Source organism: Homo sapiens, chromosome 12, assembly GCF_000001405.40.
Source record: "Homo sapiens chromosome 12, GRCh38.p14 Primary Assembly".
Lineage (NCBI taxonomy): Eukaryota > Metazoa > Chordata > Mammalia > Primates > Hominidae > Homo > Homo sapiens.
This window is the reverse complement of record NC_000012.12, coordinates 3,806,262-3,922,066: the sequence shown is the minus strand read 5'-3', so window position 1 is coordinate 3,922,066 and position 115,805 is coordinate 3,806,262. Positions and strand designations below refer to the sequence as shown.

The following is a 115,805-nucleotide window of genomic DNA, read 5'->3' as shown; positions in this document are numbered from 1 at the left end:
GCAGGGAAATCAGTTCAGGAGTTATTCCAATATGTTAGTTAACCCAATGAGATAATTATTAACCGATTTTACATAGTTGAAATTGAGACACAGAGAAATTAGATAGGTATGACTACTCTGAAGTGGCAGAGTCAGGTTTGAACCCCTCTTTGCACTAAGGGGGCTGAGAAAAGAGAGCTAGGGCCCTGTCTCCTTGATGGGATCTGCAAAGTGCAGAATATGGGATTTTAGATCAAACAGGGACATTCTTGGTGCCTTCAGCAATATCCTTCTTTCTGGATGCCTGCTGCTCCTTATCTGGCCCTCCATGAGCTTTTAGGCTTGTGATTAGCTTGCTTTCTCACCTACCTGGGAGAGTTCTCTTTCTCTTTATCCACTTATCTTTATTTAACATGCTTCCACCACCCTCCCGCCACACAGAAATCTCAGAGGCCCCTTGGAGTGGTTTACTAGCATCTCATCGCCCTCTTCCCTGACCCTGGCTTGGATGGTCTCTCCTATAATACTGAGGATCGTTGAGGTTTGTCCTCCACCCTTGAACATTCTTTTTATTTTCTCCTTCACCCTAGAAGGCATGAAACACGCAGATCATACCGCTCTTCTTAAGGCTAGATTTTAAAACCAGATGCACAGAGTTACAGTTCAGTGTGATCCCACGGGACTCATGCTTTCAGGGACTCACAACAACGAAATTGTGTACCGTCTCTGACTTACTGTGTGACCTTGGGGCCAGCCACTTGCCCTCTCTGTGTCTCAGTCCCCTGCAGTGGGATCATAATATCTACCGCCAAGCAGTGCGCAGAGCATGAATGAATTATTATCCCGAACGCCCTCTGAGCTTCTGGGACAAAGGTGCTATGTTAATACACAGTATCCCTCTTCTTCTTCTTCTCATTAGTATTATTCAAACCCAGATGGCATTATTATTGTTGTTGATTGACAGCCCCGCATAGCCCCATTCACGGGTGTCAGAGAGCCAGGCGGTAGTTAACACAAGCAAAAACCATGTTTAAAACAAAGCCCAAGGAACACTCCAATAGTGTGTGCCTTGGGTTGCTATTAAAGCCAGAGCAGCTGCGGTGGCAACACGGAGGGACAGGGCAAGGAAATGCATCCCAGAGCACAAAGAGGGGAAAGTGGGTCTTGACACTGATCATATAATCGTGCTGGGCTTTTATAGACACTGGGAGGCCTCAAACAGAATAAATGCTTGAACTTTATCCACGGTTTACAGGCAGCGGCTGTAAAGGTCTTTGTTGCTGTTGCTGCCATGTTAATGACCCAGCTTGGGGCGCTGCCGCCGCCGCCGGCCGCTTCTTCCAAAGAAAACAAATCAAAGTGAGTAACTCGATGTCCGGCAATGAGTTTTCCATTATATAAAAATAAGTATAAATCTTTCGCAGTTGGGCAGCCACACTGCGATGTCGGAGGCTGGTGAAGGGGTCAAGGTAGCTAGACACTTTGAACCTCTGAACCAGCACATCAGAAAGGGGCCCCTTCTCTTTGTTAATTGCAAAATAAACAGATAAAAATAAACCGTGGTGCTCCGGCTCTGGGGATGGTATTTGCACCAAAGGAGAGGGGATCAGGAGGCAGCTGGGGAGGGAGAAGGGGGGCCCTTGATCCTGTTCTCCATTAGCTTTTCCAGTCTGCCCACACTGATAAAACTCCGTGAGTCATTGACCCTCAACAAGCAGAGACAGAGACATTAATCTTCAGCTACAAGGTATGCCTTGCAACCTTAGAGGAGATCAGTCAAAGCAGTATCTCGGGTAGATGCAATTTAGTGCCTTGGAGGTTTTAAAAAATGAGTATCCATAAATTCTCTGATTGTCTTAACAGAGCTTGAGAGTCCTTGGGAGTGTTAGGAAATGACAAAGTGGAGGCAGCACATGTTTGGTGGGGGGTTTGGACAAATGGATGAATAATAGCATGAGGTCTTAAGACATGGAAAAATGCATGAATTGGGCGGTTGGGGTACGGATGGGTGGACATGTGAGATAAGTCAAGGTGGGAGTGGAAGAAGAAAGTGAGGACACTGGAGTAAGAAAAAAGACTGGGCGCTTGTTCCTGGTCTTGGGTGATGATTTAGGGATGCATTCAGGGTTGTGTTTGGAACAAAGTTAGCATCAAGGGAGGAAGCTAGACATCCAGAGGTCCAGGAGGGGAGGTCCAGCAGGAGAGGCCCTGCAGATGATTCCTGAGTGGTGTCAGTTGTAGGCTCTGAGGACCCTACCCCTTCCCACCCCCATTTCTCCTTCAGATGCAGCAAAAAAAAAAAAAAAAAAAAAAACCAAAAAAACAAAAAACCGCAAAGAAACAAACAAACAAACAAAACCCAATATTCTGCTTGGATGTGGAGATTTTTCCCACTGAAATGGAAGTTACTACCCCCAGCAAAAGTAAACGTTCCCTCTACCCAAACACTTTGTTTTCTTCTTTATATTTTCTCATACTTTTCCTCCTCATCAGACCTCTTTCCTTCGCTGGATCTCTTGTGACTGCCTCTTCTTGGCCACCAAGTGAGCATTCATTCATCCATTCATTCACTTGACCAACATTACATAACTCCTCTTACATCTACATTCTAGAAACCAAACAAGGCATTCTAGATGCTAATAATTAGGGCCTCTGTCCTGGAGCAGTTCTCTTCCTAGTGCCAGAGACAGAAAAATGGGTGTCGAGATAAGTGCTGAGACAGAAGTGAGCCCAGGTGTGGCTGGGTCAGCTTTGGTGAGAGAAAGGGATGAGAGTGGGAGTAAGAGCTTGTCGGGGTGTGTGTGTTGGTGGGGTGGGGCAGCAGGGAAGGACTGCAGGAGAAAGAGAGTGGTTGAGAGGAAACATGGAAACTAAATGGGAATTAGACAAAGAAGAAGAGGGAAGGATCTGATAAAAAGAGGAAATACCATGGCCAAAGGCACAGAAGTTGGATTGATGAAAGAGAAAGGACAGAGAGAAAGCCAGAGCAAAAGCAAACAGGTGAGGAAGCAAGGCCAGCTCTGGGAGGGATGAGCTGCCTAGAGAGGGGGAGCAGAGAGAGAGAGAGAGATGAGGCTAGGAGGGAAGAAACGTACCACCATTATGAGGGCAGACTTGACCCGAAGGCACAGGGATCTACCTGTACCTGGGTTTAAACTTGGGGGTGGGTCAGGAGCAAGGTCAAACTAAAGAGAGGCCACTTGGGCTATGGAACAAAGAACAGATTGGTGGATCAGGGCGGTGGGGCATGGGGTGGGAGGACCAGCTGGATCAGAGGCCATTGCCCTCTCTAGTGCAAGAGAAAACATAGCCTGAGCTAAGCTGGAAGGGAGCGAAGGAGACAGAAACAACTATCTAAAAAGGTAGGATCATGTAAAGAGGTGGTGTGGAAAGAGCAAGAAGAGGAAGTTGTGGAGAATTCCAGCAGGTCTCATTAACTCCATCCTCTCGACTCACTCTTTCCACAGCCCTTTTCCGTGAAGCATCCTTCAAACTCTTCTCCTTCAGCCCCTGTCCCTTTGTATCTCTGCTTTCATTCAAGTCTTCCCCATACCTTCCTCTCACAACCACATGCCTCATTGCATTTCCTCTCTGATATCCTAAAACTTATTCTCCTCCAAATCTCTGTTTCATCTTCATTCTGTCCTTCATCTAATTCCATGTCTTCTTCCAGCTTGACACCACATGGGAGTTGGGGCACGTTTCTTGAGGCAGAGGAAGAACTGGCCCTACACTCTTGCAAGGGCTGCTTGGGAGAAAGAGTTGAAGAATTGAAGCTGGATGAGGGAGATTTGGGCTGGGAAAGAGAGAAACCTAGACAGATTAGATCAAGTGTGGATTTATGGCAGAAATAAAATGAAGTTGATATTGTTTCTTCACTGAAATAGTCAGTTGAGAAAAGACTTAATGGGACCCTGGAGAGTTGCACATTCCGTAGTCCTAAATGTGTTTTTTTTTTTTTTTTTTTTTTTTTTTAATGGGAGAGAATCTAATTCCTAAGAGGGCAAGAGGGAAGCTGCTCTTCCTCCTACTCCTTCGTGGCCACCACATCCTCCCCAGGGAGCTGGAGAACAGACTTCTGATTCCAAAACATTCTGAAAAGCCAAATGGAGGCGTCTAGGAAAATAGGAGGATTCATTTGTATGGTTTCTCTGTTAGTGAGTCCAGGATAATCTATTAATCATATGCTAGATGCTGTGCTTGGCTATTTCACATACATTTCACCTCCTCCAATCCTCACAGTAGCCTTGTGAGGTAGTTATCATGACCACGTCCACCTTGGGGATGAGAAAGCAGGGCCTTGTGGTGATTAAGAAACTTGCCTGGGCTCACCGTCTAGGTCTGCATGAGCCCTCGGCTCCTGGCCTTTCCCATTTTGCCGTGCATGTCTTCCACTGTCGAGGTAGCAGTGTTTTAAAATAAAACTGGGCCGGGCCCAGTGGCTGACCCCTGTAATCCCAGCACTTTGGGAGGCCAAGGCAGGCAGATCACTTGAGGTCAGGAGTTTGAGACCAGCCTGGCCAACATGGTGAAACTCCGTCTGTATTAAAAATACAAAAATTAGCCAGGTGTGGTGGTAGGTGCCTGTAATCCCAGCTACTCAAGAGGCTGAAGCAGGAGACTCTCTTGAACCCTGGAGGTGGAGTTTTCAGTGAGCCGAGATCACGCCACTGCGCTGCAGCCTGGGTGAAAGTGTGAGACTCCGTCTTACAATAAATAAATAAATAAAAGCTCATGTTAGCCTAACATAAATTTAATCTCACATTTTTTCCCTCTCTTTTTAAAAATATTTCTTGTTAGAAATAGATTTAATTCTCTGGATCTTGCCCTCAAACAGCAAGTTCAAAATATTTCCCAGAGAATTTTGATACTTTTCTCTGGAGAAAACATTTGGTGTCCTGAAACGTTGTTTGTTTGTTTATTTGTTTTTGAAGACAGCATCATTAACTTCTTTCTATAACCCTATCTGTTAGCCCTTTACCAAGACAGCTCCTCTGGGGAACCCATCTTCGGGAGGATATATTCGAATTATTTTCTGGGACCTTTGGAAGGGGCAGAAGTTTTAGAGAAAATTGCTTACCCTCTGCCTTGATGGGACCAGAGTGGGCCTGGTGGGCTATAGCTGGAGATGTATATGGGCAGGGGTGTCTAAAGTGGGGGTGCAGAAGGCAAGGGGTGAGTGAGTTGCTGCTGTAACAGAGACCCGAAAATATGGAAGTGGCTTTGGGACTGTGGTGGGCAGATGCCAGAAGGTCCTTGAGAAGAGTATTTAGTAAAAATCTATCAAGTATCTCATAGAGACTGTTAGCAGAAGACTGATGTCCCTCAAGAAGGCTGTTTGTCAAGGATTAAAGAAAAGTGAGGAAATCAGAGAAAAGAGCCTCCATGAAAAGGCAGAAAGTTTAGCAAGACTCTTGCCTGCCGTATTAGTCTGTTTTCATGCTGCTGATAAGGACATACCTGAGACTGGGTAATTTATAAAGAAAAGAGTTTAATTGACTCACAGTTCCACATGGCTGGGGGTGCCTCACAATCATGGCAGGAGACGAAGGAAGGGATATCTTACATGGCAACTAGCAAAGAGAGAATGAGAGCTCAGTGAAAGGGGTTCCCCTTAAAAAACCATCAGATCTCGTGAGCCTTATTCACTACCACAAGAACTGTATGGGGGAAACTGCCCCTGTGATTCAATTATCTCCCACTGGGACCCTCCCACAACACTTGGGAATTATGGGAGCTACAATTCAAGATGAGATTTGGGTGGGGACACAGCCAAATCACATCACCTGCGGTAACATGGAAAACAGATGTATCTAATGGACAGGTTGCTCTAGCTAAGGAAATTTCCAGGCAGTGTTAAAGACGCCCCTGGCTTTGTCTTTATGCTTATATTAAAATTGGAGGGGACAGGGATAAGCTCAAGGAAAAAAAAATTCATTCAATATGAAAGAGGCAGAATTTGCTGAGTTGGAAAATCACCTGCCTCTCCAGAAAGAAGCAGTGTTTAATAAGGAAATTACTCTGTGCAAAAATAAAATTTCAGGAATGGTCAGGAGAACATGATCTAAAGAGGGAATTAAGAATGTGACCATAGGCAGGGCGTGATGGCTCATGCCTGTAATCCCAGCACTTTGGGAGGCTGAGGTGGGCAGATCACTTGAGGCCAGGAGTTGGAGACCAGCCTGGCCAACATGATGAAACCCCGTCTCTACTGAAAATACAAAAATTAGCTGGGCGTGGTGGTGCAGGCCTGTAATCCCAACTACTCGGAAGGCTGAGGCACGAGAATTGCTTGAATCCAGGAGGTGGAGATTGCAGTAAGCCGAGATGGCACCACTGCACTCCAGCCTGGGTGGCAGAGCAAGACTGTCTCATAAAAAAAAAAGAAAAGAAAAAGAAAAAATGAATGTGACCATAACAAAAAATGAATGTGACCATAATATCCTTTGTTAAAATCTTGGAAAGACTTAAGGCAATGCCTTGGAGAACTCTTTAGTCAAAACAAAAATAACACCACCAACAGAAACCCAGGGCTTTTAGGATTCCTTGGCAGCTTCAATAGAAGCTCAGGGTAGAGTGTGGCTTACCTTGAAGAGATGTGTGGGATGTCCCCTCCCTTGTGAACCTTATTGTCATTTGTGCCATTAAGAAAAACCTCACAAACTTTTTAAATGATGACACACAACCCAATAAGATTCACAGGAGACTCCCAAAGGTTTTAAGACAATTTTACAAGAAGAAACACCATCAGCTTGGACTAAAAGAGGCAGAGAAAGTACAGAGTAAAAATAAAAAGGCTTTGGATTCCCAAACTTTTATAGGCTGAGAATAGTCTGAGAAATACACTCAGTTGCAAATGTAAACAATCTTTTACAGAAAAAGAAGGATGACACAGAGGGAAAAACCAAGAGCCACTGGGAATAATTCCCAGGGCTTGATCTCTAATCAAGGAGCTGACCACATGTGCCCTGCCAGATCTCAGAAGTGCTGTAGGCTGGTAACTCCTCTATGCCTTCTGTTTCCCCCTTTCTGAATGGGAGAGTCTATAGCTGTGATCCTATGCCTGTCCCATTACTGTATATTGGGTGTGTGGATGTGTGGGGTAGAGGCTCGGGGGAACAGAAGACTTCTTTCCTTAATTCACAGGTTTTCAGATAGAGAGGAAGTGCATTTGAGGGATGCTGTCTATCTCTCTATAGGATCCCCAGTATGCTGTCCTTGGGACTTTGCACACGCTGTTCCCTCTGCCTGGAGTTGTCTTGCTTCGTTTCTCTGCCTGGTTAATTCCTGTTCACTCTCTAAGACTCAGGTCAAAAACTGCCTCCTGCATGAAGCCGCCTCAATTTCATTTCATCAGCTAAAGTTGGCGGCTATGTTCTCTGTCTTTCTGTCATACTTACCACCCTGAACTGAAACGGTTTACATACTTGTCTGTCTCCCACTGCCCAGTCAGTTCAAAAGTGTCTTATCACTTTTATTTATTTTTAAATTTTTGCTTATACAAACTCATTGAAAATGAATACAGGTACTCAATAAATACCTGATGGTAAACAAATGAATGTATACATTTTTATATAGATAGTACAAAAACCTTCAGAGGGGAGAGTGAATTAAGAAAATCTGGCCGGGCATGGTGGCTCAAGCCTGTAATCCCAGCACTTTGGGAGGCCGAGATGGGCGGATCATGAGGTCAGGAGATCGAGACCATCCTGGCTAACACTGTGAAACCCCGTCTCTACTAAAAATACAAAAAATTAGCTGGGCGTGGTGGCGGACGCCTGTAGTCCCAGCTACTCAGGAGCCTGAGGCAGGAGAATGGAGTGAATCTGGGAGGCGGAGCTTGCAGTGAGCCGAGATTGCACCACTGCACTTCAGCCTGGGCGACAGAGCGAGACTCCGTTTTTTTGTTTGTTTGTTTGTTTTTTGGTGTTTGGGAAATCCAGATGTATTTGTCTAGTGAAAAGAGAACACGGAAAAGAAACAGCTTCATTTCTTTCGAGGAGGACTGGGCACTTTTTTCTCCGTGATATATAATTAGTGACCTTAGCACTAAGTCTCTTCAGCATTTAAGGACATATTACAGAACATGCCGAGGAAACCAGTGATTTCTGAGAACCTGAACATCAAATTCCTAGAGACCATCTCAGACCTCACCTTTTCTGTTGAGAGAAATTCGCCTAGAAACCCATGATAAGCTCTATGAGACCACAGACTCTCTTCCTTTGTCACTGCTGGCACAGAGAATGCACTAAAAAAAAATGGTTGATTATTGGCATATGGTAAGGAGGAGAAAGGGAGGGGAGAAGAGTAGGGGATATTCTGGATTTTATAAGGGTATTTAATGAGTTTCTCTTTTAATTAACAGTGTGTTTATAGAGTGGGAGTAATATTGTGAGGAAGCTTTTATAGCACAAGGACAGCAGTCTGCAATGGCCGTGTCCCTCAGACCTTTCTACAGAAGGCCTCCTACATCTGGACATGACTCTGTTCTCCCCCAGTCCTTAGTAAGGATCACCCCTGAGATAGCATGAGACAGACGCCCGAGCCTCCTGCTGTCATGAAAAACTCCCATCTGAATGACAGCAAACGAGAGTCCAGACCTCCTGCTGTCATGAAAAACTCCCACCTGAATGCCAGCAAACCAGAGTCCTGATCTCCTGCTGTCATGAAAAACTCCCACCTGAATGTCAGCAAACCAGAGTCCTGAGGAGAGATGATTCACATTGGGCCCAAAAGAAGATTAATTGAAATGATTGATGTTTCTGTTCTTTTTCGGTTTCTCTTTGTGAGAATCTCATAGTCAGGCCTAAAATGATGACAAATGTGCACATTCCAGACTAAAAGATGTGTTTTGTTTTGTTTTGTTTTGTTTGGAGATAGGGCCTTGCTCTGTTGCCCAGGCTGGAGGGCAGTGGCACGATCACGGCTCACTGCAGCTCCAAACTCCTGGGCTCAAAAGATCTTCCCACTTCAGCCTCTGAGTATCTGGGGCTACAAGTGCAGACCACCACAACTGGCTAAGTTTTTGTTTTTTGCTATTTTTTAGAGATGGGGGTCTTGCTATGTTGCCCTGTCTGGTCTTGAATTCCTGGTTTCAAGAGATCCTCCTACCTCAGCCTTCTGAGTGGCTGGGATTACAGGCACGAGCTTGTAAAATGTGTTTTAAAAGGTTAAGTCTTCTTCTACCCAAAGCCCCCTTAAGCATTAAGTAGTACTAGAGTAGTTTTGTGAAAATCAGCAAAGGGTACTCTTTCCTTCAGGGGGACACAGTTCTGTGTCAGGGTGTGCGGCTTGGTGAGTAGAGTGCATACTGACCACCTCACTCACTTCCTAGGCTTCAAGTCCTGTGTAGAGAACAATCTACACCAGGGATGTCCAATCTTTTGGCTTCCCTGGGTCACAGAAGAAGAATTGTCTTGGGCCACACATAAAATACACTAATGATAGCTGATCGATAGCTGATGGGCCACATTCAAAGCTGTCCTGGGTTGCATGTGGCCTGTGGGCTGTGGGTTGAACAAGCTTGATTTACACAATTGTAGATAACAGTCCTTTTGTCCGGGGGTCTGGCATTTCACCATTTGGATCTCATTCCATATGATTGGATGGAAATATAATATTATTCCCTATTTCACCAAGTGCAAGCACTCCTGGTTATTGAGTACACATCCAGCTCCCACCAGGCATCAGCACATTGCTCTTTACCACATGACAGCTATCAGACATCAAGCAAAGAGGGAGACAGATGGAGGGGAGGCCTGGCAGAGTGGTGGCATGGCCCCACGAGGGCAGGCTGGCAGGTTTAGCTAGAGGGTGACAGGATGACACAGGGCAGATAAGGATGCTCAAAGTAGAGGGGAAGAGTAAACCTCACTTATTTGCCAGTTCTCCTCAGATCCAGCCTTAGGTATGGGGAAGGAAGCCCAGGCATCCAGCCTTCAGAGCATTAGGTTCACGGTGCCCATCCAATAAAGCACCTGACCTCTCAGGGGTATTTTTGCCTAACTGTCATGTTTCCTCCCCTGCCTGGGCCCTCAAGCTTCTGCACATGGGGTTTCTGGAACTCCCAGCCTGGTAGCAGGTGTCAAAGGGGAAGAGAGACGGAAAGGAGCAGAGGAAATATAAGAACAATGGCTGAAGACCAATAACCCAAATACTACTGAAAGGGTGCTCAGCTGGGAGCCTAACTTTGAAAATATTGCTGTGTTAGTCCATCTTCATAGTGCTATGAAGACCTACCTGAGACTGGGTAATTTATAAAGAAAAAGAAGTTAGTGGACTCACAGTTCCACATGGCTGGGGAGGCCTTACAATCCTGGCAGAAGGTGAAGGAGGAGCAAAGGCATGTCTTACATGGCAGCAGGCAAGAGAGCATGTGCAGGGGAACTGCCCCTTATAAGACCATCAGATCTTGTGAGACTTATTCACTTTCGCAAGAACAGCATGGGAAAAACCCACCCCCATGATTCAATTACCTCTTACTAGGTCCTTCCCATGACACATAGGGATTGTGGGAACTAAACTGCAATTCAAGATAAGATTTGAGTGGGGACACAGCCAAACCAAATCAGTTGTCTTCTTAAACTTGAGAGAACTATAATGTGTGAAAGTTGTGTGGGCTCCAGGTCAAAAGTTAAGCCACAATCCTGACTGGAGACATGGTATGGATTTAACCTGTGGTGGGAAGGGGGATACACCATATGTGGACTGGAGTGGTCATTTTGTTGTTGGGGTTATTTGTACGGTGGCCCTAGTATAGATGTCAAGGACACCCTCCACCCTGTGCTGACTCCCACCTAGTAGAACAGGGTCAAGGAAGGGGAAAGGATAAGGGATTTACTACTTGATAATATCTGAAAATGGACGTTCAGTGGTTTGTTCATAAGACATTTTCTGCTGCTGTCAAAAATATCTTAGTTATATTCTTTTTGCATTCTGCATATCAAATTGTCCTTGAGATCAAAATGGTCCTGACAAGATGGAAAGATGAGCATCCTGTACCTCTGATGATGGCCTCTCTTTCTGTTCCCGCAGCAAGACATAAGGGACTGGGACCTGCACATCTTTACTCTCCCACTCTTAAGCTTTGCCCTCACAAATTCTGCCCACCCTTGCGTCAACATCATTATCTTAGGATTTACTTATTATATACGTACACTAATTTTAAATACTTAATATATTTTAGCTCTGTGTTTAACATTTCTTGTCACCAGTGTGCATAAGCTATGCCCATAGATGCCTCAACAGGCCCCAGGCCCCAGGCAAAGGTCTTTTTTTTTTTTTTTTTTTTTTTACACGGAGTCTCACTCTGTTGCCCAGGCTGGAGTACAGTGGTGCAGTCTCGGCTCACTGCAAGCTCTGCCTCCCGGGTTCATGCCATTCTCCTGCCTCAGCCTCCCGAGTAGCTGGGACTACAGGCACCCGCCACCACGCCCGGCTAATTTTTTGTATTTTTAGTAGAGATGGGGTTTCACCATGTTAGCCAGGATGGTCTCAATCTCCTGACCTTGTGATCTGCCCGCCTCGGCCTCCCAAAGTGCTGGGATTACAGGCGTGAGACACTGCGCCCGGCCTTTTTTTTTTTTTTTTTTAACTTGAACAAGCTAAAAGAGTTAGATCAGCAGGAAAAAAACATTGAAGAAATGATAGTAACAGAGATACCAAAATAAACTAGACAAAGAGAAAGTTAAAAAAGACAAAAAGCCTGGTGAGGAAGAGTTTAGTTATTATTTTCCAGGAAGGCAATGAAAGGCACAGACTGCATATCCAAAACCCAGTGGACTGTATAAGACAATATCCTCCAGGGCCCAGTGAAGCGTAATAGCTCCGAGACAGCTACTGATAATTCAAATGACAAAAGCCATAGCATGAAATACAGGCCTTGGGCAGCAGCATCTAAAAATAGGAGGTCCTCAGGCATCTCGGGCAAGATGGCCACACTTCTGTTGGCGGTGGTCACTCCCCATCTACATTCCCATAACATGGGCACATGCGGGTACTACACCCACACTGCTACCTTGTGGAGTTCTGTTTCTTCCCCTGGGGCACTGGTTCTTACAAGGGGACATAGATTGCTCAGCAACTCTGTTACTAGCACTGTCCTCATTAATATTTGCATCTCTGGATGTATGCTGCTCCACGTAGGAACCACTGCACACGTGGCTGTCGAGCACTTGATAGGTGGTGAGTCCAAGTTAAGCTGCGCTGTGAGTGAAAAACACACAACAGATTTTGAAGATGCAGTATTAAAAAAATAAAACATCTCATTCATTTTTGTATTGATTACATGTCGAAATGATACAAATATTTAATTTCGCCCATTTCTCTTTAATGGCTTTCATGTGTCCACTAGAAACTTTAAAGTTACATAGGTGGCTGGCATCTATTTCTATTGAACAAAGGTGGTCTAGAATTTGGTACAGTACCTAGCTCATCGTAGATGCTCATAGTGTGACTGGAAATGAAATGAAATGCAATGTACCACAATTAGTGTCTAGGAGTTGTCATTGATAACATTTTCTTCAGATAATATTTCTTTTTTTTTTTTTTTTTTTTTTTTTTTGAGACGGAGTCTCGCCCTGTTGCCCAGGCTGGAGTGCAGTGGCGCGATCTCGGCTCACTGCAAGCTCAGCCTCCCGGGTTCACGCCATTCCCCGGGTTCACGCCATTCCCCGGCCTCAGCCTCCGAGTAGCTGGGACTACAGCCACCTGCCACCACGCCCGGCTAATTTTTTTTTTTTTTTTTTTTTTTTTTTTTGTATTTTTAGTAGAGACGGGGTTTCACCGTGTTAGCCAGGACGGTCTCAATCTCCTGACCTCGTGATCCGCCTGCCTTGGCCTCCCAAAGTGCTGGGATTACAGGCGTGAGCCACCGCGCCCGGCCTTCTTCAGGTAATATTTCCTTCTCTTAGTGGCGATTTTTTTGTTCTCCCTTTCAAACATTCGTAGTTGCTTAACATAAAAGATCAAGATAGTAAACCAAAGGGCACTTCCAGATACTATTTCTGTAAATAAAAAATCTCTGTGTCCCTCTGTGTTATCCCCTTCTCCAGGATGTAGCAGTCTCTTGAGCACAGTGAGATGGCTCACCATACGGGGAGAAGCGGCAAGCTATCAACTTTGGATCTTTTCTGGAGACACTGAAATTGGTTCCAAATTCTAAATTGTCTAAACTCTAAATTCTTTTCGAGGTCATACAATGGATTCAAAGTCTATATCCATAAGAAATACTGCATCAATCAGAGCACATAACTAAAAATTATGTGTTAAATGTGGTTAAATTAAATAAAGCTTTGAGCTTGAATTAGGAATGTGGGGGAAAATGGAGATTTGGAGAAGAATTTCAGGCTTTTGTTTGCTGAATCACTAGGGAGAAGCAACGTCACATACGTTACATTTCAGGTTTTCAGAAAACTGTGACGACTATTGGAATCAGAGAGCAAAGTTGGAAGTTAAACACAGTGATAACTTCATATTCATTTTCTAGTTCTCTTACCCACATTTTCCACATATAACTTTTATCCAACACATTCCCTGTGTGGGAGAGAGTGAGCCCCATCACGTTGATCCCTGGACCAGGTGGGACTGGGCTAGTGGGGAAGGAGATGGGGGAAGGGGTCTGGGGAGGAGTGGGTGTAGACAGGCGCCAGGAGAAGACTGTGGTTTTAGGGTATTTGTTTGTTTGTTTAATTAGTTGTTAGACTGGATTTAGTTTCTCTCCCCAGAAAAGATACAGATTTGAGATGAATTTTAGATGTTTTTAGAACAGAAATTCTACTCAGTTGAATTTCTGTTTTTGCCATAGCCATGCAATCGAGCTGGAGGAAATGAAAGCACAAGTAACTCCCACCAGAATGAAAACCTTTTTGTTTCTTCCATGTCACAGAGCCTTCATTCTGTTTCTGAGGAAGAAATAGTATCCTGAAGGATTCCAGAAAAGTTGGACAATTAGACAAATATTTTTGCTCACACAGCATGCCATTTGGTACCAAAATTACATCCTCTTTGTAAAAAAAGGAACAAAAAACGTAACCCTTCTCCTGAGATAGAATTATAATTGATAGAAAGATAGAACTGAGTTGTTATAACTGTAAAGCATTTACACATATTAGAGCTTTTTCCATCGTATTTTTACTTTGCTCGAAAGATAACGGGCCGGGTGTGGTGGCTCATGCCTGTAATCCCAGCACTTTGGGAGGCCGAGGCAGGTGGATCACGAGGTCAGGAGTTCGAGACCATCCTGCCTAACACAGTGAAACCCCGTCTCTACTAAAAATACAAAAAAATTAGCCGGGCGTGGTGGCGGGCTCCTGTAGTCCCAGCTACTCGGGAGGCTGAGGCAGGAGAATGGTGTGAACCCGGGAGACGGAGCTTGCAGTGAGCCAAGATTGCGCCACTGCACTCCAGCCTGGGCGAAAGAGCAAGACTCCCGTCTCAAAAAAAAAAAAAAAAGAAAGATAACAACTCGTGCTAACATCCTCCTCCACTCTTTTTTGAAGAATGCCATGAAATTGAGGAAGGAAATGAGACTGTCTCATGTTGCCTTAAGAGTTGTAAAAACCACACTTTTACAAAAGGTGTATTGGAGTATGTCAATTGTCTTCTGCACAGAGTTAGCTTAATGGTAGTTATATAAGGCAAACTTCAGGATAAAAATTTGTCCGCTGCCTTCTCTTTATTTCTAAGTGCAGTGGATAAATATAGCACATTCATGTTGCCCAAAGCAGACACTTAGATAAACAGCAATTGTTATGGACATAACAATATGGCAATAAACCACATGTACTATATGCTTACTTTATCTTGCACATCATATGAATCATTCATTCATTTACTCAGTACGTGTGTACTGAGTGCATACTTTGTGCCAGGCCCTTTGCTAACTTCCAAGAATATGAATATGGAAAAGACAGTGTCTGTCTTCAGGAAGCTCTCAGCCTACCTGGAGGAGATTATAAGTACTAAAATTCACAATTCGATGACATTAAGTAGTATATAGAAATAGAATATAGAGGAATACAGAGAGCACTACATAAAGGTATGTAACAATACCAGCTGCACAGAGAAGGAAGAAGTAACTTAATCTGTGGGATCTGGAGCCAACTTCCCAGTTGAAATGAGTTTTCATGAAGGTCTTGAAGATGAAAGGTGTGGCAGGAGGGCTGTTCTGGATATGAACGTGCCCCAAAGAATAAAAGCACGTGCTGTGTTCAGGAAACAGGAGGCAATTTGATGTGAGTGAAGTGCGGGGTGCCTAGCAGTGGGAGTGGGAAGCGGATCTGAATTGTGAAAGATCTTGCATGCCAGCTTAAGCTTATATTTAATTTTTAGATAAAATTATATGAAATGGACCTCCGGTCAAACGGGCTCCCCTTAATTTCACACTTCTTCACATTCCCTGTGTTCTAAGTAAAAGACCATGAAAGACAAAGTATAGACAAGGAAAAAACAAACCTAATAAAATATACCCAAACATGGCCGGGCGCGGTGGTTCACGCCTATAGTCCCAGCACTTTGGGAGGCCAAGGTGGGTGGATCATGAAGTCAGGAGTTCAAGACCAGCCTGACCAGTATGGTGAAACCCTGTCTCTACTAAAAATACAAAACTTAGCAGGGCGCAGTGGCTCACGCCTGCAGTCCCAGCACTTTGGGAGGCCGAGGCGGGGGGATCATGAGGTCAGGAGATCGAGACCATCCTGGCTAACACGGTGAAACCCCGTCTCTACTAAAAATACAAAAATTAGCTGGACGTGGTGGCGGGTGCCTGTAGTCTCAGCTACTCGGGAGTCTGAGGCAGAAGAATCACGTGAACCTGGGCAGCAGAGGTTGCAGTGAGCCGAGATCGCGCCACTGCCCTCAAGCCTGGGTGACAGAGTGATACTCTGTCTAAAATAATAATAATAATAATAATAAAAATACCCAAACTTGAAACCAAGAAGAAAGCATCTTTATGGATGACTGCAAGCATGAGGGGGGTAAAGCCGTGGGCTTGCAGGGCTCTGGACCCCAAACCAGGCAGCGATGGGAAGGAGTGTGGCTTGGATAGGATAATAGAAACTAAGTGTCTACTCAAGAAACGATAGAACCAGGCTAACTGCTGAAAGCCAGGCGTTCTCAGAAGCTGTGGAACTACAGCGATCCAAGACCCGGCCTTCTAAACAGGAACTGATTAGAAATTTAAAGCTGATATGAAGCCAGCTGATTCAAAGCCAGCTCTGTGACTGGCTCTGTAATATTCTCAATATCACTGTGGGCCAGGAGCCCCAGAAAACTATCTTGAGACTCAGCTGTGGACCAAGAGTACAGCGTGCTGGGTGAAAGCATCTGCAAAACTTCTCAACTGGGTACAAGAAAAAGCAGAACAAGTGAAACAAAACAAAATGCCTTCCATTCAAAATAAGCCTGCAGACTTTCCAAAATATATGTAGAAAATAAGCGCTAAGAAAAACAGTCAAGAAAGTCAATAGTTCACTCCAGTTGAGAATAATTTTATGAAACAGTATGTCAAGGACTTAAACGGTAAATTGAACAGTAAGACTTGAACAGTAACACTTAAGGTGACTAAAGACGTGGAAAAGGAATTAGATGCCTTAAAAGTGAACAAATATTGGGAAACAAAACAGGGAGAAATGGAACAACACAGTATATCAATTACCTTCGGCTGCATCACAAACCACCCCCACAACTTAGTCACTTAAAAAACCAACCTGCATTATTTCTTATGATTCTGTGAGTTTTCTGGACAGTTCTTCTGATGCAAGCTGGCTTGGCTGGAGCTCAGTGGTCTAGGATGGCCACACTTGCACGTCTGGGGACTTAGCTCAGATCATTCAGACAGCTAGGGTCTTTCTTTTTGTGATTCTTTAGGAGGCTAACCTAGGCTTGCTTCCGTGTGATAGCAGGGTTTCCTGCAGCCAAAAAAGGGCAAACTCCAATGCACAAGAACTTCTCAAGCCTCTGTTGAATTATATATTTGCCAATGGCCACTGCTCAAAACAAGTCACATAGACAAGACCAGATTTGAGGCTGCAGAGGTATACCCCACTTATTGATAGTCAGAGTGTCAAAGTCACATTGCAAAGGGGCATATATGAAGGGATGGGGCAAATTTGGGGCAAACCACCACATGTAGACAGGGAAAGCAATCAACTGAAAATTTTTGAACTTAAAAATATATTCTGGAAATAAGAAAGCCAATATTTACGATAATCTCTAGACTAGGCACAGTTTAAGAGATAATTGGTAAATTGAGAGTACTGACAAATTTACCCAGATCTAGTACAAAGAGACAAAGAAATATAAAATTCAAAAGAGCAGAATAGTTATGAGCCCTGCAGGACAGACTGAGAGACTCCAACACATCTCTAATTTGAGTACCAGAGAAAGGAAAAGAGACTGGAAGAAATGAGAGAAGTCATTATTTGAAAAGATTGTAGCTTAGAATTTTCCAGAGTTAGAGAAAAATATGAGAACTCAGATCAAAAGTGCACTTTGATGCAGGTCCACATCACAATGAAACTGCAGAGCATCATTAATAAAAGGAAAAGCTGCCAGTGGGGAAAAATAGATTACTTAAAAAAGATTAACACTTAGACTGAAGTTACATCTTACATTTTTCTATGAAAAATTTAAGGTGTAATAGAATAGAAACCAAGAAGGTAATTGAACCCGAGAAGATAATGAAGCCATACCTACAAACTGCTGAGGGAAATTTCTATCTAGCTAATTCTCATTCAGCAATGAGGGATGGGCCAGGTGCTGTGGCTCTCACCTGTAATCCTAGCACTTTGGGAGGCCGAGGCGGGTGGATCACGAGGTCAGGAGTTCAAGACCAGCCTGGTCAAGATGGTGAAACCCCATTTCTACTAAAAATACAAAAATTAGGCAGGCTTGGTGGCGGGCACCTGTAATCCCAGCTACTTGGGAGGCTGAGGCAGAGAATTGCCTAAAGCCAGGAGGCGGAGGCTGCAGTGAGCTGAGATTGTGCCACTGCACTCCAGCCTGCGTGACAGAGCCAGACTCCATAAAAAAAAAAAAAAGGAATGAGGTGTGAAGTTAAAATTAAAGAAAATAGTAATAAAACAGAGGAGGGAAGACTTTAACAGATACAGAATATGTATGACCACCAAGAAGAGAATAACATTACCAAAAAAGTTTAGATTTGTTCATACAAATAAGTGTATAACTGTTAAATATTTAAAGATAGGGATAATCTTTTTTTTTTTTTTTTTGAGGTGGAGTCTCGCTCTGTCACCCAGGCTGGAGTGCAGTAGTGCAATCTCAGCTCACTGCAAGCTCCACCTCCCGGGTTCACACCATTCTCCTGCCTCAGCCTCCCGAGTAGCTGGGACTACAGGTGCCCACCACAACGCCCGGCCAATTTTTTGTATTTTTAGTAGAGACGGGGTTTCACCGTGGTCTCGATCTCCTGACCTCATGATCTGCCCGCCTTGGCCTCCCAAAGTGCTGGGATTATAGGCGTGAGCCACCGCGCCCGGCCCTAATATAGGGATAATCATTTAATGAGTAGAAGTGCACAATATAGATTTCAATCCAGGCAGAGAAAAACGTAATTATAAAAACTTTATCACTCCAAAAGCGCAGAGGAAAACAGGGAGAAAAAAGTAGCAAAGAAAAACATAATAAACAGAAAAAATAAAAGAAGATAATGTAGTCAGTCCTCCATATCCACAGCTTCCACATCTTTGGATTCAACCAACGTGAGATTAAACATTTTTTTTAGTTAAAAAGAAGAATACAGCAATAAAAATAACACAAATTTAAAACATACAGTATAGTAAATCTTTACATAGCATTTACATTGTATTAGGTATTATGAGTAATCTGGAGATGGTTTAAAGTATACAGGAGGATGTGCATGGATTACATGCAAACACTATGCCATTTTATATAAGGAACTTGAGCATCTGTGGATTCTGGCACCCACAGGGAGTCCTGGAACCAATCCCCTGTGGATACCAAGGAATGACTGTAATAACTCACAATACTTGCCAGTGGATTAAAGCCAACCACTAAAAGCAGAGATTATGAAAATGAATGAAAGAGAAAGACCCAACAATATGCAATTGAGAAGAAAGACACACAAAACAATATCAGTCTGAAGGTTTGAAATTGAAGGGTGAGAAAAAAAAGATCATGTAAATTCCAAATGAATGTTGAGCAGCAAGATTAATATATGACAAGATAAAATTTGTTGCAAAAAGAACAAATAGAGAAAAAGATAGATACTATACAATAATAAAATGAATCATTCTCCAAGATGATGTAGCAATCATGACCTTGCATGCACCTAACAACATAGTTTTAAGTTATATAAAAGGCCAAAACAGATCATTTTATACACATAGTAGATTTTTAATATTCTTCTAACAGCAAATGAGAAATCTAACAAAAAAAACTCTGTAAGAATATTCGAAGAAAATATCTATAAATTTATCTGTTTTATATAGAACTCTGTACCCAATAAAAATTATAAATTTTTCTTCTTAGAAAATTTACAAAATTGGCCATATTGTGAAGACTTTAGCAATTTTCAAAGAATTTATATTATGCATATTTGTATCAATATGCAATTAAATTAGACATCTGCAAGCAAAGAGGAGAGGTGTTTTTTTGTTTCTGTTTTTGTTTTGAGACAGTCTCACTCTGTCACCCAGGCAGGATTACAGTTCACTGCAATCTCTGCCTCCTGGGTTCAAGTGATTCTTGTGCCTCAGCCTCCCAAGTAGCTGGGATTACAGGCATGTGCCACAGTGCCTGGCTGAGAGTTTTTTTTTAAAGAAGTTAAAAAAAAATAAAAAAACTGCATGTTTGGAAATTTAAAAATATCTTTCTAGTTAACTTTTAGATTCAACAGGAAATAATAATGAAAAGTTGAAAATATTCTAAACGAAGTGAAAATAAAATAATCACAAAAAATGTGTGATGCAGTAAGGTAGTATTAAAAGATGTGATTAGAACCTAAAATTTATCTGTAAAATAAAAGAAAGATAAAAAGGAAATGAGTTTGCAGTCAATTCAAGAAGGGAGAAAATAAACAAACAAACCAGAAGGTGCCACAAAGGGTAGAAAAAAGGAAATAATAAAGGTAAAGTAAAAATCAATAAATTAAGAAAAAATTACAAAAAGTTCATATAGTTAAAATTTGAGTTTTTGAATGAAAGAAAAATTTCTAGTGAGGCAAATCAAGGAAAATGACACAAATAAATAAAATATTAAGAACAAAAAAGGGAACAGAAACAAAACACATTAGAATAGAGATTAAACAAACCATAAGAGAAAATGGAAAAATTTATGCAAATAAATTTGAAAATTCAGAATAAAAGATTAAGGTTTCTTTTGCAAGGATACAGGAAGAATAGATACTGGGATGAAATTAGCAATCTTGGCCACACCTTCTAGTCCTACTTTATTGAGTTTTTTAAAATCATAATTTGATAAATTATAAATTGAATGTGCTTTCTTTATCTTTCGAGGAAAGTGTATGTTTTCCCACCTGAAGGTGGGAAACGATTAGGATGGTGGAACAACATGGTAATAGGATTCTGGATCTCTGAGACTGCAGCACACTAATTGTGTCCTGAACTGAATACCTCTGGATATCTTGGGCATGAAAAATAAGTTTCCATCTTGTATAATCTACTGCTATTCAGTCTTTTTATGTTGCCTGCAACCAAGCCTAATCCTAACTGATACACAAACACTTTAACAGAGACTATTTATAAAAATATATTACAAAACCACTCATAATGTCAAAGTACTATGAATGGTGCCCCCTAGAGTTGTGCTATGGAAAGGTCCTGAAAGCTGAAACTTGATAATTATTCCTATCAGAGTCAGGAGGAAACAGCTGCTTACCATATCTACTCCTTTTCAATATTGTATCTGAAGTATAAGTTAATGTAATAAGGCAAGAAAAATACATAATATAAGAATTTAAAAGCAGAAAGAAAGCTGTTCTTATTTTCAGATGATATAATAGTCCGTAGGACACTTTATAAACTATTAGAATTAATGAGTGATCACTAAGCTGGATATAAGACCAACAAACAAATCAATAGCCTACTTAATCACCAGTAATAGACAATTAGAAATGTAATCTTCAAAAATGTCATATTTGCAAAAATGTGTAGGATGCCTGTGAAGAAAATAATAAAATTTTATTGAAGGAAATAGAACAAGACATGGTATATTAATTAAGGTGTTTTTACATGCAAGTAACATATATCCAACAGGAAGTGTCTTGAAGTAATATTTATTACTTCACATTACATGAAGCCCAGCATGGGCAGGTTCAGGGTTGCTTAATCCTGCAACTCAAGGATGTCATCAAACACTCAGGATCTTTCCATCTTTCTGCTGAAGCATCTCCAACAAGGCTTTTATCTCAGGTTTGTCCTCTCCCAGTTTCAGGATTGATGTCATAGTTAGAGTCTATGTGTAAAGACCTCTTCACATGACTCTATTCCAGAGGAAGTAAAAGAAGTATCTCTTTGCACATCTATTTTTTTGTTATCAAACTTTTCCCATAAACCTTTATCTCATGTCCCCCAGGATTGAGTCATGAGGCCATGCCTATGGAAGAATAGGAAAATCTCTCATATTTTCAGTCTCTAATATGGGAAGCATTCTCTGTAGATAAGAAAGGAAGTGGAGTGGGCTAGTACTGATGAGTAGGCAACCAAGAGGTCCTGCCACATCCAAATAAATGGATGGGACGACTCAATATCATTAGGTTGTCAGCTGTCCTTCAATTTTAATATATTAATCAAGTGTAATTACAATCAAAATCAAAATACTTTTTTTATGGAACTGGAAATGCTCATATTAAAATTAATGTAACAGAACAAAGGTTCAAAAACAATTTTGGAGGAAAAGAAGTGGAGGCAGCTGTCCGACTAGAGAGCAAAACATTTTATAAAGCCATGATAATTAGATGGCATGACTGTGGCACAGAAGCCACAAACTAACAGAAGACGAAAGAGAGTCCAGACACAAGCCCATACATATATGGAAATCTGAGATATGAGAGATGGCATGTTTTCACTTTTGAGATTGTGGTTCCACAAACAACAACAAAATTCATGGCTTCTTTGATGAAAATGAAAGTCTCACGCACCCTCAAAATAATGTGCTCTCCTAAAAGTGTCGAGAATTATAGTATTGCCTATATATAGCTCTGGTAAGCAAAACAAACGTATTCATGAACAAATTGCTTTGATTTTTCTTTTCAAATAATTATTGTATTGCTTCTATATGCTATAAGTCGTACTTCACTTCCTCCCAAGATTCTGAAATGTGCACCACTCTTGGATCCGCAGTCCCTCCCAAATGGGTTGGCATCTCTGTGCCAAGCAACAAGAAGCCTAAGAGGAACTCAAAACAGGGGGCTGGCATGATCGGATGTGCATTTTAGAAAGATCACTGGGCGGTGGGAGGATGGGATACAAAAGAAAAATAACATGCCCTTAAACCCTTGTCCTAAAGTGTTTAAATTGTAGCCGAAGAGACACCAAATACAGAGTGTAAAGGACAAAGAACCTTCACAGCCCATCAAAGAGTGCACTAGGAACTCACACAGAGAACAGCAGCATTGCATCCTGGGAAGTGGCAAGGAACTAGAGGTGGATGGCTGGGTTTTGTCACTCCAGCACTTTGGGCCTCAATTTTCTCAACTTTAATAGTGGGATGATGTCAATATCTACTTCCCAAAGCTGTTACAAGAATTAAACTATAAGTTCTATCTGCAAAGTGCTTTGCTGACTGTAAAAAACTACCTAGATATGAGCCAAGGCCAAGTACACAGACGTGTGTTCTAGTTCTGAGCTACAGTGCTTACTCTAGCAGTGAGATTAATGTCATTGACTTCTTTGCTCCTTACCTGACTTGGATTTCTACATGTGAGCAAGGTCAAAGGAAGGCAGTTTGATAACTCAGAAAGAATCACCAAATCTTCTGATTGGAAGGCATCTTTGAGGTTATTATTTCAGTCTCCCACTCCATGTAGGAATCCTCTCTACAAGTTCCTGACCCAGGTGGTTGTCTTATCTCCGCTTGCACCTTGCTGTCATGGAGATGTTACTCCCTCACAAAGCAGCTCAGCCTGTCTGTGGACAGTGGGCATTGTTAGAAATAGAGCTGAAATCAGACTCCCTTCAGCCTCTGTCCACTTGTCTTAGTTCAGCCCTCTGGAACAACACAAAACTAATTCACTCCCTTTCTCATTTGACAGCTTTTCAAGGGTTTGAAGACAGCTATCAGAGTTGTCTATGTGTGCCCTTCTCTGGAATAAACGTTCCCGGTTTTCTGAACTGCCCCTCTCAGGTCGTGGTTTCTAAGATGCTTCACTAGTCCAGTTATCCTCCCTGGACTGATCACTGCTTTGTCAGTATCCCCTTTTAAAATCTAGTGCCACCTTCCTGCCACCACATCTAAGTGGAAACAGCCTAAATGTCCAAGAGCAAGTCAATTCAAACAAATTATGGCATATCTACACAATAGTATGTTGTATAACTATTAAAACTGGGTTTCAAAGAATATGTAAGTTGAGGAAATAATTCAGGACATAATGTTAGTTTTTTAATGTAGAATATAAACACTACCTAACCCACATTTTTAGTACTTCCATGTGCCTCATGGAACACAAGTCTCCAGAAGAGACTTGAAGGACATATACCAAAATGATAACAGTAGTGATCTCCAAATGATGAGAGCTAATTTTCGTTTTCTTCTTCATACATTTCTGTACTTCTAAGTTTTCTACTATGAATATATTTTGCTTTCGTGATTTACAAAATACAAAGACCACAAAGTTGAATGTGAAGAAGAAACATGGTACCAGGAATAAGCCCTCATGCTCTGAGGCAGATGGGCCAATGGCACCCTCATCACCCTTGCTCTGCCTGTTACAATTCCCCTTATGCTACCTGGCAAACACTAGTTGTTTTGTAGCCATGTCAGAATTTTTTGGCTCATGTTGGGCTTTTTGTTAACTACAATCTTCAAGACTTTTTCCCATTAACTATTGTCAATAATTTGAATAACTGAGTTTTTTTTTTTTTAATCAATATGAAGAACTTGCATTTTCTCCATTAAATTCCATCATGCTTATTTTGGCTCCTTGTTCAGGCAAACCACCATATCCTGTTTCTGTCATGCGGCATATTACTTAGACTTCTTCATTTTGTGTCAACTCATATTTATATGTTGGCATCTCTTTCATGTCATTGAAAGGATTTTCACAGAACCGGGCACCAAACAAGGACTAGCGGCATCTTGTGCTACACCTCTCTCTGAGTTGACTTGGCCCCGCCTGTCCAGTGCTTTTTGGATACAATGGTTTGCCTAGCTGTGCCTTCACCAAGCCATAGATCACCCAGGCCCTATCCATTCATTGTACCATAAAATGTGTTGTCGGAAGCCCTGTTGAAAGATTCACTACCTCTGGGACAATCTTGAGAGTTTTGGTAATCTTTCAAAAAAGAAAAAAATGTGAAGTGATGTTAGTATGACATGGTTTGTTCTACATAACCTGTGCTGGCTTCTTGAGATTACCACTTCCTTTTCAAAGCGATTGTAATCTAACTCCTTAATAATGCAGCTTACAGTTTGCTGGGGATCAAAGTTAAACTCAACAGTGCAAAGTTCCCCAAACCTACATATTTCCCCTTTTGACAACTCGGACAGTTGCCCATCACTAATCTTCTGGCATCACTCCTGAGATTCCTGAAAGATTACTGACAATCATTCTATGATTAAATCTACAAATTCTTTCAGTCCCCAGGGATGGAATTTGTCAGGGCCTGGAGATCTAAGCTTATTTAGAGAGCCCAGGTATTCATTTTCTAAAGAGCTTCATAACTAGGGCTGCAATTGCTTCTTTGCAGTGTTTATATTGTTCTTTCCAGTTTGAAGATCATTCTGAGAGATAGAGATGATGGAAGCTAAGTAGGAGTTGCATAATTCTGCTTTGTATCTGTCATCTGCTAGCATTACACCATCTGCCCCAAGCACAGGATCTGGCCCTTCCCTATTCTTCCTGCTCAGAATATACTTGCACAAAGCTCTTTTTGCTGTTCCTGAGCATTTTTTGCAAGTCTCAGCTCATTCTGAGCCCCAGCCTTGCTAACACTATGGCTACAAGCCTGTGACACTCTTTGCTTTTCTTCTCCGGTGATGTGCCCTGCTTAGTGCTTTTGTAAAGGCTCTTTGAAAACCTGAGAGTGCTGGAGGGCTTCCCCTGCTGGCTCGGGGTCTTCCCTTTGCTTCCTAGTCAGGATCACTGGAGACTGTATTGCCAGAATTTAATTTTGGAAAGAATGTTGCTTTAATGCTTCTTCTGTCCTCTCATTCTTTGAAAACAAAACAACAAAACAAAACAAAATAGTACAACAACAACAACCACCACAAAAATCACAGCTGCAAATGAGGTCTGATTAGAAACCAGTACAGTGTATTTAGGCTCATCATGGTAAAAAAAAATCTGACAAATGATAAAAAGCGTTGCTTAGTTTGCTTTAAATAAGAATGTGGAGGAACTGTTTTTTCTAGTTCATTGTGCAATGAGAAAAAAGGGAGGGAGCAGAGATCCAAAAAACAAGGACAATTAATATTGAGTAGCAACTACGTTCTTTCATTTAATCTTCATGTCAGTCCTGGAAGCACTGTCCTGATTTAGAGATGGAGAAAAATGAAGCTTAAGTTAAGTGACTTAGAGTAACTTTGTAAACCAGTGGGTAGAACCAAGGGTCAAACTCAGGCAGTGTGATTGGACTGCTCATGTGCTTTTTCCTACATTACGGGTATAGGTAAGCAGCTCACAAAACCATTCCACCCAAAGATGTGTTTTTTGGACCCTATGGCATTTAAAAAAATGTTTAGATTTATTGCCGACATTTATAACTTAGGAGATTTTACGTTCACTTCTAGAATCCTAGCTACTTTTGAGAACCTCTGGCCCTACATTTCCCCCATGGAAACCATTGGCCAAGTGGAGTAGTGGCGATCTGCCCTCTCCAGGTTGCCCCAATCCCCACCTTCCCCCTCATTTATATTCCCCGCTTGGTCCTGTTAGATGTTTGAGTTTGCACTGCCTTAGGCTATGCTGATACTCCATTGTTTTTCCTGGTTTCTGAGAGAAAGCCTTCTGCCATATGGAAAAGAAGGGAGCAAAGGTTATGAAAATCAAAGATATGTCTCTTGCACTCAATTCGGCCTTATTATTCCCCTGGAAAGGGCCTCCCAGAATCTTAAGAGGTTCCGAAAAAGAGTGTGCTTGTTTCACTCAGCTTGTCCCAGGATCCTCCATTCCCAATAATGGACTCCCTTTTGCACTGTGTTTCTTAAACCACAGAGTCTAACAAGAACATCATTCAACTTTTTAAAGCCTGTATGTATGGGCAAGAGAGCCTGTTCATATGACCTTCTAAATAGGACTCTTGGGCACGATCAGAATGTCTGGCTAAGCCTGCCTTCGTGGTTAGACACCACTAACAGACCATTGAAAATATGCACGTCGTAGATCATAGAGTGGACAGAACCTAGGCTGAGGATCAGGAAATCTGTTTTTTCATCTTGGTTCTGGTGTTAGAGGGATACCCAGTGCATAGAACATCACAGAAACACAGACCTCAAGGGGTAAGTCCAGAATGGGGGCTGGTAGTTAGAATGAAGACTATAGAGGGAATCTGAATATCATTTTGAAGGGAGAGATCCATCCATTCATTCAGTCACTCTGTGAATATGTATTTATTATGCACACACTACATGTCGGACACAGTTTAGGCAATGAGAATTCAGAATTGAACCAGACAGACAAAAATCCCTGCCATCATGGAACTTACATTTCAGTAAGGAGAGATAGACAAGTGAAAAAACCAAGTAAGTAAATATCTTTGGTCAACTGGTAATAAGACTGTGGGAAAAATCAAGCAGGGTAACTGATGGTTATGAAACTTTGAGGCTGGGAGAGGGGGGTATTTAAAGAAGGTAATCAAGGCCTCTTCACAGGGAAAGTGAAATTTCAATTCAGGCCTGAAGGAAGTAAGAAAGCAAGCCATGGGGATTTTTTGAAGAAAAGCATTCCAGGTGAAGGGAAGAACAAGTGCATAGACCCCGAGGTGGACTGTGCCCGGCATGTTTTAGGGCGAGCAGAGGCCAGGATGGCTGGAGCAGAGTATGCAAAAGAGACAGCCATTAGACATGGAGTCTGACAGGTGACAAGCGCCCATACTGTGGAGGGACTTGCAGGACATCGTGTTGAATACTGATTTTTGCTCTTATTATCCTGGGAGGCAGGGAAGTGACATGATCAAGCTTATAGTTGAACAGGATAACACTGAGAATTCTGTTGAGAATAGTATGTAGGCAGCTAGGGCAGAAGCGGGAGAGCAGTTAGGGGGCTGTCACATAGTGGCTGGGCTAGGGAGTAGCCTTGGAAACAGCAGAACATGGTTCTATTCTGCACATAATTTGAAGGTAAAGTGAACAGGATTTGCAGAGGCATCAAAAGAGAGAGAGCACATGTGAGAGGAAGCTCTAAGGGTTTAAGCTTGAGCAACCAGACCCATGGCCATTAACCGAGCTGGGAAAGGCTGTGGAAGGAGCAGGTTTGGCATCCAGACCAGGAGTTCTGTTTTTTGATACATTCGGATACCGATTAAACATTCAAATAGAGATTGTGAATAGGCAATTGGGCATGTGCATGTGTAATTATAAACATGGGCATCAAAACCATATTGATTATGTTTAAAACTCATAGACCGAATGAGATCACCAAAGAAGAGAGTAGAATTAGAAAAAAGAAGAGATCGGAGTACTGGGCTCTGGGCATTCTAACATTACAAGGTGGGGACCTGAGATGGAATCAGCAAGGAAACTGGAAAGGAGTATCCAGGAAAGCTGGAGGAAAACCTGGGGGGGAAGTCTTCTCAGAGGCCAAGTGAGGAAAATGTATTCCAGAAGAATGGAGAGATCAACTGTGCCATGTGTTACCTGAGGTGTCCAGGATGATGAGGACTTAGAAATGACCATAGGATGTCATGGTGAAGAGATGATTGGTGACCTTGATAAGAACAGTTTTGGCGCTGGTGGTTTGTGCATCGGAGAGAGAGTAGGAGGGCCTGGGTGCTGTGAAGTCCTAATTAGAATGACTCCAACAGAGGATGTGGGAGAAGAGAGGTCTGACATGGTGAGCAAGAACAACTATTTAGAGGAGTTTTGCTGTGTAGAGAAGGAGAGAAACGGGAGGAAGTGGGGTTAAGAGCGGTGTCCTGTGTGTGTGTGCGTGCGTGCATGTGTAAGATGGGAGCAGGTCTGAAGGCTCATGGGATTCATCCCGTATAGAGAGGAGAGCTGATGATTCAGAAGAGAGGGGAGAATGCTAGGATAGTGGTGGGATCTGGGGCGCACATGGACAGGGTGGTCTTTGTCAGGAAGAGAGCTACCTCATCCATGGTAATGGTATAAAAGCGAGACACAGAGTGACTGGTAAGTCGATTGACAGAAGCCGATAGCAATAGCTGGTCTCCTCAACAAGCCAAAAATGGGGTGTGGCAGGATAGAACTCAAAGGGCCAGGTCCAAAGGCTCATGGAGCTTTTGGTTGGTAAGGAGTGTATTTATCCCTCCTTGTAACTGAATCCGAAAGACATCAAGTGGAGGAATGCTTTAAACCATGAGACAGGGCCAGGTGCAGTGGCTCACACCTATAATCCCAGCATTCTGGGAGGCGGAGGTGGGAGGATAGCTTGAGCTTAGGAATTCGAGACCATCCTGGGCAACATCTTGAGACTCCATCTCTACAAAATATTAAAAAAATTAGCCAGGTATGGTGGCACATGCCTGTGGTACCAGCTACTTGGGAGGCTGAGATGGGAGGATCGCCTGACCCTGGGAGATCCAAACTGTAGTGAGCTATGATTGAGCCACTGTACTCCAGCCTGGGGGCAGAGTAAGACCTTGTCTCAAAAATAAATAAATAAATAAATAAATAAATAAACAAACCATGAGACAGAGTACACCTGAGAGTCACAGTTAGGAGCAAAGACTGGGAGTTGCCATCAGGGCTGAAGGCTAAAATCATGAGACTGGATGAGCCTATTGAGAATGAGGAGAGCGCAGGCCAAGGAGTGAGACTTGCAGGACACCGACACTCAGGGACTTAGGGAGCAGTGAGAGAGAGAAAGAGAGAGAGAGAGAGAGAGAGAGAGAGGGAGAGAGAGAGAGAGAGTGAGAGAGAGTGAGAGTATGTGTCAGGGTGGAGCAGGAAGCAGCAAAGGCAGAAATAGGGCATTGCTTTGCTAGTTCATAGCCTACTTTCTTCCCTAAAGAAGGGAATACAACTGAGCATGCAAGAGAGGACCAGATGTAGACAATTTCCTGAAGGAAGGAGACATCAGCTGGGCCACCTGCTTCAGGGAGGCCTGGGAAGAGGGGAGGCTTGGAAATATCACCAGATTTGGGAAGAAGGTCACTGGCTATTGAGGGAGCAGGTACAGAAGAGGAGTTTGGGCAGATGCCCAATTGCAGGGGCTTAAGATGTGATTAAAGGAAATGGAGACAGGAGGAGGGTGTGAGGCCATACCCATTGAAATAGTGCTCCTATGGAATGAAAGAAAAACATACGGAGGCTCTAAGGACCAAGCACACAATCTTACGGGAGTTCTAGCATGACATCAGAAGGACTCATGGAGTGGACGAGATCACGGAGAGAAAGGGCCAAGAGACTCTGGAGGTGATGGTGCACCCACGTGGTTCTCAAGATTGTCTGTCTAGGTTTTCCTTGTAGCTCAGCTGGAAGCTTCACATGGCAGGTGGAAGGACATTTCCAGACCCTTCATTACTGCCATAGCTTTTGGAAAGATTGAATACAACAAGGGACAGGGAAGTGTGATGTATTGTGTCCTAAAAACCCCTCAGAAAAGACAATTTGAAGCAGAACATATAAATGATATCTTGTGTTACTTTCCTCATTCCCTTTCTTATTTACTTTTCCCACATGCCTCTAAGTCTGGATGCAATTGTGTGTCTCTAGGAGGTGTTCTAACAGGCTTCTAGTCACCATGAGAAATCTTAGAGTCTCCTCTTGGAGCTGATGACTTCGGGTCTAGACCCTGAAACATAATATTCTACTATTCACAGTAGAATGAAATGGCTTCAAGTCCCTGCATGTCCCATGTATTACATATTTAGTATGTAATACTTACAAGAAATGTGACCCTGGACAAGGGGCGAGGCTTCCCTGGGCCTGGGTTTTCTCAGGTAGAAGGAGAGCATGGTCGTACCTCTGCTGCCCAGCCTCTCGGGGAGCAGGCTTTCTTCCCGAGCGATGCAGCAGGAGAGCAAGGAGGAAAGGAGGTGACAAGGCAGAGCAGAAGAGGAGAAACTGGGTGGGGAAGCCAGAGTCCAGGCGATGGACTGGCCTGGGATTTGTAACTGGACGGAGGCTGAGGTGGGTTGAGGGTCTGGGGCTCAGGCATGGCAGGGATAAGGGTGGCTTCACAGGAAGGACTTCCCAGGGCAAGTGCTTTCCTTGACTCAAAGTGACGAGCTTTGACAGGGCTTTGGGAAAAGGGGGAGATGTGGCTTAGGTGATATGCTTTCTGGATGACTGTCGATCACGAGGGAGCTAAGGTGCAGGAGTTTACGTTCCCGGGCCTGATGATGGGGACAGCCCAGCACGTGGCCGGGCAGTTTCTTCACACACTTTTAGTTTTGCTTTCTTGTAAAGAGTTCCAGTGTTATCATTATGTTTAGCAGTTATAAACACTCCCGTTTATTACAAGCTTACTAAACACCAGCTTTACATATATTTGCGTGGGAAATTTGTACTTATCACCCCCAACCAAGCCTATGAAAGCACCGTACAAACACTGCTTTGTAAGCCTTGGACTGACTTGTCAGTTTGCAGCTTTGCTTATAATGGTACACGGTTTGGCCTTTCAACTCCTGACTTTTTCTTGGTGATTGAAGACTAGAGGTAGTGACCACAAAGGAAGCTAGAGCCTCTTCTCATGTGTGTGAGGAGGACTCTGGAATAGGAAGAAGGGTGTCTGTGAGTGCTGGACTGGGCATGCCGCCCAGGAAATAAGATCCTCACTTTGTCCTGCATTTCTCCTTTGGTATCAGCCCCTGGCCACAGTGGAGACACAAATCACTATTGTAGCACCTGTCATCCCACGGAGTGTGATCTGTTTATTTGATTGTCTCTCCCTTAAGATGGCATGTGACCTTTTTGTGAGCAAGGTCTCTCTCTCTCTCTCTCTCTCTGTCTCTCTCTCTCTCTCTCTCTCTCTATATATATATATATATATATATATATTTTTTTTTTTTTTTTTCTTGAAGCAGAATCTTGCTCTGTCCCCCAGGCTGGAGTGCAGTGGCACAATCTCAGCTCACTGCAAGCTCCGCCTCCCGGGTTCACGCCATTCTGCCTCAGCCTCCCAAGTAATTGGGACTACAGGCACCCACCACCACACCCAGCTAAATTTTTTTTTTTTGTATTTCTAGTAGAGATGGGGTTTCACCGTGTTTGCCAGGATGGTCTCGATCTCCTGACCTCGTGATCCACCCACCTCGGCCTCCCAAAGTGCTGGGATTATATGCGTAAGCCACCGTGCCTGGCCTATATATCTTTTATATAACTCCACGTCCCTAATGCCCATGTTCTCAACAGGGTTTGGTACACAGTAGATGCTCAGCAGCACATGTTGAACAATTGAATGACTTCTTGTCTCTGCTTTGTTTCTGGCATGCTTTGTGAGCTTGTGCACTGTTGATTTTTGGAAAGGCATTATTTTTCCTATGTTACAATCTTATCACAAGTCTTTTCTCACAGCTATTTTACTATTAGGACAATGGTGTGATTCTACGGTGTTAACTGACTTATTGCAACTTATAATTTACTAGGAACAAGCATTTCACAGTGTTGGGGGTCAGGGAGGCCAATCCTCCCTTTCCACGCGCTCACATATTTAAACAATCCATGTCTGCTGGGATGTATATCTGGTATGATATCGAACACACAAAAATAGTTTCTCTATTATTAAAAACTGTAACTATGCCACTTTTTAGATAAAATGTAAACCTGGCCTCCAACCCAAAGATTTAGGCTGTCTTGGCCAATATAGGGAAAGTTAGATTAGGATAGGGTTGGCATCGATGAGTTCAATTAGTAATTGTGTGTATTCTGCAACTTTTCTCAAATCCCTTATCTATGGTGACAGGGGAGGAAAGTGAGCTAGTTTAAGAACTTCATTATCAATTGTATAATAAATCCTTTTATTCAGATAAAGGATTATTATACGTTTTAAAATAACATGCTTTCTAGTATTAAGCTACCTGAGCAATGGCTCACCTTTCTGTTACTCCTAAATTGAAAGAGAAACTACCATGTATTACATAGTTACCCAAATGCTCTGATCAGAAAAATTATATATAATGGCTTCAAATTCATTCAGTATTTCTCCATGTTTATTAAGCATCCCCAGAACAGTACTCAATGTGGGAAAGGCAAGGAGAGCTGGGAGAGAGGACCCCCCAAGACATGCAGATCAATAACAATACAATTCAACATTTCCACACCCAGATGTCACAGATAATATTATTTTTTAGTATCAGATGATCTGCACTGAATGCATTAGAAATTTAGAGAAAGGAGGGCCGGGTGCAGTGGCTCACGCCTGTAATCCCAGCACTTTGGGAGGCCGAGGCGGGCAGATCATGAGGTCAGGAGATCGAGACCATCCTGGCTAACAAGGTGAAACCCCGTCTCTGCTAAAAATACAAAAAAATAGCCAGGCGTGGTGGCGTGCGCCTGTAGTCCCAGCTACTTGGGAGGCTGATGCAGGAGAATGGCAGGAACCTGGGAGGCAGAGCTTGCAGTGAGCCGAGACTGCGCCACTGCACTGCAGCCTGGGTGAAAGTGTGAGACTCTGTCTTACAATAAATAAATAAGTAAAAGCTCATGTTAGCCTAACATAAATTTAATCTCACACTCCAGCCTGGGGGACAGAGCGAGACTCTGTCACAAAGAAATTTAAAAAAAGAAAAAGAAAGAAAGAAATTTAGAGAAAGGAGTGTATCATGATGTGGAGTAGTTAGGAAACACTTCCCAAAAGAGAATTGGTAAGTAAACGGGGCTTTAAAGGAGGGGTAGAATCTGACTGAGAGACGTGGCCGGGAGATATTCTACTTTAGGGAAGTAACCTTAGCAGAAGGACTGGGAGGGACATGCACGTGCATATTCAGAAAGAGTGGCTGAGTCCATCTGCATGGAGAGCAGGTTTGAACCTGGGAGAAGTAGGAGATAAAATTGGACTAAAAAGTGGGGACCAAGAGTGTTGCACCCTGAGCGTCACACTGAGGTATCGGAATTCTAAGCCAAAATGCATTTCAAAATAAAAAAAGGGTAGGACACATTTTATTCAGGGGAAACTAAAAGCCAGGATAAATGAGAAAACTTAGTAAGAAAATGTCAGATTACTTGAGACATAGAACATAGGCCGTTAGACCTTGAAGGGACCTTCAACTTCATCTGATACAAATGCTTTCTTTCACAGATGGGGATATTTAGGCTAAAACAAAATCAAAACCTGCCCACGCTCACTCAGCTAGTAAATGGCAAAGCCAGAGCTAGAAACGAGTGTGGTGTTCTTTTCACCCCCCTTAATAAATTCAAATCTCCAGACTTAGACAAATCACGTCCCAGGTTACTCAAAGAACTCCCAGAACCATTGTCAATAATCCTTGAAAAAGCATGGAGAATAGGAGAACTGTTAACAGACAAGAGAAGGACAGAGTTGTCCCCATTTTCAAAAAGGGGGAAAGGGGCATATTATAAAAACTATAAGCCAGTCAGCTTGACAATTATCCCTGGCAGAATTCTAGAACAGAATTTTAAAAGGCTATTTACTCCACAAACATTATTATAATAATAGAAAGAAGGGGGAAATAACCCACAATTTCACCACTTTAACCCATCAACTGAACAGATTATTAAATAGACTCTTTGTAAGTCTTTAGAAAAGCAGAGATCACTCAGAGCCAACCCCAAACCTCAGAAACAAAACATGTCTTCATTTATTCCTTTTTTGATAAGGATATTAGATTGGTAGAAAGAAGAGGCATCAAAACCATACTTTCTTTCAGCATGGCCTTTGACAAGAACTTTTATAATTACCTTGCCATAAGACATGAACTGGCTGATAGCCAGTGGGTGCAACCATGGCTAGGGTAGGAATTATACCTACATGGTGCTGATTAGTTCGTAGACCAGCCTGAGGGAAACTATGGTGGCGAGTCATGCAGATTCTGTCTTTTAAATTTCCCTAACAGTAATATTTTTATCTGCCTTAGAGGACATGCTTGTCAGATATTCCTATGACATGGACAAGGAGGGATAGTTGATTTGAAGGATGATGGGCTAATACTAATAATAGTAACAATAAACACTTATTGAGAACTTACTTCGTGCCATGAATTGTGCTAAATATACTTTTTGCACGAAATCATCACATATAAATTGTACCACCCTATGAGAAAAGTAGCAATATTATCTGCATTTTAGAGATAAGAAAGCTGATGTTTTAAGAGATCAAGTCAACTGCCCAAGATGACATAGCTTATGAGGGAGGAACAAACTTTTGGATCCAGGTATGTCTGGCACCAGAGTCTGAATGAAATTACTCTAAGTAATTTTAACAGCCCACAGCTATGAACTGAAATCCTCATGGTATCACAGGGCGTAACGTCTGCATTTTAATTCTAAACGTCAACTGTTTATGTAAGGGCGGGTAGATTTTGCTACATCCACATTAGTGGCTTGGGAGTTTTAGTTGACCGGGGGCTTTAAAGGGAAAACGGTGTGACATAACTGTGCAGAAAATTAACCAAATTTCAGCTGCATTCATAGAAGCATACTACTTAAATCCAGGCAACTAACATAGGCCCACTGGCTGTGAGATCAGAACACACTTTAAGATAAATCAAAGAAAGATATCCAAGATAGAGCTAGAAAAGATGTCATATGAAAAATTACTGCAGAAACGGATGCTGTTTTTGACTGAGAAGGCCCAAATCATCACAAATTTGAGGAGCAGTCATATTACAAAAGAAGGTTATACTGCATTCCTCTAAAAGGAAGAATGGAGATATATGAGCACAAATTATAAAGAGCCATGCTTTGGCTTAATCTAAAGAAGACTATTCTAACCTTAGAACCGTCTAGAGATAGAATGGGCTGCTTCTCCTGAGTGGTCAGTTTGCTGTTACTACAAGATTCTAAACAGACTGGCCAACCACTTGTTCATGTGGAGGAGATTATTGTGGGGGTTAGGAGGAAGACAGATAATAAGTTCCTTTCCCAATAAATTCTCACTTTGGGAGGATGAGGCAGGTGGATCGCTTGAGCCCAGGAGATTGATACTAGCTTGGGTAACACAATGATACCCCATCTCTGCAAAAAATAAAAAATTAGCTGGGCATGGTGATGCACACCTATAGTCCCAGCTACTCGGGAGGCTAAGGCAGGAGGATCACTTGAACACAGACGTTGAGGCTGCAGTGAGCCATGCCACTGCACTCCAGCCTTGGTGATACAACCATACTCTGTCTCAAAAACAAAACAAAACAAAACAAAAGAACAACAACAAAAAAACAACACTAAAACTCAACTTAGGTGTTAGCTTAACAGAACTTGTTTGGTGGTTATAGTTCAAATTGTGAATTATTCCTCAATTGCTTCATCAAATAATCCTCAAATAAGTGCAAACAAGTTAAAACAATCTGCTCTATTATGAAGTAGAAGAGCTCATTTAATTTTAAATGAGGCTGGGCACGGTGCTTTACACCTGTAATCCCAGCACTATGGGAGGCCAGGAGTTTGAGACCGGCCTGGGTAACATAGTGAGACCTTGTCTCTAAGAAAAAAAAAAAAAAAAGATAATTTTATTAAGGCAACTGAATTCATATCAGAATTATTCAACTGGTAAAGACCCCATCCCATATCAGAGTAAGAATTTAAGACATCACTTTTGATGATAGTGTTCAACTAAGTCCCCTGACCACTTATCTCTGGTTTTGACCCTGCGTAGTTAAGGGATTTAGAGTTCTTTTTAAATACTTTATTCCTAAGGATACATTGTACTACTTTAATTCAGTCCTGACCATTTGGTTGATTTAGGGTAAAGCAGCTCAATTAGATTATTGCTACTCCAGAAAGCTGTTCTAAAATGTGCTCAACAAAAGCTGGTCTTGTCCAGAAACAAAATAATTCTCTGGCTTATTAGAACTTTTGTGCTCATGGATTGTTTTGCTTTGTGTTTTGTTTTGTTTCATTTGGTTTTGTTTTAATCAGAAACGTTCTTGCCTGTGTCCCAGCGCCATCTTGTGTTAGAAATGAGCATATTTTCCAATTAGGTGGAAAAAATCCATTTTGGGCGATCTGTGAGGGACCACTACTCCTTTCTGCACCCTAGAATATCTGGATTGGAAGAAACCCCAAAGGTCAAATGTCATCTAGGCAAGACTTCCCCAAGATGCCTGCCAGAGGTAGAGGTTTTTAGTCTAGTCCCCAGAATATGCGTAAATCCAGGAGGCTAGAGCTGGAAGAAATTCTCCTAGAACAAATGAAAATGAAATAGTTGGATGAGAGAGATCAGAAGCAGTTTTTCCTTTCTATTTCCTTTTAGTTTCACTTTCATAGATCTCCTGGTATGTTCAGAAAAGCAAAGACATGTGACTGGAGACCTACGGAAATGCTCTGCCGTAGCTTCGGGAGCAGGAAAGGATCTGAAATGATGACATAAGAAAACGCATAAATACCCTACAATGAAGGGTAGAAGTTAATTTTTTTCAGAGCAATGCTTTTCAATAAGTGGCTGCCAGGCAGATCTTGTTCAACCCTATGTCATAATAAGACTTGTCTTAAAATCATTCCATATTTAATGTATTGGGCTTTGAAGAGAAGGATATATTTCTCTTCCAATTTTAGGATTATTTAAGATTTGAGTTAATGTTAAGAACCTTCTATCGAATAAAAATACTCTAAGTGTGATGCGAGCATTATCCCAAATCCTGAATGTAGATGGAGGGTTTTGGATTTGTTCATAGCTAACATCCCTTTCCTGCTCTGAGAGTTTCTTACTCTGTGATTTGGGGCCACGCACAAGGTCAACAGCAAGTGCCTTTGTGTCAAGTTATCCTGGCCCAAAGGGCGCAGGGGTTGGCAGGGTAAGAGTCTCCTTGTCGTTTAGCTGCACAGTTGACTCAAAGCGAGTGATCTGCACCAGATTTCTAATCACTCATGATTCTCAGCTGCTTCTTGCCTCTTGTGTCCTTTGGATGGTTTGTAAATTCACTTCATAGTCTCCCTCAGTAGATGAAAAATTCCACAAAGACAGGGACTGTATCTTTTGCTTCCTACATCTCTGGGCATCTTGGTGCTGATGAATCTGAGCCCAGAATCTGATTTGTGTCAGTATGACACCAAATCATGGACTTTGAGAGATGGCAGCAACCTTGGAGATCACCTGGTTCAATCATCTCATTTTTTAGTTGGGAAACTGAGGCCCCAAAATGGGATGTTATGCACAATATCACATAATATAGCGGTACTGAGCTTGGATCAGTTCCTGAGTCTCCTGTTTTAGCCACTGACAGTGTATCTCAATCTCTCTGTCTCCACAACTGGCAGAGGACATACACTGTTCCCACTCCAGCTTAAAGCAGCTAACCACACACAAGAACCTACTTCAAACCCAGGAGGTGGAGGTTGCAGTGAGCCGAGATCACGCCATTGCACTCCAGCCTGGGTGACAGAGGGAGGCTCTGTCTCAAAAATTTTTAAAAAGCCCTATGTAAGTGAATATTGCCTTCTGCTTCATAATATACACATTTGCTTTAACATTAAAAATAATGTTAGAAGCTGGGAGCGGTGGCTCACGCCTCTAATCCCAGCACTTTGGGAGGCTGAGGCGGGTGGATCACGAGATCAGGAGATCGAAGCCATCCTGGCTAACACAGTGAAACCCCGTCTCTACTAAAAATACAAAAAAGTTAGCCAGGCATGGTGGCGGGTGCCTGTAGTCCCAGCTACTCGGGAGGCTGAGGCAGAAGAATGGCGTGAACCCGGGAGGTGGAGGTTGCAGTGAGCCGAGCCGAGATCGGGCCACTGCACTCCAGCCTGGGCGACAGAGCGAGACTCCATCTCAAAAAAAGAAAAAAAAAAAAAGTTAGATTTTTTTTTTCTAATAAGGAAAATTGGTACTGAAGATCTAATGGTAAAGAGTCATTTATTTTCCTTGGCATACTGCTGTAATCCCTGGAGTTAAAACAAAGTTGTAATGTTGGATGGAGTGCTTGGGGTTCTGGAATGGTGATCCTCTTTCTGAGTATGGTTCTGTGCCCCCTGAAGGTATGTGAGGGAGGACGGAAGTCAGGCAGGGAGGTCAACAGGGGAGGTAAAAGCCAAGATCTTGACATTTACAAAAATTATGTAATTGTTTTAACAGCTTTGTTGAGGTGTAATTCACGTATAACTCATCCATTTAAAGTTCAATGGCTTTACATTTCAATGGTTTTCAGCATAAAAGTGCTGTGTCTTGAGAAAACAGGACAGAGATCTTGAGAAGCTGGAGCTGGTGATGGTTGTGTTAAAACACACCCCTCCACACAGTGCCTTTTGGAGTATAAGAAATAGTGACACCTAGCTTTTAACTCAGTGTATGCCCTGTCCTGCCTCTTAGTTATCTGTAGGGCGTTATTAAACCAGAGAAGCACCACCCCTACTCCCTCACAAACTGAACTGAAGTTCTATCCATAGACATTTGCTTTATTTGCTGGGCAGAAATAATGGACTTCAGGGATAAACTAGCAGAAAATAGCGGCTCATGAATTGGTAGGGGAAAGGAACAAAGGGCCAGGAAAGGTCATGAGTGATAAAGCAGTGAGCCACGCTGCTTTTTTTTTTTTTTAAGAGAAACATAAATTTATCCTAGGGAGTACACTGGAATCCAATCGAGGTTAAGTAATCAGAACTGGAATCAGAAGTAGATGGCTTAAAACCACATTGAGAGATGGCATGAGGCAGCAACTAGGAGCGTGGGCTCTAAATCCACGCACCAAGGCTCCAGTGCTTGACCTTGGACAGGCTAACTGATCTCTTTGTGTCTCAGATCCCTTAGAGGTAAAATGAGGGTAATAAGAGTAGCTACTTCCGTGGGGTGCTTGTGCGAATTATATTTGTTAACAGAGCTTATAACAGCGTCAGGCACATACTAACTGCCTGACGTTGTTATAAGTGTCACTTATAACACTGCTTACTAAATGTAAGTATTTGTTAATTATTATACCACGCCCTGTTCAATCTGCATATCATCCTCCCACTCCTAATTTTCCAAACACACATAGACACACGTAGACACACACACACACACACACACACACACTCTCTCTCTCTCTCTCTCTCTCTCTCTCTCTCCCCTCACTCTTCCTTAGCATGTGAGGCATATTGCTGCTTGGGAAGCTTGTACCAGCTGCTCCCTCTGCATGGAATACCTTTTGTCTAGATATCTATTACTTTTACTTCCTTACCTCCTCCAAGTTTTTCCTTAAATGTTCTCTTCTCAACGAGGGGCATCCTGAGTACTCCCAACATTCCTTATCCTGATCTATGTTTTTTTCTATAGTTCTTATCACCTTAGAACACACTATACGATGTACTTATTTATTATCTATTATTGTCTATCTCCACATGTCCCTACCCCAAGGCCTGCCCACCCACTAGCATGTAAATCCCATAAAGGCAGAGGCTTTTAAAATCTATTTTGTTCCCTGATCTATTCAAGAGGCTACAGACAGTGCCTGGAACGTGGAGGGTGCTTGCTAAATATTTATTGAATGAAGAATTGAAGGCTAATTCATATTAGATAATCTGTTGTAATTTCTTGACACCCCTGGGTGTGCTCATTAGAAACAGGCTAAACCCTCACATGTCTGGAGTGACCTAAGTCCAGGCAGTATACCTTTTGGCTGCCCTTTCCACCACCCGAGGCTTTTACTTACCTCCTTCTCTCCTAATTTTAAAAATTATTTCTTATGGAAGTCTTTTCCTGTTTTCTGTTCTGAACCTCAAAGCTTCTCACGCTCTTTTTTAAGTCATTTCTGTTGTCCCTTTCTGGATCATTCCTATTAAGTCCTTTTTTTTTTTTACAACGTGATGACCAAAACCCTAATGTGGCATTCCTGGAAGGAAAGCCCCAGCCAGGAATGTCACAGCTCCAGAGTCTTTTCAGAATTCTCCATCCTCTAATTAGGATGGCCACACATCTCAGCTGCTGCTTTTGACTGCCGCTGTGAGCTGAATGCTGATGTCCATCATTGTGCGTAGATAATTTCCCGGAGCAGCGAAAACTAATAATCAGTGGTATTCTCAATAGAGCCTTTCCATTTAGTGTGGGTGAGTTATTTAGCACTTCATTTTTTTTTAGGTTGAATTTAATTCCTTGTCATGTTTCCTAATTAGGAAGATTTGTGAGATTCATTTTGATTTTTTGAAAAATTCCTTTCCAGGAATGCTTATCTCGGCTTCGGTGAATGTTTCATCTGCTTATTTCACCTCTTAATTCCTGCTGGGGTTGTTAACGTGTCAGACTTCAACAGCAGGGCTGATTCTGGGGCTGCCTCATTGTTGGCTCTTTTTCAGACGGAGGCTGGGTCTTTATATTCAAGGCGGATGGGCACAAATGCAGCTTTCTCTCCCCTTCCTCCCTCACCCTCTCCTGGCCCCCTTGGCTTTCCTTTTGCGCCTTCTTCCTTTCTGTCGAATCCAGCCTGTCTCCCATATCCTTTCCTACAGCTCCCCAAATTCTGGTTGTAAATGTGACCTTTATGGATAAAAACAGTTATGATAATAACAGTAAAATGATAGGTAATACTGTATCCTGCATCTCACCACTTACTCCGTTCTCTTTCCTCCTTCTATTGTCTTAGAAGAGATTGATTTTTTTTCTCGCAAATTCACCTTGCTGCTCTCTTCATCCATCTACCTGTTTTCTCCGTCTGATGATTTTCATTTCCCCTTGGGAATTTCCTCCTAACTCTCTCAGCATTTGAAAATCTAACAAACTTCATGGGGTTCCAGGGAGGGCTGCCATCACTCATGATTCCTGGGCCGGGTTTAGCATGGCTTAAGACATTTCCACCCAGAACACATGTAGAAAATATGAAAGATAAAGTAAAATGTTTAGTTTTCCTGAGAAAACTGGTGACCCTGGTCAGTATGCATAGTTTCTACTGCAGTGGCTCTTTGCCTGGAACTATGAAGCAGAAGGAACTATGATGATACATACCCTGCGTTAGGCTACGTATCAGGGGAAATTGCAGGCCTTGCACACAGAGAGTACAGTCATCTCTTGATATCCATGGGGAGTTGCTTCCAGAACCTTCCTCGGATACCAAAATCCTGGGATGCTCAAGTCCCTGATATACAATGATGCATATAACTAACACATATTTGCATATAACCTACACATATCTTCCTGTATACTTTAAATTACCTAACAACAGTACAGATGCTACGTAAACAGTTGTTATACTGTATTGTTCAGGGAATAATGACAAGAAAAAAAATGTCCATGGTCAGTACAGACACAACCATCTATTTTTTTCTCAATATTTCTGATCCATGGTTGGTTGAATGCATGATTGTGTAACCCATGGGTATGGAGAACCAACTATACAATGGTATTCCCCCAGCCCCAATTTCACTTCCTGCGATTTCAGTTTTCCGCTGTCAACCATCACCTGAAAATATTAAGATTCAAGAGATAAATAATTCATGTTTAAAATTGCATGCCATTCTGAGTAGCATAATGAAATCTCATGCCATTCCCTTCCCGTTTTCCCCAAGATGTGAATCCTCCCTTTAGTCACTATTTCCATGGTGTCTGCAGGCGCACCTTCTTTTATTTATTGCACTTTGCTTTATCATGTTTCACAGATGTTGCTTTTTTTTTTCTTTTCCTTTTTCTTTTTTTTTTTTTTTTAACAAACTGAAAGTTTGTGGCACCCTGCTCAAGCAAGTCTATCAGTTCCGATTTTCTAACAGCATGTGCTCTCTTTATGTTTCTGTGTCACATTTTGGTAATGCTCACAATAATCCAAATTTTTCATTATCATTCTATCTGTCATGGTAATCTGGGATCAGTGATTTTTGGTGCTACTATTAGAATTGTTTCAAGATGTTATGAACCGCACTCATATAAGATAGCAAACTTAACTGATAAATGTGTGTGTTCTGACTGCTCCATCAACCAGCCCTTTCCCTGTGTCTCTCCCTCTCCTCGGGCCTCCTTATTCCCTGAGACACAACAATATTGAAAGTAGGCCAATTAATAACCCTACAATGGCCTCTAAGTGTTTAAGCAAAGGGAAGAACACACGTCTCTCACTTTAAATCAAAACTAGAAATGATTAAGCTTAGTGAGGAAAGTGTGTCAAAAGCCAAGATAGGCCAACATCTAGGTCTGTTGTACCAAACAGCCAAGTTGTGAATGCAAAGGGAAAATTCTTAAAAGTGCTACTCCAGTAAACACACAATGATAAGAAAGTGAAAAAAACTGTATTGCTGCTATGGAGAAAGTTTCAGTGGTCTGGATAGAAGATCAAACCAGCCACAACACAGCCTAATCCAGAGCAAGGCCCTAACTCTCTTCAATTCTATGAAGGCTGAGAGAAGTGAAGAAGCTGCAGAAGAGGCTTGAAGCTATCAGAGGTTGGTTAATGAGGTTTAAGAAAGAAGAGATCTCCATGCGCCGGGCGCAGTGGCTCATGCCTGCAATGCCAGCACTTTGGGGGGCTGAGGTGAGTGGATCACGAGGTCAGGAGATCAAGACCATCCTGGCCAACACGGTGAAACCCTGTCTCTACTAAAAAAATACAAAAAAATTAGCTGGGTATGGTGGTGGGCACCTGTAGTCCCAGCTACTCGGGAGGCTGAGGCAGGAGGATGGTGTAGACCCGGGAGGCAGAGCTTGCAGTGAGCCGAGATGGTGCCACTGCACTCCAACCTGGGTGACAGAGTGAGACTCTGTCTCAAAACAGAAAAAAAAAAAAAGAAAGAAGCCATCTCCATAACATAAAAGTGCAAGGTGAAGCAACAGGGCTGGTGGAGAAGCTGCAGCATGTGATCCAAAAGATCTAGTTGAAATTATTGATGAAGGTGGCTCCACTGAACAACGGATTTTCAGTGTAAGCAAAACAGCCTTCTATTGGAAGAACATGCCATCTAGCACTTTCATAGCTAGAGAGTAAAAGTCAATGCCTGGCCTCAAAGCTTCAAAGAAAAAGCTGACTCTCTTTTTAGGAGCAAATGCAGCTGATGACTAAGTTGAAGGCAATGTTCATTTACCATTTCTGAAAACCTTAGAGCCCTTAAGAATGATGTTAAATCTACTCTGTCTGTGCTCTCGAAATGGAACAACAAAGCCTAGATGACAGCACCTCTGTTGACAGCATGGTTTATTGAATATTTTTAGCCCATTGTTGAGATCTACTCACCAGAAAAAAAGATTTATTTCAAAATATTATTGCTCATTAACAATGTGCCTGGTTACCCAAGAGCACAGATAAGGATGTACAAGGAAATTAATGTTGTTTTCATGCCTGCTAACACACCATCCATTCTGTAGCCCATAGATCAAGGAGTTATTTTGACTGTCAAGTCTTATTATTTAAGGAATACATTTTGTAAAGGTATAGCTGCCATATATAGTGATTCCTTTGATGGATTTGAACAAATAATTTGAAAACCTTTTGTATATAATTTACCATTGAAAATAATATTAAGAATATTCATGATTCATGGGAGAAGATTAAAATGCCAACATTAACAGGAGTTTGAAAGAAGTTGATTGCAGTCCTTATGGAAGACTTTGAGGGATTTAAGACTTCAGTGGAGGGCAGTCACTACAGATGTGATGGAAATAGCAAGAGAACTAGAATTAGAAATGGAGCCTGAAGATGTGACTGAATTGCTGCAATCTCATGATGAAACTTGAACCAATGAGGAGTTGCTTCTTACGGATGAGCAAAGAAAGTTTCCTGAGATAGAATCTACTTCTGCCGATCATGCTGTGAACATTGCTGAAATGTCAGCATAGGACTGAAAATATTTCACAAACTCAGTTGATATAGCAGCAACAGAGTTTGAGAGGAGAGGATTGAGTTCAATTTTGAAAGATGTTCTACTGTGGGTAAAATGCTATCAAACCAAATCACATGCTACAGAGAAATCTTTCAAGAAAGAAAGAGTCAGTTGATGGTGGCAAACTTTGCTGTTGTCTTATTTTAAGAAATTACTGTAGCCACCCCAGCCTTCAGCAACCACCATCCTGATCAGTTAGCAGCCATCAAGATCAAGGCAAGAAACTCCACCAGCAAAAAGATTATCACTTGCTGAAGGCTCAGATGATTGTTAGCATTTTTTTTTTGAGAAGGAGTCTCACTCTGTTGCCCAGGCTGGAGTGCAGTGGCGTGATCTTGGCTCACTGCAACCTTCGCCTCCCAGGTTCAAGTGATTCTTGTGCCTCAGCCTCTCAAGTAGCTAGGATTACAGGTGCCTGCCACCACGCCTGGCTAGTTTTTGTATTTTTAGTAGAGATGGAGTTTCACCATATTGGCCAGGCTGGTCTCGAACTCCTGACCTCAGGTGATCTGCCCACCTTGGCCTCCCAAAGTGCTGGGATTACAGGCGTGAGCCACCAGGTCCAGCCGATTGTTAGCATTTTTTAGCAATAAAGTATTTTTAAATTAAGGTATGAGCATTTTTTATAGACATAATGGTATTGCACACTTACTGGACTATAGTATAGTATAAACATAAGATTTATATGCATCGGGAAAGCAAAAAATTTATATGACTTGGTTTATAATAATATTTGGTTTATTCTGATAGTCTGGAAGTGGACTGGAAATATCTCTGAGCTATGCCTGCCCATTAGTTTCTTGGTAGCTGTCTTGGTTATCAGGTTGGAAAAAAAAGTGTATACTAAGTTTGGTACTTTCTGTGGTTTCATGCAGCCACTGAGGGTCTTGGAATGTATCCCCTGCAGATAAGGGGGAACTGCCATCATCTGCTAAAGACCACAAGAGTTTGGGCTACAGTGATGGAGCTCACTCTTGAGTAAGTTATGGGAGAGTTCGGTAAAGTTGTTTTCTGTGAGGATATTTTAGGAAGTCCTAGATCTATTATGTTGCCTCAGCAAGATAAGAGGTGTCTCATTGGGTATAAGCCCAAATACCTGAAAGGGCCTAGGAAGGTAATTTAAACGAGACTGACAGCCCATTCCCAGTCTAAAGGAGTCAACATGGCTTCAGTCAGTTGTTGACATATGGGAATACAGTGTGAAAGCAAAACTGGAGGCCCATATTATTAAATTTGAAATTTCCCAGTTTTAAAATAGTGGCCATTTATTTAAAAAAAGTTTAAATACTTTGTGTGTGCTAAATAATCATTAAGGACGCTTCCAATACTTGCTGTTTAACTCAGTGGTCCTAAAGCAGTAAAAATAAGCAAAAAAATCACTAAAATTCGTATAGCCGTTTTCACTTCCCTTCATGTTACTTAGGTATAGAGCAGTATATTTTAAGGAATTGTTCACTCAATATGTACTCAAACCAGTTGTGTTCTCTCCATCCCACTCTCCTACCACCAGCTCAGGCAACTCCACATCTTCAAGAAAACAAAGTATAGCTCCAGCCTCACAAAAGATTGAGGACCTGGCTCTAACCTTTCTAGTTAAACCTGCTTTGTAAAAATTCGCTTCCAACTTCAAGGAAGAGCTAGTTCCTAAATTACTTAAACTGCTACTGTTCATTCTTCAAGGCTAGCATTACTCTGATACCAAAACTTGTTACAGACAAGCACAAAAATCAGTAACAATGGACCAATTTTATTAATTATAAATACATTTTAATCCTAAATAAAAGATTAACAAATCAAACCCAGCATGGCTTTCATTTGATCAAAAAATAATAGAACATGACAAAGCAGAGTTTATTTCAGAAATGTAAGAATGTGTTGAACACTAGGAAATCAATGAGCATAATTCATTATATAAAAGAGTCAGAGTAAAAAACAAATATAGTGATAGAGGCTAAGAGACAGTTGGTAAAATTTTGCACTCTTTCCTGATTTAACAGCATGTAGTAAAACAGGATAGAAGAAAATTTCTTTAAAGATGATAGTGTATTTTCAGAACACCAACTAGCAGGCGCAGTGGCTCACGTCTGTAATCCCAGCACTTTGGGAGGCTGAGGCGGGTGGATCACCTGAGGTCAGGAGTTCGAGACCAACCTGGCCAACATGGTGAAACTCCATCTCTTCTAAAAATACAAAATTAGCCAGGCATGATGGCATGTGCCTGTAGTCCCAGCTACCCGGGAGGCTGAGGCAGGAGAATTGCTGGAACCCAGGAGGCAGAGGTGGCAGTAAGTCCAGATTGTGCCACTGTATTCCAGCCTGGGCGACACAGCGAGACTCCAGCTCAAAAAAAAAAAAAAAGAATACCAACTAGCACTAGCACCAAATGGGCACATGCTTGCCTTACTGCATTAAAGCTGGATATCCATTATCTTGTCCTGTAGTCTTAAACATTTTTCTGATGTTTTGACCAATGCAATAGGAAGAAAGAAACGCATTATTTGCAGGTGATAATGATTGTCTGTGTACAAATTCATAGAGATGAGCTGTCAAGCTATTAGAACTAACAAGACATTTTTTCATAGTGTGGTAGGATACAAGGTAAATAAACAAAAGTCAATAGCTTTCCTAAATTACAGCAATAAGAAATATCTCACTTACAAAAAAACTATAAAATATCTAGGAACAAACTTCCCAAGGATTATGCAAACCTATGTGATTTTTTTTTTTTTTTTACAGATGCTGATGCAGATCTGAAAAAAAATTGTTAATGCATCTAAAGATACAGAAAACAAGTATTTCTGAATGGAAAGACCCATGATATTGAAAATTTTGAAAAAGAAGAGAATTAGGAGAGGTTCCTTTATGAAAAGGCAAATATATTAAATATGTAATGATTATAACTGTGGCATATTTTAGGAATAAGCAGATAATTAATAGAGGAGAATGTTCAGAAACAGATATATACGTGTATGTATACCTATGTATATGTATATGCAAATTTAGGTTGTAATTAACAGTGGCACTTCAAAGTAGTGAGGAAAGAATATTCACTAAATGACATGGGGGCAACTGGTCAACCATTTGGCAAAAATAATCTCTTAGTAAACTATTTTATTTCCAGGAATTAATTCCAAGAAGTAAATGGACAAATGTGAAGAAATGCCTGTTGAAGGATTTTTTTGGGATAGTGAAAAATAGAAAACCACTCAAACGTCTATTCAGTAGATTATTTCAAATGTGTGTGTCTATTTGTGTGTACGTAGTATACGCATAAGTTATGGAATGCCATGAGTCTACTTTAAAATATGGCCGGGTGCAAGATGGCTCACACCTGTAATCCCAGCACTTTGGGAGGCCAAGGCAGGTGGATCACCTGGGGTCAGGAGTTCGAGACTGGCCTGGCCAACATGGCGAAAACCTGTCTCTACTAAAAATACAAAAATTCGCGGGACGTGGTGGCGCACATCTGTAATCCCAGCTACTCAGGAGCCTGAGGCACGGGAATCGCTTGAACTCGGGAGGCGGAGGTTGCAGTGAGCCAAAATGGCGCCACTGCGCTCCAGCCTGGGCGACAGAGCGAGGTTCTGCCTAAATAAATAAATAAAATGATGAAACAGATTTAAACTTAATGGAATGGAAGGATAGCCACATAATCTTTAAAGTGAAAAAAAAATCAGGTTCTAAATCTATAGGTATTCTTTGATTACATTTTTTTCAATGTGTAGAGGCATAGAAAAGTCCAGAAGGATCTATAATGAGCTGTTTAATTTTCATTTCCTATGGGGTAGATCCTTTGTTGCATGGAAGATTATTTCACTCTGTTAGCTCTCTTTACATCAGTAGGAATACATCCTCATGGTTTTAAACATCTTGAGGGAGCTTTCCTGACACTCTACTCTAGGTAAATATGCTCGCATAGCACTCTCTATTCACCATATTACCTATAAATCATATTGCACTTTTTAACTTTTCTAAACTACTTTTTGCTTTCTTTTCTAGATTATAAAATCTTGAGGGCAGGGATAGTATGTAAAGGTTCCCTTGTGAGCAAATAACCGTCACTTATTGAACTCTGTGTGCCAAATACTGTGCTAAATGCTTTCAATAATCTCACTCATAGGGAGATATTACTACCATCTCCATTTTGAGGATGAAGATATTGAAAGATTATGAAGTTTCTCCCAAATGCCATTGCCAGGCCTGTGTGACTCTTGGTCGTTACACGGTGATCAATAAAAATTTGTTTCATAGGAAAGAAATACAGCCAGCCGTGGCTTTAAGATCACTGGGTGATACAGTTGGACCAGAAACCCTTTAAACTCCTTCGTCAGACACAGACTCGCAAGCCCCGCCCAGGACGACCGCCCGCGCGCGTATGGATAAGCGTGCAGGGGCGGGGCGAGCTTGTAGGAGTGGGGCGGAGACAGATCTGACTGGCCAACGTCGGGCGGAAGTCGGGAGGTTGGGTGGTCTGTAAACGCTGGCTTGTGACAGGGAGGGGGAGGAGGAAGGCCTTCGTAAAGGTTGCATCTCCGTCCCTTCGCTCCCGGGGACCCGCGGGAAAAAAAAAAATCCAACACCCAGGCCCCGCGGCTAGCCCCTTCCCACAGGCTCTCTCCGCTCGATTTTGTCACCGTTATGTGGGAAGCGAATCCAGTGAGTAGCCGGGCGGGACGGGGCGGGCCCAGGGGGCGGGGTTGATGAGAGAGGGGCGGGAGGGGGTCACCGGAACTGCTTCCCCGCGCTCGCTTCAGTCTGGGTGTTGAGTTCCGGGACCGGAGTTCCCGGGCCTTTTGGCTTCTGTAGTCTGTACCTTTTTAAGCAGTGGAAGTGCCTGGGTGGATTCTCCAATGCTTTATTGTTTTCTTGTTACAATTATTTATTTTACTTCCCGTGATGTTTCAGCCTCATCCCTTCACCATTTGTTGTTGTTGTTGTTTTTGAGACGGAGTCTCGCACTGTTGTCCAGGCTGGAGTGCAGTGGCGTGATCTCGGCCCACCGCAACCTCCGTCTCCCGGGTTAAAGCGATTGTCGTGCCTCAGCCTCCCGACTGCCTTCACTGTTTTTTGAAACTTTGTGTTTTGCTTTCTAATTGGAGTAACTGGCCTTGGAACCTGTAGTCAGTCATTTGCCTCAGGTTTACCTGCCAGTCCCACCAGTCTAAAGCAAGGGAATTGGGACCCCCTTGTCTTGAATGGGCCTAAGAGGAGCCATCAGTTCTCCTTTTCCCTTCTTGGTGGACAGTCGTTTAAAACTTGGAGTATGGACTGTATGTTCTTAGATGTTTTCGTTCGGTGGACAAAGTGATCTGGAGCATTTCAACTGCAAGTCTGCCTTCTTCCTTGGCTGACTCTGGTATTTTCATTATGACTTCATGTGTCTTTGTCTACTTTGCTTTTATACATTTATTTATTTAAAGTGCAACGTAGGGGCCGAAAACTTTAGTACCTTTCCTCACCACCCATTGTAAGGATCACAGCCACCACTCCTTAAAACAGAAGATAGGTTAACAAGGTAAAAGCAGAGCAAATCTAATCAAAGTTTTACACCACCAGGCACTTCAGAGACCAGGGAGATCTCTATTTTTATGCGTAGGACCCATGAAGAATAGACAACTGTGTAAAAATGTGACTGGACAAAGGATATACTCTAATGTTAATAAACTGAGGAAGGAAGCCCAGCAAGGTCTGTTTGTTCAGATTCTTCTTGGCCTCTCTGTGTATCATTTCTTCCTCCTACGGAGGAGGAAGGTCCCTTCTGGAATGAGGGTCTTAGCGACCTACTATCAGGCAAGGTAGATTAGAGAATTTCTTTATGGCCAGTTCCTATAGACAATGGCAGGGAAAGCTTAATAGTTCCAGTTTTTATGGCTTGCTTTGTAGGAGAGGGATCCTAGTTTCTATCACTCACCTTGGGGAAGAATTCTGGTTTCTGTGACTCACTTCTGGGACGAAAGATGGGCAGGAGACAGAAGGGCAGGAGATCAGAGGGAGAGACTGCTTCCGAGGCTGCTTCTGAGGCCTTCCAATCTCTTTTAGTTCAAAGTATTCAGCATGCCAAAGTGTCATACTTCGGGGTAGTATTTTCTGAGCCCCAACACAACCCTCAGAGAGTGGGATCTATTTGCCAAGAGTATTCTTCTGTTGTTATGGTTGAAACTGCCTGGTAAGGTGGCAGATGTATGGTATTTAAAACTTAGGAGTTGACTGGAAAAATGGTAGAATCACATTTCAGCAAGTTGTTGGACTAAATACAGTCGTGCGCCTCCTAACAATGGGGATATGTTCTGAGAAGTTCATTGCTGGGTGATTTTTTTCATTGTGCCAACGTCATAGAGTGTACTTTCATAAGCCTGCTACACACCTAAGGCTATATGGAATAGCCTATTGCTCTTAACCTAGAAATCTGTACAGCATAGTATTGTACTGAATACTGTAGGCATTCGTAACACAATGGAAAGTATTTATGTATCTAAACATAGAAAAGATACAGTAAAATAAAGTGTTAACAATCTTTGGGACCACTTGTATATGCGATCCATGGTTGACTGAAAGCTTTTATGCAATGCATAATTGTGTATGAAACATAAGAAACTACTCCTATGCTGAGATAACTGCATAAATTTACTTTAATAACCCCTAATTTCCATATTTGCAATAATTTCCTATAATCAGTATTCTTCCCCTCTCATTTCTGGAATATATTTCCAGATAAGTTAGAAAGTTTATCAGTACATTTCCCTATGTTTTTAAGTTAAGTTTTTATCCAGTAGAAACTAGTCTGTTGGTCTGGATTTGGTAGTTGCACATTATGGTTCCTTCTTGTGCATCATATAACAATAGTCATCATCTTAGTATTTTCGATTCATACGTATAATACTCTCTTCAAGCTGCATTAGAGGAAAGTAATTACTTGTATTTGATTTTAGCAAAAATAATTTAGAATAATGAGAATGTGCTCTCTGCTTATATATTCAGTTTCACTATCTGTCATCAACAACCTTCATTTTGTATTTATATCTTTATGTAGCTATTATTCCCTTTTTGTTATCAGTCCTTCTTAATTTTTCCATAACAAACCCTTTAGCCACCCAAGTATATGTCTTACTCAAGGTTTTAAATCTTTCACTATATTGTAAGATCCACAAGGACAGGGGTTTTTCTCTGTTATTTTTCCTATAGTATCTTCAACTAGAGAACAGAACCTGACACATAGTAGGCACTCAATAAATATTTGTTGAATTCATGATGGTGGTTGTACCAGCAAGGACTAAAGATAATTCTTTGCTCCTACTATGAATTTTCCCTCCTGCGTCACACATACATCAGAATTTGCTGTTGGATTATTTGTGTGTTTGTGAGAATTATAAAGGCATTAATGAATGTCTTATATACTTGATTTGTTATATCATTATCTCATTTCTTTGTAAGCAATGGGTTTTCTTTGAAATCACCTGTGTGATTTTGCTAATTTCAGCAGAGCAGGCTGACTTTTGTTAAAAGTGGGGAATCCTCCACAGATCATCTCACATTCTTCTTTTGCCACCCAAATAAGACATATTTGTCTTACTGCTACTGTATTTTATTACTACTAATAGTTTTTCTTCCTATAAGCATATGAATGATATCAGTAAGCGCAATTTGGTTTTAAAAATCAACATTCTACGTGTGGGTTTCTCTAGTAATTTGTTAGTTTATTTTAGTTTCGCTTTCCTGGTTTCACTTACCACAATTTCACTTACCAGAAGTCAGCTGCGGTCTGAAAATATGAAATGGAAAATTCCAGAAATGAACAATTAATAACTTTTAAGTTGCATACTGTACTGTGTAGTGTGATAAAATCTCATGCCATTGTGCTCCATCCTGCCTGGGGCCACGAATCATCCCTTTGTCCAGCATATCCACACTGCATATACTCTACCTGCCTGCTGGTCATATAATAACATGTAATGTCACTCACTTATTTATTGAGCACCTGTTATAAGCTAGTTAGTGCGAAGTCCCAGGGTTTACAGTGGTGAACAGAACAGACTAGGCTCCAGCCTTTATGGGTTTGCAGTCTGGTGCAGGCAGGCAGATATTAAACAAATAATTATGCAAATACATTTAATTTAAATTGTGATAAAAAGATATGAAAGAAAAAGAGTACTATGACAGTGTAGGGGGAGCTAATACTAGACTGGGCAATCAGGAAAGGCCACCCTGTGAAAGTAACTTTTATAGAGATCTGAAGGATTGAGCAAGCGTTAGCCAGGTAAAGGTTGGCTGGAAGGTGGGGAGAGCTGTTCAGACAGCAGAGATAGTGTGAGCAAAGATCCTGAGAAAGAAAGGAGCTTGGTGCTTGAGAAAAAGAGAGAAGCCTATGTGGCTGGGACACAGTGCACCAGAAGACAAGCCCAGGAGGTAGGAACCAGGCCATGCATGGATTTGAGGCACATGTTTAGGATTTTGAACTTTATCCTTAGAGGAGTGGTAACACATTGAAGGAAGTGTCATGAACATATTTATGTTTTTAAAAAGATTACTCTGGCTGATGTGTGGAAAATGAGTTTATGTATTAGAAAATATGGTAGACGTAATAATGGCCTCCTAAAGATATCCACATATTAATACCCAGAATCTGTAAATATGTTGTTACATGGCAAAAGGGAGGTAATTAGCTAATCAGCTGACCTTAAGATAAAGAGATTACCTTGGATTATCCAGGGGGGCCCCAAAGTAATCGCAAGGGTCCTTAAAAGTAGAACATGGGGACAAAAGACATGGAGTGACTATGGAAGAATGGTCAAAGAGATACAACATGGCTGACTTTGGAGATGAAGGAAGGAGGTCACAAGCCAAGGTATGTGGGTAGCTTCTAGAAGCTTGAAAAACCACGGAAATAGATTCTCTCATACAACCTTTAGAAGGGAATCAAACTCACCTTGATTTTAGCCCATTGAGATGCATGTAAGATTTCTTCAGAAATGTAAGAAAATAAATTAGTGTTGTTTTTAAGCCACTGCGTTTGTGGTAATTTGTTCTAGCAGCAAAAGAAAATACTGAGGGGGATAAGGGGCTGTAGGAAGACTAATTAGGAGGTTATAGTGTAGTCCAGGGTAGAGACGAAGGTGACTTGGACTATGTGGGGAAAGTATGAAGTCACCTATGAAGGTGACTACTAAGTGGGGAGAGAGGAGATCAATTCAAGCTGCATCTTAGATGATGACTTAGCTTTCTGGCATGGGCAGCCAGGAATAAGATGTTTTCACTGAGCCATATGGAAGATAACAGGAGTTTGGTTCTGGACTCACTATGTTTAATGTGCCTATGAAGCATCAGGTAGTAAAGTTTGGAAGGCAGTTGGTTAGGGAGGTAAGTCTGGAGCTCAGAGAAGAAGGCTGGGCTGGAAATTGAAATTTGAGCCTCAGTGTCTATAGGTAGTCTGTCACCCAAGCTGGAGTGCAGTGGCATGATCTCGGCTAACTGCAACCTCTGCCTCCTGGGTTCAAGTGATTCTTGTGCCTCAGCCTCCTGAGTAGCTAGAACTACACATGTGCACCACTACACCTGGCTAATTTTTGTATTTTAGTAGAGACAGGGTTTCACTGTGTTGGCCAGGCTGGTCTTAAGCTCCTGGACTCAAGTGATCCACCCGCCTAGGCCTCCCAAAGTGGTGGGATTACAGTCGTGAACCACCGTGCCTGGCCCCCAATAAAACAGTATTTTAGAAATTAATGTTTTTATTATCATTGAGAAGGATGATTTTTTTTTTGCAGCTTCTTACAAAGTACTTATATCTAATTTGATAATAGTTTGAGATGTAGGTTAGACCACATTTTGATTACTCTGTATGTCTACTAAATTAGGAAATGTTGTGCCACAATTATAGATTGTCAGGAATTGCAACTTGTGTTTGCTGGCGCTGTCAGATGTTTAGGAATATCAAGGTCAAATACAGACTGAAAAATTATCGGAAGATTTCTCCCTGAAGATTATATCTTGTGCTCTTTCAGTTGCGTTATTGAGAAGCCTGTAATATTAGGGTGAATGTTTCAACCAGCCTGAATGTTTGGAAGATAGTAACAAATGGATTCTTAAGTCATTTTTTGACTTCTTCAGTATCTGGAAAGTATTTTCCCATGTTTTGTTTTAACATTTAGTCATGTTCTTTATACACACAATAGTGTAATCAGTCTCACTCTAAGAAGTGAAGAAAACCATCAGGTTTTGGGAAGGAATCACATCCTAGCAATTGAGCCATTTGCAACATAGCTTGGTGACTTTGAAAAATATGGTATTTTATTCTCAGCATTAAAAATCAGGGTATTTTGGCCCTGAAGTAGTAGGTTCACGCTATTTAAAATTCTAGATATATCTCTGCTATACTCCACTTAAGCAGGCCTCTAGAAAACATAGAATTACTTTTTGGTATTGTCAGCATTATGAAGAATTTTTTTGTTTTTTAAAATCTCATCCCTCATTTCAGAAACTTGTCAGCACCTTTTTTCCTTGACAGCCAGCAAACTTGCGTGGGAAGAATAATCTTGCAAACGCTGCCATTTCCTTCTGCAACATCTGAGAGCGCATACTCTGAATAGTCAATATTTGATGATGTTTAATTTCCATTATTTCCTTCAACACTCAGTTATAATCAGGAGGCATATTGTTGACTCCTGTTTCATATAAAGAATCTTTTAGTAACATAACAGTGTATGTTTTTGCTATTTGTATACTTCATGCTCTGTCAATTTTGAATGTGTGGCACCTTTTTCAACTTATGTCATAGCTCACAAAAGTATCATTGTCTAAATAAAAACTGTCTTCCCTGTACTATAAGTTTTCACTGATATGTAGAACAAAAAGTTGTTGAGTACTTTTACCTTATATACTGTATATGTGTCAAGGACTGATTTATATTTTCTCCACAGGTAGTTTGTCCAATTGTAAAACAAAATATATGCTAAAGCACTCAACATGACAGTAATTGCTCTTCTATATTGTGTTGCATGATAATATAGCATGATAATATATGACATCCAGTAGAATCATTTAATAAAGAATTTTGGTCAATAGCTTGTTTCTTCTCAGGCATTAAATTTGAATTGACTAGCTTCTCAGCAGTATCAAGAATTTTTACCTGTTTTAGCTGAGGAATGCGTCTTTTCTCTTGGTTTCTTCTTTGTCCTTATTAACAAAGCAAATGGACTTTGTGCTTTGTGTGAAAAATAATCTGAAAGTTTACTTGAGTTTTATAGTACTATATTTAAGTAAATGCTAACTATGGCTGATATGAATGTATCAACAGAGAGTGAATATAATGGGATATTATAGTGAATGGTAACTTTAAAGAAAATAAAGTGATTTTCGTACAAATTATTAATCTTACATTTCAACTTTTCAAAATGTATGTAGACAAATTTATTTCATTACTTTGCCCCTGAAAATGCCTGTGAAATATCTCATAATCCCTGAGGACCGTCTTTTGAAGATTCTGAGAGAAAACAAGAAGGGCTAGGACTGAGCCATGAGAAACTCTAAAAGTTACAAGCTGAGGAGAAGTCAAAGTGCAAAGGAGACTGAGAATTTATGGACAAAAAAATAAGATGATCTGGAGAGTGTCATGTCATAGAAACCAAGAGAAGAGTTATTCAGGACAGAGGATAAACTGTGAAATGTTACCGTGAGATAAGTAAGATGAGGACTGAAAAGAGCATAGGATTTAGTAATGTGAAGCTCATTAGACATCCTAGGAAGTGTCTTTTGTTTGTTTGTTTGTTTTTAAGTGATGATGGGTAGGAAAGATTGGATCAGAAGCTAGAAAAGTTAAATTGGAGTGGGTGTTAGCATAGAAACTGAAGAAATAAACATAGTGTGTAGACAAAGAGTTACAGTTAATAAGCCACCAAAGGAGACAAGATGAAATCCTAAAAGCACTCAATCTGAAAGAAGATAGAAAAAAAAGAGAACAAAGAACAGGTGGGACCAAAAAAAAAAAAGCAAATAACAAGACGTAAACTTAAAGCTAACCATATCAATAATCATACTACATGTAAATGGATCAAACACCCCAATTAAAATACAGAGATTTTCAGATTGGATTAAAAAAACAAGACCCAAGTATAAGTTGTCTGTAAGAAATACAATTTGAATATAAAGACATGAATAGAATAAAACTAAATAGAGAAAGATACACAGTGCTAACACTAATGAAGAGAAAGTGTGAGTGGTTTATTGTTGTTAAGGTAGATTTCAGAGATAATGATATTATCAAGGATAAAGAATGTCATTTCTTAATGATAAAGAGATCAGTTAACCAGAAACAATCCTAGATATTTTAGACATCCAATATTAGAGCTTTAAAATACATGAAACAAAATTAATAGAATAGCAATAAGAAATAGAAAGATACCCAGTTAACTGGAGATTTCAGTAGTTTTCTCCAAATAATTGATGGAATGAGCAGATAGAAAATGAGCAACAGTATAACAAACTTGAACACCACTGTCAACTAACTTGATCTGCTTGGCATTTATGGAACAATTCACCCATCAACAGCTGAATACATGGGTTTTATTTTTTTCCAACTACATAGAGAACGTGTAAAAATATATGCCATATTCTGGCCCATAAAACATATCTCAGTACATTTGAAAGAATTGAAGTCAAGCAAGATGTACTTTCTGACCTAAATGGAATTAAGTTAGAAACCAGTAACAGAAAGATTGTAAAATTCCCAAACATTTGGTAAATAAATAACACTTTAAGGTAACCCATGGATTAAAGAAATGAAAAGAGAAAATAGAAAGTATGAAAACAACATATCAAATTTGTAGGATGGTGCCAAAGCAGTACTTAGAGGGAAATTTGTAGCTAAATTAATGGCTGTATTGGAAAAGAAGAAATGTTACAAATCAATAATCACAGCTTTCTAAGAAACTGGAAAAAGAAGAAGTTAAACAGGAGCAAGGAAATAAAGGTTAGAGTGGAAATCACTACAACAGAAAACAACAGTGAAGATCAATGATACTGAAAGCTAGTTCTTTGAGAACATCAAGACTATTAATAAATTTCTAGCCCAGCAGATCAGGAGAAAAAGAAGACACAAATTACCAATATTAAGAATGAGAGAGGTAACATCACTACATATTCTAAAGACATTAAAAGGATAATAAAGGAATGTTATGAACAACTTTATATCAAGCAGTATGACAACTTAGATCAAATAGACATATTCCTAGAGAGATACAAACTGCTAAAGCTCACTGAAGAAACAGATAACACAAATAGTCCAACATCTGTTAAATAATTTGAATTTGCAGAAAAAAATCATTCTAAAAGAAAATTCTAGGTCCAGATGGTTTCAGTGGTGAATTCTACCAAATATTTAAGGAAGAAATAATACTAATTAACACAGTTTTAGAAAATGGAAGAGGAGGTAATACTTCACAACTCATTTCATAAGGCTGTCAGACCCTTATTTCAAAACCCATCATAGAAAACTACAGACCAATATCCTGCATGAACATACATGCACAATTTTAAACAGAATTTTAGCAACTCAAATCTAACATATATAAAAGGATTAATACATCATGACCTACTGATGTTTATTCCAAGAATGCAAGGTTTAATATTTGAACAGCCATCAATGTAATTCACCAGGTAAACAAACTAAAATGAAAAACTATGTGGTGATTCCAGTACATGCAGAAAAAGCCTTTGACAAAATCGAATATCGATTCCTGATTAAAATTCTCAGCAGCCTAGGAATAGAAAGGAACTTGCTCAACCTGATGGACGGTATGTGGAAGGGGGTTAACGCAACAGGCTGGGGTTGTTGAAACCTTGCCCATTCTTAAGCTTGTTTCCATGACTGTCCTTTGCTCACCTCCAGGGAACTAAGCTCTTGAAATTTTTTGTCTTAATAGTGTATTTGCATGCCCGAGTCTTTGAGCCGTGCTATACCAGTTTGTCCAGATTGTTTATACTAGCAATGCAGTTTACGGTGAAGACCTGCCTTCCCTCTGGGAATCTGGAGCTTCAGTAACAGGTCAGTCACACAGGTGCTGTTATGTTTACATGACTGATACCCAGTAAAAGCCCTGTACACTTTGGCTCAAATGAACTTCCTTGGTTGGTAACACTTTGCACATATTGTCACACATAGTTGGGAGAATGAAGTGTGTCCCATGTGACTGCACCGGGAAGGGACGCTTGGAACCTTGTATGTGGTTTCTTCTAGACTTCACCCCATGTGCGTTTCCCCTTTGCTGATTTTACTCTATGTTCTTTCACTGTAATAAAGTGTAACCATGAGTAGAGCAACTTTTGAGTCTTGTGAGTCCTAGGAAATCATCAACCCTGAGGGTTGTCTTAGGGACCCCTGACACAAAGGGCATCTTCAGAATGCCTTTATCTAACAACTTAATGGTGAAAGACTGACTACTTTCTCCCTAAGATCAAGAACAAGGCAATGATGTCCATTCTTTATTCAGTATTCTACTAGAGGTTCTAAGGAAAAAGGCAAGAAAGGAAAAAAGAGGCATCTAAATCTTAGAAGCAAGAAGTAAAGCTGTCTTTATTCAGATGACATGATGCCTATGTAAAAATCTAATGGAATCTTTAAAAAGCTCTTAGAACTAATAAATGAGTTTCATAAGGTTGCTAGATATGGAATTCATATACAAAAATCAATGTATCTCTATACAGTAGCAACATATAATCAGAAATTGACTTTTAAAATGCAATTCCACTTACAGTACTATCAAAAATATGAAATAAGCCTGAAAGTAGCATAAAAGATTTGCAAGATCTGTACATTGAAACCTACAAAACATTCTTGAAAAAATTAAGACCTAAATAAGTCGAAAGATATAATTTATTCATGGGTTGGAATACTCAATATTGTTAAGATGCCAATTTTCTCCAGACAGATTGATAATTCAATGCAATCCCAGGAAAAGAAATCAAAGGAACTAGAATAGCCAAAGCAATTCTGAAAAAGAAGAACAAGTTTGGAGAGCAAATGCTACCTGATTTAATGATTCAATGTGAAGCAACAATAATCAAAACAGTGTAGTATTGGCATCAAGTTAGGGAAGTTAATTAATGGAATGGAATAGAATAAAAAATAGGGCCACAAACAAATGATTTTTTAAAAGGTACGATTCAGTGGGAAAAGGACAGTTGTTTTAACTAATGATGCTGAAACAATTGGATACCCATATGCAGAAAAATGAACGTCACTCCATACTTTGCTATACTATAAAAATTATATATATAGTATATAAAATATACTAATAAAATATATAGTATAGAAAAATTTATAAACTATAAAATTTACTAAAAATGGATCATAGACCTAAATGCAGAATCTAAGACTACAAATTTCCAGGTGAAAAAAATAGAAAAAAAAATACATATATTTATTTTTTTGAGACAGAGTCATGCTTGGTTGCCTAGGCTGTAGTGCAGTGGTGTGATCATAGCTCATTGTAACATTGAACTCCTGGGCTCAAGCAATCCTCTTGCCTGTCTCCCAAGTAGCTGGGACTACAGGTGCATGCTACCATGCCCAGCTAATTTTTAAATTTTTTGTAGAGATGGGGTTTTGCTATGTTCCCCAGGCTAGTCTCAAACTACTGACTTCAAGTGATCTAGTCTAAAACTCCTGGTCTCAATCTTCTGGGTGCAGCCTCCCAAAGTGCTGTGATTACAGGGATGAGCCACTATGCCTGGCTGAGAAAAATCTTTTTCAAATCTTAAAATTTGTATTTCTCTAATGACTAATCATGTTGAACATCTTTTCATGTATTTTCCATCTGCTTGTTTTTTTGGTGTGGTTTCTGCCAGCATTGGTTAGGTACGGAGTCTCGCTCCATCAACCAGGTTGGAGTGCAGTGGTGCTATCTCATCCTACTGCAAGCTCTGCCTCCTGGGTTCACGCCATTCTCCTGTCTCAGCCTCCCGAGTAGCTGGGACTATAGGCACCCTCCACCACGCCTGGCTAATTTTTTTGTATTTTTGGTAGAGACGGGGTTTCACCGTGTTAGCCAGGATGGTCTCAATCTCCTGACCTCGTGATCCGCCCGCCTCGGCCTCCCAAAGTACTGGGATTACAGGCGTGAGCCACCACGCCTGGCCACAAAGATTCTTTTTAGCTACAATGCCAGGACTATGATCGATGAAAAAAAAAAGTGATAAAACAGACTTTATCAAAATTAAAAACTTCTGCTGTTGAAAACATGCTTCTAGGAGAATGAAAAGATAAGCCACAGACGGGAGAAAGTATTTAAAAAGCATATATCTGATAAATGACTTGTACATAGAATATATTAAGAACTCTGAAATCTCAAGAGAAGGAACTCAATTTTTTAAAGTGAGCTAAAGATATGAATAGACACTGCACCAAAGAAGATAAGCAGATGGAAAATAACAACATGAAAAGATGTTCAACATCATTATTCTTTAGGGAAATGGAAAATAGAACCACAATACTGCCCATCTATCAGATTGGCAAATATTAAGAAAAGCCTTAATGCCATTTATGAGGACTTTGCCTTCATGATCTAATCACCTCCCAAAGGCCCCATTTTCATATCACATTAGGAGTTAGAATTTCAACATAATAATTTGGCAAGGACACAAACGTTTAGTCTATAACATTCTGGCCCTGGCCCTTCCCTCCACGAAAAATTTGTGTCTTCGTTGCATGCAAATTACATTCATTTTATCCCAATCACCCCAGAGTCTTAACTGATACCAGCATCAACTTTAAAGTCCAACATCTCATCTAAATATTATCTAAATCAGATGCAGTTGAGCCCAAGGTATGATTCATCCTGAGGCAAATTCTCCTCCAGCTGTGACCCTGTGAAACCAAATATGTGCTTCCAAAATGCAATGGTGGTCTGAGTTTGGTGGCTTGTGCCTGTAATCCCAGCTACCTGGCAGGCTGAGGTGGGAGGATCACTTGAGGCCAGGAGTTGAAGACCAGCCTGAGCAACATGGCAAGACTGTCTCTGAAAAAATTGAAAAATTAATTGGCCAGACGTGGTGTCATGTGCTTGTAGTCCCAGCTCCTCAGGAAGCTGAAGCACAAGGATCACTTGATACTAGGAGTTCGAGGTTGCAGTGAGCTATGATGTGTCACTGCACTTTAGCCTGGACAAGACTAAAGTGCAAGACAACAGAGCAAGACCCTGTCTCTAAAAAAATTAAAAAGTTAAAAAATATAGTGGTGTGCTAGTCATAGGGTAGACATTCCATTCTGAAAGGGAGAAAAAGGAAGGAAGAAAGGGGTGACAGGTCCCGAGCAAGTTCCATGAAATCTTAAGGCTACAAAATGAATGATTGGCTTGATGCTCTGCCTTCCAGAGAAGTGGAAGTGCTGCCTTCTGGACCCTCTGATGGGGTTGGTCACAATCCCTGGGCTTTGAGAGGTCCAGCCCTCATGAGCCATCTGGCCTATTGAAAGCAAGGCAGTGGTCCCTTCTTTTGTTGAACCAAGGAAGCATCCCGGATGATCTCTGAATTGCTTTTAGGGTCCTTCCTTGTCTTAAAGAAGAGCACACATTTGCAGCTGAATTGCTCTATGGTCCCATCCTGAAAAATCCAAGAAGTCTACCAACCCTCCTTCATTTCTTCCCATCTACTATTTTTTCATTTCAAATTGGCAGTTGTCCTGCTGGGGCGGTCCACATCCATACTAATCTTATCAAATGATCATTTGACCACAACCTTAGTGTTGTCCTCTGAACAGACTTTCTCATTCTTTTCAATATGGGTAGGTTGAGAATTTTCTGCATCTTTAAGTACTGGTTCTTTTTTGCTTAATAATTCTGTCTTTAAGTCATTCTCTCTTCTTGCGTTCTATTTAAGCAGTCAGGAGGACCCAGGCCACTCCTTCAGCAAATTGTTTAGAGGTTTCCTCAGCCAAATATCCAATTTCATCACTTGCAAATGCATGTTATCTTTATAACTGTTACATCTTTATGTTGGAGTAACCCTTTTATCATGATAAAATGACCCTACTTTTTATAGTAACACTTTTTGGTTTGAAGTCTATTTTGCCTGGCATTAGTATAGCCACTCCAGCTTTTTTATGACTGTTGTTTGCATGGTATTTTTTATTTATCCTTCTACTTTCCACCTATTTGTATCTTTGAATCTAAAGTGTATTTCTGTGGACAGCATATAGCTGGATTTCAAAAAAATCTAATCTGAAAAATCTACGTTTTGATTGGATTAGTTTACTCACATTTAATACTATTATTTAATTGCATGTTATATTATTATTTACATCTGCCTTTTTTTTTTTTTTTTTTAGCAGAGTCTCACTCTGTCACCCAGGCTGGAGGGCAGTGGTGCAATCTCAGCTCACTGCAACCTCTGCCTCCTGGTTCAAGTGATTCCCCTGCCTCAGCCTCCCAAGTAGCTGGGACTACAGGCGTGTGCCACCACGCCTGGCTAATTTTTTGTATTTTAGTAGAGACAGGGTTTCACCGTGTTGGTCAAGTTGGTCTCGATCTCCTGACCTTGTGATCCACTCGCCTCGGCCTCGCAAAGTGCTAGGATTACAGACGTGAGCCACTGCACCGGCCTACATCTGCCATTTTACTTTTTGTTTTCTATTTAATTATTTTCAAATGTTGGAATATTCACATCTATATAATAATGTATCTTGGAGATAGTACCCAAGTCTAAACATGAATTTATTTGTTTCATATATGCCTTTTACACACAGTTCAAAGGTAATTTTATATAATATTTTTCTTTTTTTTTTTTTTGAGATGGAGTCTTGCTCTGTCGCCCAGGCTCGAGTGCAATGACATGATCTCGGCTCACTGTGACCCCCCACCTCCTGGGTTCAAATGATCCTCCTGCCTCAGCCTCCCAAGTAACTGGGATTACAGGCGCCTACCACCACACCTGGCTAATTTTTGTATTTTTTTTTTTAAATAGAGATGGAGTTTCACCATGTTGGCCAGGCTGGTCTTGAACTCCTGACCTCAAGTGATCCACACACCTGGGCCTCCCAGGGTGCTGGGATTACAGGCGTGAGCCACCGCACCCAGCCTGAATATTCATACATAAATTCTTAACAGTAAAAGGTATGACATACATTTAATACAGTGAAAAAATAATGTGTTCAGGATAACTAAGCAGTGCAATAGCATCACCAAAATACCTTTATCAGATGTTAAACAACAGCAACAGCAAACAGTGGCAAGCTTTGTCTCCACCTATGATGCTGTGTTTTGATTAAAATGCTCCTATACACTGTATTTTTTGACTTTAGGTAAAACATCAGAAGCGATTGAGGGACCAAGTAGTGGCTCCTATAGGGGCGAGGAAGCATTTTGCTGGATGGCTTTTAAAAATGTTTCCTTTAGAGTCATCTACCTTATTAACAATGGTTTTTGTCTTAGAAATCTTTCTTTGATGTTATAAATTGACATGAATTCTTGTTTGGTATGAATGCACACTGCTCCAGACCTTTAGTAATCTCATCACATGTTTTCATCATGTTGTCTACAGCCACTTTCTCTGCATGGTTAATGTTATCTTTATCACTGTTATCAAATCACCTTGATTCAGAACCATTTTAATTATTTTACCATTGATACTGAATGAACAACTGGAGCCTCATTATCAATATTAGAAACATCTTTGATATTCACTTCTTCCAGCTTACTGATAGACTCTGGAGGTACATTTTTTGCATATGTCAGGAGGTTATATATCTTTTTTGTTTTCCCTTGGATGATATACAGAGTCCTTCGAAATCACCAATTGTTCATCATCAACACTGAACATAGTCTTAGGCCAGGTTGTGTCAGGCACGACTATGTCTTCAGTCATTGTTTTCCGAGTGTTGGCAACTGCATTTGTGGCATCCTCCATGCTAAACTACTTTTGAAAACTTTCTACACCCTTATCTCTGTTCACTGTTGCTAGCATGCTATTCAAGAATATATTTTTATATTTACCCTTTATTGATCTAAGGATATCCTGGTCACATGCCTTAATTAATGAAGTCACATTTCGGGGAAAGTACATGTTATAAACATTATTTTTTATGGGAATTTCAGCTGGAGGATGAGCAGAACAGTTGTCAAGGAATAACAAAATCTTACAGTCTAGCTTCACTGCAGTAAGCATGAGCCGCTAGTACAAAATGTTTGTGAAACTAGTCAGAAAAGAGGTTTCTGGTGATACATGCCTTTTCTTTTCCTTTTTTTTTTTTAGCATAATAATGGACTGGTAAGAAATTTACTCCTTGAATACAGTGAGGACGTGAGGTTTTCCCTGTCAAAGCAAGTTTACACTTATATGTGTATTAGCACATCCCAGCACAGTTATTCTGTCTTTGGCATCCTTAATTCCTGTAAAGGCTGTCTCAGCAGCTGTAATTGGTGTCTTTCTAGGATAATAATGTCAAAACAGTGATGTTTCATTGGCATTATAGACTTGTTCTAGTGTCAGATGTTTATCAGCAATGACCTTGGCAAACTCATCAATGAATTTCTCTGTTGCTTCATGATCACCGTGTTTTATCCCTACATGTCTTTAAAAATTTAATGCTGTATCTTTTTTTTATTATTATTATTATACTTTAAGTTCCAGGGTACATGTGCACAACGTACAGGTTTGTTTCATATGTATACATGTGCCATGTTGGTTTGCTGCCCCCATTAACTCGTCATTTACATTAGGTATTTCTCCTAATGCTATCCTTCCCCCAGCCCCCCACCCCCCGACAGGCCCTGGTGTGTGATGTTCCCTGCCCTGTGTCCAGGTGTTTTCATTGTTCAATCCCACTTATGAGTGAGAACGTGCGGTGTTTGGTTTTCTGTCCTTGCAATAGTTTGCTCAGAATGATGGTTTCCAGCTTCATCCATATCCCTGCAAAGGACTTGAACTCATCCTTTTTTATGGCTGCATAGTATTCCGTGGTGTATGTGTGCCACATTTTCTTAATCCAGTCTATCATTGATGGACATTTGGGTTGGTTCCAAGTCTTTGCTATTGTGAATAGTGCCACAGTAAACGTATGTGTGCATGTGTCTTTATAGTAGCATGATTTATAATCCTTTGGGTATATACCCAGTAATGAAATCACTGGGTCAAATAGTATTTCTAGTTCTAGATCCTTGAGGAATCACCACAGTGTCTTCCATCTTCCACAATGGTTGAACTAGTTTACACTCCCACCAATAGTGTAAAAGTGTTCCTGTTTCTCCACATCCTCTCCAGCACCTGTTGTTTCCTGACTTTTTAATGATTGCCATTCTAACTGGTGTGAGATGGTATCTCATTGTGGTTTTGTTTTGGATTTCTCTGATGACCAGTGATGATGAGCATTTTTTCATGTGTCTATTGGCTGCATAAATGTCTCCTTTTGAAAAGTGTCTATTCATATCCTTTGCCCACTTTTGGATGGGGTTGTTTGATTTTTTTCTTGTAAATTTGTTTGAGTTCTTTGTAGATTCTGGATATTCACCCTTTGTCAGATGGGTAGATTGCAAAAATTTTTTCCCATTCTGTAGGTTGCCTGTTCACTCTGATGGTAGTTTCTTGTGCTGTGCAGAAACTCTTTAATTAGATCCCATTTGTCTATTTTGGCTTTTGTTGCCACTGCTTTTGGTGTTTTAGTCATGAAGTCCTTGCCCATGCCTATGTCCTGAATGGTATTACCTAGGTTTTCTTCTAGAGTTTTTATGGTTTTAGGTCTAACATTTAAGTCTTGAATCCATCTTGAAAATTAATTTTTATATAAGGTGTAAGGAAGGGATCCAGTTTCAGCTTTCTAGCCAGTTTTCCCAGCACCATTTATTAAATAGGGAATCCTTTCCCCATTTCTTGTTTTTGTCAGGTTTGTCAAAGATCAGGTGGTTGTAGATGTGTGGTGTTATTTCTGAGGCCTCTGTTCTGTTCCGTTCCATTGGTCTATATCTCTGTTTTGGTACCAGTACCATGCTGTTTTGGTTACTGTAGCCTTTTAGTATAGTTTGAAATCAGGTAGCATGATGCCTCTAGCTTTGTTCCTTTTTGCTTAGGATTGTCTTGGCAATGTGGGCTCTTTTTTGGTTCCATATGAACTTTAAAGTAGTTTTTTCCAATTCTGTGAAGAATGTCATTGGTAGCTTGATGGGGATGGCATTGAATCTATAAATTACCTTGGGCAGTATGGCCATTTTCACGATATTGATTCTTCCTATCCATGAGCATGGAATGTTCTTCCATTCGTTTGTGTCCTCTTTTATTTCGTTGAGCAGTGCTTTGTAGTTCTCCTTGAAGAGGTCCTTCACATCCCTTGTAAGTTGGATTCCTAGGTATTTTATTCTCTTTGTAGCAATTGTGAATGGGAGTTCACTCATGATTTGGCTCTCTGTTATTGGTGTGTAGGAATGCTTGTGATTTTTGCACATTGATTTTGTATCCTGAGACTTTGCTGAAGTTGCTTATCAGCTTAAGGAGATTTTGGGCTGAGACGATGGGATTTTCTAAATGTACAATCATGTCATCTGCAAACAGGGACAATTTGACTTCCTCTTTTCCTAATTGGATACCCTTTATTTTTTTCTCTTGCCTGATTGCCCTGGCCAGAACTTTCAACACTATGTTGAATAGGAGTGGTGAGAGAGGGCATCCCTGTGTTGTGCCAGTTTTCAAAGGGAATGCTTCCAGTTTTTGCTCATTCAGTTTGATATTGGCTGTGGGTTTGTGATAAATAGCTCTTATTATTTTGAGTTATGTTCCATCAATACCTAGTTTATTGAGAGTTTTTAGCATGAAGCGTTGTTGAATTTTGTTGAAGGCCTTTTCTGCATCTATTGAGATAATCATGTGGTTTTTGTGTTTGGTTCTGTTTATGTGATGGATTACGTTTATTGATTTGCATATGTTGAACCAGCCTTGCATCCCAGGGATGAAGCCAACTTGATGGTGGTGGATAAGCTTTTTGATGTGCTACTGGATTCGGTTTGCCAGTATTTTATTGAGGATTTTTGCGTTGATGTTCATCAGGGATATTGGTCTAAAATTCTCTTTTTTTTTGTTGTTTCTCTGCCAGGCTTTGGTATCAGGGTGATGCTGGCCTCATAAAATGAGTTAGGGGGGATTCCCTTTTTTTCTGTTGATTGGAATAGTTTCAGAAGGAATGGTACCAGCTCCTCTTTGTACCTCTAGTAGAATTCAGGACTGTCTGGTCCTGGACTTTTTTTGGTTGGTAGGCTATTAATTATTGCCTGAATTTCAGATCCTGTTACTGGTCTATTCAGGGATTCAACCTCTTCCTGGTTTAGTCTTGGGAGGGTGTATATGTCCAGGAATTTATCTATTTCTTCTAGATTTTCTAGTTTATTTGCGTAGAGGTGTTCATAGTATTCTCTGATGGTAGTTTGTATTTCTGTGGGATCAGTGGTGATATCCCCTTTATCATTTTTTATTGTGTCTATTTGATTCTTCTCTCTTTTCTTCTTTGTTCGTCTTGCTAGCGGTCTATCAATTTTGTTGATCTTTTCAAAAACCAGCTCCTGGAGTCATTTGTTTTTTTGAAGAGTTTTTTGTGCCTCTATCTCCTTCGGTTCTGCTCTGATCTTAGTTATTTCTTGCCTTCTGCTAGCTTTTGAATTTGTTTGCTCTTGCTTCTGTAGTTCTTTTAATTGTGATGTTAGGGTGTCGATTTTAGATCTTTCCTGCTTTCTCTTGTGGGCATTTAGTGCTGTAAATTTCCCTCTACACACTACTTTAAATGTGTCCCAGAGATTCTGGTACGTTGTATCTTTGTTCTCATTGGTTTCAAAGAACATCTTTATTTCTACCTTCATTTAGTTATTTACCTAGTAGTCATTTAGGAGCAGATTGTTCAGTTTCCATGCAGTTGTGTGGTTTTGAGTGAGTTTCTTAATCCTGAGTTCTAATTTGATTACACTGTGGTCTGAGAGACAGTTTGTTATGATTTCTGTTCTTTTACGTTTGCTGAGGAATGCTTTATTTCCAACTATGTGGTCAATTTTGGAATAAGTACAATGTGATGCTGAGAAGAATGTGTATTCTGTTGATTTAGGGTGGAGAGTTCTGTAGATGTCTATTAGGTCTGCTTGGTGCAGAGCTGAGTGCAAGTCCTGGATATCCTTGTTAACTTTCTGTCTCGTTGATCTATCTAATATTGACAGTGGGGTGTTAAAGTCTCCCATTGTTATTGTGTGGGAATCTAAGTCTCTTTGTAGGTCTCTAAGGACTTGCTTTATGAATCTGGGTGCTCCTATATTGGGTGCATATATATTTAGGATAGTTAGCTCTCCTTGTTGAATTGATCCCTTTACCATTATGTAATGGCCATCTTTGTCTCTTTTGATCTTTGTTGGTTTAAAGTCTGTTTTATCAGAGACTAGGATTGCAACCCCTGCTCTTTTTTGCTTTCCATTTGCTTGGTAGATCTTCCTCCATCCCTTTATTTGGAGCCTGTGTGTGTCTCTGCACGTGAGATGGGTCTCCTGAATGCAGCACACTGATGGGTCTTGACTCTTTATCCAATTTGCCAGTCTGTGTCTTTTAATTGGGGTATTTAGCTCATTTATATTTAAGGTTAATATTGTTATGTGTGAATCGGATTCTGTCATTATGATGTTAGTTGGTTATTTTGCCCATTAGTTGATGCAGTTTCTTCCTAGCATCGATGGTCTTTACAGTTTGGCATGTTTTTGCAGTGGCTGGTACGGGTTGTTCCTTTCCATGTTTAGTGCTTCCTTCAGGAGCTCTTGTAAGGCAGGCCTGGTGATGACAAAAATCTCTCAGCATTTGCTTATCTGTAAAGGATTTTATTTCTCCTTCACTTATGAAGCTTAGTTTGGCTGGATATGAAATTCTGGGTTGAAAATTCTTTTCTTTAAGAATGCTGAATATTGGCCCCCACCCTCTTCTGGCTTGTAGAGTTTCTGCCGAGAGATCCACTGTTAGTCTGATGGGCTTCCCTTTGTGGGTAACCTGACCTTTCTCTCTGGCTGCCCTTAACATTTTTTTCCTTCATTTCAACCTTGGTGAATCTGGCAATTATGTATCTTGGGGTTGCTCGTCTCAAGGAGTATCTTTGTGGTGTTCTCTGTATTTCCTGAATTTGAATGTTGGCCTGCCTTGCTAGGTTGGGGAAGTTCTCCTGGATAATATCCTGAAGAGTGTTTCTAGCTTGGTTCCATTCGCCCCGTCACTTTCAGGTACACCAATCAAACATAGATTTGGTCTTTTCACATAGTCCCAAATTTTTTGGAGGCTTTGTTCATTTCTTTTTACTCTTTTTTCTTTAAACTTCTTGCTTCATTTCATTCATTTGATCTTCAGTCACTGATACCCTTTCTTCCACTTGATTGAATCAGCTACTGAAGCTTGTGCATGCGTCACATAGTTCTTGTGCCATGGTTTTCAGCTCCATCAGGTCATTTAAGGTCTTCTCTTACACTGTTTGTTCTAGTTAGCCATTCGTCTAATCTTTTTTCAAGGTTTTTAGCTTCCTTGCGATGGGTTCAAACATCTTCCTTTAGCTCGGAGAAGTTTGTTATTACCAACCTTCTGAAGCCAACTTCTGTCAACTCGTCAAAGTCATTCTCCATCCAGCTTTGTTCCGTTGCTTGCAAGGAGCTGCGTTCCTTTGGAGGAGAAGAGGTGCTCTGGTTTTTAGAATTTTCAGCTTTTCTGCTCTGGTTTTTCCCCATCTTTGTGGTTTTATCTACCTTTGGTCTTTGATGACGGTGACCTATAGATGGGGTTTTGGTGTGAATATCCTTTTTGTTGGTGTTGATGCTATTCCTTTCTGTTTGTTAGTTTTCCTTCTAACAGTCAGGTTCCTCTGCTGCACGTCTGTTGGAGTTTGCTGGAGGTCCACTCCAGAACCTGTTTGCCTGGGTATCCCAGCGGAGGCTGCAGAACAGCAAATATTGCAGAACAGCAAATATTGCTGCCTGATCCTTCCTCAGGAAGCTTCGTCTCAGAGGGGCATCCGACTGTATGAGGTGTCAGTCGGCCCCTACTGGGAGGTGTCTCCCAGTTAAGCTACACGGGGGTCAGGGACCCACTTGAGGAGGCAGTCTGTCCATTCTTGGAGCTCAAACACTGTGCTGGGAGAACCACTGCTCTCTTCTGAGCTGTCAGACACGGACATTTAAGTCTGCAGAAGTTTCTGCTGCCTTTTGTTCAGCTATGCCCTGCCCCCAGAGGTGGAGTCTACAGAGGTAGGCAGGCCTCATTGAGTTGCGGTGGGCTCCACCCAGTTCAAGCTTCCTGGCCACTTTGTTTACCTACTCAAGCCTCAGCAATGGTGGAAACCCCTCCCCAAGCCAGGCTGCTGCCTTGCAGTTTGATCTCGGACTGCTGCGCTAGCAGTGAGCAAGGCTCTGTGGGCATGGGACCCGCTGAGCCAGGTGCGGGATATAATCTCCTGGTGTGCCATTTGCTAAGACTGTTGGTAAAGGGCAGTATTTGGGTAGCAGTGTCCCAGTTTTCCTGGTACAATCTGTCACGGCTTCCCTTGGCTAGGAAAGGGAAATCCCCCAATCCCTTGTGCTTCCTGGGTGAGGCGATGCCCTGCCCTTCTTCGGCTTGCCCTCTGTGGGCTGCACCCGCTGCCCAACCAGTCCCAATGACATGAACCAGGTACCTCAGTTGGAAATGCAGAAATCACCTGTCTTCTGTGTCAGTCACGCTGGGAGCTGTGGACCAGAGCTGTTCCTATTTGGCCATCTTGGAATGGACCCCCAATGCTGTATCTTTTCTTAAATTTCTGTAACATGCCTGTTGAGTATTCAGTATTCTTTTCAATTTTCAGTTCATCATGATCTTTGATTATTTCATGATCAGCATACTATTAAGTGGCATGGATTCTCTGTGATGCTGATGGACTATCCTTTCAATACATGAACAAGATTTTGTTTTTAGCTTTATGTAGGATTTTTCCATTTTTATTAACTTCTGTTCATTACTTTCAACATAGAACTTTCATAGTTGGTCCTTCTCTTTCTTCAGATCATATATATAGTGGTCATTTCAACACCATACTCTTCTGTAAGATATTTCAGACTTAACATTGCTGTCCAGTTGCTATAACAGCTTGACTTTCTGTTTTGTAGATAAATATAAATGCTTTCCTTTTTTTCTTATCACTGTTATCCACAGTGATATCTGCAGGCCTTTCTGACCTTGTCAACAGTATCTTTATACTGCAGAGCAGAGAATAAGAAAAAAACACAGTAATGCACATAGATATTGGCCTCTTGTGGGGCATTGTGAGGAACCTGCCATTGGCGTATCCAGCCTGTACATATACCATTTTATTACCCTTTGTGGACATGCTTGCGTGGGGGAATCTGGACATGTGAGGAAAATATATATTACAGCTGAAAGGGCCTGGGAAAGTCTTTTTTCCCTTGAATAAACTGTATATTATACTCTCTCATTTTGACTGTGACCCATCACATGAAGTCAGGAGTAGAATTTTCCACTTGTGGCCTTATGTAAAGTCTCAAAAAGTTTTGGATTTTGGAGGAATTCTGATTTCAGATTTTTGGATTAGGGGTGTTCGAACTGATATAATTATGCTATATATATTATGTCTATATATGTTACCAACCCAACTATACATTTTTATTATTACTTTACATAATTATATGTCTTTTAAGGAAGCTGATAGAAAAAAGGGGAGAACAAGTATGTAGCATCTATATTTAATTTATTACATATACCATCTTATTTACTGTGATTCTTCTTGTGGATTTGAGTTACCATATGGTGTTATTTCCTTCTCCAATATAGCTTTGTTCCCACCTGCCTTCTTGATGCTGCTATTGTATATTTAACAGTTCTGTATATTATAGGCATAATGATATGTATTTAATTAAATACATATTTAAAATTAAATACATATTTAAAAAGTTGATACATAATCGATATACATATTTTCAGGACATGTGATAATTTAATAAATTCACATAAAATTTACATATGAAATCAGGGTAATAGGATATCTATCACCTTAAATACTTGTCTTCTTTATGCTAGAAACCATTCAAACTATTCCCTTCTAGCTATTTTGAAATGTACAATAGATTATTGTAAACTACAGTCACCCTACTGATCTATTGAACACTAGGTCTTATCACTTCTAGGTCTTATTTCTTATATCTAACTGTATATTTATACCCATTAATCAACCTCTTTTAATCAGTCTCTCCCCCTGCCCTTCCCAGCCTCTGGTAACCACCAATCTACTTTGTCTCTTCATGAGTTCCACTTATTTAGCTCCTACATATGAATGAGAACAGGTGATATTTGTCTTTCCGTGCTTGGCTTATTTTACTTGACATAACGAATTCTCATTTCATCCATGTTGCTGCCAATGTCATGACTCCATTCTTTTTTACAGCTCGATAATCCATTGTGTATATAAACCACATTTTCTTTATCCATTCATCCATGGATGGATACTTAGGTTGATTCCCTATCTTGGCTATTATGTATCATTCTGCAATAAACATGGGAGTGCAGATATCCCTTCAGTGTACTGATTTTTTTTCTTTTAGGTATATACTCAGTCGTGGAGTTGCTGGATAATATGGTAGTTCTATTTTTTTTTGAGGTACCTCCATAATTTTCCATGGTGACTGTTCTTATTTACATTCCCACCAACAGTGAACGAGGGTTCCATTTTCTCCACATCCTTGCTAGCATTCGTTATTCTTTGTCTTTTTATAAAAGCTATTTTAACTGAGGTGAGATGATGTCTCATTGTGGTTTTGGTTTGCATTTCTCTGAAAATTAGTGATTTTGAGCATTTTCTCATATACCTGTTGGCAATTTGTATGTCTTTTGAGAAATATCTATTCAGGTCTTTTGCCCATTTTTAAATTGGATTATTTGTGTTTTTTTTTTTCTTTTGCTGTTGAATTGTTTGAGCTCCTTATATATTATTATTATGAATCCATTGTCACATTGATAGTTTGCACATATTTTCTCCCATTCTGTGACTTGTTTCTTCACTTTGTTGATTGTTTCCTTTGTTGTGTAGACTCTTTTTAGTTTGATGTAATTCCAGTGATCCATTTTTGCTTTGGTTGCAGTGCTTTTGAGGTCTCACACAAAAAATCTTGCCCAGACCAATGTTCTTATTTCCCCAGTGTTTTCTTCTAGTAGTTTCATAGTTTCAGATCTTAGATTTAAGTCTTTAATTCATTTTGATTTGATTTTTTAATGTGGTTAGAGATAGTGGTATAGTTTTATTCTTCTGCGAATTAGATAGTCTTTATTCAGTTTTCCCAGCACCATTTATTGAAGAGACTGTTCCCATTCTATGTTCGTGGTGACTTTGTTGAAATGAGTTAGCTGTAAATGTGTGGATTTATATCTGGGTTCTCTATTCTGTTCCATTGGTCTATGTGTCTTTTTATGCAAGTATCGTGCTGATTTGATTACTATAGCTTTGTAGTATATTTTGAAGTCAGGTAATGTGAGGCCTCTAGCCTTATTTTTGCTCAAGATTGCTTTGGCTATTCAGGGTCTTTTGTGGTTCTATATAAATTTTAGGATTTTTTGCGTTTGTTTATTTCTGTGAAGAATGTCATGGTATTTTGATAGGGATTATGTTGAACCTGTAAATTGCTTTGGGCAGTATTGTCATTTTAACAATATTAATTGTTTCAATTCATGAGCATGGAATATCTTTCCATTTTTATGTCTTTAATTTCTTTCATAAGCATTTTATAGTTTTTCCTGTATAGATCTTTCATTTTAGTTAAATTGACTCGTATGTATTTTATATTCTTTGTAGCTATTGTAAATTGAATTGCTTTCTTGATTTCTTTTTTAGATTGTTTGCTCTTGGCATGTATAAATGCTACTAATTTTTGTATGTTGATTTTGTAACCTGCAGTTTTACTGAATTTATCAGTTCTAATAATTTTTGGTGGAGTTTTTAGGTTTCTTTAAGAATAGGATTATGTCTTCTGTCAACAAAGGAAATTTAACTTCTTTCTCTCCAATTTGGTTGCCATTTATTTCTCTTTCTTGCCTAACTCTTGCCAGGACTTCCAATATCATGTTGAGTAACAGTAGTGAAACTGGACATCTTTGTCTTGTTCAAGATCTTAGAAGAAAGGCTTTTAATTTTTTCCCATTTAGTGTGATACTAGCTGTGGGTTTGTCATCTGGCCTTTATTATTTTGAGATACGTTTCTTCTATATCCAGTTTGTTGAGGGTTTTTATTATAAGAAGATGTTGAATTTTATCAAATGCTTTTAAAGCATCTATTAAAATGATTATATGGTTTTTCTTCTTGGTTCTCTGTTGTTGTGATCTGTCATGTTGATTGATTTGCATATGTTGAACCATCCTTGCATCCTTGGGATGTGAATCCCACTTGATCATGGTGAATGATTTTTTTAATGTGTTGTTGAATTCAGTTTTCTAGTATTTTATTGAGGATTTTTGCATCTATGTACATGGGTGATATTGGCCTATGGTTTTCTTTGTTTGTTGTGTCCTTATTGGGTTTTGATATCAGGATAATGCTGTCTCGTAGAATTGAGTTTGAAGTATTTCCTCCTTTTCAATTTTTTTGAAGAGTTTAAGTAGAATTAGCATTAGTTCTTTAAATGTTTGGTAGAATTCAGCAGTGAAGCCATCAGGTCCTGAGCTTTTCTTTGATGGGAGACATAATTACAGCTTCAATCTTGTTACTTATTGTTGGTTTGCTTAGGTTTAATTTTCTTTATTTTTCCTCTTCTTTTCTTTCTCTTCTTCTGTTTTCTTTTTCTTTCTTCCTACAGGATCTCTCTCTGTTGACCAGGCTGGAGTGCAGTGGTGCAGTCATAGCTCACTGTAGCTTTAACTGCCAGAGCTCAGGTGATACTCCCACCTCAGCCTCCCAAGTATTTGGGACCACAGGCACGTGCCCAGCTAATTTTTAAATTTTGTGCAGAGACAGAGTTTTGCTATGTTGCCTAGACTGGTCTTGAACTCCTGGCCATAAATGATCCTCCTACCTCAGCCTCCCAAAGTGCTGGGATTATAGGCATGAGCCACTGCACCCATCCTATTCAAGTTTTCTATTTCTTTTTTCTTTTCTTTTTTTTTTTTTTTAAGACGGAGTCTCGCTCTGTTGCCCAGGCTGGAGTGCAGTGGCGCAATCTTGGCTCACTGCAAGCTCTGCCTCCTGGGTTCACGCCATTTTCCTGATTCAGCCTCCCGAGTAGCTGGGACTACAGGCGCCTGCCACCACACCTGGCTAATTTTTTTGTATTTTTAGTAGAGACGGGGTTTCACCGTGTTAGCCAGGATGGTCTCGATCTCCTGACCTCACGATCCACCCACCTTGGCCTCCCAAAGTGCTGGGATTACAGGCATGAGCTACTGCGCCCAATCCAAGTTTTCTATTTCTTTATGATTTAATCATAGTAGATTCTATATGTCCAGGAATTTATCCATTTCTTCTAAGTTTTCCAATTTGTTGGCATGTTGTCCATAATAGTCTCTAATAATTCTTTGTATTTCTTGTGGTCTCAGTTGTCACCTTTTTCATTTCTGATTTTATTTGGATGTTCTCTGTTTTTCTTTTTTTTTTTAAATATATGCACACAGTTTTATATATAATGCAGCATCACACCATGTAGGGCATTTACTCTTATTTTATACATTCAGATATGTTTGAAACACTTCTTAAGGCTACAAAACAGAACATAGAAAAATAAACAGGAATATATTCAACACTTACAAAAAGTGATATGATAAAGAATATAAAGTACTAGTTTCCTTTTAACACTTCAAAAGATACGTATATATACTTTTTTTACAAGTAACATCACAAATGATCACATCTTCACATGCTCTTAAAGTATTATTTGTACTCAGTGTAAGGCTATTATCGTTTTTCATACACAAAATTTTCAGCTCTGTAACACAATGCAATTTTTAATCCATTCAAGTAAGTTCAACCCCAAAGTTGCTGCTTCCCAGCATTAAGACATGCACCCACTCCTCTTCTAAGATTTTCTAAAACTTGTATTTCGGGGAGAAAGACCTCTTTTAAAAAATAATCCCAATTAGTGGGAGAGTAAATGGCTGACACTAGTAGCAAAACCTTAGTTATTTGAAAATAACATATTGGAAATGAGACATTATTAGGATTCTAAACAAAAACAATAGCATTTAGACATAAAGTAGGAAGCAAAACACAGTACACAGAAATAGTGTAGCCAAATACGTATTCTCTTCAGCTACACTAGAGTGGACCTTGCTTAGTATCCTTAAGTAAAAGACAAAACATTTACCTCATCTAAAAATGAAGGGTAAAACAAAAGAGGCCAAAATAAATATTGCTAGTTTCTAGGATGGCTGAATGTTTTCTAAACCAGAAATGGTTAGAAAGGAACTTTATTGCACCAAGTCAATCATAAGCAAGTTTGCAGTTCACAGGCATTTTAATTCAACCTTGAGTCACAAAGGAAACAACACACTGCAAGAATACAGTCTGCATTAAATAAGATATATCGGCATTGTGGTCTGGGAAACCTACTCTTGCCAGGACAAGGCAGGGTCTGAGCTTAGGTCTGCCATGAAAATGAATTTGTGGGTTATCAGTAAACAGTATGAGGACTACACAGATGCCAGCATCCTGCTGCCAAGGAGACATGGGGCAAGAGTTGAAGATTTATTTGAGAGGAAATGAAGAGACATACACAACACCAAAGGGAAAAGGGGGCTGGAATAAAGTTCAGCCAAAGCACCTAACACAAAAAACAGGTGAGCTTTGGTCAGTCTGTTCTTCAAAATATGTATGATCATAATATGGTGAAGTTTCATAATTTCCAACTCAAAAATGCAAATGATCCTCAGTTCTATACTTTTGCCTCTATTCTCTTATAAAGAAATATGTCAACATACAGTATGACATAAACAGTTAAAATGAAGGACAAAAGCTTGCTTAGCCTTAGTTTGACCTCAGCATAAGGCAAAATCCCGTGGACTAATTAATACATTTAAAAACAAACTTAAAGGATAAAAGCGAAACCAACCTTCATGCAAAGATTAATTTTAAAACTATCAAAAGTCAGTTCTTTTATTCCGGAGGTCACTGAGAAAAGTACCATCTGCTAAAATTCTCTTTCAAGCACTTCTTCCATCATATCCTAGAGGTGAGATATGGGAAACAGAAAGCAAATCAGTGTTTCCTTCAGGAGCTATATATTCTGTTACTCAATTGAGGTAAGACAAAGTGACAATGAAGATATGAATAGTATTTCCTTCCAATTTTTAAACATTTTCAGAAGCTGAGATAAAACCCCAGTCAATAAAATGCAGCAACAACTTATTTTGGACTCCTGAGATCAAACACATTGAACTTTCAAATCTGGTGTTTCTATCAAAATGTGATTTTCATTAAAATCAGGTAAGCTAGTCCTACAAAAAAAAGCATAAGCTGAAAGTGGAGGACCCTCTATCTTCTCATTCCTTAACTGAGCCACCAGTGTTAAGAAAGAAATGGCTTAAGCGGTACCTTCAACAACTATTCTAGTTTAGAAGGTGACAACAAATTCCTTTCAATAGATTCTCTCAAAAAATGTTTTCCACACAACCATCCCAGTCTTTACAATTTTTTACCTAGCACCATCATAATAAAATGTTATCTTTCAAAGTGCTCTCTAAAATCCTGTTACATTATCTAAATGCTAATCACTACTCAAATCAGCAGTTACACGGACGTTAGGTAATTAAAACAGCACAGAGGTAAATAACCATTATTACAGTACAGTGGCGATTCACTGAGCCCAGCTGGCATCCAAACATTCCCATAGGTTATCAGAGAACCCAGAAAACTCATCTGTTTCAGTTTGTCAAATTCAAGTGAATTGTATTTTCTTAAGTAATTTGCTTTACAAAAAAAGAAAGTCACCGCATCTGGTTTTGGCTAGGTGTATTACACATGGTATGCAAAGAGAAATTACTACTATGTTATTTGCATAGCACTCAAACTTCCTGATCAGAAGATAATCTCAACATAATAAAAGAGTGGATTTTCACATTGGTATGTACAAATAAGGAATATAAGCTACAGTTATTTTTACAAAATAACACAGATGAATGAATACTGTGTTAATTCAGAGTTCAATCTCCAAATGAGGACAGAGTACAACATGCAAAGGGAACCTCTAGTGAATACTGCAAAGACTGGAAGAAAGCAGAATGGAAGATGTTACCTACCTAAGGGTAACAAGCTATAAAATACAAAGCAAAACCATTTTCTAGCAGCATCCTCTAGAAAAGAACTAGAAGTCACAATCATATTATCTTCTATACGATAGTTCCAGCCCTGACAAGGAGAACATGCAAGTGTAAAGTGAAAGTGATACATAACCAATGGTGCAAGGGGAAAAAAAATACACACACAGTAACTCTAGAAACCTGTCAAGCTAAAAATTTTTAACATTTCTTCTCACAAAATATTTAGAATCTGTCAGTGCATTAGTGTTAAAGTGGCATTTAGAAAACTTCTGCAGTTCTGACTGATGCAGATTATTTTCAAAATGCGTAGCATCTACATTTCTTTCGAGTAGGCACCATGATATTTACACCAGTGCTAAGAATTCTTGGTGGAAACAGCCATTTCATTGGATTTCCTACTATACTTCTGTGCAATCTCAACAAATACCAAAATTCAAAAATATACCTTATGAATATTAAAAGAACTATATACAACATTGCTAAGACACAGTTAATAGGCTGCCTTATGTGAATATTAAAGAGAAGACATTATTCAAGTTTGACAGATATCGAGATGAAAGGCCTTTGGGTTGGAAGCATTTTAAAAGACAACAGTGTTTTAGGCTGAGAATTGTCTGAGCCCAGTTTATGACTAAGGCATTGCATAATAAAATAGACATTTCTATTTGGTGCAACGTTATGTTTGGAATCTATAGTGTGTCAAATGGTGTATTTTCTTGTCACTTTAGTAAGCACTATAAAGCACACATTTCCAACATTTGAAATCAGACTTATAAACTTATAAGGAAAAAGCCAAACACTAAATCTATAATGTTTTATATTAAGCTGCTTATAAAAATACTTTAACAAACATCTGCTTTTTACGAGGACAGTCACTTGATAGATAAACAGATTCTGAATGAAGAAAACCGGCAATGCCAGGAATTAACCTGCCCCCTTGAACTCATGTCCACAATGTCTTGTCGAGTATGGGAGGGAAGGTAAGGAGGCTGGGGAGAGGAAAGAGTTCCAACTGGGGTTTTTACTTTATTGTAGTTTTTTAAAGCCTTCAGAAACATTCCACCTAAGAGTTTCTGTTAGAAAATACTTCGGCAACAACCGTCAAGCGTGCTGTCCCCTATGGCCATCTCCCATCCCTGATCTCCTCCTATCTCCCCTAAATGGTCGCCCTCTGACATTTCGATGGTACTGATAACCTTCATCCCGACTTCTGCTTGGCTGTCCTTTCCAGGACTCCTCACTTCTCACATGTTGATATCCGCCCCTACCAGAATAGCCCCAATCACTTTTGTACTTCCTGCTCCCATAAGTTTGATTATAGAACTGCTTGGATCTACCACTTCTCAAAATATGACACTTCATTTTCATTTTCTGAACTCTCTTCTTTTGGTCTTTGCACTCTGCTATCCACAGAGTTGGCCCCAGGGCTGACCACATCAGCAGCAGTCTTAGGATCTTTTACTTTTTCTGTTTTTTCTTTCAGACTTTGAATGGTCCTTTTAGGTTCAAGTTCAACAGGCACAATTTCTCTCTCTCTCTGTTTAGAATCTGAGTGGGAGGGTGAGCCTTTCCCTCTGCTACAGGAGGGATGGAAGCCAATGCCATATCTGCCTTTCGTGTCTGGGAAGATTGCTCTGTCCGGCCTTCGTCTGGCTTACTGCTCACACTTGCTTCAGGGAGAGAATGTACATGTTCACTCCTGGCTGCTGGAAACTCATCTACTGTGGAAACTGAACCACAATCTTTAGACAGATCCAGATTTTCCAGAGACAGATCCAATTCTCCTTTCTCATCAGAGGGCAGGACAATATTCTGCCTCATTACTGGATTTTCTATGAATCCCTGAAAAGGGTACCCATGCCAAACATGAGGAAAGAAAGGAGGTGCAATAGGAACTGGGCCTAAGAATGGATTGGGTCCAAAAGATGGCTGGGGGAACATATTCTTGCCACTCAGTGACTCTTCATAATCAGCATGCAGAAGCTGCCCAGGGGTCTCAGATTCAAGATCAGCCTGGTAAGACAATTGTCCGTGACTTTCAGACACCTGAGATGGAGGGATAACCAGAGGTGAAGAAAATGTCGGCGGTCCAATCACTGGCTGTAGCATTTGACCATTAACACTAGCCTCAGTCTGCATAGGAAAGTGGGCATCAGTACAGGTACAATCACTTTAATTCTGGGCGGCAGGAGCCTCTTTGAACCAGGGATTATGAAGATAAACAGGGACAGGGACCTTTGGGTACATCCTGCAGGCTGCCAGGTAGGCCTGGTGCAGAGGGTACAGGTAAGAATGTGGGGCCCACACAGGACAACTGTATGCCTTCACACCAAGATTGAAGAAGAATCGAAGAATATTCTTATCTTTAGGTAGGTCCTCCCCAGTCTGACACAGTGAAGAAGGTGGTACAATGGCTCGATCTCCCTTTTCATTACAAGGAAACCCAGGATAGAGTGGGTCTTGATAAAGGCTCAATGTCTGAGGCAAAGGCATCAAGGGCTGGTTAACTGCCTGTATTGACACAGGAACTGGAGAGGGTGTTAAATGAGTTTGGGATACAGCAGAATCAGGTCCAGGGGTCAAAGTCTGTGTCACTGACCGACCAGGAATTGGAGCAGGGACACCTGTTGGTCCAAAAGTTGTAGGTTCACTTGGCCAGGCTGGCACAGTGGCTGGTAAAGAAGGCACTGCAGGAGTTAGATGTACCTCTGGAGAAACTAGAAGGGGAGCTGGATTTGACAAAGACACATGTTCTGCTGGCTTTTGTTCTGCAGGAGAAGGGCACTCTAACTTCTTTGACTTTGATGGTGATGAAACTGTTGCATATTTATCATCAGTAATATTCTCCAATATGCTTGGTTCGGGTCTTTTATCCAACTATGTCCATGAATAGAGTCTTTGTCTTTTCGTTCTTCTGTATCCATTCTCCGCCTGCTTCCTTTTCTATCACTTACGTGTGATGATTTTCTCTGGACACATGGATTGCTACTCTGAGAAGTAGCAATAGTTAGATTCTCGACTTGTGTGATCAGAATCCTCAACTCTTTCACGATCAGGTTTTCTTATGATCTGTGAAGGTGTCCGGCTAAGATTTTTGTGCTCACTGGAGAATTTCTGAGACTGTGACCCTGAAGAATGACTAGAGAACTCACGTTGTCTTACTCCTGAAGGATGCTGCAGTCGAGGAGGTAGTGCTAATGGGGCTTTTATTGGCTTGCTTGGATTCTTTGGCCCTCTGTAATCCATATCAGAATGGAAATTTTGTCCAGAAGTGGAAGGTTTTTTCATCTTCTTCCCTGACACTGTGTTCCAGCTTTCTGGGGGAGGTGCCTTGAGGTTCTTTGATGTGTACTTTCCCAGTTCTTCAACCAAAACTGGTCCATTCTCAGAATGAACTCCTTGAACGTCTGCATTCAAAAATTTTCCATTGTGATCCAACCTAACTTGACATTTGTCTCCAACTTCATATTGTAAGCCAGCAGCAATGGAATAATCACGTTTTTGCTGAGCTTGTTTAGACTCCAGCCAAATTTCATATTCCACATTTCTATAGACTGCAGGATTGAGTGACTTAAGAACCTTTCTAGCCAAAGGCAGGCTAGTAGAGTTCCCATTGTTCTTCAGCTGCTCGTTGCCTGACAAAGGTTTAAATCCATTCACATCAGCAGCAGCAACAGCAGTTTTACTCTTGCAGCTGTCATCCTCTGAATCTGATATTTCACTGTTGTCTTCATCAGCTACTTCCAACGTGTCTAGTTCCATCACAATTTTACTAACATCAGTTTTAAATACCTTCTCATACAGCAATTCATAAAGGAGAGACTGACACATAGCAGAGCTTTCTTTATACTTTACGGGATACACAATATCATAATGATTTCCATTTGAAAAACACAGTAACACCTTTTCAGGAAAATTATTTTCAGTTACTTGTGAAGGAGAAACATTAGGTTCCAGATTAGTTATAAAATCTTTCCTGTACATAAGAGAAAGGGCACTTATTTCCATTTGTCCTACCCATTCCTGTGGATTTTCCAAGCGCTTTAAATATCCTTCAAATGATCCTCCTATAATCGCTTCAAATTTCTCTCTGTTCTCTCGAAGACAGTGAATACAGGCCATTCTGACTTCAACATGGCGAGACTGAGAGTGCAATACCTGCTCCGCCACGGCCCGGAACAGGCACGACCCGTCCTTGGCGACCAGTTTCCGATACAAGCCCAGTTTCCGCAGATAGGCGTCCATGGGCGTCGCGTCCTCGCGGGGCCCCGCGCCGCCCTGGTCCTCGCCGTCGGGGACGCCGACGGCCGCCTCCATGTTGCTGGTCCTGCTGCAGGCCAGGCGCGAGGGCTAGCCCCACATGGCCAGGCCGCCGGCTGCTCGACGCCCCGGCCTGGGGTAGGCGGCGGCTCGGGCTGGGGCTCGGGCTCCGCGAGCGGCGGCAGGCGGCAGGCGGCGGCGGCGGCCCGAGGCAGCGGTCCGCGCTCTCCGGGCGCGTAGGGGAGCCCTGCCTAATGCATGGCTGTCCGTACGCGGCCGCCTCCTCGGAGCGAACACGCGCCCACGACAAACGGGGGGAGCGGGATTAAGGAAAACCCCGAGAGTGAGTAGTCACTTCCCGACGGCCTCGCTGCCCGACTCAGGACCCAGGCCGGGGGTCGCCGCCCCCACAAGTTTCCTCGTCTGTACCGGTGTGAAGCGAGAAAAGCCCCGCCCCAGGCGCGCACGCCGGGCCGGCTCAGGTGAAGCGGGGCCTGCGTCCCCCGCGCGCTCCCCACGCCGGGAGCCGAGGAAACCAAAAAAGAAAGACGCGGCCTTTCGTTTCCCCACCACGCTGGAGGGCGCCGGAGGGGCGGGGAGCGGGTGGGGGCTCCCCCTGGATCTTCTCTTTTTTTCTTAGCCTTGCTAAGACTAAGAATTGTCCATTTTTGTTTATCTTTTGAAAAATGTGGCTTTTTGCACCATTGATCTTTTATATTGCTTTTTAAGTCTCAATTTTATTTATTTATGCTCTGGTATTTATTATTTCCTTCTGTTAATTTTGGATTTGGTTTATTTTTGCTTTTCTAGTTCCTTAAGGTCTGCATTGTTAGATTGTTGTTTTCTTTTTTTAGAAGTGTACTTTTTTGATACAGCTGTTTATTGCTATAAACTTCTCTTTTAGTACTGCTTTTGTTGTATCCCATAGATTTTGGTATTTTGTATCTCCACTTTCATTTGCTTTAAGAGATTTTAAATTTCCTTCTTAATTTCTTCATTGGCTAGTTGGTCATTTTGGAGCATGTTGTTTAATTTCCATGTTTTTGTGTAGTTTCCAAAGTTCCTCCTTTCTTTGGTTTCTAGTTTCATTGTGGTCAGAAAAGATAAGTGATACGATTTCTGCTTTTTTGAAATTGTTGAGACTTTTTGTGGCCTAAGATATGGCCTATTCTGAAGAATATTTCATGTGTTGATGAAAAGAATGTGTATTCTCCAGCAATTGAGTGAAATGTTCTGTAAATGACAGGCCTATTTGATCTAGTATGTAGTTTAAATCTGATGTGTTTTTTGTTTTTGTTGTTGTTGTTGTTGATTTTCTGGCTGGAAGTCCCTTTTTATTATTTTTTTAAGTTTCTTACTTTTGCTGTATTGCAGTCTACCCCTCACTTTAAGTCTATTAATGTTTGTTTTATATACTTAAGATCTTGGGTGTTGAGTGCATAGATATTTATAATTATGTCCACTTGCTTCGTTGACCCCATTATCATTATTTATTGACCTTCTTTATCTCTTTTTACAGGACTTGTTCATAGTCTATTTTATCTCTTTATAAATATAGCTACTCTTTGCTCTTCTTTGTTTTCCAATTGCGTGGAACATCTTTATGCCTTCACTTTCATCCTCATGTGTGTCTTTATAGGTGAGGTCGGTTTCTTGTAGGTAGTATATATTTGGATCTTGGTTTTTTTTTTTCTTCGCCATTCAGCCACTCTGTGCTCTTTAATTCGAGAAGCGAGTCCATTTGCATTCAGGGTTATTATTTATAAAGTCGTCCTTACTAGTTCATTTTGTTGCTTATTTTCTGGTTGTTTTGTAACTGCTCTCTTCCTTTCTTACATCTTCCTTTCTGGTTAAGTGATTTTCTCTGGTCGTATGTTTTAACTCATTAGTTTTTATTTTTAGTGGGTCTATTATAGGTTTTTGCATTATGGTTACCGCAAGACTTACAAACACATCTTGTAGATTCAACAAGTTGTACTATAGAGAGATTAGAGATCTTTGTAATTTAGCTGTTGAGTATCTTTTTTTACCCACTAGGCCTGCCTCCTTTTAAGCACTAGATGGTGCCTTACGCTCAGGTTTTTCTCAGCTCTAGTAAATAATTAGGACACTGCCCATGCTGAGTGGGAGAGGTACCAGAGAGGTTATCCTGGCAGTGCGGGAAGGCTGACTTGGAGTTTGTGCCTGGGAAACCTGTGGAGTGAAGCTCCTACAATGTGGTGTTGCTGAATAGCCACTCTGATTTGGTGTCGTCTCCTTTGATTGAGTTACAGAGCAGTTTCCAGGGTTAGGGATTGTAGTCCTACTTGACTCCTTTGTCTCTGGCTGTTTTCAGGGATAGTTCTCCCTTCAGGTACTCCCAGTGCTTCCTGTAGATTGAGGTAGGGACAGGTCTTCTGTCAGGGAACCCAAGATGGTGGGAAAGCTGGTTGGCCACCTTAATCTCACTTTTTCCAGTGTAGAAATCATGAATCAGGGGAAAGTTTTCTGTATGCTTGATGCTGGGCTGATTTTGTGGTGAGGCATCGTGGGTGAGGAAATCCAATTCCGTTACTGTCTGCTCAGAGTTTTTTCATTCCTCTGTGTCCCTGGGAACTGTCTCTCCCTACATAATATTTGCATTCTGGGATATTGCTGGCGATAATCTTGGTGCTGTGTATTTGTTTTTGGTTTTCTGTGGGGGCAGGGAGCAAAGCCAGCTTTCTTCTGTGCCACCATCTTGGAACTGGCAGTTCATGTATTGGTTTATGTAGTTACTTGTAAATCAGTCAAGAGAGGAAAGGAGAAATCAGCAATTATACCTTTTACCAGCGCTCTTTTCTTTTTTATCCCCCATGGATTATTACGAATGCCTAGTATCATTTCAGCCTGATAAACTTCCTTTATTATTTCTTGTAAAGCAAGTTTGCTAGCAGTGAATTCTCTCAGTTTTTGTAATTGTGGCAATATCTTTATTTCACCTTCATTTTTGAAAGATAGTTTTGCTAGTATAAGATTCTTGGTTGATAGGCGCTTTTTTTTTGTTTGTTTTTTACTTTATGTATTTTGAGAATGATGTCTCCTAACTTTTGGCCTCTAGGGTTTCTGATGAGAAAAGTCAGCTGTTAATCTCATTAGGATTCTCTTATATGTGATCAGTTGTTTTTCTCTTGCTGATTTTAAGATTTTCTGTTTGTCTTTGGCTTTCGAAATTTTGACTTTGATGTGTCTGCATTTGGATCTCTGTGTTTTTCCCTTTTGGAATTTATTGAGCTTCTTGGATGTGTAGATTTATATCTATACACACACATATATATGTGTGTGAGTGTGTGTATATATATATATGTGTGTGTGTATATATATATAAAATTTACAAATTTGGATAGTTTTACTTTCTTTAAAGTTTTTCCTGTGCCTTTTTCTCTCTCCTCCGCTTCTGATACTGTAGTTATTTATATGTTGGTGCACTTAATGGTATCCCACATTTCTCTAATGCTCTGTTTATTTTTCTGCAATTTTTTCTTTCCTTTCTTGCATTTCATCTGTTACATAATGTCTATTAATTTATGTTCAAGTTTGCTGATATTTTCTTGTTCACAAATCTACCACTGAGCCTTTCTAGAGTGTTTCATTTTACTTACTATACTTTTCAACTCCAGAATTTCCATTTGATTATCTTAAATTATTTCTCTCTTTATTGATATTATTTATTTGATGAGACATTGTCATCATAATTTCCCTTAACCTGTTAAGCAAAGTTTCATTTATGTCTTTGAGCATATTTGTAATAATTGCTTTGAAGTGTTTGTTTGCCCAGTCTACCACCTGTGCCTCATCTAGAGGCAGCTTCTTTTGGTTTTCTATGTGTATTGATCACATCTTTATGAAGTTTTTTTATGTCTCATAATTTTTTTGTTGAGAACTGGATATTTTAAGTAACATAGCAACTCTGGATACTGATCCCTATTGTGGTTGTTTGTTTGGTTATTGGTTTATGTGTATATAACAGTGATATAGCTGAACAAATTCTGTAAAGTCCATTTTCCTCACAGTGTGTAGCTTCTGATATCCCAGCTCAGACTTTTCCCCTCTTAACCTGACTACTTATGTGGCATTTCTGGATTGGCATAGACTATGTACTGGTCACAGGTTGTGCTTACATTCCCTGAGGTAGGTAGATTTTTACCCTTAAGTGTTAAATGTGTGTGTGGCTTGGTGGCTGCTATTATAGTTCAGGGAGTTTACATTTTTTTTTGTCCTGCATTTAGCCAGGTGCTAGAAGCTTGGAAGTTAGTTCCTGAGAGGGCCCAACCTTGAGCATGTACACAGTGTTCCAGACTGTCAGGGATGACAGTGCTGTTTCATTTAACCCTGGCTTCATAGGAATTACCCCTGGGTCAGAGTAGCTTCTGTTACGTCGTGTTTGGCCAGAGGTGGTGATTCAGACCCTTGTGCCAATGAAGTTTCTCCGCTCTGTCAGTGGGTACGTGTATAGCTTAGAGAACGTTTTCAAGACTGCCCCACGTTCTGCCCTGATCATTCCTGGGTGTACACAGCCTAGTGTTTTTATACTGCCTTTCTGACTCCTCTCTGATCTAAGAGGGCTCTTCTTGGCTGTCTCTGGTTCTCTGCATTAAACTTCTGCTTGCTCTGCCTTTCTGCTTATATTGGAGCTCCTAGCCTTTCTTAATTGTTTTTCATTAATATTTCCACTGTTTTCTTTCTTTCTTTTTTTTTTTTTTTTTGAGATGGAGTGTCGCTCTTGTCGCCCAGGCTGGAGTGCAATGGTGTGATCTTGGCTCACTGAAACCTTTGCCTCCTGGGTTCAATCAGTTCTCTTCTCTCGGCCTCCTGAGTAGCTGGAACTACAGGTGCACGCCACCACACCTGGCTAATGTTTTGTATTTTTTGTAGAGTTGGGGTTTCACCATGTTGGCCAGGCTGGTCTCAAACTCCTGGCCTCAGGTGATCTGCCCATCTTGGCCTCCCAAAGTGCTGGGATCACAGGCATGAACCACCACACCCGGCCCACTGTTTTTGATAATGCCCTTAGGCATGGGGTTCTGCTCTCTGTTCCAAATAAAGTCAGTCCTCTCAGATGGAAATGTAGAGCTCTTTGTCCTTATGGCTCGTCTTTACCCCTGAGCAAAGTCTCCATGCCACTGCTCCTGGGGCTGAAGGTGAGAGTCTTTTTTCCCCAGAGTAACACTCCATTCTTAGAGTGGGCAGTGGAGTGCTGGTAGCAGCCCTTGGTCTTCTTAGCTGACTGCTCCTGGCACAAAACCTCTACTCTGGGAGGAAGTTGGGGCGGTGGCAGTCAGGGCCCAGTATTTGCAGCCTGCTGTACCTGGAATAGAAATTCTACCTTTTGAATGGGGGCTGTGTAGGGAAAGAGAGACGGGTCCTCTGTGTCACCTCTCCAGAACAGAGCTTCTACACCTCTGGGCTGAAGGAGAGGAGAAACACCAGCAGCCTGCCCTTCCCGGGGTAAAACTAGCCACAGACTGGAAGCCTGAGGGAGAGGGAGCCCTCTGCCTGTCTTTTGGGTACATATACCGCAGGTAGAGGCTTCATAATACAGACCTGGTAGGATGTGGGGAATGGTGCAGTTTGTAACTCAAACGCCACAGACTCTGACTTGTTCTGAGATTGAGTACATTTTCTTGAATGAATGTTTCTCCACTTTTTGTATGCCCTTAGTACAGTTTCCAGAGACTTTAAATGTTTGTTTTTTAAAAAAATTTTCAGCAGTTTTTAATTTTTAATTAATTAATTTTTGTGAGGCAGGGTTCTGCCGTGTCAAGCTGGAGTGCAGTGGCGTGATGTTAGCTCACTGCAGCCTCAAACTCCTAGGCTCAAGTAATCCTTCCATCTCAGCCTCTCAAGGGGCTAGGACTATAAGCATGCATCAGCATGCCTGAGTAATTTTTATTTTATTTTTTTGTAGAGATGGAGTCTCACTGTGTTGCCAGGCTTGCCTCAAACTCCTGGCCTCATGCAAACCTCCCTTCTCAGCCTCACCAAAGCCCTGGGATAACAGGTGTGAGCTACCACGCCCGGCCTACTAGTTTTTAAAATGTAGTTTTGCCAGTTCCACTGAGCTCCTTATTCTGTCATTCTGGAAGTTCTCGTTCATTTTTAAGCTTTTAAGATCAGGTTTGAGATCTTCTTTATATGTAGAGGCAAGGAAGTTGTTATTACCAAATATGATTTCCTGAAGATACTATACTCATGCTAACAAAATAAATTATACTTTGTTGTAGTAAACTAAAATTTATATCAGAAAACTTGAAACCAGTCTGGAAGGCAGCCTTATTTTCCTTATATAGACCAGGATTTTGACTTTAAACTCATTTTCCACACAGCTTTTCAATTTGATGATTCAGACTGACTGTTCCCAGGCTCTGTAAATAAAGATTCTCTTTGTAACAGATAACATTACGGACAGGCTCTACCAGCATACCCATTGCCCTTGAAACTTTACAAAATGCTTTGCCGCTTTGTACTAGCTTTTTCTTCTTCCCAGCCTGCTTCTAATTACAAACAGGAAAATCAGACAGGATATGGCATTGTGACTGAACAAGTTCATTCATCTAACATTATTAAATACCTGCTTCATAACCGATAACTGGTGAATATTCTTTTTATTACCTATAAATGTGTCCTAGCCTAGAGCCATTCTTACTATGGTTGCGATATTTTAAAGTTATTAATTTAAATTTGACTTAACTCTTTGAGCATAATTATGCAAAATAGTCATTTCTTTGGAGAGAAAACTTACTGTAGAAAATGGAAATGTTTAATCTTATAAAATGCATCTTTTTAAAGAAACCCAGAGCATCTGTGAAGCAAAGCAATTAAACTAAATGTTAGCAACATAGGAGAGGAGAAATAACTGTCCATGTGTGAAAAGGAGACAGTGGGGCTTGGTAACTTAGGGGAAGAAGTGATGTTCAGGAGGCCTTAGGTGTTGCTTTAATATTCTCTGTACTGCTAGCTGTGAATCTAGACAAAAAATTGTATTATTCTCTGCTTCGGTTTTTTTCCTGACTTTAATTGGAAAATAATCACTTATCTCTCCTGCACATTGGATTGTGGACGAAAAAAATAGTGTAATTTGATAAGGAATTGTATAAGATTTGAAGTGCTTTAGGAATGTTCAATACAATGGTACCTGTCCCACCCAAAGCGATTTATAACAGAAAGCTCTGAAAGGATGTTGCTGAAACACTTTCATTTATAACCTGGCCTAAAGCGAAGTCTTAGGTAAGGTGTTTTATAGCGGAGCACACATGTTATATGTATGCTGTATAAAGGGAACTTTCCTATTTTCTATTCTCTTTTCTAATAGAGAAAAGATAGAACTCGTAAGGCAAATATTTTTCTTAACTATTAGCTCCAATCTCATTCTTCCAAATTTTTCTGGTTATTTTCAGAAGAAAAACTAAATTTAGGTCACACTTTCTTTCCTTCTCTCTTTCTCACAGTTAAATGGCCCAATGAAATGAACATTAATAAAAAAAAGCAGTAGGAATTGTGAATAGTTTACTGGACAGTTTGGTCTTAAACTTTAAATCATTGTCTTTATTATGTGGTTAAAATATATAAGGTAAATAGTGGGTCCTAAACCAGAAGGCTTTGATCCTAGGGTGTTCTATTTTTCATTTCTTAGAAGCCAACCAAATTTAAAACATGAAGAAAAAAATGGGAAATAATCATAAAGCATTGCTTGAGTTTCCAAACATATATAAAAAATAACAAACCCCCTTCATTGAGGTCAGGCACTGTTATAAATGAACTTGTCTCGTTCATTTATAACATTGTCTCATTCATTTATAACAACATCCCAATGAGGAAGGAGTCTATCATTTTTCATTTTGTGAAGAGCCAACTGTGGCCTAGACAAGGCAATTGAAACTTATTCCAGGTTGCTACAGCTTCTAAAAATAGGATGGACATTTTAAATGATGAAATTAAAAGGCAAATATTTTCTAAATTACCCAGTAGTACATATTCTTTGTTAAAAAAATCAATGATACAGGAAATCAAATTTTTAACAAATCATCAATAACTCTATATGTTTTTATGTGTGTATAATTATACACACACAAACAGAGTGAGAGAGAGAGAGAGATCTGAAAGATATGCAGTGAAATTATAGCATTGGCTAACCCTGGAGAAGAAAAGTGAGAAGGTACCAGGAATGGAAGTGATGGTTAAAAAAGTCTTTAGCTTTATTTTGAAAGTTCTGATTTTTTGCAAGAAGAATATTTTTTATGTAGTAGTTGTATAAACTTAATAATTTAAAAACCCTCAAAGAATGAGGACAGGAAGCCAAATTCCAGATTGAGTTTAATTTTCTTTGACCAGCCTCTTTGTCTCCTTTCTAGAGACTTCTTCATTACAATACCCAACCAAGAATGTTTAAAACTTTTCAAAGATAATGCATATGTGAGTTAATTGGTATAGCTAAAATTATGAAATCATTGATAATGAAGTATAAGACAGTATATGACGGCGGCTAAGTGCGTAGACCCTGAAGCCAGGATGTTGGGTTTGAATCTTGACTTCCTTGTTGTATGACCTCTCTATGCCTTAGTTTCCTCATTTATAAATTTGGGGTACTGATAGTACCTGTCTCTAGGTTGTTGTGAGACCTAAATGAATTTTCATCTGTGTAGTCCTTAGAACAGTAGCTGGCACGTAGTAAGTAATATAAAGGTTACTATTATTGTTATTGTATCCTGACACTTAGAAAAACTGGTGGTAGATTGTTATATATACATCCAGACTTTTTTCTATATATGTGTGTAAACATTTACATACACTTACACAGATACAGGCACGTTCACAGGAGTAAGTATATTTTTATTAAAATTGGATTATACTATTTCTATTTTTTTGTAATCTTTTACACTCAACACCATATAAATATCTTTCTATGCCATTAAATGAAATGACTGTTTAAAATAAAAATTAGATGCATTTGATCTTAACCAGCGTGATAGCATGGGTCCTTTTGACCAAATACATGAGCATAAGATAAAATTGAAAATGCTTGGGGCTATGCTGAAACCTGAAGTGCTTATTGATGTTGATATAGCTTACTTAAATGGTTGAATAGACACTGGCATATTCTACCTAAGATTATTATTACTTGCCTAAATTGTTAAGCAATGATGTCCAACATTTTTAATGTTTATCTTCAGAGCCAATATGAAAGATAGAAAGCTGTTTTTAAAGTGTCATGGGAGGAAAGACACTTGAATACCACTCTTTGTAAAGAAGTAAAATGATCTGTAAAAAGTATACTTGTTATTAATAGAATTATTTCTTCCTCCACCTCCTTCTGGCTTTTCAGGAGATGTTTCACAAAGCAGAAGAATTATTTTCTAAAACAACAAACAATGAAGTGGATGACATGGACACGTCAGATACCCAGTGGGGCTGGTTTTACTTGGCAGAATGTGGGAAGTGGCACATGTTTCAGGTACCTCCTTTCCTTTAATTTAGCAGAAGTGTTTTCGATTCACTTAGCATCACCTTGCTGATGTATGTAAAATGAGTATAAATATAGAACTTGAAGTCAAAGCTTAAGGAAATAAAATTGTTTAACTAAAAGAAAAGTTAGAAATTCTTCCAGTGCTTTTCCTTTTCTTTTCCCCAAGTTTTCACACTCATTTATTTAGAAGAAACAATAGAGGGTGAATGTGACTGAGAGTTGCATGGTGTCAGTACATCTGAGCAACTCCAAGTTTGGTTTGGTGGACAAAGAGAAAGGGAAGAACAAATCCGTATTAAACACTTCTGTATGCCAGGTATTATGTTAGGTGTTGTACATTGATTTTCTCCCTTATCCTCACAGTAACTTGGAAGCAGATGTTAACATTCTGTCTTACAGTCAAGGAAAGTGAAACTCACAAAAGTTGACATAATTTGTCAAGGGTCACACAGCTAGTTAAACTGAGATTTGAATCCGCACTCAAAACCTGTAGTCTTTTTTTTACTCTACTAAACTATATAAAGAAGATTTAACTTGAGCCACTTAGAAAGTATAATTATTGGAATAATCTGTAAAAATTGTAATTATCTGGAAAAATAACTATATTTCTATATATATCTGTTATTGAAGGGGACTATAACCAGTTGTCTCTTCACTGGAGATCCTTAAACCATTTTCAATATGCTGGCTTAGTTGTGATTCTCCCTGTGTGTTGGGAACTAGAACAGGTGATTAGTAAGTTTCCCTCGCCCCTCCATTCCCTGTCTCTATGACCACAGTACCACCTCTGTGGCCAAGTCATTAATGTGAACAGCTGGTAAATGAAACTTTCTGGTTTGTCTTAAAGCCGGATACCAACAGTCAGTGTTCAGTTAGCAGTGAAGATATCGAAAAAAGCTTCAAAACAAACCCTTGTGGCTCCATTTCTTTTACTACTTCCAAATTCAGCTACAAGATAGACTTTGCAGGTATGTTTTTTTCCCTAATAGTTGTGTGTTTTTAGTATATTGATATGATAAAATCTACAGCTCTGAAGGTCAGGATTAGTTGATATATTTGCAAACAGTGAAGTATATCTTTTTTGTTATATACAAAAATACCTCTATAAAAATTCAAGTTTTAAAATCTTGAGCAACATTGCCTTTTATAAAAGGTGTGTTTATATGTTTGTATATATTAATGTATGTGAAGATTGTCTTATATATTAAGTGCATTTAATACTTGTCTTCTAAGGAACACAAAACACCGTATCAGTTGTTTTATTCATCCCATCAGTCTTTTGAAATAGATAAGAACATTTAAGAACATTTTTACTTTTTTTTTTTTTTTTTTTGAGACGTCTCACTGTGTTGCCCAGGCTGGTGTGCAGTGGCATGATCTCGGCTCACTGCAGCCTCCGCCTCCCGGGTTCAAGCAATTCTCTGCCTCAGCCTCCCGAGTAGCTGGGATTACAGGCACCCGCCCCCACACCCGGCTAATTTTTTTGTATTTTTAGTAGAGACAGCGTTTCATCATGTTGACAAGGCTGGTCTTGAACTCCTGACCTCCTGATCCACCCGCCTCCACCTCCCAAAGTGCTGGGATTACAGGCGTGAGCCACCTTGCCTGGCCAGAACTTTTTTACTTTAAGGATCAAACAGATGTTAAGTGAGAAAGTCATAGGTAGCTGGCAATAGTTTCAAGAACAACTTTTAGCTGAGTGATCTTTCTCTCGATGTCTTTGTCAGAAAACAATTTCTTTAATGGACATTGCCTTCTGTCATTTTCTGATTGATTTGGCTCTTCCACAGATTAGCCAGATAATCTGGAAATCAGCCCCACTTTGGATTTCATCTGTGTTATATGGGCATGTTTTGGGGTATCCCATGAAAAACCTGATGAACTGAGCTCCTCAAGTTTCAGGCTGTTAGTTTCAGCTATTTATTGCTTAGAGGCAAACAAGACCTGGATGGGAGGCTTTCTTAATAAAAGTACATTTTGTTTGCTACACAGCTTGGTCCTTTAGCTGTTCTTTCTCAATTCCTGTGAGTAGTGTCTTTATGACAGTGTTAGTAGTGTATTGTGGCTGGGTAGGGTGGTGAAACGTTAGGAAATCCCCTTGGATGAACCAAGGCCCAGAAACAGTGAAGGGGATTTGTCCAGTAAGGGATTGATGGAACCAAATATGCAATAATTATTATCCCACCAAAGTTGTTTTTCTTGCTTTTTTTTTTAATTATCAAGAGTTAAAAACCATTAGATCCTTGCTCGTGACAAGCCATTTTTTTTTTAATGCCATTAGGCAAATAAGCAGGATTTAAGAGGCCCTGACATTTGTCCCTCTGTTGCAGTCTAGGCAGAAGGTATCTGGTAGGCATTTTTAGTCATGTGTACAAGTATTTTTGAGGAAGAACTGAAACCGAATGATATGCACAGACACCAGACCTCATGTAGAGGATGAACTGTATCAAAGCATTTGATAGGTAATTCAGCAAGCCACATGTTTCTGAAAGAATATTTTTTAGTAGACTACACTTTTTGGAAACTTGCTCTCAGAAAAAAGAGTTTATTAAAAATATCATTATTAAGGAATGGGAGTTACATATACTAATAACTGGAGTTCCCCAACCCTCTGTGTAATGATCCTGTTTCAGAGGCATGGATATTAGCATTTCACATGTACTCTTTGCAGTTATCAGCTCCAACCATTCTGCCACTAGCCAACTCAGGTTTTCTCTATAAAAATGGTGAAAAGTAAACTAAAAAATGAGATGGTCCAAGAAGATGGCATCACAGGTCTTGCTCCACATGCTGAGATGATCTTGCTTTTTCCCTGAACAGTGGTAAATCCAGTATGTGTAGAGTCTAGGAGAACACAGAAAGGACAGAACACACTTTATACTAGCCTTAGCCTGGGTGGGTAAACATAATCATTTTGAAATGGAATGATGTCAATTAGATGAGATAAACTGGCTAGAATCTTACATTAAGAATCACTACTTAACTTTGAGGAATGAAGAAATGGACCTGGTAAATATTGGTATGACTGAGGCATGGATGAAAGCAGAAAATGATACCTTTAAGTACTTAGTCTCTTATCACTAGAATCTTTTTATGTAAGTTTGTACTGGGTCTAGCCAGGTTTTCTATTTTTTAGGTTTAGTTATATAATTAAAGAGAAATCAGGAAATGTAGAAATTTTTGAAATTCTGTGAGTTGTACAAGTTTTATAATCATTTCCAAAATTTTTGGAGAGATGAAAGTACATTTTTCTTCTTAATAAACCAACCACATTTAATACTGTAATTTCTCTCTTTCTAGTACTCTTAGCTTTCCTAAGTTTAGAACTCTCCTAGTTTAGTGTCTGTTTAACCTAAGTGTGATACAGAAGGGGAATAGACCGTGCATACTGAGCAGTGGATGAAATGAGCATCTTTATGTGTGAGCTTACGTCAAGCAATGAAGCTGTGCTTCCTTGAATAACACCTCCACAACGTGGTACATAGCTAGCTGCATGGTAAAGTACCCATAATACACTATGCTTGCCAGCTACTCCCGAAGCTCCATGATTCCTGATCATCGCGTAGCGTGGCTATTAATCTTCATGACACTTTATAGTACAGTGTACTTTTATGACTTATCTAATATCTTGTCTTTGTATACAGAAATGAAGCAAATGAATCTCACCACTGGAAAGCAGCGCTTAATAAAAAGAGCCCCCTTTTCTATCAGTGCTTTCAGGTATGGTAAAGAGAATAGGGGTGGAAAGAGTGGGTTTTTTTTTTCTTACTATTGGACAGAAAAACAAATAGACTGGAAATATTTTGGTAGGTCATTTAATAATATTGATCTTTTAAATATCAAATCTTGGGCCAGGCGCAGTGGCTCACACCTGTAATCCCAGCACTTTGGGAGGCCGAGGCGGCCTGATCACGAGTCAGGAGATCGAGACCATCTTGGCTAACACACGGTGAATCCCCGTCTCTACTAAAAATACAAAAAAAATTAGCTGGATGTGGTGGCAGGTGCCTGTGGTCCCAGCTACTCGGGAGGCTGAGTCAGGAGAATGGTGTGAACCCGTGAGGCGGAGCTTGAAGTGAGCCGAGATGGCACCACTGCGCCACTCCAACCTGGGCGACAGAGTGAGACTCCATCTCAAAAAAATAAACTAATTAATTAAAAAAATATCAAATCTCTCATTTGTTGACAAAATAGCAACATTATTATTTACTCTAAGTGCTTCCTTTCATGTTATCCTTTTCCTTCTTGTATATTTACATTTTTTAATTCTTTAGAACAGTTTGCAGTTACAAAATGCCTTATGGTCTCTGCTCTAAACTCATAAAATAACTCACTGAGGTAAGTTTAAATTGTTAACTTGGACGTACTCTCTCAGAGCCATACAATTACTGGGGCCGTAAGAATTAGGTAGTTGTTCACTTTGTTTCCACCTACATTGATCTCCATTGGTCAACTCCTAGAAGTAATTTCAAATTTGTAGAGACTAAGGGAGCCATAGGGAAGATGGTAGAACAGTGGACAACAGTATTGCTTTCTGTTCCCTGGAACTTGGTTACAAATTTTCTTTTTTGCTTGCTCTGGCCATAAGAAGTCTGAAAAAGGAGGTATAAATGTCAGAAGACAATACATATTTATTATTCATGTGAATGAATGGACTTGAAGGAAAAAATCTTAAAGCATGTCTCCTATTTTCTAAAATGACTCTTCAAGCAAGTATTGAAATTCTTTTTTGTTCAAATAATTTAAAATGAAACTGGAAAAAAAAAAAGGTAGCATGTTAATTGCAGGGAATGCCTATTTGCTCCTTCCAAGGAGATTTTTGAAAGGATTAAAGAAAGAAATATTTTAAGTTTCTGTCAGTTTGTTTCTCAAGACTTTTGGTTTTATTTTAGCATTTATTTTGGTTTTATTTTAGCATCACGATATAAAAGTTATTCCAAGTACTTATAAAATGAATGCTCTAGTACTTCTGTGGAATATAGAGAATAGTATTTCCTTACTAGCTACGTCATATCCACATTCTTTAGTACAAATAATATAATAAAAGAATTACTTATCTTCAGAAAGTATTTAATCTGGGAGAAAAATGAAAAATGAGACATAATAATGGAAGATGTTATTGTAATTGTACATTGTATCTGCTGTGCTTTGGTGGAGACAAGAAACACTGTGATGGGATCAAACACTTTGTTCTGTCACAGACTGTACAAACCATAGAACAAAGACAGCACAAGGAGAGAACTAAGCAGAATGGAGGACAATAAGCAAGATAATAATAAAAGGAGAGGACTGTTTAGGTAAGATACAATAGGGTGTTGAAGGTCAGTAGGTGCTGATATAGAAATATTTATTTACTGTGGGAATACATTGAGCATTTATCACATGCAAGGTAGGTAATACATGCTTCCTGTTGGCAAGGAGTTCTTTAAGGCTGTTGACTACATAAAAACTAAAAAAATTTTTTGGTCATAGCTAAAAGATACTTTAGGCCAAGTGTGTTTTAGGCATTTTTTTCCCTCACAGAAAATTGGGGAAATATTTTTATTCATTGTTGTAGTTGAAGGGATATTCTCCATATTATATGAAGTACTTTTAGGACTCTCTAAATAGAAGATCAACATGGGCAAACAATTTGAACAGTTCATACAACCTCACTCATAATAGGAGAAAAACAAATTAATACCAGACTAATTTTTACTACCAGATTGACTAAAATTCAAAAGTTTGATCACACACCTTTTTGGAGTGGTTGTGGGAAAACAGATGATTTCTATATTTCTGGTGAGAATGTCAGTAGGTACATTCAAAGACAGCATTTGGTTGGTGTCTGTTAAAATCATGAAAAAATATATTCTTTGACTCAGAAATTCTGTTTCAAATATGTTATTTTACAGATAAACAAGTGGACATGTAACATGACAGATGAACAAATGTGTTCCTGTAGCATTTTTTTTTTTTTTTTGAGACAGAGTCTTACTCTGTTGCCCAGGCTGGAGTGCAGTGGTGCCATCTTGGCTCACTGCAGCCTCCGCCTCCCAGGTTCAAGTGATTCTCCTGTCTCAGCCTCCCGAGTAGCTGAGATTACAGCCGCACGCCACCATGCCTGGCTACTTTTTTGTATTTTAGTAGAGATGGGGTTTCACTCTGTTGCCCAGGCTGGTCTCGAACTCCTAAGCTCAGGCAATCCATCTGCCTCTGCCTCCCAAAGTGTTGGGATTATAGGCATGAGCCACCGCGCCCAGCCAGCTTTCTTAATGCAGTAGCAAAAAGTTGGAGGCAAGCTAAATATTATTATGGTGTATCCACATGGCGGAGTTCTGTGCGTCTGTAAAATAGAATGCATTCATTCATTCATCCAGTACTTACTGAGTGTGTACTATGTGCCAGGCTCTGTCGTAAGCACTAGGAATAATGATGCTCTCTATGCACTGTTACAGAAAGATCTCTAAGAAGCTATGAAGTAAAAACCAAAAAAACAGGTGCAATAAATGTATGCTTTATGCTACCATCTGTGTGAGCAAAAAGCTTGGCTTGTATTAACCTAAAGAAGCTCTGGAAGAATACCCAAGAAACTAATTACCAGGAGATGGGGCAAAAAGTGAGACTTGGACATACCAGGGACTGGAGTGGGAGGAAAACTTCTCACTGTATATTTCTTCACACATATTAATTTTTAAATCACCTATTTGATTTTTTTCATTAAAATAAGTTTGAAAAAAGTAAACTAAAGATCGGTTTGAAATTTATTAATTTATTTAGTAACCTCCAATCACTGGAGGCGATTGGTGTGTCATGTTCAGCCTTTTGCTATTAAATCCCTCAACATCACTGTTTTTCTGTATTCACATCGGGTGGCTTGAACATGTCTGATAGTTTTTAAGATTTACTGACTGACTGTGCTAATAACCCTTAAAGGTAGTGGACTGTTGGAGAGAATAGTGGGCAATTAACAGAGAAGGGTTTAGGTTTGAGTTAGAACTTGGAGAACATCGAATGAATGGTTGAGGAGTTTTGATTTTATTCAATAGACAATATAAATACGAGTTTCAGCCTTTTGTTTTCATCAGGAGCTTGATTTTGTTTTTAATTTCTTTGCCTAAAATCTTCTTTACATTTTAAAGAAATTTTGGAAATTTCAAAAAAAACAAGACAGAACTAAGCAACTGTTTTTGAAATTTTTATGATATATAGGGTTGGATATTTTCCATCAAAAGTTCACTATTGAACACCTAAAAAGTAGCACACATAGACAGTCAATAATTTTTTTTTTTTTTTTTTTGAGACGGAGTCTCGCCCTGTCGCCCAGGCTGGAGTGCAGTGGCGCAATCTCGGCTCACTGCAAGCTCCGCCTCCCGGGTTCACGCCATTCTCCTGCCTCAGCCTCCCGAGTAGCTGGGACTACAGGCGCCCGCCCCCACGCCTGGCTAATTTTTTTGTATTTTTAGTAGAGACGGGGTTTCACCGTGTTAGCCAGGATGGTCTCGATCTCCTGACCTCGTGATCCGCTCGCCTCGGCCTCCCAAAGTGCTGGGATTACAGGCGTGAGCCACCGCGCCCGGCCGACAGTCAATAATTTTTAAATGAAGAAACGGAAGGCTGTATTTAATTGCATTTGTCACAATACCCTGAAAATGAAAATTAAGCTTTGAAGAAGGGCTAAGTTCTTGACAGTAATTGTAATCGGCTTCTGATATTTTGTTTTCTCTTTTGCTGTTTCAAGTTACATCTGTGAAAACGAGGCCATCCCTATGCCACCACACTGGGAGAATGTGAATACTCAAGTACCATATCAGGTAAGAGCAGAATTGACTGAATATACCCATGAAAGAAACCGGAAATGACTGCAGTAAATCTATGCAAATTTATTTTTCCAGCTTATTCCTCTGCACAATCAAACACATGAATATAATGAAGTTGCTAATCTCTTTGGGAAGACGATGGATCGCAACCGAATTAAAAGAATTCAGAGAATTCAAAACCTAGATTTGTGGGAGTTCTTTTGCAGGTGAGATGATTTCTAATCTGAAACTTCTCCTTTCCACTATGTCTTTTATGGTTAAAACATAAATATTGAATTGTATTAATTTTCAGTGGTGTAGACATGCTGTTTTTCTCTTGCCGTATTTTGACCTGGTCTCAAGGCTCTTCAGCATTCTCAGGGAGTGAAAGAGGTGCTCTGTAAACTTTGCTTGTAGCATTGCAATGTGAGAAGCTCCTTCCTTTCAAGGTTTAGAGCTATGCATCTTGGCTGAAATCAGCATTACAGAGGAGTGTCAGAGCTGTTTAGCTTTGTTGATATGACTTCCTTGGCTAAGCCTTTTATTAGAAGTCTCTGCAAACACTGTTTTGTTTTTAAATCATACTATCTTGCCAATAGTCTTTTGTCTGTTTTATTTTAAAGAACACTTTAAAACATACCTTCAAATTTCCTGCTTAGCCTAAAGTTTATTTTGTAGATTTAAAATCTCAATTCCTTACTGGATTTAAGTGGGAAATGACCCATTAAGTTGGGTGACTTAACCAAAGTAAAGTCCATTACAGAAAACTTTAAGCTATTAAAGGTATTATCCAAATTAGCCTGTTCTGCCATATTTTTTATGACATGTAAAAAATTAAAATAAGCGGTTCTCTGAAATATTTTCAATTAACATTTGTAGATGAGATTTGGTGTCTAATATTTTTAAATATGTAAGCTGACTTTTAACTTTTTATTCAGAGAAATTGCAAATAAACACAAAAGTAGAGTCTAATATAATGAACCTCATGTATCCGTCATCCTGATTCAACACCTATCAAGATTTACCACACATAAACTATCTCCTTTTTTGTTATTATTGTTGTTGCTGAAGTATTTTTAAGCAAATCCCAGACCATAACTCATTTCATTTCTATATACCTGAGAATTAGGCTGACTTTTGTTTGGTAATGATACATGGAATTCTTTCATGGTTCTGACTAGTTAATATGGCCTGCGTACATTTCAGGTTTTATTCTCATAATAGTTTATGGTAATAAGGGGCTTTCAGCTTGTGTTCTTTATAGTCTTGGGTCTATTGGCCAAACCAACTTTTATTTCTGACAATAACTGAGTTTAACTGAGTTTAGACAGTTTAATTTAGTTCTTGTTTAGATGATTCTTTTATAGAGGAAGACAGAAGCCTCTGCCTCCTTTGACTTTATTCTCTCAGTGAATAAAGTAAGTTTTTCTGAAATAGTCTGATGAAAATTTAATTCATTATTCTTCATCAGCCCTCTGAAGTGGAGATCAAATTGGTCTCCCCCATAACTTGAGTCCCCAGTTAAATCATAGTGGTAAAAATGTACCAGTGACTCCCTAGAACATTTTATACTAAGAATTCCAATGGGAACAGTTTTACTCTGGTGATGCCCTTCACGGTTTTATGTAATGACATAAATTACATAATGACATAGAAATCTGTGATGGTAAGTGAACCTGCCACCTGCCATGACAGTACAAAATACTGAGTCTCATTATAAGGGCAGCGTGTCATTTTGACATCATCCTGAAGAACTAAAATAACTTTGTCTGTCTCACTGTCACATAACCTATGACTCACCATATAGGTAGTCAGGCCCACGTGAGTCCATCCAGCAATAGTTTTCAAATTGCCTAGGCCTCTCTTACTTTCCCCACTTCTTCTAACAAAAATGTCTTAGTACCTACTTTATGACAAGCACTGTTCTGGGCACTTGGGATATAATGGTACAGAGAACCATAGCTTGGAGAGCCAGACCATTGTAACACAGAAATGTAGGGGTCAGCACAGGGAGTCATGGGAGCACAAAGTGAGGGGACCCATCCACCTTTGCCAACAAAAGTAGGGGATGTGGAGTGGAGTGGGTAGAATTAGGGAGCCCCAGACACCAGTTGGATAGGAGAAGGGCATCTCAGGCATCAGGGGCAGTAAGAACCAAAGTCTGGATATAAGAGGGAGCGCAGAAAATTGAAGCAGCTTCAGATTGAACAGAAATTAGGTAGAATGGTGAGAGAGGAGGCTAGAATGGTATCAAGAGGCAGAGCATGCAGGAGTTTGTAGTAGCACCACTGGGGTGGTTGTGTGATCGTCTTTAGTAGCCTTAGTTGAGTTGGATTGAACCAGAGTGGAAGTCAGAGAGTTAGCGGGGGCTAGACCACGTGGGGCCTTATAAGCTAAACTAAGAGGTTTGGATTTTTTCCTGGGACAGTAGAATGCCATTGTAGAACTTTAAGCAAGAGAGTGATGGATCTGATCTGCATTTTAGAAAAATAATTAGGCTGTGTGGTGGAGAAGGGATTTAAAGCAGTGGTTCTCAACTGGGAGTGATTTTACCTGCTGGGGGACATTTGGTAATGACTGGAGTCATTTTTGATTGTTAATATGGCAGGGTGGGGGTGCTCCTGGCATCTACTGGATAGAAGCCAGGATGCTAAACATCCTACAATGCATGACACAACAAAGAAGAAGCCTTTCACAACAAAGAAGTGTCCAACACAAAATCTCAGTAATTGAAATCCCAGTTCATAGCAGAGAGACCAGTTTAGGAAATTGTTTCAGTAATTAAACTGAGACACGTTGGGTTGCCTGACCCAAAGTGGTATCTGCTGTGTTGGAGCAAAGAAGAGAGTTTTGAGGTATTAAGATTATAGAATGGTAGGGCTTGGCGCCTCACTTATTGTATGCGATGGAGTGAATAAGGGAGATGAGAAAGATAACTCCCAAGTTTTTGGCTTGTTTTACTTGACTAAGGGAATATCAGTAGGGACATCTTTAGGGATGATGGAAAGGGAGTATTAGTTGATATACAGCAGTTGACATATGGGTCAGGAGTTGAGAAGAGTGGTGTAGACTAGAGACAAAGGTTTTGGAGTTGTTAGAAAATGTGGGGTAATAGAAACTATAGGAATGAAGAAGATGACCAGGGAGCGTATGTACATTAAGAAAAGAAGAGGGCCAAGGGTCAAATTCTGGAAGGGATGAACAGAGGAAGAGAAAACCCAAGGAGGAAACTGACAACCACAGAAAGCGGGAGAAAACCAATAGAAGATGTAATCACAGAAGCTGGAGGGAGAATGTGGTTTACACAAGTAGGTGCCATCTGTACGATTACATACTGAAAAGATGTCAAGTAAGATAAATTTGAAAAGTTCCTTTGCATTTTTCAATAAGAAGGCCATTGGTAACTTAGATGAAGGCAAGGTTGGTAGACATCATATTGTGTATACAGCAAATGTTGACAACTTTTTCAAGAAGCTTGGCAGTGAGGAGGATGAGAGATGTGAGAAGACAGCTAATGTGGGATTATTGTTATGTTATGTTTTTAAAATTTAATCATGGGAGAGAACTGAACATTGTAATTGGAAAGGACCTATGGAGAAGGAGAATTTAAAAGACTTAGAGAAAGAGTGGAAGGGCAGTTGATGGATTCTAGCTCCTGAAGAAGTGTGGTGAGATGAAATTCTGAGAACATATGTCAGAAAGGAGATAGAGAAGGGTGGTCCAGTTATGTTTACAGATAAGTAGAGGTAGAGGACGAAAAGAGGAGTTAGGTTAAGGAGTTCTTTTCTGATACCTTCCGTTTCTTTTGTGAAGGAAGAAGGGAGGTCACCTACAGCGAATGAAGTGTAGGGAGGTGTTGATAAGAGGGAAAGAAAAGGGGAAAGAGGAGATTTGAAATGGCTACTGTGGAAAATGGGGTAGAACGAGCTGTCTTGGGAACCACAGGATTTCTGTCAGCGTTGAGGGCTTAGCTAAAGTATGTGAATTTATAGGGCAAACCATGTTATGTAATGTACTTCAGCAGTACAAATGTAAGGGCAGATAGTGGAAATGGTTGGATTGATCCAGAGCTGGGAAGTATAAGGCAGCAAGGAAATAAGAGCATCTTGTTAATAATGTGAATTTAGATCAGAGATTCTCAAAGCTAGTTGCAGGTCAGAATCGCCAGTGGAATTTACTAGCAAGTAGAGATACCTGTCACCCGCCACAGATCTACTGAATCAGAACCTCTGGGTTCTGACATTTTTACCTTAAAAAATTCCATAAGTGGCTCTGATGTTCAGCAGGATGACAGGTGTTCTAAATCTAGGCAAATTTATTTTAATCCAGAGCATGAAAGTATTCTTGCTCCAGTGCAGAGCATGTGGCATACACACTTTAGCCAGTTTGGCACTCTAGTCCCTAAGAGGTGGATAATTTTGAGACATCTTTGAGAAGTGGGTGCGACAGTACTTTCAGTAAGTTCGGGAATGATTGTGGATCTGGGCAAAGGTGGGCAGGGTTGTGAAGAACTTAGTGTAGTTCTGTGACTTTCCTTGCAGATGTAACTAAAGTTCATGAGGCCCTGGAAATCACCTTTAGCCTTTCTGGAACACCAAGGTCATAGTCTGTGAATGTCCGCATTTCGTGGCTGCCTTAGTAGTGGGAGTAGTGGGCACTAGAACAAACTGTGCTGTGGGGATACAAAGCTTTAACCACCATGCCCCTGCCCTCTGCCTTCAACTGGTATATATGCACCATCTAATCTAGTAAGTAAGCGTTGTTTTCCATGCCTGCCTATGCCCATACTCCATGCCCTTTAACCCACAGTTTATTTATAATATCTAAGAGAAACTCCAGTGAATTTTCAAACCGAGATTCAATCGAATTTGTGCCCGAAAAGTAGTGATAAATGAATTTTTTTTTTTTTGAGACAGAATCTCTTTCTGACACCCAAGCTGGAGTGCAGTGGCGCGATCTCAGCTCACTGCAAGTTCCGCCTCCGGGGTTCATGCCATTCTCCTGCCTCAGCCTCCTGAGTAGCTGGGACTACAGGCGCCCGCCACCACGCCTGGCTAATTTTTTGTATTTTTAGTAGAGACAGGGTTTCACCATGTTAGCTAGGATGGTCTGGATCTTCTGACCTCGTGATCCGCCCACCTCAGCCTCCCAAAGTGCTGGAATTACAGGCGTGAGCCTCTGCGCCTGGCCTTCTTTTTGAGATGGAGTCTTGCTCTGTTCCCCAGGCTGCAGTGCGGTGGCACAATCTCAGCTCATTACAACCTCCGCCTCCTGGATTCAAGTAATTCTCCTGCCTCAGCCTCCCAAGTAGCTGGGATTACAGGTGTGTGCCACCACACCCAGCTAATTTTTGTATCTTTTAGTAGAGACAGAATTTCCTTAGAGTGGATTCTAGTCATTGCAGATCATGAAGCACAACATTGACAAGTTTGACATTACAGACCATGAAGCCTGGCATTATGTATGATACTAATGTTTCTTTGAGAAAACCAGTATGGATTCACTAATGCCAAACTAACTAATAGGATTACCATAGTGGTAGATGGATAGGCCCCTTAGACAGTCTAGCTTGGTTTCTCACTTTATAGTGGTTGAGAAAGTTTCTTTTCAGGAAGACAAGATGGAGAAATATGTGCTGGTGGGTATTTCAAAGAGAAAAACTAGTAGACAAAAAGTCTTACGCAAAGAGTAACTCGAAAGGCATGCATGCTCTCTTCTTGGATCCTTCAAAATTTTTATCAGAAATGGATGAAAATGTAGAGGGCTTGCTTATCACACTTGTGAGGGATTCAAAACTAGAAGGGGTAGCTTATTTGTTGAGTGAGTGAATCAGCAGTCAGAAAGACCTTGGAAGATTGAAACAGTGGGTAAAAACAAGTATTATCTTCTTTTTTTAATTTAAAAAACTTTTTTCGTTTGTTTTTATAAAGGGAACAAATGCGCCTTGTTTAAAAAAAGTGAGAACATAAAGTTCTGAAAAAGGAAGTTCTTAGTGAAAGCATGCTGACTTTTTGTAAAGTAAACATTTGCTAAATGCACGACCTTCTGATGTCATGCTTAATGGTCTGAAAAGACTGTCACAAATAGATCAAAGCATATACATTTAAATTTTGATACATACTGCCAAGTGACTCTTGAGAAAGACCGTATGCGTTTTCATCTCTGTCACCATTTAAATGCAGGTATCCATTCCCAAACATATTCAACGAGCTGCCTATCATTTACAGAACTCAGTCTGAGATACGGATATTTTACTGTTATTTAATTTTTACTTTTTAAATTACTATATCAAGTAAAGCTTAACTGAAATCTATTGCATTCAGTTTATAAATCAGTTGCACAGATTTAGCAAGCTAAGAGAGGTCTGGTTTGGAAAAGTCCTGGGAGTTTTAACCGACTACACACTTGATTATGGATGCAGTTTGCTGCCCTGTTACCAAAATACATTCAGTGGTGTCGGTGGAGTCAGTGCTGTCTGATGATATCTGGACTGTTGCTATTTCATGCCAACATTTATAAACTAGAAAGTATCCAGCAGATTCTTGTTAACTAAAGACTGTTGGGATAAAGAAAGACCTAGAAGCTATGCTGTGTCAGGAGTGGTTGAAGGAATGGTGTATATTTAACCAAGAAAAGAAAGCCTAGGTAGGTGTTCAAATTTGCAATGTTGTTTTGTGTAAGAGTGATTTGAGTTGTTAATGTTCATAAGAGAATAACTAAGACCAATCAATAGAAGTAACAGAAGGCAGATTTGGTTTGGCATTGAGATGGATGTACTTTCCAACTATTACAGCTGATCACAAATAAATTGTGCTGTTTTGCAAAGTGAGCACGTGATGCTGTGAGTACTTGACACTGGATGAATTGAAGCAGGCATTAAAGAGCTATCAGAAGCCGGGGGAGGGGATTCTTTTTAATTTTTAAAATATGATTTTTATGAAATGTTTCAAGAATGAAAATGCAGCAAATAGTTTGCAGACTCCCATGTATCTACCAATCAGATTTAACATTTTGATACTTGTCACATTTCCTTCCTCTTCACACAGATACAGGTGAAGTGTTTACTCCATCCCTGTCCTACTCTCCTTCTTTCCTCCTGAGATTGGTATGGTGCCTTATTGTTTGTATTTTGTATTTTTTACTACCTGTGTATGTATACCTACATAATACACAGTATTATTTTGAGTTCTCTATCTCTTTTTGCAAAATTCTTTTTACATTCAATATTATTTTTTAAGATTTACTATGTTAATGCACATAGATCTACTTCATTACTTTTAACTTTTATATGTAAATACATGACTATATTCATTTCTCTGTGAAATAATTTTAGGCTGTTTTCAGTTTTTGTTTTCTGTTACAATCAGTCCTACATTAAATATGCTTTTATGTGTTAGGATAGATTTATCCTTGGGAAGAGGATTAAACTGGATGGCTTAATGTCCCTCCCAACCCTATGGTGCAAAATTTAGTCAACTGAACCAACATTTTCTAGTTTCTGAGGATAAAAAGCATATGACATGATCCCTGCTCAAGGAATTCACTGTCTAAAGTCTCTGCAAACTTTGTATTACTTGTTTGTTGTCTCATTTTTAGGCATCTATAAAGGTTAGCTGGTTTAGACAATCAATTACCTTTATGATATTGGGGCATAGCATGGGATAACTATAGTTTTTGGCATAATTTTCAACCTTAAGTTTCAGTGTTAACTAATAATTTTTGATGAGATGATTTATGTGTCCAAGAACATTTGAAATTATTTCTTTTCTAGACTTGCTTTGTCCACTTGTTATTTATATTAAAGTATTTCCTGTTTTACGCTTTCTATTGAACCTTGCTCATTAAGATTAATAAATGCTACTTATGGTATATTTCTGTGTGCTTTTGTGTCTGTGTATATTGTGTTTTTAGGAAAAAGGCTCAGCTCAAGAAAAAAAGAGGTGTGCCTCAGATTAATGAACAAATGCTGTTTCATGGTACCAGCAGTGAATTTGTGGAAGCAATCTGCATTCATAACTTTGATTGGAGAATAAATGGTATACATGGTGCTGTCTTTGGAAAAGGTAATTATCAGAATTCCAGGTCCAATTTGAGCCCCAGGAGAGAGTTTCCTCTTTTTAGAGGAATATAAATATAAATATGAACTGCTTTATGGCAAATATATAGAGAATGATAAAACAAATGGATTATAATTGCATTGTGTACGAGAATAGATACTAGTGTTTTTGTTTTATTTTGTTTTTAAGAAAATCATAGGTAAGAATATTAGTGAGCAATAAGGAATAGTGGGGGAAAACTTCACGTTATTTATAATGTTGTGAAAATCCAAGTTTTTCAATTTATGTCTGGTACTCAGGCAAATTAAGGAGAGAGGTGAGGGGAAAAGGTATGGGATGTACATTTAATTTTCTGGTCCTTACTTTGTACCTTGCTTCCAGCAAGAGAACTGACTACTGTTTAGGATCAGGATATGCTGCATTTTGAAAATGTAAATTAATTTAAAAAATAACTACTAAAAAGGCCATTCCACTTATTTAACTGTAAGGAGGTCAGAAGGTGTTACATAAATCCCATCAGTGTTAGGTAAATATGAGACTTTGCAATTCATTTCCACATTTTTTTAGAGTAAGAATGCCCTTAATGATGTCTATCTCTTGTGTCTACCATTTCAGAAGAGTTGGCTGCTTTATCGAGTTTTCATGTGTAGGCAGTGAGCCAGTAAAATCATTTTTGTTTTGGAATGCTCAGATATGAATAGCATTATACTCTCTCAGAAATCTTTTCATGGATATGGGATTCTATTGTTTCCAGAAATATTACTGAATTGTTATCCCATATCATAGAAATACGGTTTCTTGGGGTTTAAAAGAATCCCTGTAGGCCATCGGTTTCCACTGTGCTCTCTAGAGCTTTGCTGGATGTTGACAAGGGAACAGGGTGAGGAAGTGGTGAAAGGAAATAGAAACGGGAGGGAGGGCCAAGCAGTAAAACTCAGGGCCGGGCATGGTGGCTCACGCCTGTAATCCCAGCAGTTTGGGAGGTCGAGGCAGGTGGATCACCTGAGGTCAAGAGTTCAAGATCAGCCTGGCCAACATGGTGAAACCCTGTCTCTACTAAAAAAATATAAAAATTAGTTGGGTGTGGTGGCACGCGCCTGTAATCCCAGCTACTCAGGAGGCTGAGGGAGGAGAATCGCTTGAACCTGGGAGGCGGAGGTTGCAGTGAGCTGAGATCGCGCCACTGCACTCCAGCTTGGGAGACAGAGCAAGACTCTGTCTCAAAAAAACAGAACAAAACAAAACTCAGGTCCAACCACACTTTTAATCATTAAACCAGTTTTATCTGTTTTATTAATTGTTTTCTTTGTAAGATTTATTTTAAAAACAGAAGTCTGATAGCTATATTTTGGTGGGGGCAGGGGATGGTGTTGGTGGTGAGGACTGGTCTGTACCAACAAATCTATTCCTATGGCAGTCTATACTACAGCTGTCCATAACAGATGGATTTCTATTCTTCTCTTAAAGATCTGCAGATGAGGAAATTCCACATCTATTTTTATTATACAATTCTATGCATCTATTCTCCTGACAAAATGTTTTTGCTTGTTTTTAATATATTCTTCGGAGTAATCTTGGCTTTTCTTGGTCCTCTTTGTTTAAGGAACCTATTTTGCTAGAGATGCTGCTTATTCCAGTCGTTTCTGCAAAGATGACATAAAGCATGGGAACACATTCCAAATTCATGGTGTCAGCTTGCAACAGCGGCATCTGTTTAGAACATATAAATCTATGTTTCTTGCTCGAGTGCTAATTGGAGATTACATAAACGGAGACTCCAAATACATGCGACCTCCTTCCAAAGACGGGAGCTATGTGAATTTATATGACAGCTGTGTGGATGATACCTGGAACCCAAAGATCTTTGTGGTTTTTGATGCCAACCAAATCTATCCTGAGTACTTGATAGACTTTCATTGATTTCACTTCCAAATCTCGGTGGTCAAGGAAGCTTTATTCTTTTTTGCAGGAAGGTTTGCTCTTCAGTCATCTAGCCACTAAATGTTAATTATCTGATACTTTTGAAACAGATATGAAAAAAAGTGGCCTCCATATAAAAAGACATACTGACTTCAAGGTTGGTTTTTGTTGTTTTGTTTTTGCCTGTTTCTTGTAGTCTTGTTTGTTAAAAGTTGATATCATTGATGTTTTAACACATAGGGGTGAAAGATACCATTCAAAATGGAATCAGCTGAGTCTCAACTAATGTGGTCATTGAGATCTTTAAAGTTTACGTGTGTGTTATCAGGATAAATGATTTTAGTTTAAATAGACTTATTCGTATAAATGTTGAAAAAAAATACAGACATAAATGTGTCCCTTTAGAGGAATTGATCCTTTGTAAATTGAATTCAGGTAGTAGTATCATCCACCAATCCATCTGTTGCTTTGTTGGTCTTCTGAAGGGGGGATTTAAAACTCTGAAACAGTCTGAGCACCTTGAGAGAAATCAGAAACAAGACAATTATTTGCAGTGCTGTCAAACAAGCCAGAAGGAGAAAATCAAGGTAGAATGCCCCACTTTCCAGTTGCCTTAGGATAGCAGGCTGCAGCCTCAGACTTGATCCTGTCATTCTCCTCTGTCTCCCACATCTGAATTGATAATTGCTGCAAAATGTCATTAGCCTACACTTCATCCATCAGGGCTCTTGGATTCTTACACCACGACTTGCTGTGCAAGGTGTTTATTGCATCTTCAAAGTGAAACTTTAAATTATTATTCAAACATTTATTTTCCTTTTGTTTTAAAAAGAGTCCCTACAATGATCACTTCTAAGATTTTTTTTTACCTTCCCCTCTGCAGCACACACAGCTATTCAACAATGATTTCTAAAATTCATATTTCAAATTTGTATCTCTCCATTTTGAAACATTATAGAAAGCATGGGATGCTTGAGACAAATCTGGTTTCTCCTTTGAAGTAGCTGTTGACAACCTACTCTCTTGAAAAGTTAGATATAATTCTTAATCATGTTTAGTGGAAATTTGTTTACCTGTTCCATCTGTTTTGCTGTTTCATTGTAAGGAAGATGAGAAGTGTTGGAACAGCTTCCCTCCCCTAAAGGTATTCTAGCAGAGGCGAGACAGCAACTTGGCGGGCATGTTGCATAGGAGTTAAGTACCAGATGGGGAATTGCCCATGTGATGGTGAAGAGTCTCTCACATTGATTTTCTTCCTTTTCTCCTCTTCTCTCCTCCTTCTCTTCTCTCCTCTTTCTCTTCTCTTCTTTCTCTTCTCTTCTGTCTTCCTCTTCCTCTTCTCTTCCTCTCCTCTTCCTCTTTCTCTCTCTTCCTTTTTCTCTTCCTCTTTCTCTTTCTCTTTCTCTTCTCTTCTCTCTCTCTTCCTTCCTTCTTTCTTTCCTTCCTTCCTTCCTTCCTTCCTTCCTTCCTTCCTTCTTTCCCTCCCTCCCTCCCTCCCTCCTCCCTTTTTCTTTTTCTTTCTTTTTTTTTGGTTTGGCAGAGTCTTGCTCTGTTGCCCAGGCTGCAGTGCAGTGGTGTGATCTCGGCTCACTGCAACCTCCACCTCCCGGGTTCAAGCAATTCTCTTGCCTCAGCTTCTCCAGTTACTGGGACTACAGGTGCATACCACCATGCCCGGCTAATTTTTGTATTTTTAGTAGAGGCGGGGTTTTGTCATGTTGGCCAGGCTGATCTCAAACTCCTGACCTCAGGTGATCCGCCTGCCTCAGCCTTCCAAAGTGCTGAGATTACAGGCATGAGCCGCTGTACCCGGCCTGATTTTCTATGATTCTGCCTTTAAAAGACAGCACGTATACCAAGCCTTTTTCAGAAAGCTTTTCTCTTAACTCCTTCTAATGCTGAATTTTCTCTCTATTATCCTCACCCAATTTTGGCTGAGAGTTAGTGTACACAATTTAACTTCTTAGAAAAATTCCAGTGTCTATGCTTATATTGCTCACTTGAATCATTTGAATTAGAAAGGGATCTACAAATAATAAAAGCAAAGAGTGCAGACAGATTAGGGATAGTAATTCTTAAAGTGCCATCTATCCCAGATTTCCGTTATAGACCAGCATATGTGTAATTGTGCAGTGGGAGGTAAGTAGTACCCAGGACATTGCATGTACAATACTTTGAAACAAAGTGGCAACAAAGATTTCCTGGCTCAGGTATGCACCCCAGCTGCTGGTTTAGATGAAGTGCTGAGAATATTTAGAAAAAGCGCTTTAAAAAGCATCTAGAGATTATCATGAAAATAATTGGAGACAAAGTCACTAGGCTGCTTTGTGAGAGGCAGCATACCATGGCTCTAAACCCGTTCACAAAAAACAATGTTAGAGACATTAGGAATTCAGGTTTTGAAAATCTTTTTTTCGATTTATTTGTAATTTACATACCAAAAAACCACATTAAAATAGTCCTCCCTTCAACATGGCTATCTTTTTTCAAGTTTTATATGCATAGCTCTCTCAGCACTTGAATGGAAAAACTGTTACAGCATTTGGGAGTTGTTTTTCTTTTAGACTTTGCAGATCTTATCTCAAGGTGACTAGGAACCCAGAGCTAAGTATCTGTGAGGCAATCTCTGCGAACGCTGAACTTACCTAGTTGGTTTCTATGAAATATGTAGAATGCACTGCAGTAGCCATTGTAAGAAGGTACTATACCGGTTTTTTGGGGCTTGTTGTTGTTGTTTGGTCTGAGAATGTACTGCCAACCCCTCTTTTATAAGAGAGAACTGATTTTGATACATATTTTAAAATATGATAGTACAGAGTTAATGGATGTTAAAATTTTATTTCTTTGTTTTGGTAAGTAGATTAAATCGAGAATCATATAATCAGTACATTTGAGAATTATATAACCAGTATATAATAATACTGGACACAACCATTTGCCATCTTTTCCTGTTATCATCCCATAGAGTGGGTGGGGAGAATGAATAGACATAAACCTAGAATAATGATAAATGGTTTTTAAAACTCTATATTGAATACATTCCAGCTGATAATGACTTTTCTTTTTCACCTTGGTGATATCAGCCTCAGGGTAAAAAAAAAAGTTTCATAAATCTTTTAGTTATAAACAGGAAAGTTTTATATTAGTGTGTCATTTCATTTCTAGACTGTTGATGGTGATGATGATAAAGAATTTGGAGCCAATTTTGATATATGAATGTATTGCTTTTACATGTGATGATTAAAGCTCTCCATTAGCAGTTCTTGGTTGTCTGTGTATATCATATATTTGTTTCTGTGACTTATGTATCTCATCTCCACCTTGTATTATTTAAACCTAAGTTTTCAGCTCAATCTTAGTGGACCCAAGGAGTTTGTTGCCTGTAACTCATATGTACCCCACTTGCGGATGGGGGAAGTCTCTTGTTCTTAGTTTGAATCATCATGAGCAATAGCTAATCAAATAACCTATGGGAAAAATCATTTACTGTGTGCTATTATAAAAAAAAATCCCCAAACAGGCCAAGAGTTGGCATCTGCAGCATTTTTTATTCTTGGTGTGCTCCCCTGGCTCAGCGGAACAGCTCTGTAGGGTGTGTCTGCCTTCATCCAAGGAGTATCCTTCCTACAGCCCATCTAACCTCCAGCCACTCGCACTGTGTCTACCATCATTCCTGTTGAACTGAGTTAAACATTCCGTTCAACCTTTGGCAAGAAAGGATGGTATCAAAGGCTCTCCTCAGGTTAGAACTGAGAGAAATGAGGGGCAGAATGATTGACTCATTGTGATAAAAATTCAATTGAGCTTTGATTGTTGATCTAGAAGAGCCACATCCTTCCAAATTCTGTTCCCTAGCCATTCGAGTGTTTGTGATTACCTCCCAAATTGCTAGGAATAACACGAGAAACAATCTTATGGTGATCCTAGTTGTGTCGCCTCCAGATTTTCCACTCTCCTTAAGGATTATTTGTTTATTTTAAAATATTTTCTTTTGCTTAAAACAACGAGACAGTCAATTTCTAGATGAAATTATACACTCTGTACTTGTAAAAGAGATAAAAGGTAATGAAAAATAGCACGGAAAGGAAAAAAAAGACCCTTGTCAAAAATTAGTGTTGATTAGAAACTTTAACAAAGTGATTTTAGTTATTTTTATCCCTTTGCACTCTATGCAGGAAGAGTTTTGGTGATACGAGATAGTCTGCCACACTTTCTTATGAATCATTTCATAATGTTACTTGGGGCAACACAGATGGAAGAAATGAACATTTCAAAGAACTATGAAATACATAATTATTTGCGGGCTGCCTGATTAGTGTGAGTAATATATGCCGGGAGAGGTGAGCCCTGAATATCCAGGAGAGAAGTTGAAAGTTCATGTTTTAACCTTGACTTTTTAGCAGTGGTAGTTTACTTCTCATGTCTTCAGAAACTCTAGGATGGAAGGTGGTTTGGGGACTTACATCTCTCTCTTTCCTCCTGTCTCCTTCCTATATTGAGCTCTACTTGATCCATCTCAGGTAAAAGGATGTCTCAGTTATTTCTAAACCCAAACAGTAAATTCCTTGTAACTGATCTGAGTCTCCTGCTGTAAGATTTTGTAACCCATTTTCTCAGCTTTAATTGCTTGGCTTCCATTTGTCAGCACTACAGGCCAAGCACCTGGCTATTTGAATTCTCTCACCGTGTGGCTGCGTATCTAAGAATTTAGACACTGTCTTACTTATTTTTAAGTGGCTTTTCATAAGATTGGAGCATAGGTTTTATGCCAAAGACATTTGTGTTTTCTGCAGCTTCTTAGCATTGCTGGACCCTCTACCAAGAGGTTATACGGTAAGCTGATTCTGATTCTGTGGCTTATGCTGACTTCATGATTGTAAACCAACTTAAGGAGAGTCACCATCCAGAATTTAATGAAATCATCTTTGCAATATTGATTATACATCCAGACTGCACTTGTGTTTTCCTTTTTAAAAATACCTTTTCCTGAAGGGCTCATTATGCTTTAATGTCTCCTAGATAACATGTGGAAGCTGTAGGCATTATAAGCCCACGTTTGATGAACAGTCTCAGAGAATCAGCGTGCAAGCTCATTTCCTCCACTTTATTCCTATAAGAAGAAGATCAAGCCTCAACTTGGGAGCCAGCTGATCTGAATTTTATTCCTGGCTTTGCTGTCTGATTCAGTGTGACCTTGGATAACTCACCAGAGAGGGAAGGTTCACTTTTCAGAAGGTGAAGTTTATGATAGACCAATCAGACTCTCGTTGAGAGAAAAAGACCTGACGGAGCACAGCTAGATTTTCCTAGGCAACATCTGACCTGACTGAAGATGATTTTTGAGTTTGGGTCGGGAAAATACAATAGCAGGGATCATGATGCATTGAGAAGAAGCAAGGGCTTGCAGTAGGAAGGAAAAAGAATGGACCTGGTTGTCCATGAAACTCTGCCACTAATTAGTTTCCCCACTCCCTTTCTAGTTCACAGCTCTGAATTCTTGTGGCGTGCCAGGGACTGAACAAGTCAGACATGGCCTCTGCTCTCATGGAACTTAAAGTCTAGCAGGGAAGACATAATGAACTGTAATGACAAGAGTGATGAACTTTCCTGAAGGGGAAGTTCAGGCCACTGTGAGGCTCTGACAGAGGGATTTCACCTGTCCTCAGGAATTAGGGAAGGCTTTCCTGGGGAGTGACATTTGAATGTGAAGATAGAAAGATAAGTAGATGTTAATTAAGGGAAGGAGGATTTTATGTCCCCCAGCCACACCCATCTGTGCCATATCAGGCTTTGGAGAGATGAGAAAAACCAGATAGGGGTAGAAGCAAAGTTGGAACATTGTTTTTATCATTAAAACAAAG

At 40.0% G+C, this 115,805-nt stretch overlaps 1 protein-coding gene, 1 long non-coding RNA gene and 1 pseudogene across 9 annotated transcripts, besides 3 other annotated features; 1 reads left to right on the top strand and 2 right to left on the bottom strand.

The window, feature by feature from the left end:
- Window positions 1–11,684: 11,684 nt before the first annotated feature.
- Window positions 11,685–51,895, bottom strand: PARP11-AS1 (PARP11 antisense RNA 1). 3 transcript variants are annotated; one of them, NR_183432.1, is made up of 2 exons: window positions 50,111–51,895; window positions 11,685–12,183 (listed from the first exon to the last, which is right to left on the bottom strand). It is a non-coding gene; the product is annotated as a PARP11 antisense RNA 1 (long non-coding RNA). The 3 variants fall into 3 exon arrangements; NR_183433.1 differs by lacking the exon at window positions 50,111–51,895 and adding an exon at window positions 22,880–23,016; NR_183435.1 differs by lacking the exon at window positions 50,111–51,895 and adding an exon at window positions 16,686–16,901.
- Window positions 47,179–47,698: an enhancer, noted in NCBI's record as "H3K4me1 hESC enhancer chr12:3983535-3984054 (GRCh37/hg19 assembly coordinates)". NCBI's record gives its function as "activates a minimal SCP1, AML or CMV promoter by ChIP-STARR-seq in primed H9 embryonic stem cells {active_cell/tissue: H9 hESC(primed)}" and the evidence as "EXISTENCE:reporter gene assay evidence [ECO:0000049][PMID:30033119]".
- Window positions 47,699–48,219: an enhancer, noted in NCBI's record as "H3K4me1 hESC enhancer chr12:3983014-3983534 (GRCh37/hg19 assembly coordinates)". NCBI's record gives its function as "activates a minimal SCP1, AML or CMV promoter by ChIP-STARR-seq in primed H9 embryonic stem cells {active_cell/tissue: H9 hESC(primed)}" and the evidence as "EXISTENCE:reporter gene assay evidence [ECO:0000049][PMID:30033119]".
- On the top strand, window positions 48,668–113,206 carry PARP11 (poly(ADP-ribose) polymerase family member 11). Of its 6 annotated transcripts, NR_104461.2 has the most exons (9): window positions 48,668–48,855; window positions 92,049–92,177; window positions 93,037–93,157; window positions 95,834–95,909; window positions 99,910–99,982; window positions 100,064–100,194; window positions 107,014–107,072; window positions 107,879–108,030; window positions 109,628–113,206. NR_104461.2 is itself a non-coding variant. In XM_047429175.1 (8 exons), the coding sequence occupies exons 1-8, from the start codon at window positions 48,838–48,840 to the stop codon at window positions 110,023–110,025; spliced, it is 732 nt and encodes a 243-aa protein (XP_047285131.1). In that variant the 5' UTR covers window positions 48,668–48,837; the 3' UTR covers window positions 110,026–113,206. The 6 variants fall into 6 exon arrangements, 5 of the variants coding, with proteins under 5 accessions (XP_047285131.1, NP_065100.2, NP_001273451.1 ...); XM_047429175.1 differs by lacking the exon at window positions 107,014–107,072 and having other exon boundaries at window positions 109,994–113,206; NM_020367.6 differs by lacking the exon at window positions 107,014–107,072.
- Window positions 48,891–49,000: a silencer, noted in NCBI's record as "silent region_4143". NCBI's record gives its function as "represses an Ori minimal core promoter by ATAC-STARR-seq in GM12878 lymphoblastoid cells {active_cell/tissue: GM12878}" and the evidence as "EXISTENCE:reporter gene assay evidence [ECO:0000049][PMID:35858748]".
- On the bottom strand, window positions 75,791–82,608 carry OTUD4P1 (OTUD4 pseudogene 1; annotated as a pseudogene).
- Window positions 113,207–115,805: the final 2,599 nt, after the last annotated feature.

Coding starts and splice junctions, on each gene's coding strand:
- PARP11 (NM_020367.6), top strand. Junction 92,178..93,036: donor GGAAGTGGCACATGTTTCAG/GTACCTCCTTTC, acceptor TTTGTCTTAAAG/CCGGATACCAACAGTCAGTG. Junction 99,983..100,063: donor ATACTCAAGTACCATATCAG/GTAAGAGCAGAA, acceptor TTATTTTTCCAG/CTTATTCCTCTGCACAATCA.